This window comes from Monodon monoceros, unplaced genomic scaffold (genome assembly GCF_005190385.1).
Source record: "Monodon monoceros isolate NGI ecotype Baffin Bay Population unplaced genomic scaffold, NGI_Narwhal_1 Super_Scaffold_15, whole genome shotgun sequence".
In the NCBI taxonomy this organism is placed as follows: Eukaryota; Metazoa; Chordata; class Mammalia; order Artiodactyla; family Monodontidae; genus Monodon; species Monodon monoceros.
In genome coordinates, this window is record NW_021703771.1 from 11,298,115 (window position 1) to 11,437,357 (window position 139,243).

The 139,243-nt window shown below is 36.3% G+C and overlaps 1 protein-coding gene and 1 pseudogene across 7 annotated transcripts; both read left to right on the plus strand.

Moving 5' to 3' along the window:
• The first annotated feature begins 19,131 nt into the window (after positions 1 to 19,131).
• On the plus strand, positions 19,132 to 118,071 carry SENP6 (SUMO specific peptidase 6). 7 transcript variants are annotated; one of them, XM_029223608.1, is made up of 24 exons: positions 19,132 to 19,203; positions 36,701 to 36,794; positions 39,165 to 39,225; positions 48,205 to 48,347; positions 49,352 to 49,447; positions 54,157 to 54,177; positions 63,792 to 63,862; positions 78,832 to 78,980; positions 82,973 to 83,357; positions 85,576 to 85,808; positions 89,165 to 89,335; positions 90,295 to 90,328; positions 90,739 to 90,921; positions 91,913 to 92,139; positions 93,468 to 93,574; positions 93,692 to 93,808; positions 99,722 to 99,844; positions 100,844 to 100,936; positions 104,262 to 104,692; positions 109,883 to 109,986; positions 111,807 to 111,895; positions 113,590 to 113,658; positions 113,757 to 113,907; positions 117,556 to 118,071. In XM_029223608.1, the coding sequence occupies exons 1-24, from the start codon at positions 19,188 to 19,190 to the stop codon at positions 117,760 to 117,762; spliced, it is 3,375 nt and encodes a 1,124-aa protein (XP_029079441.1). In that variant the 5' UTR covers positions 19,132 to 19,187; the 3' UTR covers positions 117,763 to 118,071. The 7 variants fall into 7 exon arrangements, with proteins under 7 accessions (XP_029079441.1, XP_029079438.1, XP_029079439.1 ...); XM_029223605.1 differs by lacking the exon at positions 19,132 to 19,203 and adding an exon at positions 19,215 to 19,820; XM_029223606.1 differs by lacking the exon at positions 19,132 to 19,203 and adding an exon at positions 19,216 to 19,820 and having other exon boundaries at positions 54,160 to 54,177.
• LOC114896402 lies at positions 59,970 to 60,069 on the plus strand (annotated as a pseudogene).
• Positions 118,072 to 139,243: the final 21,172 nt, after the last annotated feature.

Here is a 139,243-nt window from a genome sequence, read left to right on the forward strand (position 1 = left end):
GGCCACAGTAGTGAGAGACCCGCGTACCGCAAAAAAATAAAAAATTAAAAAAAAAGAGTTCCAGAGAGAAAGAACAAGAAAAAGAGAAAATTTTCAAAGAAATAACTGAAGAAAACTTCTCACAACTTTCTAAATTGAAAGAGACTAATATATCCCCCAGTATAATAAATAAAAATGGATCCATTCCAAGATATGTCATCATAAAATTTCAAAACAGAGATTCTGGGTGGGAAAGAAGGATATATGAAAAGAATCAGGAGTTCAAGATGTTTGAGAGCTGTTCAACTGCAGCTGCAAAGCTTTCAAAATTCTAAGGAAAATTCATTTCTACCCTAGAATTACATACACAGCCGAACTTCCAAACAAGTACAAGGATAGAACAAATACACTTTTAGACCTTAATATCTCAAAAATCTTATCTCCTATTCACTCTTTGAATTAGTTATCTATTGCTACATAATAAATTCCCCTAAAATTTCACAGTTTAAGGCAACAAATATTTACTTTCTCCCAATTTCTGTGGGCCAGCAATCCAGGGGTGGCTTAGCTGGGCGTTCTAGCTAAGGGCCTCTCGTGTGATTGCAGGTCAAGCTGTTAGCCAGGGGTGCAGTTATGTGAAGGTGGCACTTGGGCTGAAGAACGTACTTCCCTGGTTATTCATGTGCTTGTTGGCAGGTTTCAGTTCCTCTCTGGCTGTTGGTAGGAGATCTCAGTTCCTCAGTACATGGGCTTCTCCATACGGCTGCTCAAAACAAGGCAGTTTACTTCCCACAAAGCAAATAATCTGACACACAGAGGCCAGTTTCCCAAGACAGTAGCTATAATCTTTTATAACCTAATCTCAGAAGTGAGATAACATCACTTCTCTCGAACACTGTTGGGAGAGGACTGCACACGGTTGTGAATACCAGGAAGTGGGGATCACTGAGGGCCATTTTGGAGGCTGGCTACTACACCCTTTCCTAGAAGCTACTGAGGGATGTATTCCACCAAACAAGGAAGTAAATCAAGAATGAGAAAGAGTGGGATCCAGATAAAAAAGAGAAAGAGAAAGTGAATCCCTAAGAAAGCAGTGAAGTAAAAAACCCAGGTTGACAGTTGAGTCCAAGACCAGAAACAACCAGTGGAGATGAGAACAGGAAGATACAGGTCTCCAGGAAGTCTATCACTAAGAAGAACAAGAACTAATAAATTGGGGCAGAGGGTGGGGGTGGAATCTGAACATATTGTGCTGAGAATTCTATTTCTAGCAAAATTTGGGGGTAACTTTGGGAAAAATGTACTGAAAACTAAGCAAACAAAACCATTTTAAACTCTAAGTTAAATACATAAATTATAAAAGAAAATAAGTATAATCCTGGTATACCACATGAATAAAGTTATAGTAATTTAAACACTAGAAATTGAGTTAACAAATAATATTATATAACCAAAAATGGCAGGAGGATAAAAAGACAGGAATTATCTGTCTGTGTGAGGGTGTATTCGGATAAAGGAGCTAATCATCATCTTTTATAGTTGCAAGTCAATAGAAATTATAAACTTAAATATTAATAAAAAGCTTAGGTATGTTTCTTAGATATATGGAGGCAAATATCAGAAAAAAACAGCTAGAAGATTTGAAAGCACTTGCCTTTGGGGAGGGAAATTCTGAGTGGGACCGGTGGAACAGCAGATAACGACCTTTCTTTCACCTTATAGAGCCATTTGATACTTTAAAACTACCATGTAGGACTTCCCTAGTGGTGCAGTGGTTAAGAATCCGCCTGCCAATGCAGGGGACAAGGGTTCAAGCCCTGGTCCAGGAAGATCCCACATGCCACAGAGCAACTAAGGCTGTGCGCCACAACTACTGAGCCTGTGCTCTAGAGCCCGTGAGCCACAACTACTGAGCCCATGTGCTACAACTACTGAAGCCCACGTGCCTAGAGCCCGTGCTCCGCAACAAGAGAAGCTACTGCAATGAGAAGCCCACGCACTGCAACGAGGAGTAGCCCCCGCTCGATGCAACTAGAGAAAGCCCGTGCACAGCAACGAGGACCCAACTCAGCCAAAGATAAATAAATAAATTTATCTATTTATTTTTGAAAAACTACCATGTATATCTATAACTTAGACTATTTAAAATAACATTTTTATTTACTGAACCTAATTTTAAGTTCAATTCGACTTTAAATTTAGCACTAAGTTAGACATTGTTTTTTTTTCTGTTCACCCACAGTAAAATAAGTTTATTAGACTATATACATAGATATTCTGAAGATAAAATTATACACCTTGTAGAATATGGTAACAATTGGGAAATTATCTTTAGAAACTGAACTATACTGTTTATGGCAATGTCTAAAATGTAACTTTACTATATAGCATATATTGATACTATCTTTAAAACTGACAATTCCTCAAAACGCTATTACAAAACAAGCAAAAATGGATGTTACCATAGTTTTTCATATAGATATTTAGGCAACATGAATTTAGTTGACCCCAAAGAGGTCAACTAAATTATTCATTATATTATTAAATTGCAATTCAAGCTTCTTAATATTTTTAATGTTATTTTTTAAAAATATTTATTTTTATTTTTGGTGGCATCAGGTCTTAGATGTGGCATGCAGGATCTTTCATTGCGGTGCGCAGGTTCTTTGTTGCAGCACGCGGGCTTCTCTCTAGTTGTGGCGCATAGGCTTCTCTCTAGTTGTGGTGTGCCGGCTCCAGAGTGCGTGGGCTCAGCAGTTGTGGCACAGGGGCTCTCTAGTTGTGGCACGTGGGCTCCAGAGTGAGTGGGCTCTGTAGTTTGGCGCACGGGCTTAGTTGCCCTGAAGCATGTGGGATCTTAGTTCCCCGACCAGGGATCGAACCCACGTACCCTGCATTGGAAGGTGTGTTCTAAACCACTGGACCACCAGGGAAGTCCCTCAAGCTTTTTTTTTTTTTTTTTTAAATAAATTTATTTATATTTTATTTATTTATTTTTGGCTTCATTGGGTCTTCATTGCTGCAGCACACGGGCTTTCTCTAGTTGCGGCGAGCGGGGGCTGCTCTTCGCTGCAGTGCGTGGGCTTCTCATTGCAGTGGCTTCTCTTGTTGCAGAGCACGGGCTCTAGGTGCACAGGCTTCAGTAGTTCTGCCGTGCGGACTTCAGTAGTTGTGGCTCGCAGGCTCTAGAGCGCAGGCTCAGTAGTTGTAGGCACACGGGCTTAGTTGCTCCGCGGCATGTGGGATCTTCCCAGCCCAGGGCTTGAAGCCGTGTCCCCTGCATTGGCAGGCAGACTTTTTTTCTTTTTTGAATTTTGTTTATTTTTTATACAGCAGGTTCTTATTAGTTATCCATTTTATACATATCAGTGTATACATGTCAATCCCAATCTCCCAATTCATCCCACCACCACCCACCCCCGCCACTTTCCCCCCTTGGTGTCCATACCTTTGTTCTCTACATCTGTAGCTCTATTTCTGGGCAGGCGGATTCTTAACCACTGCTCCACCAGGGAAGTCCCCCTCAAGCTTTTTAAAAAACTCCTTCTCAAATGAAAATTCACTAAAAAACCGTCAAATATTTATTGCCTTTTAAAAATTGCTTTTATACTAGGTCAAATTATATAGATTCTAATATTTAGGAATAGTCACACTTTTTGCTCATCTTACTGGATATAACAGAATCTTTGATTTATTTTCATGTATTAAAAAAATAATTTGTGTCAAGTAATGAATGTCTTTCTGCCTAAAAAACAAAGGAATAAAGGATGGGAGGGAGGGAGGGAAGGAGGGAGGGAAGAAGGGAAAATGTTTCAGGGAATACAAATTCTTGAGTGTAGGTTAGTTCATTCCAGAGCAGATTAGAGAAGAAAGCCTCTGTACTATGGCAGCCCAGCTGTTGTTCCCTTGTCCACCTAACAATCAAGCCTCAGTAAATGAGAGCTCAAGGAGAAACACTAGCCAAGAAGAACCAAAAGTGTGCTCCTTGCCCAAATGCTGCACTCAAATAACATAACAAATTTGTAAGACAGAAAATTTTACACAGGGTAAGCTGCAAGTACTGGAGTTTCATTTATTGCCAGAACCTTTGGAGTCATCAGGAGTTCTGTTTATTTAAGGATCTAACTACTCACTCTTTCTCTTAGAATTCAAATGAAAACCTTAGACTCTCTCCTTTCTCTTCCCTCCTTTCCCTTCCTGCTCACTTCCTTTCCTGTTCCTTTCTCTTCCTAATCTTTGCCTATTTTCCCCTTCCCTTCTGCATTCAGGGTGACGAGGAGGTGAAGGAGGATGTACCCGCCAGCGCCCAAGGAGACGGAGTATAAAGCAGGGAGGGGGAAGCCACCAGGAGGCTCTCAGCGGTGCGCAGTGTGCACACCAGCACCAAAACATGCAGGACTGGGATGGCGGGTGGTTGCGTGGACATGGTAGGTGAAGGAGACATTGAGATTGGGAGATTGATACAATGAGAAAATAAATTGATTGAAACAATCAGCAGTTAGCTTTGAAAATAATGAGAGCCAGATTTCTCACTGTTGGAGAAGGTACTTACATACATGGAAAGGGAGAGGACCAGAAATAGCCTTGATGTGCTGAATTAGAATTGTAAGTATCAGTATAAAGGCATGTTTTAAAATTTCCTTCGATGGAGCTATATTCAGACTATTCCTTCCTCAGTGAGCAATGACCCAGTTCACACTTAAGACAGTGCCTGTGGAGACCTTAGTTATAGTAGAAAAGGGGTAAAATATATTTTTCTTCTTGTTTTTTCTTAAAGGTCACTGACCAAAATCAAAGGCCAAAAGAATACCATAAGTAAAATTTTTAAAAAGGAAAAAGTAAATGAAGTGATAAAACGTTGTATTTATTTACAGTAAAACTGTCCAGAGAATATAAAAATCAATGTAAATACAGTTTACTTCAGTGTGTATGTAATACACATGCAATAATTCTGTATATACGCAATATGTGATAAAATATACTTCACCGTACATGTCATGCTGGCAAATACAATAGAAAAAAGAGCCTGCAGATTGAGTGAAAGAAAAAACCTCCCGTGGAAGTTGAAAACAACATTCTAGCTGGCAGTAAAACTGCACAGCAGGTGCCATTTGGGGAATAAAAAGGAAACATATTTTAAAAGCCTAGTAGTTTTTTTAGAAGGTTCTCAAAAAAAACGCCATTTTCTTAAAAAATCATTTTTTGTTAACTTGAAACTTCATGTTTTCCGTTTTCCCCATAGATTTAATAATTCCAGTCAACATTCTAATGGGATACTTATATCAGAACTTAAAAAAATATGATCTTGAAAATCATATATTATGATTAGGTGAGAATAGAAAGCAATGATGGGGAAAAATAGTGTTACCAATAATTCAAATGTCTTATATAATAGAATAACAATAATCTTAAAGGTATAGTGGTAACATTGGAATAAAAGACCATTGATGGAAGAAAATGGAGAGTACAGAAATAGACCTTGTTATTGGATTTAATACAAGATAAAGGAGGAATTACAAATCAATGAGAAAGGAGAAAAATATTAAGGAAATAATGGCAATTTGTGAATTTTTTTAAGAAGCCAATTTAAGTGTTCAACTCATCTTCTATTTGCAAATAAAATTAAAATAGATTAAATATTAAAACCTTAAGAAATCAAAACCAAAGAAGAAAAAAACTTAGATAATAAAGGTAAAGATTTGTCAAACATCTGATGAAGCTTATTAAATACAAAAGGAACATAATATTGAAAATATAAAAATATTATACATATGCACCTAGATAAATTAACTGAGATACAAAAGAAAGTAGCGGACTGGAAAAAGTATTTTAACAGCAAAAATGACAAGAAAGGGGCTATTTCATTAACTTTACAAAAAGTTCATACAAATCAGTAAGAAAATTGCAAATGATATCAGCCAGTAATTCTCAAATGAAAAAACAAAATTACCCCAAGATAAGTTACAAAACTGTCCTTACAACTAGTCAAAGAAATGCAGTAATTTAAAAAGCAACACTTCTACATCAAAAACCAAGATAATATTTGTGGTAGACTCTTACCTTGGTTTTCTCTTTCAGTCTCCAAAACCTTAGCCTCAAAGCCTTTGCCTGGCCTGTCCTCCAATCAATCCTTAACTATTATATGATTCTTACCGTCTTAGTCAAGCTCTCTTATTCAAAGACCCACTTTACATCAGATCCCCCAAAAAGCCTAATAAATATCCCAACTTTGCCCTCATCCTTCTGAGATGCTCCTAAGGTTCTGTCAAGGTAATGAATGGTCTCCTTTACAGAGGGAAGCAATACATTCAGCTTTGCCTTATGACCAGGTTATGTTGGTGGTGTTCCAGGGAAGCCGGTGCCCACAGTATGAGAGCAAAAGACTGGAAAAATTCATTCTAAATGCCTAATTAAAGGAAAGTTCCTAAAATGTAGTATATTATTTCGAAGAAATAGACAAATGCGGAATAAGTGGGAAATGCTTAGGTTATATTAAGGTTAGGTTATATTAATAAATTAAGTTAAATATAATAAAACTGTATTTATAATATGGTTCCATCTATGGGTTCATAAAAGCATGTTAAGAGAGAAAGGAAAGGAGGGCGAGACAAAGAGAGAAAGAAAAGGAGAGGAGAGAGAGAACAAGAGAGCATGAGAACAGTTCCTGCTTGCCTTTGAGTGTTGAAATATAAATGGGTTTTTTCTGCTTTTTTTATTTTCAAATTTTCATGAATGAAAACAATTTAATAATAAAAGTATTTTGAAAAAATGATTAGGAAGTAATTTTTAAATATTAGCTAAAAATAAATAGGACGAAATGCTCTTTCCCAGATTTGTATGCAGAGTACAAAGGCTATGAAGGTATGTAAGTGAGAGGGACATAATTCATACAATGCTCCCTCTTCAGCTATTGAAGCACCCTCAACCATAAAAATTTTTAAAAGTTACTAGTCAGAGGACTGCTGGTGAAGAGAGACCCTAACTGGTATTTAAGGAAAAAGACAGACTATTTAGGTCAGGTGGGTATACTTCTTTGAGTGTAAATAATCATTGCATCACATTTTCTAAAATCAAGGTGGTTTCCATAATCCCCACAAATAATGGGGCTCTCTTATTGTCTTGTATATGTGACAAGATTAAAATTATTAACATAGGGGATGCACAGCTTCTTTCTTTCCTTTTCCCCCAAACTGCTTCCACAAAACATTCAGGGACTGCCTACTTAAGCTTCTTCCTTCGTCCCTTAGGAGTGGAAAAGAAAGGCCTAGAAAGAACTACAGTTCTCAGGGGACGGCATGCTTCTGGGAGCACGTGGCTTGTGCTCCAGAAGCTAGGAGGAAAGTGGCAATCAAGAGACTTTTAGGGGGACTTCCCTGGTGACACAGTGGTTAAGAATCTGCCTGCCAATGCAGGGGACACGGGTTTGAGCCCTGGTCAGGAAAGATCCCACATGCTGCGGAGCAACTAAGCCCGTGCACCACAACTACTGAGCCCACGTGCCACAACTACTGGAGCCAGCACGCCGAAAGCCCATGCTCTGCAACAAGAGAAGCCACCACAAGGAGAAGCCCGGGCACCGAAAGGAAGGGTATCCCCCGCTCCCCACAATTAGAGAAAGACCACGTGCAGCAACAAAGACCCAAAGCAGCCAAAAATAAATAAAAAATTAAATCTTTTTTAAAAAAAAAGATTGGAATTTCTTTTGGAGCTGCACTTGAAATGTAACACCACTCCCACGCTGAAGCACGAGAGCCTCCTTTTGCTTCATTACTCTTATGTTAAACTCTGAATTAGTAAAGGAGTGTCACTGATTCTTTTTAAGTATGCATATTGAAAATAGAAAACAGAATTGAAAAGCAAAACTGGATTTTCATCTAGAATTTATACAAAGAAAAGAGAAATTCTGCATATGGTAGATAAGAGGACAGGGGCTGGAAAGGTGTGTTTGATAGTGAAGGAGGGCTCATTTATCTGGACCTACCACAGCTGGAAGGGAAAATCTCTCTTAAGTACCAAACTCCCCTAACTCTGCTTCATATTTACCAAGCAACATTATATGATTTCTTGGTTACTTTGGTACCAGCGAATGGGTGCCAGATAACAGATACAGGTAATCCAGCCGATGGAAACACTGATATTTTAAAAATTAATAAAGTGATCTTCTAGCACACACAGACACACACACACACACACACACACACACACACACACACTGACCTACTAAGTGCTTGGCTAGAGTAAACCAGTTATTTGAAAGCTGTGATTATTAAAGTTCCAGAACTCTAAAGAAGAGAGATCACATCCTGGCCAGTGGTAATTTACCAGAATTTAGTGCTGGTCAGTGTGGGCCAAACATCACCACAGGTATTAAAACAAAGGAAAAAACCTCTGATGCATTTATGATCATTAAGAAACTATTAATAGAGTATTGATTTAAAATTCATAGAAGTACTGTAGAATACCAGTCAATAATAACAACAACAAATCCCATTAACTTGTTAGCGAATAGTAAGATTATTTCTTTGAAGAAATTTCATATGTTGGGTGAAGTAATGCTGGTGTCTGCCAACCAAAGCACATTCTTCATGCACTGAAAGCTGATCATCTATTGTTCTACTCAGCCATGAATATTTGAGAGAATGATCACATTAATCACATTAGTAATAAAAACCACATCAGTACCAGTAATAATAACCCCAACAGCCTTGAGTCTGAAAGATATTTGGTGTTGGTTTATACATATCTATGTGTATTCCGAATCATCCTATAACAGGACACGTTACAGCATGGACTGAATCACATAAAGGCTCTCACTTCAAGCCATTTAAACGGGTGTGTTTTGCAAAATACCAAAAGACCCTACTATACTACCATGTCATCTCTTATAATCTGTCATGGATATAGGGAAGTTCATAAGGGATTCCAGCATCTTTGTGTATTTAAAGCTCATGGGTAACACACACTAAGTAAGAAGTATGGCTGAATTTTTTTAAAACAAAGATTAAATTATAATAAATACAATAAGAATATGTAAATAAAACCATACACAAGAAGGCAAGCAGGCAGGGTGGTTAGTACTTGAAATCGGTATAGTATTACATCATGATTTAGGATTCTTCTGAGTTTGTTTCACAGACACACTACATATTTAAAATAATTTTGTGGCTAGGAGTTTAATTTTGGTGACTAAAAGTTAAAATAACATAACAAAAAGTGTTAGAAATACCTGAAAAATACAGAACATTTGTTAAGTTGTTTTGCGCACATTGAGTAGCAGAGGAAACTTGATCTCAGCAGCTGCACATTAAATGTTACCACCTCACCTCCATTAACAGCACGATTACCTAAAATAAGCGTGTATTCAGAATCCTCTGGTGTTTTGATGTTAGAATCTTTGGTTCATCAAGTCCAATGAACAACTATTAATTAAGTACCTTCTATGTTCAAGATACTATACTGTAGGAGGCATAAAGAAATCTTTAAAAATATTTCCTGTTCTTAACTAACTTACAAATTAGTTGCTTCCAAACTGTAGCTATTTGATGTTAGTTGATCATATCTCCTTTGTATTTATTATACTTTCAGAATAAAGGCTGAAGTTTTAAATAAAATATAATGTCATCGTTTTAGCATCAGCTGTGCTTTTGTCAAAATTTGACATGGTGGCATTCAAAAATGTTAAACATAAGCATTCTTGGAGAGTTTAAATATGGTCAGATTGAGATGAGGTTTTCTTTAAAAAATAGAGGCAAGAGTATAATTTTGAATGTGAGAATTGATGATGGTTGTACTTGTTAAAGAAGGAAAGGCAATGTGCATGAATCATTACAAACCTACTACTACAGACTGACAACTGAAATAAACAAGCACCCGGGGGCATTGGCTCCGTAACATTATTGTCACGTGCGCAAGGCAGCAATTTAGGAGGTTGAGAACTATAAAAGTGTCCAGAGAACTTTTCAGATGACTATAACACCATCAATTCAAAGTTCCTTTTTATTAGATAATGTATACACAAGATACATTTGATACAAATGTATCTTGATACAAAATTCTTGATACAAAATCAAAAAGTAGAAAAGGATATATGGTAAAAGGTAAATCTCCCTTCCACCTTAGTACTCTTCTCAGAAGAAAATGACCGCTACCAGTTGCTTGCAGCTAAAACAATCATTTATATGATCTTTCTTCTCCAAAACTTTTCACTCTTTCTGTACTTCTACTTTGTTGTCTCCAACCTTAATCAATACACTTATTCTACACGGTGTTTAAAGAGGACTATATTACAAAGTTCACACTCTGAAACAGGCTAATATAATAAATATGAACTGCTAAAGTTAGCCAACTTGTCAAGATTATGTTAATGGTCTTTGGATCCTTTTCTTAATTATGAAAGAGAACTTCTCACCTTTATCAACGTGTATTTTCAGAACTAGATAGGTTTATCTGAAGCAATCACTATGCCAGGCTGAGTGGAATTAGCCTGAGTTACACAAATCAAGCACACCTTGGAGCTGGGGTCATCCCCAAAGCCATTGAGACAAGGTGGAAATGGACCTTGTTGAGGCACCCTCAGGGTCTAGGACCCTAAAATCTATTTGTGACATTGACACAAATTTGAAGAAGACACAACTTATTTGATTTTTAATTTAGAAAAACAAAACAAAATACATGACTTGCCTGGAATTGTGAGGATAAAGTGAGTATATTTAGCTATACAGGATTAGGAAAAGTTCTTCTATAAACTTAATAGAAAATTATTTAATTGATAAAATTATTTCATATTACACTCTAGTGGGTTTTTTTTTTTCTTGTTGTTGTTGTTGTTTTTTATGTTTGGCCACCTCGTGTGGCATGCGGGATCTTATTTCCCAGACCAAGGATCGAACTCACGCCCCCTGCAGTGGAAGCACATAGTCTTAACCACTGGACCACCAGGGAATTCCCTATAATCTAGTGTTTTAAATCTATTTTTAGGTTAGAGAAATCTCCTGATGATTATAGCAGGTATTCAGAAGAATACTAGGTTTTGTGTATGCCCACAAAGCCACTTAGGTTGGAAGACTGCTGAGACTGATGACCTAGACTTCACTAAGTTTGATTTCACTTTATTTTACTATTAAAAGAATAAAAAGAAATGCAAAGATTAAACAAGATATAATGGTACAAATGAGTGGATGGGGTTCCCTGATTCTTCTCTTTTTCCTCACAGAGGTATGTCCTAAGTTCTGCCACAAAGGAGAGGCCAAGTCAGTGCTCAAGGACTGGTCCTATTACCGTATGAGAAAAAATGTTCACCTCCTAGTGCACCATTAAGCCTACTGAAATTCCAGTCCAGTAAGCTTGGCTACAACCTACCAAACCTATAACAGGTCCAGACTCCAGAAAATGAAGAGACAAATTATAAGATAATTCAGCAAATATTTATTGAATACCTATTAAATGTTGTATCTAGTTTTATATTAGGTTCAATTTTTCTGCCATTTTGAGGGAAGGTAGAGATTCCTATGATATTTTATAGAAATGGGTCAACTATCTCAATAATACTAGAGTAACTGTTTTATCAAGCAGCAGGTTGAACTGTGGGCCAGTATTTTTCTCTCATTATGGTATTACTGCAGAAGATTTTACATAATTATAGCAATTTTTAAAATTTCTTAGGGATATGAGCCCACATATTTCTAGTTCATTTCTAAAACCCACATATTCCAGACAGATTCTAAATCTATTAGAGACACCAAAGGCAGACTATCCTATCCACATGACTTAAAAGAAATAGATCAGGGACTTATATTTTTCTCAGGTGAGCTGATTTAGTGACAACAGCAGGTATGAAGGAAGTGGCACCAACTTCCTGTTCTGCTGTTCTTTCATGCCCTGCCTCTGGGTAGACATCTTTCCCAGTCCACACAGCCACCCCAGGGTAGACAGAAATGGCTACTTCCATGGTGTTAATGGCTCCTTCAGGACCATGCCTTGTCCATAAGTCATCCACAAAGCCCTCTCTGGGGAAAGGGGCTAGAGAGGCAAGGTAGGGTCTCAGCACTGGTGTTTATAGCTATAGTCCAGAGTTTACATAATGCACCCTAGCCTGTTCCTGTCTATCAGAAGCAGGAACTTGTCCTACTCTGCCATCTTTGTTACATAAGAGGCAAGGGCCTTTGCATAGTGAAGACCCATTCACAGAACCAAACCTAACTATCTTGCTTAGGATTACAAAGTTCAGTAATATGTAGAAAATAAAATACTTTCATGGGGCTTCCCTGGTGGCGCAGTGGTTGAGAGTCTGCCTGCCGATGCAGGGGACATGGGTTCGTGCCCCGGTCCGGGAAGATCCCACATGCTGTGGAGTGGCTGGGCCCGTGAGCCATGGCCGCTGAGCCTGCGCGTCCGGAGCCTGTGCTCCACAACGGGAGAGGCCACAACAGTGAGAGGCCTGCGTACCGCAAAAAAAAAAAAATACTTTCATGGACATGAGGTGCTGACTGGTATAAAATATTCTCTAATTTACTATATAATGCATTCCATTCCAAACTAAATTATGAGTTTTTCCCAAGAGGAGATAATCATAAACATTCTTTAAGTAATTCCTCATTAAAAGCCTGACATAACCTCCTAACCAAATGAAATGATTTCATAAGAATGTAATCTCCAATTTGTCACATTATGGCTAATGGCTGGTATCTATTCTTCATAATATTATACTATTTACTTTTTTTTTTTTTGACTGCATTGGGTCTTTGTTGATGCACGCGGGCTTTCTCTAGTTGTGGCGAGCGGGGGCTACTCTTTGTTGTGGTGTGCGGGCTTCTCATTGTGGTGGCTTCTCTTGCTGCAGAGCACAGGCTCTAGGTACGTGGGCTTCAGTAGTTGCAGCACGCAGAATCAGTAGTTGCGGCACATGGGCCCTAGAGTACGTGGGCTTCAGTAGTTGTGGCGTATGGGCTCAATAATTGTGGCGCACGGGCTTAGCTGCTCTGTGGCACATGGGATCTTCCCGGACCAGGGATTGAACCCACATCCCCTGCATTGGCTGGCAGATTCTTAACCACTGCGCCACCAGGGAAGTCCTATTTTTTTTTCTAATAATCAAAAGCAAGGTTGTAGTACATGCCTGTATTATAGGCTTAATAGTCACCATATAAGTTCTACACCTTTAATAAATGGTTTTTTCATGTTCATAATAATAAAGAAATAGAAAATAGAGGAATCAACTGCAGTTGTCCAGAATTCAATTCTGACTGATATATAAAAGTTTTCCCACTTCCAAGATTATAGAACTCTTTTGTTTTCACACCTAAAATTTTAAAACCTCAATGATGTTGCCCATGAAGAAAAATATACAAACTGGGCAAGTCTACAATAACCATATTTTTATTTCTAGAAAACATGTATTTTTATGAAAATGGTAAGATAATACTGTTAAACTTTCGAGTTTTGAGGAAAATGCCTTAAAAATATAGCTTTATTTGTTAGCTTAAAATCATTTGAAAATACTGAAAAACACTAGGAAGAAAGCAAGTTACCTACAATCCAAAAACTATTTAAAATTCCATAAAAAGAAGACAAAGTCCTCCATATCAACCCTCGAATCTCTTTCCTCCAGAAGAGCCTATGCTACACAGATTAGCTATACAGACTTATAAATTTACTTTTTAAAAATGAAATCAAACTGGCCTGGAATTTGCTTTTTCTTTTCAATTAATCATGGATACTTTCCTAATCAGTACAAGTAGATCGACTTCACTGGTTTAAATAGCTGCAAAGCATTTCATTACGTGGATGCTGCATAACGTTTTTGATCATTTCTCTATCCTTGCAATATACCTTCTGGTACATATTTTATTATGTCTGTGTGATTGGTGAAAACACTGTGGTCCCTTTACACTGGGGTGGGGGAAAAGATGTGGTAAACTTTGAGGTCACCAAAGCATCTTCTTGAAAAACACAACTTTAGAAAATAGCTTACACTTGTATTAGACTATGCTTTTGAGGAAAAAAAGATTCAGAGAAAAGAAAAGGAATAAGAAACACACATACACATATATACACACACACGGATGGAGAAAGAGAAAGTAATTATCTTGTGTGTTTATATTTATAATGAGCCAATATTAAGAAAAATGGATGAGAAAGCTAGTTATAAAATGAGACTTTTAACCTCAAAAGGTGAAGATGTATAGAGTCCGAAACTCTGAGTGCAAGTTAACCCATACTTGCTTTGTGCTGTAAAGATTAAATCTGTTGGCCTGCAGAAGAGATGAAGTAGTTCAAATTGCAAAGTGAAGTTAATGAAAAATGCAAAACCCTAATCAGCTTTAGTTGGGAGTCAGCATTACAGAACAGTACTCTCAGGAAATTATGTTGCAAGCCATTACTACAGTGTTTTGCCCGTTATTAACTGGAAGTAAGAACTGAGGCATAAAGAGCCAGAAAGAAGCAAGCCATCAGCAAACTCCAATAAACAGGGGAAACACAACAATGATGATCTAGGAAATACATTTCTTTACCATTTTTATGCATTATTTCATGTTTCAAAGTTTGCTTCTAAGACCACTGATTATATTCTACCTCTGGGATCATTACCACAGGATAATGATAAGAGAGTATGAACTCTGGAGTCTAGATGGACCTGGGCTCAAATCTCAGCTCTAAACTTTTCTAGCTGAGTCACCTCAAAAAGTTATTTAGTGTATTGGGTCTCAGTTTCTACTTATAAAATAAACATAACAGTAGATGTTCAGTAAATGTTGGTTATGAGATCTTGATAATATACCTCGAAAATCATACTGGGAGCAATGCCTTGGCATGAATGAAACACTTAATTACTCCAAGCACTGGTTCTCAAATCAGCAGCAGCAGCATCACCTTTGAGCTTATTAGAAATGCAAATTCATGGGCCCTACCTAAACCTACTGAATTAGATGGCCTGAGATGGGGCCCAGGAAACTTTTTTATAAGCTCTCCAGATGATTCTTATGCACTTGCCTTAGAGTTAAGCTAGACATGATTTTTATGTGATCATTTCCATTAATGAACATTAAGGGATCCAGCAATCACCTACAGGGCTGTTATCCATCAGGCACAGGAGGAACAGTGTCTTAGGCCTGTGATACTTATAAAGGCTTATGAAAATTCCAGTTATAAGATAAATAAGTATTAGGGATGTACAACATGATAAATATAATTAACACTGCTGTATGTTATATATGAAAGTTAAGAGAGTAAATCCTAATTCCTCAAAATAAGGAAAAAATATAGACTCATGAAAAATGTTTTAATATTATTCCTCCTAAAGTCAGAAAAACATTAACATAGTGACAATAATAAATATATAATTGTGAATCCAGACTGGATTGTATCTTTATACCAAAGCAGTTTTAAAATTAATTAACTTGAGCCAAAGCAATCTTGAGAAAGAACAAAGCTGGAGGTATCATGCTCCCCTGTCTTCAGACTATACTACAAAGCTACAGTAATCAAAAACAGTATGTACTGACACAAAAACAGACACATAGATCAATGGAACAGGCTAGAATCCAGAAATAAACCCATGCACTTATGGTCAATTAATGGACAATGAAGGATGCAAGAATATACAATGTGGAAAAGACAGTCTCTTCAATAAGTGGTGCTGGGAAAACTGAACAGCTAAATGTAAAAGAATGAAATTAGAACATTATCCATACCATATACAAAAACCAAAAACCTCAAAATGGATTAAAGACTGAAATGTAAGACTGGAAACCATAAAACACCTGGAAGAAAACACAGGCAGAATACTCTTTGATATAAATTGTAGCAATATTTTTTTGGTTCTATCTCTGCTTAAGGCAAAGGAACCCAAAGCAAAAATAAACAAATGGACCTAATTAAACGTAAAAGCTTTTGCACAGCAAAGGAAACCATCAATAAAATGAAAAGACAGCCTATTGAATGGGTGAACATATATGCAAATGATATGACCAATAAGGGGTTAATATCCAAAATATATGAACAGCTCATACAACTCAATATCAAAAAAACAAACAATCCAATCAAAAAATGGGCAGAAGACCTGATAGACATTTTTCCAAAGATGACATACAGATGGCTAATAAGCACATGAAAACATGCTCAATAATTGCTAGTTTAGAGAAATGCAAATCAAAACCACAATATCACTTCATACCCGTCAGAATGGCTTCATCAAAAAGATCACAAATAAATGTTGGCAAGGATGCTGAGAAAAGGTGATCTTTGTACATTATTGGTGAGAATGTCAATTGGTGCAGTCACTATGGAAAACAGTATGGAGGTTTCTCAAAGAAACTAAAAATAAAACTACCACATGATCCAGCAATTCCACTCCTGGGTGTACATCTGAAGAAAATAAAAACACTAACTCAAAAAGATACATGCACCACAATGTTCATAGCACCATTATCTACAATAGCCACAGTATGGAAGCAACCTAAGTGTCCATCAACAGATTCAACAGATGAATGGATAAAGAAGATGAATGGACATGGACATCTATACATATACTACATATATATCATATATATAGTGTTTCATTGTATGTGTGTATATATATGTACACACAATGGAATACTACTCAGCCATAAAAAGAATGAAATTTTGCCATTTGCAACAACACAGATGGACTTGGAGGGCATTATGCTTAGTGAAATAAGTCAGACAATGAAAGAGAAATATTGTATCACTTATATGTAGAATCTAAAAAATGTAACAAATGAATGAATATTACAAAATAGAAACAGATTCACAGATACAGAGCAGTGGTCCCAAACCTTTTGGGCACTAGGGACCTGTTTCGTGTAGGACAATATTTCCATGGACGGGGAGGTGAGGGGCAAGGTTCAGGTGGTAATCCAAGCGATGGGGAGCAATGGGGAGCGGCAGATGAAGCTTCACTCGCTCACCTGCTGCTCACCTCCTGCTGTGAGGCCCGGTTCCTAACAGGTCACGAACCAGTACTGGTCCACGGCCGGGGGGTTGGGGACCCCTGATATAGAGAACAAACTAATGTTTACCAGTAGGGAGAGGGAAGGAGGAGGGGCAAGATAAGGTCTGGGAATCAAGAGGTAAAAACTTCTATGTATAAAATAAATAAGCTACAAGGATATATTGTACAGCACAGGGAATATAGCCAATATTTTATAATACCTTTAAACAGTATAATCGACAAAAATTTTGCATCACTGTGTTGTGAACTAATATTATAAATCAACTACACCTCAATTTAAAAAATTAAATAAAAAGTATACATAATTACAAATTTAAAACTACCTATTATCCGCAAGATATAACCACTGTTAACACTTTGGCTTTTTGGGGGTGAGGTGGGGCTGGGAGACTGTCTTTTTGCTCTGCTTATAAATGCATATATAATAGAGACCAATGGAATAGGACTTTTAAACACTTGATACATTTTTGCCAAATTGCTTTCCAGGTAGTTGGTTCTCCTTTAAATTAATAGCATCAATGAATGAGAATGTTCACGTCACAGCATCCTCACCAACTTTAAGTATTATCTTTAACTTTTTTTTGTTAATTTCATAGTGGGAAACATGGCTATGAATGTGAACTTATAAAAAAATAAATATTGATGGCTGTGAAAAAAATTTTTTTAATATATTTCTTACAGAGGAAGGGCCTATGAAGACAAAAGCGCCTAAGACCCAGGAAAGTAAAAATCCAACCCTGGTCACCTGAAAACTTGACTGTTAATTTATAAATGTTGACACTGAAGGTGCCTGGTAGAAATTGGCTATTACAAGAAATTTGTTATTTTGAGGGTATATTAATTTATAATTCAAAAAAATATTAGTTTTTCACTTAAAAGCGAAACAGGGGCTTCCCTGGTGGCGCAGTGGTTGAGAGTCCACCTGCCGATGCAGGGAACTCGGGTTCGAGCCCCGGTCCGGGAAGATCCCATATTCCGCGGAGCGGCTGCGCCCCGTGAGCCATGGCCGCTGAGCCTGCGCGTCCGGAGCCTGTGCTCCGCAACGGGAGAGGCCACAACAGTGAGAGGCCCGCGTACCGCAAAAAAAAAAAAAAAAAAAGTGAAACAGTATCACTCAATATCCTCAAGCAACAAAAATAGCAAATGATAAATTATATTCATTATATTACTCTTACTAAATCAATAAAGGTTATTAGTTCATTTTAGGAAAAGATTTTAAAAGAAGTTTTAAACAAAAAGGTTTTCAACTTATGCCTTGGTTAACAGGACAATTAAACTAGTTAGTTCATTCCTCAAAGATTGCACTAAATCATAGTTTATCTTTATCATTTTAATTGCTGTTGAATTTTCATGGGTATGGAGCATAAATTTTTGTTTTTTAAGGAGGGGTAGTGAGGGATTTAAGAAAAGTATTTAATTAGAGGACTACACAGAGTAAGGAGTTGAGTTTCGTGGTGGGACCATGCAACACTTCTTTCCTTTTCTGTATTTTCCAAATTTTCATTAATGAACGTGTCATCTTTGTAATTAAAAGGAAACAAGAAAGTAAAAAGAAAGGCAAAGAAGGAAAAGAAAAACGTACATGACATAGTCACCTGCAATTACAAGGCCTGACTTGTAAGACAGGGGACGGGCTTTGAAGTCTCAGGCACATTAAAGGACAGGATTTTTTTTTTTTACACTGTCATCCAAAGGGTACCGTAGAATCCTCCCTGATGAATTATTTTGAAAACTTCTTTAAAAATGAATGAAGACCACAATCATTTCCCCCACATGTGATCGCGCTACCTCACTCTACCTTTTCTCTTCAATTGGCTACGGTTTAAACCGAAGGCCTCCTCAGAGGAATATGAACTCGGAACATTTCTCAGGCCATCGTGGTGCCACAGAAGCCGAATGCATCGCCGGCCCGGCCCGGAAGCCCAGGTCTGCCATGGGGACCTCGGCGGGCGCTCCCGAGGTCGGACCAAACGTGTGCGGGCCGAGCCGGCACCGTGCTGGGCCGGTGCTACAGAGGGCCGGGCGGCGGGCGCCGCAGCCCGCTCTACCCGCGAGCGAGCTCGGGCTCCTGAGGGCGAGCCGCGCTGGGGGCGACAGGGTCGGCGGCGGGGTGGGGGCGGGGGGGGCGGGGGGGCGAGCGCGTTGTGGCGTCAGCGGCAACCGTGGGGGAGGAGCGGCGGCTGGCGCTGCTGTGGCGACGGACGCGAGGCGGTGGCGGAGGAGACCCACCACTGTCCGCATGGACAGTCGCAGAGGTCTCGGCTGATACATTCGCGTCTGGGCGGGGTGGGCGGACGGCCTTAGCGGCGGCGGCTGTGGCTGCGGCTGCTGAAAGGAGCGGAGGGCCCGGGGGCGCCTGACGGTCGCGGAGACCTCACAAACCCGGGGCGGGGGGTGCGGCCATTTTACGGCCCGGGACTGAGGGAGGCGTGTTTGTGTGCTCGCCCTCAGACTCTCTTCCTGCGGGCCCGCCGCTAGGGGAAGTTTCTCGGGCGGCCTGGGCGGGCGGTGGATGGGGAGTCGCGGGCCGAGAGGCACCGGGCCCGGGAAGCGCCGTCGCCGTCGTCGCCGCTCGCGTTTGCCCGGCGGAGCCTGAGGAGCCCAGGCCGCGGGTCTCGCCGCCCGCCCGCGGATAGGCCCGGGAGCCGGCCTGCTTTTGTGTAGGCCCGTCCGGACGGGGGAGCGCCGCCCGCCTGACGGCCGAGTCTTAGGCCCGCAACCCTGCGGCGGCTAACCTCCTGCGGCGCGGCCCCTCATCCCGGCGAACGCGGCGGCGGTGTGGGCCATGGATTAGGGAGGCGGCGGCGTGGGAGGAGGAAGATGGCGGCTGGCAAGAGCGACGGCAGCGCCGGGGAGATTACTTTTCTAGAAGGTACATCAATTTCTGCCCTCGAGGGGCTGGGGGTGGGGAACTACAGGAAAATGTGGGCCCCTGATTCCCGGCTATTCAGGTGTGGGCGCCGGCTGGGTTTGGGGGGCTCCGGGGCGCTGGCGGGCGCGCTGGGTCCGAGTCCGTGCGAGCTAGGGGCTCGGCCGGGAGCCGGGAGGCCGAGGGGGCGTCGGTGGACCGGCCGGGAGCCGGAGTTGATGCGTGTCCTTTGAGAGTGTACGCGTGTCTTTGACATGTTTTTTCTTTTTTTGGTTTCTCCGTGGTGGCCTAAGGAGAGCAGATTACGCTCGGGTCTCGTTTGGTGTTCATGGAAAGTTTCAAATCGCTAAGGTTGGGTGAAATCGGGGGCCAGTCCACGTAGGGAGGGGAGAGGTAGTTTCCTGAGGTTGTTTTATACGCCCGTCCCCGTCTTTCTTTTTTCGCGGAGCTTCAGGCTTCCTCTTGCAGCCAGCATTCAGATTAGGCCTGGCTCTGTCAGGTAATCTTACGAAATGTGTTTTGTTAACGATATTTTAGAAAATAATTTATCGGAAAAAAAGAGAACGAGATTCACAGTGTCAATTTTGGGACAGTCACCCAAGCTGATAGACGAAGTTTGAGTGGTTACATTTTAATTCATTTGTGAGGGGAAGTTAAACATTTGCTGCAGGCGGACTAAGCCAGTCGTAAGTAAGAAAAGCCATCTATTATTGTTGGGGATAATGGGTAACAGTATTGGCTCTTGGCCCACATATAAGGATCCCTAAAATACGGCTAAATTCGTTGTCGTTGTGGAACTCTCAACGTTTATTGCGTAATTCGACTGTGAATTCACCGTTTGTGCCGGTAATTAGGTTTATAAATATGTTTGGGAGAGCGGGTTTATGAGTGTGGGTCTATCTGCTGTGCGGTGACTTAAAAAAAGATTTAACTCCTCTTCGGATAATGTTGCAAAGATGAATTTCATATGGGGTAAAAGGAGTACTTTAAAGATAACTAGTTGGAAACATTTCTGAATTAAGAAAGTACAACTTCACTGTGGTACAAGGTCCTCTAAGAGGGTGTGTGGAAGGGTGGGTATGCTGAGTTCACAGTTTTATTAACTGCACCTGGAACAGGGCCTGGAACACAGTAGGTACTCAGTATTAGGCTAATGAACAAATGGGTACTAATGGAGCTGAGTGGGAAAAGAAACCTTAATTTTCTTAATCTTCCTTGGAGTGTAGCAGAGCCAAAAACAAAAATTTACCTTGTGTGCAAACCAGCCTTTATTTAAAAGTGATGAGAGTTTTATATGAGATTTGTGGTAAGAAGGTGTGGAAAACTTGCAAGTTTTTCTGGGTTCACTTCGTATTTCTTTTATTCTCTCTCCATTCTTGTTTGGGCAGAATGGTTACCTGTCAGGGGCTGAGAGTGGTGCAGCTTGTGTTACAGGTGGTGCTATGTGATGAACATAGGGAGAATAGAAAGAGCATAAATAAGGCCAACAGATACAAGGCCAATGTGAAATTTAAAACTGTTGCTTTTAGTTTATTCTAACTTAAGGGTCTGTGAATTGCTCTAGGGGTTAAACTTGAGTTTCGCCATGTCTCCTTCAGCATGCTCAGAAAGCAAGTGAATGGTACCTTGTTTAGAATATGAGCATAAGGGAGAGCAGGCATTTCAGTTTTTCATATACTGTACTGAATCTCTTGAAATAAATGGAATGATATTTAGTACTTGTATTTTTTGTGTTTAATATTTTGTATTTAATTCTTTTGGTTCTTTACACTTTTAATGATAAAATACTCCAATATAGCTTGCCAGATATTTATTCATCAAATATTTATAGTGGCCTACTCTGTACTAGGCACTTTACCAAGGTGAACACAGCAGTGCATAAGACAGTTAGGGTCCTTGCCTTTATGGGACTTACATTTTAGTGGGAGGGACTTTTTATAAATAAGTAAAAGTTAATCCATTTAAAACACTCTTACCCCATTTTTTCCACATAGTTTCCTTCTTCACTTTATTTAGATCTGCTCAGACCTGACAACCTACTTACAGTGTCATGCTGCCACACATGTACAAACACATGGTATTCCCTTTAACTTTTATTTTTCATGGTAGCACTTTTCACATGATAAATTTATGTCTTCATGTTTTTTAGTCCTATTAAAATATAAGCTCCGTGAAAGCAATGGCTTTCTCTTTTCACCATCATATTTCTTGCATGTGGAGCATATTTATTTGTTGTTAGTGAAATAAACAGGGTGATAATAGTGTGATAAAGGCTATGGAAGAAAAATACAGAGCAGTGGATGAATGAGAAAGCCATTTTACAGTGTTAAAGTCAAGAAAGGCCTTACTGAGGTCACACGTGTATTAAGGTAATACCTTAACTGTGGGACTAGAGTATGACAGAGGGCATGATGTCTCTAAAGGTTCCAAGATGATATAGGATTCCATTTGTTTAAAAAAAGGAGGTCATTATGGCTGAAACATAGCAAGCAAAGAAGAGAGTGATATGAAAGAGAGGTAGCAGATCATGCAAGATCATGAATTTTTATTTGATTCTAAGAAGTAGGAAGTCATTGAAGAGTTTGGGACAAAGGAGCGTAATGATACGGTTTATCTTTGTTTTAAAAAACACCGCTTTGCTCCTGGAGTGAGTTAGAGGAGAGCAAGAGTAAAAGCAGGGGTATTAGTTAGGAGAGTATTGTAGCAGTCTGAAAAATAGATGGGCTTGGATTAGGATGGTAGCAGTGGCAATTGGGGAAGAGGAGTGGATAGATCGAAGATCCGTTTGGATGTAGAGCTTACAGGACTTCCTGATGCATTGCATATTGAGGATCAGAGTAAGGGAGGAATCAAAGATGACTCCTAGGGTTTTGGTTTGAGGTGTTGCAGGGGGGCGCGGGATTCCATTCACTGAGATGGAGTAGACTGGCAGAGGAATGAGAAGTAAGTTAATAGCTCTGCTTTGGACTCCTTAAGTTTGAGGTGCTTGTTTGTTGTCCATTTTCTAAATTATGTTTTACATTCTTATAACATATTAAGTAAAAAACTAATTCCATTTCCTTTTCTGGCTTCTTTAGGGAAAAGAGACCTATTGGTTACTATTGTACTTTATTTTGTTGGTATGGTATCACACTGAAATTGTGTGAATTTAATTAGGCCACAGCTTGTATTGAATTTTTTCTTTCCCCTCTTTGATTTGTTTCTTTCTCTTCTATTCACTTAAGGTTGTCTTCTGCACCTTTTCCACTTGTGATAGCTAGTTTGGCAGATTTCTCTTTTGTTTATTCATTCAAAGGATATTTATTGAGCAACTGTAACATTGTAGGTACTGTGCTGAGAGTCACAGTGGGGGAGGGAAGGCGGTTTCCCCTTGGAGTTTCCAGTCCAGTGAGGGGAGTCAGTAATCAAATAAGCATACTTGTAAGTGTAAAATTTCAACTGTCAAGTGCAACCAAAGGGGATTATTTGTAATAATGAGAATTTGATCTAATCAGGGCAGTTTGAAGGGTGAATAGGAGAGGGAAGGGTGGAGAGATAGAGCTTTCCAGCCAGGGGGAATACAATAGAGGAAGCATGGCACGTTTAGGGAACTGAAAGGACAGTGTGGTGCTAGTAAGGAGAGTGGTACAAGATAAGACTGGAGGTTAACATCATCAGCTTTGTTTCAGAAAAGGTCATTGGCTCCCACATGGAAATAGCTCTAGAGAGGGGCAGAAGATTGTTGTCGAGATCAGCTAGACTTGTAGTATAGGGCAAAGGTGACGGTAGTTAGCTCGTTCTTGTAACCTTTCTTTTGATATTCTCCCCCTTCTTTTCTCCTCTGGCAAGTCTACCTCCTCTCTCATTTCTTTTTCTTTATTATACTGTTCTTGTTCATTCTAGCTTTCCCATTACCTTTTTTCTTCTACCAACTAATTGCTTCACCAATATTTTCTCCCATTTTTTCTGCTTTCGCTTTCATATGTATGTATGTGTGGGTGTGTGTATTTCCTACTTTGTTTTCGTTCTTTTAATGCTTGCCTTCTCTTATTTGAATTCTAGTTTTTGTTGTCTTTCACTTACTACTTTTCTTTTTCTAGGTATTAGCTGATTGTTCTTGATATTCTAGATTGACTAGTGTAGTGAGAGAGAATAGAATGAAGTTATGTATTCCATATGTCTAGACTTCTGTAAGTTAATTGTTCCTGTTGCCATTACAAAAGTATGTTGAGTGTTTGAAATCAAGTGGTGTAGAGGGGTTATATGACCTAGAGCAAGTAAGTGGGGCAGTCAGAACTGGAGCTTGGGACCTGTCCTATAGCCTTAACCTCCTTCAGCATTTCCTTCCTTCTTTCCTCCCTCCTTCCCTTCTTTATCCCTTTGCTTTCCCATTCTTCTTACCTATTTAACCTTGGGGGTGGGAGTGGACAAGAGACAGGAAAATAATAGGGAGTTATGGGGAGTTACCATTTACTGATGAAGCAGCGCTCTAAGAGGGCAAAAGCTGAAGCCACAGGTCTCTTAAGGCCCAACTTCAGAAATTATACAGTGTCACTTCTGTCACATTCGAGTGGCCAGAAGGCCACAGAGCCAGCCCAGATTCAAGAGGAGGGGGAGGAGAACCATCACTCAGCAGGAACAGTGGGAAAGAATTTGCAGCCATCTTTAATCCATGCAGCCATCTTTCCTCTCCCAAACCTCCCTGTTTTTGGGTTTTTTTTTTTTTAATACTTTCAACAAAGTCATAGTATTTCTTAAACTTGAAAATGACAGTTCTTTTGAGATCCAAAAATTTCTAATTTCTGGACAGTTTAGGAAGCCAAAGGAAGAGAACAAACTAGACCACACGTTTGTAATTTGTTTCAAAGGTATAAATAGCAACATAAACAGTCATTGGTTAACTTTCCTTTGATTAGGGACTGATTCAAGAATTTCTGAAACCAAGCAAGCATAAGTAAGAAGAAAAGAGGAAGAATGTTAGGAACTTTTCCTTCCTTTTTTTCTTTCATTCAGTGATGTCTGGGTCATGGTGGAGTTGTTATTGTTATCTTTCTCATTTTCATTACCTAAACTCTTAGAAACATGGTCACCACTATTTACAGTATTAAAAATTAAACATTATCTTGATACAAAACACAACAGTTAATCCATAAAGTCAGAGGCAGACTGTTGATCACAATTACAACCCACTTCATTTGCACACTTAGGTCACATTACTTGCAGTGATGCAACAATGGATGATGCATTATTGTGAGCTGCAAATTATGGTTGCCTACATCACCTAAAAAACAGAAAGTAGATATGTAGTATCCATTTGACCCTAAAAACAGTGTTACTTTTAGCCCGTTTTTTTGGCTACCTTAGGGTCTTGTACTTCTCAGAGCCTTCTGCATCCATCACCAGCAATTAGGACCTCTTTTGTCTCCTGGCTAAAATTGGAACAGTCCTAGGCAAATTGGAACATGTGGACACTCTGCCTTGTCCCACGTTAACAGCAACTACTTTGAGGCCGTCTGAAACTATAGGCTTGAAAAGTAAGACAGCAAGCCATATTCTGACCTTGTTTTGGGAGAATTTTGTTTTTTTTGCGGTATGCGGGCCTCTCACTGTTGTGGCCTTTCCCGTTGCGGAGCACAGGCTCCGGATGCGCGGGCTCAGCGGCCATGGCTCACGGGCCCAGCTGCCCTGCGGCATGTGGGATCCTCCCGGACCAGGGCACGAACCTGTGTCCCCTGCATCGGCAGGCGGGACTCTCAACCACTGTGCCACCAGGGAAGCCCTCAGAGAGTTTTTTTGTTGTTGTTATTTCAAATACATTTCATGCTTGGTTTTGAATATGAGGGTTTTTTTCTCCCACATTAACTGCGTTACAATCTTTGAAATATAGCAGGGAGAAAAAAACCAAACAGTGCTGGTGTACAGTGTATAACAAGTGTACTTTTTTCTTTTTTGCAAAGACTGAAGCCATTTTTAAGGACATTAAGAGCTAGAAATTTCCCGAGACTTGTTTGTATACTATGTAATAACTTTGTTGTCTTTCCTATATTAAAAAACAAAAATCTGCAAACTTTCTGCCTCCACAACCTCCTGTGTATGAATCTGCCACTAAATCTTGGAGACATGGTGAAAATACTGCCTTTTACCACCATGACCTCTGGTGACTCTGTCTTCATGGAAACCAATATATCTTCTCTGCCTCTGAAATTCCTATGCCACTGTTTGGATGAGGAGGGATTCCATATTTTGGCATTTAAACTTCTTTCTTCAGTTCAGGTTTGTCTCCATTCTCTATTATCACAGGAAATAAAAAACACTGATTTAATTTTGTCAGTATAGCAATTAAGTCTGCAAATCTTCATCAGCGTTTCCTTTACAAGTTTGAGTACCAACTCCTGAGTCTCCTTGTCTTCACTGTTCTTAGGCTTTACCTGTTTTTCAAGTTTATCTTCTTTTAATTTAAGTTTAATTACGACACTGTCAATTTTCTCCTTGTTGAATGATGCATTTGCACTTTCAGAATTAAAGTGTTTCATTGGTCCATCTCATTGAATACTGTTCCCCTGCCATCTTGATGGTGTTCTCCCCTTTCCTTGGAGCAGAAGGAGCATTTGGAGCCACTTGTCTCTCGCGATCATTTCTTAGGTTATTCGTTTTCTCTCTTTGGAACTTTGTGTGCTTGTGATAACTATATTTTAGAGATTGTGTATTCTGTGTGAAGATAGAACCAACTGCATTACTTTGGGGTAAGGTACCCACTGCTTGGTATTTCCATTCCATAGAAGATCAAGATGCTTCCAGCAACACCAACAGCATCAAACTGCTGCCTGATGTTGGCCTTGATCAGAGCTAACTTACGCCAGCATCCTGCCGAAAGAGCCATAGAAACCCACTGAATGGAATGAAGAGGTAGATAAACTGAGGGAACACTGAACAATAGCTGGATCCTGAGGCAAAGAATATTGTGCTTTTGGTGGTTCACAGAGAAGTCTAATATTATTCCCAAGGATATAATATATTCAGACTTCATCTTCAGATAGTATTGGACAGTCTATTGGTCTGTCTCCTGTATCAAAAAATAAAGGTTGTATAGATTAGGAATTTAAGAAAACTCACCTCAGCTGGGTGATTTTTCTGCTTCATGAAGCGCCTGTGGGGGTTATTCAGTGGCAGCTTGGCTGGCCTGGAGGCTCCAAGACAGCTTTATTCAAATGTCTGACTCTGGCCGGTATGGAAAGTTGGGCCCTTCCTTCTTCATGTGGTCTCTGCAGCGGGGTACCCATACTTGTAACATGGTGGCTTAGGGCTCCACGAGACTGCCTGTGGAGAATCTTGACAGGTTCTTGAGAAAGACGGGGGCTAAAGCACTACAGAGCCACCTAAAATTGCTTTATTGAGATTTCCTGACGTTTGCATTTAATTCGCTCTTTACGTTTTCTTTTACTGCTTTTATATTTCTAAGTTGCAGAAGTTAACTTCTGTCTCCGTGATCCTTTTTTAAAAATTCTATTTTTTATTATTGTAAAACCTTATCAATAAAAAATTATTAGGAAATATTTCATATCTGTGGAATATAAAGCATAATATAGCAAAAGCTCATGTTCTACTTCCTAGCCTAAAGAAAACATTACTAATACAGTTGAAGCTGGTCTGAACCCTTTCTTTTTTTTTTAATTTTAAAAAATTTTTTAAAGAAATTTATTTATTTTTGGCCGCGTTGGGTCTTCGTTGCTGCACGCGGGCTTTCTCTAGTTGCGGCGAGCGGGGGCTACTCTTCGTTGCAGTGCGCGGGCTTCTCATTGCGGTGCTTCTCTTGTTGCGGAGCACGGGCTCTACGTGTGCGGGCTTCAGTAGTTGTGGCTCCCGGGCTCTAGAGCGCAGGCTCAGTAGTTGTGGCGCGCAGGCTTAGTTGCTCCACAGCACGTGAATCTTCCTGGACCAGGGCTTGAACCTGTGTCCCCTGCATTGGCAGGCAGATTCTTAACCACTGTGCCACCAGGGAACTCCCGAACCCTTTCTTTTTTGCATCTTTCTGCCTCCTTTCCAGGGGTAACCACCATCGTTAATTTGGTAGTTATCATTCCCATACATTTCTTTGTACTTTATGTTCTTATCTCTGAACCTGTGTATGTGTACAAATTGTTTTGAATGTTTAGAATATTTTATAAATCATGGCATACTGTATTCTGTAATTTGCTTTTCATTCTTGCAGCATTGTTTGAGAAATTAAATTATGTTGATAAGAATAGGTCTAGTGCTTTGTCATAGTATGAATATACTACCTTTTATTTATGCATTTCCTTTTTTGTGGGAATTAGGTTGTATCTAATTTTTTACTATTACATACATTGCTACTATGAATATTTTAGTATGTCTCATATTGCTACTGTGAACTTTTTTTAAAGTATATTTCCTTGTGCACATGTGTGTGTTTCTCTAGAGCAGGGGTCAGCAAACTTTTTCTGTAAAGGGCTAGTGAATATCTTACCCTTTGCATTCCAAACAGTCTGTCACAATTACTCAGTGCTGCCAGTTTAGCAAGAAGGCAGTTACAGATAATACATAAGCAAATGAGTGTGGCTGTGTGCCAGTAAACCTTTTTGAACACTGAAATTTGAATTTTATATAATTTTCTTGTAACATGAAGCATTAGTCTTTTTTGATTTTTTGTTTTCCCCCCTAGCCATTTAAAAATGTAAAAGCCGTATTCTTAGCTTGTGGGCCTTATAAAATCAAGCAGCAGGCCAGATTTGGCTGGGCCATACTTTACTAACATCTGATCTAGGGTATTTCTTAGCAATGGAATTATCAGGTCATGTGCAATTTCAGCTTCACCTAAGTATTGCCAAATTGATCTCCAAAGTGCTTTCACTAGCACTTTTTAAGTTTTCTGTTTATACACATCATTACCCACTTAATAATGTCTGATGTTTTAGTTTTTGCCAGTCTGATGTGGTTATCAGATGGTGGTTTGAATTTGTAATACTCTGGTTTATAGTGAGATTGAGTATCTTTATTACTGTGTTTTTAAAAATTGTTCATTGTTCATTGAATATTCAAAAAATATTGAGTGCCAACCTAGAGGTAATCCCTATTCTATGTGCCTGTGGTGTGTGAGTAAACTAAACAAAATACTCTATGAGTTTCTTTTTGTTTTTTGGGTTATTTTGTGTGTTTCCTCAGTTCTTAGTTGCTCATGTTTTCTGCACGTTTTGTTCTGTTGGAATGTTGGGGTTCTTTATATAGTCTGGATAGGAAACCTTGGTTGAATTACGTGTATTGAACATACATCTTACAGAATTATTACTTGTCTTATTTTTAAACTCATGGAATAATTTTATGAGCAAATTTTTTAAATGTAGTCATTTATTGTTTTTTTCTTAATGTCTTGTGCTTTTTGTGATAGAAGAAATTCTTTGATCTTATTGGTCCCTTATAACTTTACTTTTTTTGGTTTTACTAATCACTGTTCATTTCTTTAGTTTATACGATAGCAGGAGAGTGCCAGTCGGCTGTACAGGTTGGGGTAACAGAATCTGAAAATCTATTTGTAGTGTATCTACTTCTTATGTTTTCTTTACATTTAAAAAAGTTCTTTAAAAAGACTATTAATGGGACTTCCTTGGCGGTCCAGTGGTTAAGACTCTGCTCTTCCACTGCAGGGGGCACGGGCTCGGTCCCTGGTCAGGAAACTTAAGATCCCGCATGCTGCGCAGCATGGCCAAGGAAAAAAAAAAAGACTTTATTAAATACTTGCAAACCATATATCTGATAAGGGGTTAATATCCAAAATATATAAAGAACTCATATAACTCAATAGCAAAAAACCCAAATAATCCAATTAAAAATAGGCAAAGGACTTGAATAGACATTTTTTCCAAAGAAGACCTACAGATGGCCAACAGATAGATACCTGAAAAGGTGCTCAACATCACTAATTATTAGGGAAATGCCAATCGAAACCACCATGAGATATAACCTCACGCCTGTTAGAATGGTTATTATGAAACCATGGTGACCATGTGCTGTTGGTGGGAGTGTAGATTGGTGCAGCCACTATGGAAAACAGTATGGAGGTTCCTCAGGAGATTAAAAGTAGAACTACCATATGATCCAGCAATTCTACTTATGTGAATATATCTGAAGGAAACAAAAACACTATGTTGAAGAGATATCTGTGCCCCCCTGTTCAGTAGCCGAGACATGGATACAATCTAACTGTCAATGAGTGGAAGAACGGATAAATATGTTGTGTATATATACAATGGACTATTATTCAGACATAAAAGGGAGAGAAATCCTGCCATTTGTGACAACATGGGTGGACCCTGAGAGCATTATGCTAAGTGAAATAAGAATGCTGTGTGATCCCACTTATGTGTGGAATCTTAAAAAAAAAAATCCCAAGCTCATAGAAAAAGAGAACAGATGTGTGGTTACCAGAGGCAGGGCACGGGACGTAGGGGACTTGGATGAAAGTGGTCAAAAGGTACAAACTTCCAGTTACAGGATAAATAAGTACTGGGGTTGTAATGTATAAAATGATGGGTGGCTATAGTTAATACTCCTATAGGGCTTATTTGGAAGGTGTTAGAGTAAATCCTAAGAGTTCTCATCACAAGGAAAGAAACTTTCTTCCTTCATTTCCTTCCTTCCCTTCCCTCTCTTCCCTTTTCTTTCTTTCTTTCCCTAGCTTGCTTTCTTTTCTCTCTTTCCCTCTTTCTCTTTCTCCTTCCTTCTTTTCTCTCTCTCTTTCTTTCTTTCTTTCTTTCTTTCATCTATATGAGTTGATAGATGATAACTGAACATATTATGGTAATCATTTCACAATATATGTAATTGAAGTCATTATGTTGTACACCTTGAACTTATACAGTGCTGCTCAGTTATATATCAGTAAAACTGGGCAGGCAAGACTTGTTTTTGCTTTTTATTTTTCTTTTTTCTAGCCATGCAAAAGAGTTACTTATTTTTTAAGAGCAGTTTTAGTTTCACAGCAAAGCAGAAGGTACAGAGATTTGCCATACACCTCCCACCCCCACATCTGCATAGCCTTCACCAGTGTCAACATCTCCCACCAGAGTGGTACAATTGATAACCCTTCACCGACAAATCATAGTCCGTAGTTTACATTATGGCTCACTCATTGTGTGGTATAGTCTGTGGGTTTGGATAAGTGTGTAATGACATGTATCCATCATTATCATGTCATACGGAGTATTTTCATTGCCATAAAGATCTTCATTGTTCACGTGTTCATCCCTCAGCCCCTCCACCCTCACCTCACCTTGGCAACTACTGATCTTTTTACTATCTCCATAGTTTTGCCTTGCCCAGAATGTCATCTAGTTGAAATCATATAGTTGATCGCCTTTTCAGGTTGGTTTCTTTCACTTAGTAATAGGCATTTAAGGTTCTTCCGTGTCTTTTCATGGCTATTACTAAGTGAGTTCTTGGTATATTTCAGATGTGTTTTTTTTGCAAATATTTTCTCCTAATCTTTGGCTTGTTTTCTAATTTTCTTGGCAGAGCAAAAGGTTTTAATTTTAATGAAGTCCAGTTTATCAGTTCTTTCTTTCATGGATTATACATTTGGTGTTTCATCTAAAGAGTCATCACCATACCTAAGAGTCATCTAGATTTTCTCCTGTGTTATCTTCTAGGAGTTTTATAGTTTTGTATTTTACATTTAGGTCTGTGATCCATTTTGAATTAAATAACTTGCTAAGACTTTGATTGCGATTGCACTGAATTTATTGATAAAGTTGGAAAGAACTGACATCTGGACAGTATTGAGTCTTCCCATTCATGAACATGAAATATCTCTCCATTTTTTTAGTTTTTCTTTCATTTCATTTATCAGTTTTGTAGGTTCCATCATAAAGATTTTGTACATATTCTGTTAGCTTTATAGCTAAGTATTTCATTCTTGGGGGTGCTAATGTGTTACTGTGTTTTTAATTTCACATTTACCTTGCTCATTACTGGTATATAGGAAAGCATTTAATTGTTTTGTATTAACCTTGTATCCTGCAGTCTTACTATAATTGCTTACTAGTTCCAGTAGGGTTTTTTTTTGAGTGATTCTTTCGGATTTTCTACCTAGATGATCATAGTATTCCAGTCTTTCTTTGTCTTTCTTTACCTTGACATGTTTAAAGTATACTGGACAGTTATTTTGTAGTTTGGGTTTGTCTGATGTTTCCTCATGATTAGATTTAGGTTATGAGTTTTTATAAGGAATGCCTTGGTAGTGATCTTTTGTCCTATTACTGGTGAAATTAACTTTGATCATTTAGTGTTTGCCAGATTTCTCCACTGAAAGGTACTATTTCCCCCTTTGTAATTAATAAATATTTTGTGGGAAACTGCTTTGAAGCAATATAAATGACATATTTCTCTTCAGATTTCATCCATTAGTTTTAGCTTCTTTCCATTTATTTATTAGTTTCAGCATTCCTTGATGATGCATCCCTGAATCATTTTTTATTATAATGGTTTTGTTTTGTGAATTATATTCATAATTTTCAAATGTTAACTCTTGCTTTTAGAATAAACCCTACTTGATTGTAATATATTTTTCTTTGTCTATCACTGGATTTGATTTACTGATATCTTATTTAGGGTTTTATATCTGTCTTCATGAGAGAGTGCTTGGTAATATCCTTCCTTAAATGTCGTTATCAGGTTTAGGATCAGGTATACTGACTTCATAAAATGAGCTGCAAAGTGTTCCTTTTATTTTATTTTCTGGGAAAGTTTAGATAAATTTGTTATATTTTACAAGTTTGAAAGAAATTATGGGAGAAGCCTTCTGGGTCTGAGTTTCTCTTTACAGAAAGATTTATAATAATTCAGTTTCTTTTATTGACAGCAGTGTTCAAAAATTTTTTTTCTTGTGTCAGTTTGGTAATATCTGTGCCCTCATAGGTGTTTAAGTTTGCTTTCTCTAGTCAACTAAGTCAGTTCCTACCCATCCATCAAATTTTCACCTTTCATCAGTTTAGTTACATCTCTCATCTGCTATTATCTTCTTTCTGGGTTCATTTTGTTCTTATGGGTTTCTGCTTTTTACCCCTCTTTCCATTACTGTCATTTTACTGGAGGGGTATGGAGAAAAATGCATATATTTAATTTACGATGCTTAACTGGGATCTCTCTTTAACCTTTGTATTTCCTTTCAATTTTGTAAGTACAGTATAGTGGACATAATTTTCCATTCTGATTCTTAGGAGTGTCAACCATAACAGGATATTGAAGTGTGTTGATACTCTCAAGGACTTTTGAGGGCTCAGAGTTTTTGTCCTTAGTGCAAGTTGTCCTAAAATTTATGTTTTTAGAATTTGCTTGCTTTTTGTAATTTATTTTTTCTCATTGGCAGTTATCACTTTCATGAGGTTATTTTTCTTGCATCTGTTAATTTATAGCTTCTAATCTGTCAATTAGGAAATCCTGTGATTACACTTGTTAGAACTGTGTGTACGGAACCCTGCTTCTTTAGAGCGTACACAATATAAAATCTCTTGACTTTTCACTGCTTAGTGGCCTTTTTTGTTAACTTGCCTGACTCTCAGTGACGGATAGAGTCTTTATAGACAGTAATCATCATAGTTTATTACCTTTTCTGTGTTGGTAGCATAACTTAAACTTAACCCTTTCTTTTTTTAAAAAACAGGTTCATTTTACATTTGATTTTTGAAAATTGGGGTGGGGGATAATTTTAGATTTATAGAGAAGTTTCAAAGATGTTAGAGAGAGTTTCTGTATACCATTTACCCATCTTCCCCTAAAGTTCCCAACTTAGATAATTGTAGTATGTTTGTCAAAAACTAGGAGATTAACATGGGCATAACACTATAGCCTAAACTACAGACTTGACTTGGATTTCACTAGTTATTTCATTAATGTCCTTTTCCTTTTGCACAGTCCAGTCCAGGACACCACATTGCATTTGGTTGTCATGTCTCCTTAGTCCCCTCTGATCATGACAGTTTCTTTATCTTCCCTTATTTTTCATAACCTTGACAGTTTTAAAGAGTTCTGGTCAGGAATTTTGTAAAATGTTCCTCAATTTGGGTTTATCTGATGTGTTCTTGTGACTAAACTGGCATTGTGGGCTTTTGGGAAGAAGCCACAGAGCTGAAGTCGCATGTTCATCACATCATGTTAAGTATGCTATGAATAAGACATCACTTCTGATGTTAACTTTGATGATCACTTAGCTGAGATAGTGATTGGTAGGTTTCTCACTGTCAGTTTACTTTTTTCCTTTTTCTATAGTTGACTCTTTGGAAGTGAGTTACAAAGGTCAGCATATACTGAAGGGAAAGGGAATTCAGTTCCATCTCTTAGAGGAGAGTTTGTACATGTATCATTTGGAATTCTGTAAGGAAGATGTGTCCCTTCTCACCATTTATTTATTTATTCAATTATTTATATCCATGTGGATTCATGAATATTTATTTTATTAAGGAGAATTATAATTCATATCATCATTTTTTAAAAAAAACGCCTTCTTCCTTTCTGGCCCTACATAATACTCCAGGCTTATCTTGTATTTTTCCTGCGTCATCTCTAGAATCAGTCATTTTTCCTGGGAGCTCTGGCTCCTTGTATTGGAGAATGGTATTTAGAAAATAAGATCTGGTTGTAGGTATGCTTGTTGCTACTGGGGTATCACTGCTTCTACACCTTCTGAGGACAGACCCTTAGCTCTGTATACTAACCCATGGAACAGCATATCTATATTCGTGTCTGTATCTATTAATCTGTATGTGTATCAAATAAAAGTTGGTACTGATATCTCTTCCTCTAATCTAGCACCACTAGAACGAACAGTTCATTCTAGCTTTCCTCTCTTGTTTTTTTCATAACTTCTTTTTCTGAAAGGGAGACACCTTGCTCCTATTATCTACTATTTACTTACTTATATTTACATTATACATGTAAAGAAGTTTCAGATTTACTCATGATGACTTGTTTCCTCCTGTTTCATGATATTTTGGATTGTGAACTCATTTTTTTTGGAAACGTTTTTTGAGGCATTGAAATTTTACTTTTTTTAGAGAAGATTTATATTTGATTCTGCTAGTCATTTAGAGGTTTTGGTGATTGTTTTTTTGCCTTTACAAACAGTTTTTTACTGTGGAAAAATATACGTAACATAAGATTTATTGTTTTAACTGTTTATAAATGTACAAGCGTAGATTGCCATTAAATACATCCATAGTGTTGTGCAGCCATCACCACTATCCATTTCCAGAACTTTTTCATCATCCCAGACAAAAGCTCTGTACCCATTAAAAAGTAACTCTACATTCTCCTCTCCCTCCAGTCCCTGGTGACCTCTATTCTACTTGCTCTCTGCATTTGCCTATTCTAGTTACCCATATAAGTGGAATCATACAATCTTTGTCCTTCTGTGCCACTATTGCACTCATTGTAATGTTTTCAGAGTTCATCCATATTGTAGCATGTGTCAGAGTTTCATTTCTTTATGGCTAAATAACACTCCTCTGTATGTGTGTGTGAACACAGCATATTTTGTTTATCCATTCATCTGTTGATGGATATTTGGGTTGTTTCACCTGGCTCTTGCGAATAATACTGCTGTGAACATTGGTGTACAAGTGTCAGAGTCCATGCTCTCAGTTATTTTGGGGTATATATCTAGAACTAGGATCACTGGGTCATAGGGTAATTCGTGTTTAACTTTTTGAGGAGCTGCCAGACATTTTCCACAGTGGCTGCACCATTTTATATTCCCACAAGCAATGCGTAAGAGTTCCGATTTCTCCTCATCCTCACCAACACTTATTATTTTCCATTAAAAAAAAACAGCCATTCTAACGGGTGTGAAATAGTATCTCATTATAGTTTTGCTTTGCATTTCCTTAACATCTGGTGATATTGGGCATCATTTCCGTGAGACTGTTTTAATTATGGGCTTTTCTGGGCCACATAGGTTATGAAGATTCTGGTACCAAACATGAGTGATTATGAGCTGATGTTTAGGAATTCCCTAAACATGGGGTGGAGAGATACACTTTATTTGTCATTATTAGTTCACCCCCAAACCCAGAGCCAACGGCAAGATGTCATAATTATCCCTACTGTCTCTTCAGTAAGCTTCTTTTTTCCCCCCCCCCCCCCCCCCCCCCGCAACCCAGCTCACCCAATTGGATTGTCACCCTTCAGGTCTTCTGGTCTATGATCTGACCTTTCATTTTACTGAGCCTCCAAACCTGGTCTTCCCAGCCTCTAGGCCTCAGGTGTTTGTCATATGGCTCAAAAACAAATGACAGCTTCAGAACTTCATTTATTTCTCAGGTTCCCACTTTATAGCTGTTTATGGCTTCGGGGTATTTCAGGCATGCACTTAAAATTTTTCTTAAACTCATCGTGAGCGTGTTTGGTGTTCTGATCTGGAGAGTTATTTCTAACATTGAGTTCACCCTGATGCTAACACAGAAAACCCTGGTTTGTCTCTTTTCTGCTAAAAGGCAGAGATGATTGGCTGAGGTAAAGAAAAGGCTGGTGGTCTGGATTTAGTTCTCATAAATAAGGCAAGCAAATTAACAGGTACTAGTTTCTAGAACCAGTGATCAAATACGGTGGAGATGCAAGGTTGATTTTTATGTATTTCATATTCATGTATCCCCATCCACATTTTTATTATATTTTACTGATTTGAGCTTTTTTTCTGTAGCAAACTCACACATATGGATGAGTGTAAATTAGCAAAAACAGATTTTAATGTGTTCTTTTTCTCTTTAGAGGAAATAATCAAAAGGCAAGCAAATTAAAAGAAAATCCTGACTAAGCAAAGAGTTTGGGAAATGCTCAATTTTATTTTGTATTGAATGGCTCTATTAATGAATACTTACCTGAGTTTGTTTTTATTTCAGCGTTGGCTAGATCAGAATCTAAAAGAGATAGAGGTTTTAAAAGAAATTGGAGCTTTGATCATGGAGAAGAAAGTGAAGGAGATACAGATAAAGAGTAAGAATGTTTTTTTCCCCCTCAGATGTTTTATAAGAATGAAACTTTTCATTAGATAAACAATTTTATTCCATGGAAATATTTTTAAGAGTATGGTATTCTTAAGAAAACATTGAACTCTTTTACAGTAGCATTAAGGAAATAAAAAGCAATTTTTTTATTGGTATATAATTTTGTGGTTATATTTCTTCCTCTTTTGAAATGTATAAATATGTGCATATAGTACATGTAACCTTATAATTAAAAGTTGACCTGGGCTTCCCTGGTGGTGCAGTGGTTGAGAGTCCGCCTGCCGATGCAGGGGACACGGGTTCGTGCCCCGGTCCGGGAAGATCCCACATGCTGCGGAGCGGCTGGGCCCGTGAGCCATGGCTGCTGAGCCTGCGCATCTGGAGCCTGTGCTCCGCAACGGGAGAGACCACAACAGTGAGAGGCCCGCGTACAGTAAAGAAAAAAAAAAAGGCGACCATACTACAGGATTCCTATTAAAGAAATTGTTCTTTAAAAATAAAAAAATACGGCATTCTGTTCACGTAGTGATTTGAGAAGCCACCATTTATCAGGAGTAAATGAACCCACATTATGATTCCTGAAATTTGTAAGAAAGTTTAGTGTCTTTCTTTCCAGTTGTGACTCACCCTGCCCCCCACCACATTCATCTTAGATTGCTAACAGAGAAAGCAGAAACCCTGTAAATGATAAACACAGGTGTTGACCCAGACAGACGTTAAGCAAAGCGTTCATTACACTTTGTTAATGTACTTGGAATGACTGCTGTAACTTTTTAAATAGTTTTAATAGAGCCTTTTGCGTGTCATGAGATTTGTATTACAAATTTAGTATGGCTATTAGTTTCTTAGTTTACTGATCTGGTTTTCCACTGGCCAGAACAAACAGCAAATTAAGAGACACAAATACATACACTAACTTCTACCGAAACTGCAAATATTTTTTAGAAATTTTACACAAGAAGTCATTCAGAGTATATTGGCTAAATATTGTAGGTGCTTCACTTCTGTCTGGGCAACAGCTCCGTTCATCATTACCACTTTATGTGCCTTCACCTATGAGATGTTGAACTGAAGTTTTATTTGAGGGAGAGCTTTGAACTGGTAAGTTTCTCACTCGAAATTGGTATTTTATGGTTTTCTTTCTTTCATTTCTTTTTATTTCTGATTATATTTTATAACAGACATTTGTTATTTATGTAGTTTTGAAAAATTGGAATTAAATCTGAAATTGAGTAGACCACTTGTAAACGTTAAAAAGTATCCCACCTTTTTTTTTTTTTGTGGTATGCGGGCCTCTCACTGTTGTGGCCTCTCCCGTGAGGAGCACAGGCTCTGGACGCGCAGGCTCAGCGGCCATGGCTCACGGGCCCAACCGCTCCGTGGCATGAGGGATCCTCCCGGACCAGGGCACGAACCCATGTCCCCTGCATTGGCAGGCGGACTCTCGACCACTGCGCCACCAGGGAAGCCCAGTATCCCACCTTTTAAGCATTTTTGTAAAATGTTTGCAGGACAGAATTTTTAGCGTTAAAAAAGTTGGGATGTATACAAACAATAATGAAACAAACATTTTACATTTTTGTTATAAATAGCTAAGATTTTACTAAAAATAGCTTAGCAGAATTGTCTTCAGAAGGGTGTATTTTGACTTTGTTAGAAGATTTGTCATGATTATATATAAAAAAAATGTGTCTTTTAAGGTGCTACCTGTCCTGTATGTTTTACTTATGAATTGTACTCTTTGGTTTATTACTATGTTCAGATTAACATGAACTGTTAATAGATATATCGGTTTTTTAGAATCAGGTCAATGATTCTCAGTAAAGGTTTGATATTTCCCACAATGGTAGAGCTATAACTATTTTATTGGGTTAATACCATTGCAGTTACTTTCTTTTCATTAACTAAAGTTTTCTTACCAGTATGTTTCTTTCCCTCTACTTTGTTTTTCAGCCCCTTTCCCCTAATTTAAAATCCAAGACAGAAAGGAAAAATGAGTGACTATTTATGAAATCCATAGTTAAGAAAAGCAAAACTATGTGTTCATTAATGGCAGAGGTCAGGAAACAGTGGCGCATGGGCCCAGACTGGCCCACCCCTGGATTTTTGTTATAGTTTTTCTGGAACACAGCCACACAGATAGTCTGTGGCTACTCTCATACTACAGTGGCAAAGCAAAGCGGAGTAGTTGCTGCCAAGACTGTATGGCCTGCAAAGTCTAAAATATTTACTCTCTGGCCCTTTACAGAAAAAGTTTGCTAATCTCTATATTAGGTGACGACAGAGGCTAAAACTTCTGAATTTAATGTATGGGTTGTAATTGTCACTTAAGGCTTTTTCCCCTTTATTTTCTGTGTAGTGAGGCAAATCTGCTCAGTGTAGATGAAGATGAGGATTCTGAAACCTCAAAAGGAAAAAAGGCAAGTGTTACTTTTTATTTTTATTTATTTATTTTTTTAGGTTATATACTAAAAACTAAAGCTTCAAAAGAAGATTTGTATTTTTGATTGTAAGTCCCAACCACCCACTTTCCTACCCCAAAGGCAAACGATATTCCCAGTTTCTTGTTTATCCCATCAGAAGTATTTTATTTATCACAAAGAAAATATATATTCTCGCCCCACCTTCTTTTTTTTTTTTTTGCGGTACGCTGGCCTCTCACTGTTGTGGCCTCTCCCGTTGCGGAGCACAGGCTCCGGACGCGCAGGCTCAGCGGCCATGGCTCACGGGCCTAGCCGCTCCGCGACATGTGAGATCTTCACGGACCGGGGCACGAACCCGTGTCCCCTGCATCGGCAGGCGGACTCTCAACCACTGCGCTGCCAGGGAAGCCCAAGAAGTGCTTTAATAAAGCCTTGTGCTTATACCTTTTCACATCTTTACAGTGTATTTGTAGGATAGATTTCTAAAATTGCAGTTGCTATTTCAGGAGGTAGATTTACATGTGATTTTGCTAAATGTTGCCAAATGCCTCATTCATAGGAATTAGCATTAGCCATAACTGTTAGCAATGTATGAGAGTTTCTCTTCTAACTTTGGGGAGTATGTGGTCAAACTTGAATTTTTGCCAATCTGACATAGTACCCTCTTCGCATATTTCCTGTACTTACAGTTGAATAGTATTTTAGAGACTTTTAAAGTTACTTTTTTCTCCCTGTTTTTGTGGGTTGTTTTTTTTCCCCACATCTCTATTTTGACATAATTTCGGGAGCTTATAGAATTTAAAGTTTTTCTCTATAAGGCTACTCACACTGGAAAACTATAAGGTTTTTTACATTGCAGTTTTCTCTAGCTTTTATTTTAACATTTTGATTCCTTAGAGTGGGGCTATTTAGGTGTTCTTCAGGTGGACACAAATATAGTGAGCTTTGTAGGTAAAAGTAAAAGGTGTTTTTCATCATGATCTTCTGTGACATTGGTCTTTAACTTGAGGGGGGGTTGCTTGCAGATGCCCTTTTTTTTTAATGTTGATACTTTTAAAGTAAAATAAAACTTATATGACACTTATGTATCCTGTGATCTCTAAAGGTAATTCAGAATTGATACCTCAGCATCATCTGTCTTAACAGTACATGTACAACAACATTGTAAATCAACTATATTTCCATAAAAAAAACTTAAAGAAATACATGTGCCATTTCCTCTTTAACAGTTGGAAATTTATATTGTTCCTTTTTCTCCTTAAATTCATATTTCTGTTCAGTTTTCCCACAAAATTTTAACGTTATATGTGTATTTTAACTTCACATGATGTATTTTTATGCAATTGAAAATCTTTTAATTACTCTATCATACTGTATAGATATATATTCACTGAATAAAAATATACATTCACTGAAATTTAATATTAAATGATATTTTCACTAAAAGTTGCAAGTATTAATTTTTTTTGCTGGATTGAGTTATCTTTATAATTACTAATAAACATGTAATTTATAATTATTGAACCTATTGTATAGAATTATATTGGAAATGTATTTCTTAAAGTGATGGTGTTGATGTTTTCCTTCCTTATTCATTTAGTTCATGTGTCCATAAATAAATGTTATTTATTGGTCTAATAAAACTTTCAACAGTGATTTTCTTTTTCAACTTTTTTTAGATATAAGTGCTGAGAAATCTTGGTCATATAATAAATAGATGGATATAGAGTTTTGCTATAGCATTATCATTCAGTTCTTTCCTTTTGAATTAAATGGCAGGAAAATCACCTAGCAATGTAATAAAAGTTTAAAAGTTAAAAATAATTTGTAATCCAGCCTCTGCATTTATTGCCTTTCTGAATTTGGGGGAAATACACTAAAAAGGCTTTATCAAGACTTAATGATTGGCTAGTAGTTACACTTGTTACTTTTAAATTCCTTTTAGATTCCTATCTTTTAACCAGATAATCTCAGAAATAATTGGAAAAATTGAAATCTTGTTAATTTTTAATTGGTTTTTGCCAATTTTTTTTCGTAAGAATAGTTTTGTAAAATATTGTGGTTTTTTTGTATATTTTCTTTAAAAGAACTGCATATTTAACTCTTTTGATCTATGGAAAATGTCTACATATAATTTACTTGTCAAGGCCAGTTCATAGTACAGCCAGTCAATTAAATCAAATGTATTATTTATTTATAATAAATAGTGGTTTTTTTCTGTTTTCATTTCATATATACATGTTAATCTGCATCTTCATGATGACATTTCACTTTAGAATTCTAGGCAGAAAAACGTAGCCTTGGTTTTTTGTGGGTTTTTTTTTGCGGTACGCGGGCCTCTCACTGTTGTGGCCTCTCCCGTTGTGGAGCACAGGCTCCGGACGCACAGGCTCAGCGGCCATGGCTCACGGGCCCAGCCGCTCCGCGGCATGTGGGATCTTCCTGGACAGGGGCACGAACCCGTGTCCCCTGCATCGGCAGGCGGACTCTCAACCACTGCGCCACCAGGGAAGCCCTGCAGCCTTGGTTTTGACCTAAGCTTTTTTACCTGGTTGTAATAAAGGCATGCACATTTAAAGGTTTGTTGGTTTTGCTTTTGTTTTTTTAATGCTTTCTTTGAGTTGTTTTCACATGATTTGTTCCTTGGGGCAGTGCTTTTCTTGATAATAACTGGAGTAAAAGATACAAAGTCATTGAATGCAAATTTTCATTACTTTTGCTTTTCCATTTTGCATTATTGTTGTATTAAGAAAATCTTAATTTGGTCCAGAACACCCAGTTTCTAACCTGTGGTTCACTTTTAACAGAAATATATATAAAACAGGGAAAGATACGAAGCCCTACTACTATTTCATGTGCCAAAAGAGATTCCAGATACTATTATGTCAAATTGTTCCTTTCAGGAGTATTTTAGACTCTAGTACAATAAATGAGAATTATGTCTTTTGTAAAGTGGAAAAAGGTTTGGTGTGAAAGTGGAGATAGGAAAGGAGATATTATATGTACCTTTTCTACAGATGGGTTTTAAAGTAAATCAATTTAAGAAAGTGTTAAAGTGGAGATTGAGGATTTAGGAGTTGATTTTCTTAAAATTATCCATGCCCATTTGTCCTTTAGAAAGTCTTTGTGTATCCCAGGGTTTTAAATATCCCTGGATTTTTAATGGCTTGTGAGTAATATGTAGGTCCATATGGAACATTGGTTTAAACTAATATAGTCCCTTTTTTGCATTCAAAAATGAGCATGGAATTAGGAGAAAGCCTTTATTTTGGTTCAGAGTGTCTTAGTGTTCCCTTTCTCTTCCACAGAATAATCTCTTTGCCTTTGGATTTCTGCAGTTTCATTATGCCTCTTTATATAAAGGATGTGTATCTTTTATTAATTCTGAAAATATTTTAGTTATTTTCTCTGAATATTGCCTTTCCTCATTTTTTCTGGAACTTTTATTATATATAATAAGGCCATCATTTTTTTCCATGTCCTACATATATTTTATATGAAAAAGAAAAGAAAGGATAAAGGGCAAAGAAAGAAATCATCCCTGTACCATATCCTACATGGTTTCCTCAGCTTTGTCTTCCAGTTCACTTACTTATCTTCAGCTATATCTAATAATGCAATTTAATCTATCCATTCTTTTTTTTTTAATTTCAGTGACATCATTTGTAGAACTTCCGTTGGTTCTCTTTCAAAATTTTGTGTTTTTCATAGTGTCTAGTTCTTTCTGTCCTGTTTCAGTTTCCATTTTGTTTTTAAGAATTTCAGTGCCTTTAATATATGTTTTTAATGTCTCTAATCATTTAATAGATTCTTTTAGGTTATCTTATTTTCTTATCTTATTTTAGGTGCTAAATTTCCTGACTACTTTTTTGTTTTAGTTAAATTGGCTTCGTGATGTGTGATAAGTTTGGGTGGAAGGTACCACATGTTGATAACTTTTGCACATTTAGCAGTCCCAATGAGATACACATTCATACAGCAAATATGTATTGAGCACAGTGTTCTAGAGATAGAGAGCAAAACAGACAAGTTTCTTATTCCTATGGAGCTTATATTTTGGTAACTGGCTGTTTATTAGTTATTTATTAGTTATTAATGATTAATGTTAAGGGTTGGCAAACCAACGCTCACAGGCCAAATCTGGCCCACAACCTATGGTCTATGAACTAGAATAGTTTTTACATTTTTTAAATGGTTGAAAAAAATCAAAAGAATACTGTTTTGTGACATGTGAAGATCACATGAAGTTCAAATCTGTATCCATAAATATTTATCGGAAAACATCTGTGCTTATTTGTTCATGTATTGTCTGTGACTGCTTTTGTACTATAAGAACAGATTTGTTTCAGCAGAGACTGTGTGACCCTCAAAGACTAAAATATTTGCTGTCTGGCCCTTTACAGAGAAAGTTTGCTGACCCCTGTATCATTGTTTATACTGTGTAAATATTTTCTGTACAGATTGATATCCAGTTGAGGGCAACATAGCTTTTTTGGATGGCTGGTATATTAGAGTAGTTAGGCAGAATATCAGATTTTAGGTCTGCTTGCAACTATCTACTCTATAGGATGGTTGTGAGAATTTTGAGAACATGTAATCCACCTAGTACTTGGCACTAGCAAATCTTCCATAAATAGCAGTGTTATTGAACCTTTGTAAGCTGGTTTTCCTTTTCAGATAACGATGTGTTTATAGTTGCTTTTCTGACATCAGTTACGGCCCATGTTTGTAGTTTTATAATCATGTGATTGTTTTGTGCTAATCCATTTGTCCACAGGAGTTCTCCTGATGTTGTGCTTGCATTAGCTAGAAAGCTCTGTTAGGCTGCTAAATAAGGGGTTGGAGGGGAAGGAGAATTAAAGTTTTTCAGGGGCCTTTAGACTGAATATATCATCTTCTCTTTAGTAGTAGTAGTGCTCTAATCTGTGATTTAGCCATAAAACGTTCAATTTTTACTTGTTTACACCTTATTTCTCCCAATAATTTGATGTAGATTACCAAGAGCACAAATAAAATGAGAGAAAATAAAAATTGTTAATTACGTAAAGAGATGTAGATGTGCCACGCATCCAATATAATTTATATGTTGTATTTTAATTCAACAGGTATCTCTAAATTTTCTTGCACCTGGAATTATGTCCTATAGGTTTATGACTGTGTGAGAGGAGAATCTTTTACAAATGTACATCCTGTGATTCTCCTGTGGAGTGATATCCTCCCCCACCACCCCAGCTACTTTCTAAGTATAACAAATAGTAAGGAACCTTTCCTAAGGGAATTTGACAATACAGGAAAAGGTTTTCATGAGATATCTGCAAAACCAGAAGTACTGGTTGTCTTATTGCTGACTGAAGTGCGTGTAGCTTTTGATAGTACCTTAGGGCAGCAGAATTGGGAAATTTAAGAATTTGCCTTATGCAAATCTTGCTCTATTGATGGACTTTAGGTTGTCTATTGCTATGCCTAAATGCTTTCTTAAAAAGAAAATTTGGAAATGTTTAAGCACTTGATCAGAAATATGTTGAATTAGCTGAATTATATGCCTATATATTGGGTGAGATAATTTTGGCTTAACCAGTTCTTAAGAGGAAGGATTAGCTTTCTACATTTATATAAAGGAATTTTTAGTGCAGTTCCTTTGAGTTTGAGATTTTCTGTATCCTAATGATTTTGAGTGTTATCTGGAATAACATAGTTTGGTTTTGCCTCTTGTTAAGAATTTATATGTCTACAAATAATACTATAAAAATTCCTTATACAGTGTAGTATGGGAAAGCATAGGCTTTGGAGTCAGGTCAGTACTTTGTTCAAATCCTTTTAACTAGTTTGGACAAGTTACTTTGCTTTTTAAGCTCAAGGATCTAATAGCATAGGGGTAGAGTTTCAGTAAAGTTTAAGGTGTTATATGGTGGAGAGATTTTGTTGGAGAAAGAGACTTAAAGTGGGAAATTTGAGCATGTTAACCCTATCACTCAGTAGCATCAAGTAATTGACCTGATACTTTAGGTGCAGTTTCTGAATCCCAATCTGAAGAACTACTGAAATGTATAAAATATGGAGATTAAATGAGATATTGAATATAAAGTAGTTAGCATAATGCCTATCCATAGTAAGCACTCAAATATTAGTTGTAATTATCTATATACGGAGGAATGAAATTATATGGTTAGCCTTTAATGGAAACTTTTGCTTCCCAGATTCTTTTTTTTTTTAAATTTATTTATTTATTTATTTTTGGCTGCGTTGGGTCTTTGTTGTGGTGCGTGGGCTTCTCATTGCAGTGGCTTCTCTTGTTGCAGAGCATGGGCTCTAGGCGCGGGCTTCAGTAGTTGTGGCTCGGGCTCTAGAGCTCAGGCTCAGTAGTTGTGGCGCACGGGCTTAGTTGCTCCGCGGCATGTGGGATCTTCCCGGACCAGGGCTCGAACCCCGTGTCCCCTGCATTGGCAGATGGATTCCTAACCACTGCGGCCACCAGGGAAGTCCCACTTCCCAGATTCTTAACAGGACATGTATCAAAATCACGTGCAGCACTGGCTCTCCAGTGTTAGTGTACATCAGAATCACCTGGAAGGTTTGATAAAACAGATTGCTGGACCTTACTCCCACAGTCTCTGATTTAGGAGTTCTGGAGTGGGGCCTGATAATTTGCATTTTAAAGTGTTCTAGGTAATGCTGATCCTGAGAACCACTGACTTAGGGCATTTTTGCAAAATAACAAAGGAATAGGCCAAAGTCACAGTGACTGGATGTCCTGAAATTTCAGATGAATGTAGCTTAATGACCAACTGTTTATGATAAAATAATTTATGGACTTTCTAATTGAGGATATCTGTGTTTCTACTTGAGTGGGAATTAATAATTACTGAATTCCTACCTATTTGTCCGTTCCAGAGCTAGGCAGTTTGTATATAGCTTTGTTGATGCATAAAATAACCTCGTGATTATAAGGAAAGTTACCTGGCTAGGAGACAATTCTATTTGATTCCTGAGTTATCTTTCTACAATAGCACTATGTTTCTGTGAAAAAGGGTCACCAAATGCAGAAGTGATTGTATTCTCTTTCTAATGGAAATGAAATAGTGTGATAACCCCTCTTATCTTTATCCCCTATAGTTCTGCTCCTGTTATCAGTTGTTTCTCTTGGTTTTGATCACATTGTCATCTTTATGAGCTTGCTTATGATTGGTAGGTACTGCATATGAAAAATCACAGAGATAATTTGAGGCCTAGGATAATATTCCCTTCCTGTAGGGATACACATTTACTTTTGGCTAGTGACCAGGAGGAGCCTTAGCAGTCTCACATCACCTCGATCCAGTGGCTCTCCAAACGTAGTTCCCTTTTTAGCAGTATCTGCATCACCCGGGGACCTGTTAGAAATGCATATTCTCAGGCTCATCCCAAACCTCCTCAATCAGAGTAAACTGTAAGGGTTGGACACAGCAATTTGTTTTAACAAACCGTCCAGGTAATTCTGGATTTACTCTAAAATTGGAGAACTGACTTAATTGAGTTGGAGGTTGAGATGAGTGGAAGCTGGATTTATAGTTGTAATTCACCCTTATTCATAGGCTATATCCTCATTCAGATTTTGAGGTGTTTATGAGGCAGTCAATACTTGGTGGATGTTGAACTCTGCTTTTGTCTCCCCAGTTCTCTGAGTCTTCTGGGAGTTCAGCTTAGCTTCTCAGCCTCTCATCTTCTGCAACTCCAGAAGTTGCATCTTCTGGAGACAACAGGTGTCTCAGAGAAAAATATGAATCTGGGCTCAGATCTCTGAGTTTCTTGTCCCTGATCTTAATTCTTAATTCTTCACTGCCTTGGTAGCCCTCAGGTGCTTCAAACAGATTTTCTTTTTTTTTAAGAAAATTTCTATTTTGTCCAGCTTTCTGGTTTTCAGAGAGTAGAGGGAAGATTGAGCTGCATTATCTAATCTGCCATCACCATAAATGAAGGAGTCCGAAGTACATGGCTGTAAAAGATTTAGAAGTAAAAAAAATGTCTCAAAATGATAAGCAGTGTTTTCAAAATACAGCTTTTTGGAGTTTTGTGATACAGACATGCCTCAAAACAAGATGGTGCTGGCACAGTGAGCTCTTCTCCAGAAGACATTTTTTGTGGGAGATATATGTTTTTAGGGAACTGTTAGGTTTCTGTGGAGATAATTGATGGGGCTAAAAGCCAAGTTATTATCTTCTTATGACTACATTTTCTTGTAAAAGAGTAAAAAGTAAAATATTAGACTGCTGTTTCAAAACTAAAAGTAGGTAAGAATGATTTTTAAAATGTTTTGGGTAAATTATCACTAAGAACTGAGGACTTTTGTCTTAAAGAGTCGGAAAACAGCTTTTAAATGTCTTGTGCAAAGAATGTAATAAAGCTGGGTTTCTTTGTTGAGAAGAGCTTCCCAAGGAATGAGCCATCCTGTTGTCATACTGATCTCTGCAAAGTGATTGTTATTGATGTGTTTGTATTATTATTTTCAAGTATGAAAATATGAAGACATTATCTCGGTTTCTGTGTTTATATAGAAATTTTGATGCTAAAGCCCAAGTCCTTGTACAATGACAATTTACTGCCATATTTGGTTGTACTGTCCTACGGGTAGCATCAAGGCCTGTTAAGCAGGGGAAATGTTTATTTTTTGCTTTCGGGAAAGAGCTATCTTAAGATCCTCTACCATATCCCTTCTGTTTTTCTCTCTTAATTTTCTCAAATATCTTGGGTGATATTGAAATGAAAAGGAAATAATATGATAAACTCCCATGTTCCTACATATTTATGTTGTCCTTAAGGGGAAAAAAAAAAAGTATTACAGTTGAATTACTCTTAGATCTGTGCCGCTGCCATCCTTCTCCCCCATCCCCAATATCTGGTACGTTTTTATCGCTTTTTTAATAAATGGGTTTTCAAATAATTGTTGATAAATTATCTTATTATGTTGTTTATTGACTTTAACATTTATGGTTTTTACAGTTAAATCGTCAATCTGAAATTGTTGCTACTAGTTCTGGTGATCCCTGGAAGACATGTACAAAACGAAACAGGACTGAAAGCTTAAAACCTTTGAAAGGCAACTCACTTGGACTTAACATGTTGAGCAGCACTAAGAAATTGAGGTATAGGCACTTCACCACACATTCCTACAGAAAAGATAAAGAGTTTGACACCAAAAACTAATTGGCCACTCCAACTTAACACCTTTTCTTTTCACTTTGTCAGTAGATCTAATCCTACACACTGGGCATCTTTGCTTTGAATCTTGGGAATAGGCTTGATTGCAGTGATTTCTTGGTTTGGAATTAAAATATTGAAAGAAAAGTTTCAGTAGACTAATATTTCATAAGATGATCTTGCTTTTATGAAGTTAGCAAAATCTTGGTTATAATATTAGAGGTAGGTCACGTCTCCTTTAGGGAATACTTACCAGGATTTTCTCAATGAGGGACTCTTTTTTTTTTTTTTTTTTTTTAAGATTTCTTAATTCCCCTTCTCTTCTAGATATAACTCATCTTTCCTAGTGGTTGTCATAGTGAACCACTATTACTGATATAATTGGACTGTTACATATTCCAGAAATAGGGTTGAAGTCACTATTTTATTTCTACTTTGTCAATTTATAGACAAGTGAGGTACATAAAGGCTAAATAATTTTCAAGTCAGTGGTAGAATCGAAAGTAGAATTCAGCACTTTTTATTTTTTTTATAATTAACATTTAGTATTATTTTGGCATATAAGAAAACTTTTGTATATTCATAGTACATAGTTTGTATACTCATAGTACATAGATAGTCTTAAATAGAGAATAAGAAGAGGAAATATATCGGGATTAATTTACAGGAATTCTTACAGTATGAAACATTCATTTAGGATTCCTGATTTCTGTTTTAGTGTTCTACTCTTTATCTTCTTTCATGAACTGGATTGGAAACATTTCAGAGACAAATTCAGAAAGTGGAAAACTAATGGACAATTTAACATGGTCAATGGGTTTATGTATAAAAAATTTTCTTTAAGTGTTACAGGTTTTTGTGTGGGTATGCTTAGATTTTAAAGGGTTTATTTTGCATAAGTGCATAATTTTTCCCTGTTTAAATTATTCTTTGTTTCTTGACTCCGCAGTGCAAATACACAAAATGCATCATTATGTTCTGGAACTGTAAGACGTTTTCCTCATACTAATGCACAGATAGCAATAGTAAAAACAGCAGCCCAAAGGTAAGGATTCTGATTGCCTTTGTTTAGTATATATACACCATCCTCTTTAATAGGAGTTTTTCACTGCCTTTTTTTTTTTAAACCTTTTTTTTCCTTAATTTGTGGAACTTTATTATGTTTCCATTGTCTCTAAAGAGATATTCATGTTTCTGAAATAATTCATGTCCTAGAATTTTTTTATTTTATATCTGCTTTTGAGTAAATCACATTCTGTAGAGACATTTTAAGTAAAAGCTATTCTATTGCATTATGTTTCTGTTAAATTAAGCTGATTTTTACAACATTTGACAGAGAAATCTTCAGCTGGTAAGTTTAGTTCTGATGAGTAAAACTACAGTTATTACCTTTCTTTGTAAGGTTTATAAGATTTCATAGCATCAAAGTAAATCACATTATTAGTTTTAAATGTTCGAGAAATTTTTGTGTTTTCATAAATTTGAGTGTTCTCATTGATCATGAAAGTATTACTTGAATCTTGAAATAATGAACATAACAGTGTAATGCTTGGTGTTTTTAAATGCTTTTGAGGTTTTTCATAACCATTTTTGGATGGTTATGAAATTTCAGTTGAATTTCAGTTCTTCATCAGTTTCAGTTGACCAAGAAATTCTTAAGCTCCAACAATTAGAAAAATAATTTATCTCTTTATTTCTTGCATTTTGAATAGTTGCATAAAATTTTTATAACTAGTAAAATTTAAAGATTTTTTTTTTAATATATGCTAGATGTTGTTCTTCATTTTTTAAAATGTTGATCTAGACTGCTACTCATTCAGAAAATGTGTCCTGACTCTTACCCTTGCTGTATTTGCTATTTATGTATATTTGCTATAACAGAGATTTTCAACTTAAATACGTTATATCATTCTCATACTTTAGGACAATAAGAAAACCTTTCCTTTGCTTAAATATATTATTTTTCGTAGTTTTGACATAAGATATTTCAGAAAATCAACTAAAAAGATGGAGAAATTACTATACATACCACAAAATTGGCTTGCCTTACAAATCAAGCTTTCTGGCCTACATGTGGCACAAACATGAGAACAAACAATAAAAGGAGAGTAATTAGCGGGAGGGAAGAAGGATAGACACACTGTTTCTCACACACTGATCACATTGATAGAATTCATCGCTAAGAAAGATCTGTCTACTTGCTATTCTGAAATGTGGTCTAAGTTGAAGTACTGATTTATAATCAAGTGATATATTCTACAACCAAAATTATTATTGGTTTAGAAGTTATCTACCAGTTTAGAATTATTTACACTATGCCTTATTCTCCCCATCCCTCCTTTCTTCATTGGTAATGTTAAAAAATTGATTCCAGTTTGGGAATTGGTATGTGTTTTGTTTTATTCTAGGTCCTGGCACATCTTATACCTTGCCATGTGTATCATTGCTCATCTGTATAAAAGATTAGATTCTGTTAATAGGAAGTGGTATTTACTAGTAAAATACTGTTTCTTACACACACACACACACACACACCCCTAATTTAATTTGTATTTAAAGAAACAATCGATTAAGGAAAACAGATTCTACTTATGTTTGTCTCATAAAATAAACATTTCTTAGTCCTACTGCAGTGTGACTGTTGTTAAAAAGATTTTGAAGTTCAAATACCAGTCATGGAGAGTTTTTCCAGTTTTCTTCCTTCAAAAATATTGAGTGATTTTATGCTACATACCAGGTATAGGTACAAAGTAGTCAAAGATGAATATGACAGTATTTGCCTTGAAGCTCAAGTGTGGTTAGGGTAAAGGACAGAAAGACAAGTAAACAAATGATTACCTGGTGAGTGCAGTGTAGAGATATACAAAGTATGTGTAGTACTGTTTACAGAGAAGGGAGCAGTGAGGAGTTCACAAAGGAAGTATTAAAGAAGCTTTTGAGTGTTTTAGCTAAAAGAGAACACTCCATGCATTAGGAACCACATCTTCAAAGGCATGAAAAAAAGCCTTCACCTGAGATGATTGCTACCAAACTTTTGGTTTTAATTAGTGTAGTGTTGGCACAATTGTCAGGCCTCAGATGAGGATGAGCCCACTGGCTTTTACAGTTTCTCCTAATTTTTCTTATTTTCTCAACTCTTAATTTGAAATTATTAAAGGAAATGCCGCCAGTTGGTAATTCACACACATAATCCATTACTCCTGGGGTGAGTGGTATAACTTGTCTTTTAAGTAAATCAGACCTGCATTTTGAATAATTTGTAAGATATGGGAACAAGTATAGCACACGTTTTTAGTCTAAAAGAAATGAATGAAGATTGTTAAAGTATCAGATCAGCTTAGCTGCTATTTGGAGAATATTATGATTGCAATCAGTTTTCTTACTGCTATTCCAAATGTTAATTTAATTCATATTTAAAAGATAGATTGTTTATATACTAGCAGTGATGGAGGAGGATAGTATTAGTATGGAAGAAATGAAATGCAGAAAATTAAAAATCTTTATAACTATACCATCTCCACTCCTAACTTTAACCACACTTGGAAAAAGAGCACATTTACTGGTTTATGTTTTATTTACATTTTCACCATTTTGTTTTGTTTTGTTTTGTTTTTTATTAAGGATAGGTAGAAAGACTTAAAAGGACCATAGGGGGAAATGAATGTCTACAAAAGCATATATAATCCATAAATGGGAAAATGGGCTCCTGGAATAAGCAAGATTTAATTATTAATGAAAAGCACCACTTTGAAAGAATTTTTGAAGTCCAAAATCAGATCATGGATACCAGAATCAATCACTCTATCTTTTTTCTTTCCTTTTTTAAAATTTTAAGAGCAGAAATAGTCCAGAAAGAATGTACGTCGACATTTTTACAAAGCCCTATGTTACTGATAATGGCTTCCCATCTCATTTTTTAAAAGCTTTTTTCTTTCTTCTTCTTTTTTTTTTTTAATATATATAAACTCTTCTAGGACAGGGCTTTGGTAATAAACACATATTGAGGAGTATTGGAGAATTACCATAATGTATAAATTAGATATAGTAAGTGCATTTTTCTCAAGGATAAGAGAAATGAGGATGGTGTATATATTTTTTGGTTTTGTTTTCTTCCTAACTCCCTTGGTTTATTGGAAAGAACCAAACCTGTTTCTTCTACTTTTACTCTGTCTTCTACCTCTTTTACTCTCAACAGGTGAGTTTAAAGAATAAAAGCAAGAGAGTACTAAACTCTTCTCACTTCTTGAGCACAACAGTGTAGGGTTGGAAATGGCTAGATTAGGTATTAACGTCTAACTTTTCGTTTTTATTTTACTTTTCCTGGAAATATTACACCATAAGAAATAAGTATATAAGAATAGACAGACTATATTTAAACTTTTATGTTTGTATTTTGTTTCACTTTAATAGGGGCATGATAATTTTCCTTCATTTTTCTGTCATTTGTCCAACATAAATTTATTTTATACAGATTATCCCATTTTTTAAATAGCAGAAGTAAAAGTTCAAATGTGGTATTTGTGTAAGTTTATAATAATATTTTTCCTTACTATTAAAACTTTTTTTAAAAATGAGTTTCTTTTCAATGTTGTTTATGTAAAACCAACTTACCATTATTATTTTTTCTTAATTTGCTAGGATTAAATTGATATTTTACTGTGTGCTTCACGTGATGGGAGTATAAGAGTTAATGTGGGGACTCAGGGATTTTTGTGAACTATGTTTTGCTTACAGTTCTGAATATTTAGTTTCTTTTGTAATAGGCATAATTCTAGGATGTGAATCTTATTCTAAATTGAGGGTTTTATAATTTTACCCTTGAGTACTTGATATTGATAGCTTTTTAGATTTTCCATGAATTGTGGAGAAGGGTGGACATTTTATACATTGGACTTTTGGTTAGAGGCCGTGATTTTAAGTCTCAGGACTTTTCTTGTGTCCCAAACCGTGTACTGTATTTGTATTTAATCTAAGGCTTTTGTGCCAAAGTTTCAGCCTTAAAAATTTTTTCTTTTCTTACTCAGAAGCAAATACAGTTGGACTTCTGTATCTGGGGGTTCCACATCTGTGGATTCAACCAAGCACAGATAAAAAAAAAATCCAAGGGAAAAATTCCAGAAAGTTCCACAAAGCAAAACTTGAATTTTCTGGTACTCAACAACTGTTTACATAGCATTTACATTGTATTAGGTATTATAAGTAGTCTAGAGATGATTTGCAGTATATGGGAGGATGTGCTTAGGTTATATGCAAATACTATACCCTTTTATATAAGGGACTTGAGCACCCACTATTTTGTTATCTGCCTTGGGTCCTAGAACCAATCCTGTGCAGATAACCAAGGGATGACTTTAATCACGCCTGATAACGGGATTGGGACCTCTAAAAATTTTATAACTTCTAGGAAGTTGTATTGATCCTTGAAGACAATTTCTTTAACCACTCTAAAATAACGTATATCCTCAAGTGTTGGATGGTTAAATAAAGCTCTTTCAAGAATTTTTCAATCTTTGTACATACTTTTTTATTCTTTAAATATGTTTAGATATAAATTATTTTCTGTACTGACAAAAATTGAAAGCCAATTTACATATCTGACAAGATTCAAAACACTAGTATATAACATATATATAATGTGTTTAAAACAAATTAATCACAGAGTTTTGCCTTATTGACTGCAGTTACTAAAACTACAATGATATATCAAAAATGAGGTCTTGCCTCTTACATTTTTTTTCTTTTTCATGTTTTAAGCAGTCTGGACCAAAAGGAAAGGTAAGCTCAATATTGATGAAATTAGAGCATGGATACAGCAGTAAAATACCAGATTATTTATATGCTTTGAAAAATGTCCATTGAACTAGAGTTCATCATTAAGTTTATTAATTATTTTAATAAAAAGGAAACTAATAGCACAACATGATATTTGACTTATGTGGGTAATATTTCACCATAATTCTCAATATATATATATATTTTCCATGAATGATTATTATATATTTATACTGATATGTAACTACTTTTGTTTTAGAAATAGAATATTTCAGGATCTTAGTAGTAAAATTGTTTTCAGTTACTTAATTTAAATATTTCTTGTATTTCAGTGGTAATATTTTTGTTTTATACTTTAGTAGAGTGAGGGGAAAAATAGAAGTAGAATACCTTAAGCTTGGAGTTAAAACTCTAAACATCAAAAATTTGTGACAATTTTATGATCACTCTTTGTTCCCTTTGTAATAACACTGGCAAACACATCATCCTTTAGCAGAAATGTTGAATAATGTAAATAACATGGAAACAGGTTTTTAAGAACACACATTTCTTAGAGTAGTGAAATGATTTTAGTTTTCTAAATCAAATGCCCATAAGAGTAGCTCCTCTCCTCAGTGTATGTATGTGGAAATTTTTGTGCATGTGTGTATCTTTTTTTCTTGCTTCCATGAGTTTCAAGAACCTTTTATGAATTCTCCCCTCCCAAAACAGGTAAACAGCCCTTGTTTTAAACCAATACTTTAATATCATTGGTGATGGTCAAAAGAAGGGACATTCTATAATTTTATTTAATTATGTAACTTTGACTCTATAATTTTGTTTAAAGGTATAGAGGAGGCAAAGAGGACACCTTGCAATATTTTATAGAATGCTATATATTCCATCTTACTTCATGAACACCAGGTTTCTGAACTAAAGATGATCCTGTCAGCAAAAGATTTAGGCATATTTTATAATTCTGAAATACTTCACAGTTCTTACATGGTTTAATTGAATGCATTGTGCAAATATTTTACTACTTTCCTCCTGGGAAAGAAAAATTATTTTTCTATTGTGTCTGTGTTTCTCTCTGAGTAAATTATTATTTCTTGTCAGACACAGATGAGTCATTTTATATCTTTTGAATTTTTAATTCATAAGTGACTATATTTTGGGGAGAAGATCATTAATAAGATGTTTATAAAGTATAAAGTATAAAGATCTTAGAATATTCTCTTATAATAGCCTTGGTGGGTTTATACTGATTTTTTTCTACTGTTTTGGCTTCTTATGCATATTTCTGTTGGGGAAATTTATTCATTGATACATTCAGCAAATATTTCAATGACTCTATGTGCCAGGCACTCTTCTAGGAGCAGACAAAAATCCCTACTCTCTTGGAGCTTATATTCCTGTTGGAATAATACTGGAATAGAAGTCAGAGATGTAGAATTAAGTAACCAGCATTACCAGTAGGCACATAACTTACTCTAAAATGGGGATAATGATATTTGTCCAATTTTAAAGGAGATTTGTGAAGAACAGAGATTTGTTCTGTTATGAGATAATTATTTGAAACTGACATATACACTGTAAAGTTTGAAATTTCTGTAATAATAGGTGCTGAAATTCTTTGTCTTTTTGTACCAACATTACCGCCAGGGGCTAGGCGTGAAGCAGCATCTATTTATAAAATATGTTACGATGAATACACTGGAGTGCTTTATTCAGCAGCTTAGTTACTGTTAGCTTCAATTTAGCCCATTAATCCTTTGGAATCTCACCTAAAATTATTTTATCTTTGTCAGAGATAAACTGAGAAGAACTTTTGTGTCAGATTTTACTTCGTAAATTTTTTTTACGTAAGCCATTTTTCCTCCGTTATGAACAAAGCCACATCTTTTTTTCTGACCTTTGAAAAGTAATAGAAAATCTTTTATCTTTATCCCTTAACACATGAAGGACTGTAAATCTCTGAACTAAATGATTTCTTTAAAAGAGGATGGTTTATCTAATAAACAAAAGTTAGGTAGTTGTGGAAGGTTAATCTTCTCCAGGTTTTTTCCCTTTGTACTGTATACTGGGCACAATGAGGTATATTTTAGGTTTAAAACCAAGCTGGAATAAAAATTAAACAATGATATTAAGGTCCAGAGCTTGCAAACTTAAAAAATTTGCTGCCATTTTTCTTTGTTGTGGGTGACTTTGACAACTTGAATGACTTGAATTCTTTTCTGACTCTTGGACAGTTGGCTTGTGAATATAGTGTACGTGGTAGCACCAGCAACCTAGAATATTTAATCTGGTATTAGAACTTTTTTTTTCTCCTTAGATAAAGACAGTTGACCTATTGTGAAACTGAAGCACATAGTAATTTTCAAATTAAAAATTTTTTTAAAATATTTTTATTATAAATATGTGCATATCGTAGAGAATTTTTAAACAAAAAGATACAAAGGGAAAAGAATACAATAAAAGACATATATGAAACACTAGAAATGTTAACTTAAAAGAGAGTATTTGAAAAGACAAGTATTACAGTGAAAGATTTTATAATTTTTAAAAAGCTCTTATAATCGAAAATTACATCATTAGTATCTTCATGCATTTCTTTCCAATTTTCTTTTTCCTGTGTACTTTTAAATATACCTAATACATGCAGTCATAATAAAAGTACAGCTGCATATTCTGAGTTTTCACCTAACAGTATGTCCTAGCCTTTTTCCCTGTTAAGTTGGCTTCTAAAAATGATTTGTAATGATTACGTAATAGCTTGTCCGGCAGATATACATAATTTATTTACCCATTAGTCCATTTCTTGTTGTTTTTCACTGTTGTATATGACAGCGGTCCCCAACCTTTTTGGTACCAGGGACCGGTTTCATGGAAGACAATTTTTCCATGGAAGCGGGGGCAGCGGATGGTTCAGGCAGTAATGCGAGCGCGATGGGCAGCGGCAGACGAAGCCTCGCTCCCTCACCCACCGCTCCCCTCCTGCTGTGCGGCCCGGTTCCTAACAGGCCGCGGACCAGCCGAGGCCCGGGGCTTGGGGCCCCCTGGTATATGACACATTGATGAACAACTTTGCATGTAAATCTCTAAGTGCATCTCCTAAGATAAATCTCTGGGAAAGGATTCTTTGGGCTAGGTTACAGATGTTTTTAATGCTCTTAATAGGTATTGTGAAATTGTTTTGCAGACAGGTGGTACCAATTTATATTAGCATTATAAATTGGTGTCTCAAGGTACCTGAAAATAAAATTATATTCAGATGGTACTGCCTTCCTTAGAATTATGAGAGTCATCTGAAACCTTAGATATAATAAGAGTATAGCAAGATGATAGAGTACAAGACTAATAATGTTAATAATTTTTTATTCACTCTGATCAATTGCGGTATATATTGGAAAGACCAAAATTTCCTTCACAGTAGCAACTAAAATTAAATATTCAGTAATAAAATTAATGATGTGTAGATCCTTTATAAATATATCTAAAGAACCTGATCTGAGGCATATATTAGGTTCCTGGTTGGTTATTTGATATCAATGCTCCTTAAAATAAACTTAATGCAATTTTAGTCAGAAATCTTGCTGACTTTCTTATTTTAGGAAATTTGGCCAATTGATTCTAAAGTTTATTTAGGAGAGTAAATATTTGAGAAGAGTAAGAGATGAGACTTACTTTATAAAAAGAAGAATAAGTGGGGGAAGAGAAGAATGACATGTCTTACCACATAATAAAGCATACCGTGAAGAAAACAGTGATTGGATATGGAAACATTGGAAAAAAGCCTAGAAAGTAGAGCAGTAAACAGACTAGAGATTCCAAGTATATTCAGTTTCCAGCTACCCTGTCTAATCAATAAATGTTTAGTTTACAGTGCCTGAATTATGGTATTTGCACATAGGCTAATACTTTGAATTACTTTATGGTGGCTCTGCATGGTGGCCAGTGGTTCAGTTTTGACATTACCACCCTTGTTCAGCATGATTGTACAATTATTTGACCTGATAAATACACTTCTAATTACGTACTGCCTCTTAGTTATACACATTTATTACTTCCAAATATTTATCAAGTGCCTGCTGTGTTCTAGGTATAAGGATCCAGTGATGAACAAAACATACAAGATCCCTGCTCTCGTGTAGTTTACATTTTGATGGGCAAAAACTGATAATGAACAAGTAAAACACCAAAAAATAAGTTCTGTGTAAAAAAGTATAATTGGATGATGTGGTATAGAGTGACAGTATGGTTTCTTTAGATGTTCAGAGAGACACTCAGCTATGAAGCTAACATTTAAGCAAGGACTGAATGAGCAGCAGTTAGCCATACAGTGATCATAGAGATGGCTTTTCCACATAGGGAAGAGGTGGTGCTAAGATACTAATGCTGGAGTGAGTTTGGCATGTTCAAAGAACAGAAAGAAGGACTGCGGGGTGGGTTTGGTTAAGGTCACCTAGGGCCCCTAGATCATAAAAGGCTCTCTGTAAGATGATCTGAAGAGTTTGGGTTTTATGTGGTGCACTCACTAGAAGATTTCAGGTCATTTTAGGTAGGGAAGTGTTATTATTACCTGATAAATCTTTGAGAGTTAAAAAAATAATCTTTTGTATATGATTTATAATTTGGCACAATTAAAAACTTAAGTCAGTGGCATTCAGTTAAGGCTAAGCGTGATTTACTTACCAAATAGAGATATGCTACAAAAGAAAATCAGGAATAATCTTTGACTATTCAAAACTATCTCAGCAAAATCTAGGAATTGGAGAGGTAGAAGGGCAGAAGTAAAAGGTATCTTAAGGCCTTTTATTTTTGGAAGGGGGACTGAATGGAGTAGGATGGGGAAGTAAAAGGATTTTAAAGATCTTATCCCCTTAGAGATGATGCAGTAGAATATCTTGTTTGAGGAAATAGTTGTAATCTTGAGAACATGTTGATGAACAAAATATGCAGTTGGAATAAGGGTTGAGAGAGGGAAGGTAACTATTTGTTAAATTAACCAGGGGAGGAAAAACAAATGAAAGGTAATTGTGCAAATCAGTAAAAATAGGGGAAAAGAGTGAAAATAAACAAATATAAGAAACAACTAATACAGTAAGATGAAAGGAAAACATGAAGTTTATCAGATGCAATAATGATTGTGATCAGGTCGAGTATATTTAATAAGAGACAAACTGGTTGAATTAAACCCAGCTATATCATGTTGTTTACCAGAATCAGATATTTATAAAATAACAATTTGTAAGTAAAGGGGTCTCTTGAGTCTTAGAGTCAAAAGAAATGCAAACAAAAGGAAAGCATGAGTAGAATTTTAGCAACAAATGAAATAGAATTAAGGATTAGAAGCACTAAATAGTATAATGGAGCACATTTTATAATGGAGACACTCGTGAGAGTGTAAGTAACAACGAGCTGTGTAAAGCTCCCCTAAAATATCTAAAATGCAAGACGTTCTTGGTTAGAGTACAACTTCGGGAGATTTTAATACATCTCTTCAAAAATTAGATTACAGTTTAAACATGAATCTGGAATAATGCATTTTCATGAAAAATGAACACATTTAATTTATTTTATAGGAATTTACATCTTTTGAGATCAGTTCGAGCAATGGAACGATTTATAAAATGAGTTTCAAAACCAACTTAAAAAAAAAAAAAGCAGAACTCAGATCCTGGTTTCTAATACCACTCTAATAAAAGGAACATGGAGAAACGGCTGATTCTAGGGATGGGTTAGGGAAAACACAAAATGATCATAGAGTATCTTGTAGTATCAGGATCCAGACAGGTATTCAAAAAACAAAGGGGTACTTGCTTCAGCAGCATATATACTAAAATTGGAACGATACAGAGATTTTCATGGCCCTTGTATGAGGACGACATGCAGATTGGCAAAGCATTCCATATTTCTGTAAATTTTATGTATGTTTTATCAGAATTTAAAAAAAAAAAGAATGAGGTCACATGAACACAGGAGCCAACTGAAAGAGCTCCCAAGGGCCAAAACTGAAACAATTGGATTATAACCTAAAGTATAAAATAAATATTCATGAGTCATCCTGGTATAAATGATTGAATAAGTGATTTATTTATTGAACTCTCCTGGGTTTTTATAAGCTGCATAAAATGAATTGGGGTAAATAGACAGGTGTTTATACAGAAGAATTCCAAATAATATGTGAAGATAGTTTCCTCTTCAGGAAGTAGAATTTAACTACCCCTGCCCCTTTTGTGGGCTGGACTGATTGGACTTGCTTCCAAATAGAATGTTGAAAGGGAAAATAACTTTGGAGTGGAGAAACCTGGCAAACACTACTTTAGCCAGATGATCAAGGATAACCTTACTAGTGATGTAAATCATCGATACCATGTAACCCCTGATATGATGTGATGAGATGGGCACTGTCCACCAAACCTACAACTTCAGTCTAATCATGAGAAAAACATCAGACAAACCCACATTGTGGGGCATGCTACAAAATAACTAACCTGTCTCTTCCAAAGTGTCAAGGTCATGAAAAACAGTGGGAAACAAAGCAGTCTGGGAAACAAAAAAGAGACTAAGGAGACATGATGACTAAATGCGGTGGATCCTAGATTGGATTCTGGAACAAACAAAGGATATTAGTGGAATAGCTGGCGAAGTTCAAATAAAGCCTGGCATTTAGTTAATAGCAGTGTACAAATGTTGATTTCTTTTTTTGACATATGTATGAGGGTAATGAAGGTGTTAACGTTAAGAAAAACTGGGTAAGGGATATAAGAGAATTCTGAATTGTCTTTTCAAGTCTTCAGCAAATCAAATTATTCTAAAATAAAGTTTATTAAAAAAAAAAAGGTCTGAAGCCTGTCTAACCTTTAATAAGGAGTCTGATGTTATTTAAAGAGTTCTGCACAGAAGGAAAAAAAAGCTCTCCAGTTCATTTTATACAGCTTGTAAAAACGTTGGGTCCATGAAGTGAGGTTTTCTCTAAAACTTCTATGCAGAACACAAGCCCTCAGAAGCAAAAAAAATGCTCCCGCTTGGTAGAAGACAGAAGATAGGGACACTTCTCTGTTTCTGCTTGGTTTGAGGTATTAAAGAAAATCCACCAGGAAATTAATTCTAGCCTTAAGCATCATAGTAGTTTGGAGTTTGAAATTTTAGTGTCTGTAGAGTGATGGAACTCTCAAATTAAGAAATTAACATGAAATTTCATTTTTGATTACCTAACAAAGTTTCTTTTAAAAACTAAGTTTTAAAGAACACAAGATTATAGCTAGAAAGTTCTTTTAATTCCCTTATTAAACAAATACTACTTTATTCTGAAATTATTGTATTCTTGTATTAAACTTAAGGTATGCTTTTATTTCTGTAATTTACTCATTATAATACATTTTTTAAAACAATCTGCTCTGTCTGTATAGGGAAAGGTGTAGTAAATATTAGATACAGAATGGCCATAAGGTTTGGAAATGTTGGCAAATATGCATAATTTTTAGCATTACAATACATGATAGGTCATGGATGTTACATGATATATTCAGTGCATTGTTTGTTCCTCATCAGCAGTGCATGGTTCAGTGCACTGTGTCAAACAGCAAAGAGCAGTGTGAATTAGTGCAGCATTTTCAGAAATCCCTGCACATCTATGATATGTTGCCTCCAGTGATTTATGCCAGTTATGACTGAATAAACCTGTGTTTATAGCATACCCCAGAATGAGTAATTAAGCAGACAAAAATCCAAAATATGTATTTCAGATTTTGTGGCCACTCTGTCAAATTATTTTGGTTGTTGATAATCCTTAGTATTTAAGAACACGTACTGTTTCTGTTGTCCACTGTTTTAAAAATATATAATGCATAGAGGTTTTGTAGTTTAATATAATTGTATCATCATATTTTGCTTCAGATTTATTGACTCGGTTGCCTTTTATAATTGGTATCTTTACTTTTCCAGTGTAGAGTTATAAAAATTAGAGATTAAAAAATTGTTTGTTTTAAAGATAAGACTATGTTATATCATTTTTAGTGTGAGCATGTGTAGTATATAAAAACATGCATTTTATTTAAAGCTTAATGTAGTTAGGAGCTGAAAACCTACCTTATTTTTAGTAACACTAGTACCACTATCTCTAAGGCAAATTCTCATCTTCACAACTCGTATCCTCACGAATCTTAAAATTTTGACAGTGTGGAAATTACCCAGTTGTACCAAATGCTGCTCAGTAATAATAATTGAAATGGTGAAAACACCATTACTCATCAATATTGGTGCAGTTTGCCAAGATTCAGATTCTGGTGTTGGTATTTAATAGTTGTGTGACCATGGGCAAGTTAATTAACCTCATTGTGCCTCAGTTTCCTCATCTGTAAAGTACTAACAATAGTATATACTTTATAAGGTTATTGTGAAGATTAAAGTAATTATTAGATACAAAGCACTTAGAACAGTACCTGGCACATGATGCTCACTATTTGCTAACTGCTGTCACAAATACACTACTATCACTACTCTTATTATTTTCTTCTTGTGTCATTTTCATATTTTGTTTTCAATTTAGGTGCTCTGACTTTTACAATATAAGAATATGAAATCCTTACAGGAAAATTCCTTTAGGATTTTTGTTTAATTAATTAATTATATTGCCCTGTGATAAGTATTGATCACTCGGGTGAATGCATTTACAAATAACAGAATAACCTTTAATTCCCCCGTTAAATAAAATGGAAATATTTTTAGAAGCTTTTGTTTAGGATGGGAAGGTAGCTATTGTAGCTCCCTGGTTTATTGCATTTTTTGCAAACCTCCTCCTTTAATGCTTTTATCCCACAATTAGCTATAGGATTTTTGCTTTTCTCCCAAACTATTGTATATTTGGACTTCTATAGTATTTTAGGATCCTTATTTACTAAGGATTCCTGTTCAGAATTCTGAAAATTGGTTAGGTGTGAAGTCTGACAATGTAATATATTTTTTAAAGTATAATTATACCCCCATAATGTAGTCATATTATAAGACTAAAATATTTATTTCATGATTTCTAGTTTTGTACACAACATTTTTTGTACTGCTTTTGGAATTATCCTCAAGGACAAGATCTTATTCACTCTTTATTCTTTATTCATTGATCTTTAAACAACTAGAAACATTTACAGCAAAATTGGGCAAGTTGAGTATTTATTATAAGCTGACTAACTTTTTTTATTCCAAAAATGCATGTGACAATGAAATATTAGGAGTTTTTTTTTTAAGTTTTTTTTTAACAGATTATGAAGGCAGTTCCAAAAGAAAAATTCTAAAGTTTTGTGTATTGGGGGAATAAATATATAACTTTCCAAAGTGACTACTTTGAAAGGACAAATACTTGTATTTATTTATTAAATATTTGCTTGAAAGACTGCCTGCTGTCAGCTTTCATAGATTGACAGTTTAAATAAAATATAGTCACTGCCCTTAGGGATCTTATAGTGCATTAAGGTTTACTATATTTGGGTAATACAGTGTTACTATTTTATAGTACCACTTTTTATATGACAAACAAGCTATGATTTGCTTTTGATAAACATATTTTAAGTATTCCCTCTACTTTTTCATTTTAAAAATATTTTTTTCTTTTAGACTGAAACTATATAAATTTCCTTTTCTAGGAAAGAATATCCACCTCATGTCCAAAAATTTGAAAGTAATCCTGTAAGGTTAAGTCGGCCCCAAGGTGTTGGTAAGTGTGCAGTTTTTTTTGTTACACCTGTGAAGGGTTTTGAGTAGTTGTAAGGAAGGTAGAATAGGAATATGGTACCAGTTTTAGAATATTCCCAGGTATAATAGGAATATATAGACCCATTTTTTTATAATTGATTTGAGAATTTATTTATTATAATTGTGACCTGAAATCATTGGGGAATGATTCAAGGAGTGCACATTCAGGTGATTATAGTTGGAAATCTTTTTGATTATATTAGCATTGTTGTTAAACTCAGGATCCAAATATTAACTCTAGATGGGTTATAGCTTCAAAATTGTATTTTGTTGCTCTTTGTTATAATCTTACATTATGTGATTTTCTTGATTAAAATGGTTTTGATCCTAAAATTTAGGATACATTAGGCACTGAATTAAAAAGAGCCCATACCTGATAAAACTGTGTTAATAGTAGATGTTGGAAAATTATTGTAAGTAGAAGTTTATATTTGCATTGAAGTAATTTTTAATACAGTGATATATTAAGCAAAAATAAAATAAGAGCAGATAGCATTTATGAAACATGTTTCACCATCAAATTGATGTTCATTATCTAGAATACAGATTCTTAATCTGTGTGTCCATCTTGTTTGTCCCAGACCTTTGCTTGTTTATTTATTTATTTTTTGACTTTTTAAAAATATTATAGTTGATTTACAATATTATATTAGTTTCAGATGTACAGCATTGTGATTCAGTATCTTTACAGGTTATTCTTTATTAAGTTATTACAAGATAATGGCTGTAATTCCCTGTGCTATGGAATATATCCTTGTTGCTTGTATATTTTGCGAATAGTAGTTTGTATCTCTTAATCCCATAGGCCTTTGCTTATTTAAATAGCACTAGGGGCTCTTATTATCCAAAGTCTAATGATTTTAAGCAGCTCCAGTGGGTAAGACTCCGTGCTCCCAGTGCAGGGGCCCGGGTTCAATTCCTGGTTGGGGAACTAGATCCCACATGCATGCCACAACTAAAGAGCTCACATGCCGCAACTAAGAGTCCACATGCCGCAACTAAGAAGTCTGCATGCCACAACTAAAGATCCTGCATGCCGCAACTAAGACCCGGCGCAGCATAAATAGATAGATAGCAGCTAGGTTTTCCTGACTGCCAGCAGTTTGTTGTTTCTGTTTTGTTTTTTTTTTTGAGGCACCTATATTTTTCTTTTAGTTTGGGTGAAAATCTTTTATGCATATATTGAACATATCCTATTTTATAAAGAGAATATTCCAAACTTAGCTTCATCCTTTCTTAACAACTTTGCAGTTATGAATGTGAATTATTATACTTCACAATGCATAGTTCTGTTCACTAAGTTTATTAAGTGTAGTAATAATGACTAGCCTCTTTAACATTCATACCTTAAACCTTTATTGAATTCTTAATCTGCCCTAGATGCTGAGTCAGTTGCTTTACATTCATTATTTGTTTTTATCGTGGCTCCCTACCCAAGATCTCAATAAGCTAAATTCAACTTTACCTACATTTTGTACAGAGGAGGAAATTGAGGCTCGGAGGGATTACACAACTTGCTCAAGGACACAGACTAATATTGGAACCCAGGTCTATTTAATGCTAAAGGCCATGCATTCTCTTAACCACTGTGCTTTACTATTTTCTCCTTAGATCAGAAAGAAACTTACTCCTAATCCTCAGGGAAGAACTGCACAATAAGTACTATTATCATTCCCTTTACACAGATGCATTTCAGTAAGTTAAGTGATTTGGCCCATTATATGGTTTTAGATACCAATCAGCTCCAGACTTTTTTGAAAAATTTTTTGTTTATTCAATAATATTAAGTACATAAGAATAACCTTTTTTTAAGAAAAACTTTTTATTTTGAAATCATTTTAGACTACTGAAAAGTTATTAAAATAGGACTCATTTACCCTTTACCCAGCTGCTCCTAATGTTAACATGTTACAATCATGGTACATTTACAAAACTAAGAAATTGGCATCGGTATAACATTCTTAACTAAGCAACAGACCTTGGTCTCATTTCACCAGTTTTTCACTGATAACTTTTTTCTGTTCTAAGATCTAGTTTGGGATCTTACATTGCATTTGTTTGTCACATCTCCTAAGTTTCCTTGACAATTTTGAAGAGTAATGGACAGTTACTTCATAGAATGCCTTTCTGTTTGGAAGTTTGTATGATGTTATCTTATGATTAGATTGAGGCTATGCATTTTTGGCAAGACTTTCATGAAAGTGATGTTGTGTCTTTTTCTACACATTATATCAGGGGTTGTATGATGTTGATTTGTCTTACTGCTGGTGATGTTAAACATGGTACCTTGGTTAGGTGGTTTCTGCTGGGTTTCTCCACTGTAAAATTATTTTTTTTCCCTTTGTATTTAATAAAGATCTTGGGAGAGATACTCTGACACTATGCAGATACCCTCTTTTTCCTCAAAATTGCACCCACTGATTTTGCATCTATTGGTGGATCTTGCTGGCAACAATTATTACTTGGTGTTTATCTAATGGTAATTTTCTGTTTTCTTCATTTCTTTTACATTTATTAATTGAAATTCTTTTGTAGGAAAGAGCTGTACCGTCTCCTTTACTTACCTATTCAGTTTATGCCTGTGGACTCATAATAAAGTGTGTGTGTAAATACCTACTTACATACATATATATACACATATACGTATATAACATATATATGTGTGTGTATATATATGTGTATCTATCTATCTATATCTATATCTATATAGGGTTGGCCAAAAAGTTTCTTTGGTTTTTAAGCAAAAATAAAAGACACATTTTTTATTTTCACCAAGAACTTAATTGAACAATGTATTCACCCTTTTGTTCCACTACCTTCTGCCATTTTTCAGGCAACTTCATAATTCCATCTTCCCAAAACTTTTTATCTTTTCAAACAAAGAACTATACCAGTTGCCTTTTACAGTCTTCCGGAGAATGGAAATTTTTTCCCTTAAGAGGATTTTGTAAAGGCCAAAATAAATGTAAATACAAAGGTGCAATGTCTGGTGAATACGGCGGATGAATCAGAACTTCCTAGCCAAGCTGTAACAGCTTTTGCCTGGTCATCAGAGGAACATGCGGTCTTGTGTTATCCTGATGGAAGATCATGCGTTTTCTGTTGACTAATTCCGGATGCTTGTCGTCGAGTGCTGCTTTCAGTTGGTCTAACTGGGAGCAGTCCTTGTTAGAATTAATCGTTTGGTTTTCCGGAAGGAGCCCATAATAGGGGACTCCCTTCCAATCCCGCCATATACGGAACATCACCTTCTTTGGATGAAGAGTTGCCTTTGGTGTGGTTGGTGGTGCTTCATTTCACTTGCCTCACGATCTCTTCCATTCCACATTAGTGTACAGTACCCACTTTTCATAGCCCGTCACGATTTGTTTTAAAAATGGAACGTTTTCGTTACAAGAATCATATGGAGAAATACGCTCAAGGTTTCTTCCGCTTAACTTCTGTGGATCCCAAACATCAAAGCAATTAACATAACCAGGCTGGTGCCAATGATTTTCAACTCTTGATTTGGATATTTTGAGTACGTCGGCTATCTCTCGCGTGGTATAATGTTGATTGATCTCAGTTAATGTCTCGATTTGATTGCTATCAACCTCAAGTGGTCTACCTGACCGTGGAGCATCGTCCAGCAAGAAATCTCCAGCACGAAGCTTCACAAACCACTTTTGACACATTAGATCAGTCGCAGCACCTTCCCCATACATTGCACAAATCTTTTTTTTCGTTTCATTTGCGTTTTTAACCTTTCTTGAAATAATAAAGCATAATGTGCCAAAAATGTTGCATTTTTCTTCCATCTTCAATATTAAAATGGCCACACAAAAATTCACCAATTTTGATGTTTTTTTTAAATGCACACTGATGTGACAGCTGTCACAACACAGTCTTAACAATATTGTTTCAAATGAATTTAAAGACAACTAAGCTACTAGAGGCATCCTATGGAAAAAACAAATGACCTTTTTGGCCAACCCAAAATATATATACACACACACACAATCATGTGGACAGGTAATATTTGTAAACTTTGGGAAAGGGATATTGGTATATTTAGCTTGTAAACTACAGCTGCTTTGTGTTAGGTAGGTACACGTATACTTGGGTATAGTATGAGTGACAGTGCTATAACAATATTGCATATATTGTTACATAAAGATTGCATTTTATTTTAGGATTTCCTTTGGAGATAGTTTTTTTAATAAATTTATTTATTTTTGGCTGTGTTGGGTCTTCGTTTCTGTGCGAGGGCTTTCTCTAGTTGTGGCAAGCGGGGGCCACTGTTCATCGCGGTGCGCGGGCCTCTCACTGTGGCGGCCTCTCTTGTTGCGGAGCACAAGCTCCAGACGCTCAGGCTCAGTAGCTGTGGCTCACGGGCCCAGTTGCTCCACGACATGTGGGATCTTCCCAGACCAGGGCTCGAACCCGTGTCCCCTGCATCGGCAGGCAGATTCTCAACCACTGCACCACCAGGGAAGCCCGGAGTTAGTTTTTAAAATGGTGAGATTTCAAACCCCAGGATCAAGTTACTGGCATAGCACCTGGAATAATTTTCCCCTAAAAAGAAATCACTGTCTTTTTATAGTTCTTAACACTTAAAGTAGCTTCCTTTATTATTGTTTTTCTCCTTTATTTTGCATTTAAGAGACACTTAATATGAATTATAGCCATTTATTAGCACTAAGCTAACGAGCATTGATAAGCAGTTCTCTAGGATTAAATTAAAGCTTGTAAACTATTAAGTATAATTTTTGGATAGATCAGATATCCTATTGCTTTTTTGTTTGGTGTTCTTTTTATATTTTTTCTAAGTATGTAAAATAACATATAACTATAAATTAAGATTTCTTATTTTTTTCTCTATTCTTTCTTTTGTTTCTTAAACCTCCTTTTTGTTTTCCAGTCTGTTCTTTGTGTTCTTGTCAGAGAATTAATAGACGTTATATACTGTCTCTGAGTGAACATTTAATTATATTCTTAATGTAATTACATTATGATTTCAACCTAAATCACCTGACTTAGCACTATTTAACTCATGTGCAGAAGAAAAATATCCACTCACTCTTAACCAGTCAGGGTATCTTCTCCTGGTACTTTAACATATAACTTGCTAGACTTCTATGCATATATACCCTTTTTTTTTTTTAAATGCGTTTATACTATGTTTACTGTTCTGTAACTTGCTTCTTTGTTACGTTATTATCCGGTTTCTGTACTCTCATTAAAAGATATTGGAATATCACAAGAAAACCAGAATGAAAAACACAATTAAGGGAAGTTTAAGAATCAAATAGATGAATTTATATATAGTGGACTTTACAAGTTAATATAGCCAAGTCTCTGTGGTCATTTTTTTCATGAATGCATAGTGACCCACTATATTTCTGTACCATAATTTAGGTTTTTAATGTTTTGATATTATATATATTATTAATAATTTAGCTCATATTATGTATTTTATCTATTATTTACTTAGGTCAAATCCCTAGAAATAAAATTATAAGGACAAAGTTTATGCACATTTTAAAGACTTCTGATGTATTACTGCCAAAATGCTTTCTGTAAAGGGTGTCAGCTCCCAGCAAGCAGGATCTGAGTGTGCCTGTTTTCTCACATGCTCCTCAGCAACAGTAGATATTACTATCCTTCAGGCTTTGCCAGGCTGATAGGGAAGTAGTATTTGGTTTTTTTTTAAATTTCCTCATTACTGACGAAGCATTTTATGTGTTGAGTGGCCATTTGGATTTCTTCTTTTGTTCATGTCTGCCTGTTGTCTCCTTTGCCTGTTCATCACATATTTCGCATAGACAAAAGTGATTTTTAAGGAGGTTGTAATGAGAATGTGATATATGACTGCCATTTTATTCTATACTGAAAACCAGTCATAGTAACAGCTACATGATGGAGAAAACCAGCTGTTTTTCTAATTAGTCTTTCTCTTTTCACAGATGATAAAAATAACTTAAAAGCAAATAAATAACCACAATAAAGATAGTTGTTTGTGTTCTAACTATCCTTGAGGTATATAGTTTCCGGCAGATTAGTAATATCACGACTAAATTTTCAAACAAAAAAGTGAAAGGCTGTCCTTGCCCCACCCCACCTCCGACTTCTATTATGAAAATTTTCAAAGATACCAAAAAGTTGAAAGACTTTCACAGTGAATACACATATATCTACTACATAGATTCTACAGTTAACACTTTTCTGTACTTAACTTTATCACATATCCGTGTATCTAATCATTTATATATAAACTCATCTTATTTTTTCCAATGTATTTTAAAGTAAGTTACAGACACCAGTACAGTTTACTCCTAAACACTTCAGCAGGCATATCATTATCTAGAGTTCAATATATGTTTTAGTTTTCTTTTTCTCTTTTGAAATAAAATTTACATACAATGAAATGCACAAGTCATAAGTGTACAGTTAAATACATTTTGACAAGTACACATACCTTACTAACCCAAAGCCCTGGGAAGACATAGTACAAATGATATCATCACTGCAGAAAGTTCCCTCATGTTCCTTTCAGTTACTCCTCATCCCTGCCCCCTCAAAGGTAACTATTTTCATATAAGTGGAATAATACAATGTTTACTCTTTGTTGTAAGTCTTCTTTTCACTCTGGATAGTTTTTTTGAGATTCACCCATGTTGTTGCATGCATTAGTAATTTGTTACTTTAGTGTTCCATTGTATGGCTGTACCAGTTTGTTTATCATTCTCCTGATGATGGACACCTGAGTTGTTTCCAGGGTTTTTTTTGTTTTTTGTTTTTTGTTTTTGCAGTACGAGGGCCTCTCACTGCTGTGGCCCCTCCCGTTGCGGAGCATAGGCTCCGGACGCGCAGGCTCAGCGGCCATGGCTCACGGGCCCAGCCGCTCCGCGGCATGTGGGATCTTCCCGGACCAGGACACAAACCCGTGTCTCCTGCATCGGCAGGCGGACTCTCAACCACTGTGCCACCAGGGAAGCCCATCCAGGGGTTTTTTGTTTGTTTGTTTTAAGATTATGAGTAAAGCTACTATAAATGTTCTTTTTATGGAGGACATTTTTTTTTAAGTTTAGGTTTTAAAATTTATTCTAAAGATCCAACCTATTAATCACTTTTACTTGTCTCATAATATCTTCCATATTCTTACCTTTTCTACGTATCTGGAAATAGTGTGGTATATTAAAAAGACATTGAGCTAGAAAATCCAACAGGAAATATCCCAATCTTTTTTTTTTTTCATTGACGTATATAGTTGATTTACAACTGTTGTGTTAGTGTCTGGTGTACAGCAAAGTGATTCAGTTATAAATATTCTTTTTCATATTTTTTTCCATTATAAGTTATTATAAGATATTGAATATAGTTCTCTGTGCCCTGCAATAGGGCCTTGTCTTGTTGTTTATCTATTTTATATATAGTACTTTGTATCTGCTAATCCCAAACTCCTAATTTATCCCTTCCCCACTTTCCTCTTTGGTAACCATAAATCTGTTTTCTCTGTCTGTGAGTCTGTTTCTGTTTTTTGTTTTGTTTTTTTAATAAGTGCATTTGTATTCTATTTTAGAATCCACATATATAAGTGATATCATATGATATTTGTTTTGTCTTAGTATGATAATCTCTACGTCCATCCATGTTACTGCAAATGAGGTTATTTCATTCTTTTTTTATGGGGAAGTAGTATTCCTGTGTGTGTGTGTGTGTGTGTGTGTGTGTATACACACATATCAATCTTCTTTATACATTCATCTGTTGATGGACATTTAGGTTGCTTCCATGTCTTGGCTGTTGTAAATAGTGGTGCTGTGAACATTGGGGTGCATGTATCTTTTTGAATGAGAGTTTCCTCTGGATATATGCCCAGGAATGGGATTGCTGGGTCATATAGTAATTCTATTTTTAGTTTTTTAAGGAACCTCCATACTGTTCTCCATAGTGGCTGCACCAATTTATATTTCCACCAACAGTGAAGGAGGGTTCCCTTTTCTCCACACCCTCTCCAGCATTTCTTGTTTGTGGACTTCTTAATGATGGCCATTCTGACTGGTGTACAGTGATTCCTCATTGTAGTTTTGATTTGCATTTCTCTGATAATTCGTGATGTTGAGCATCTTTTCACGTGCCTATTGGCCATCTGTATATCTTCTTTGGAGAAATGTCTATGTCCTCTGCCTGGTTTTTGATTGGATTGTTTGGTTTTTTTCGTTACTGAGTCATATGTGCTGTTTGTATATTTTAGAAATTAAGCCCTTGTTGGTCGCATCATTTGAAAATATTTTCTCCCAGTCCATAGGTTGTCTTTTTGTTTTGTTGATGGTTTCCTTTGCTGTGCAAAAGCTTATAAGTTTGATTAGGTCCCATTTGTTTCTTTTTGCTTTTACTTCTATTGCCTTGGGAGACTGACCTAAGAAAACATTGGTACTATTTATGTCAGAGAATGCTTTGCCTGTGTTCTCTGCCAGGAGCTTTATGGTGTCTCGTGTTAATCTTGGTGTTTGTTTTGTGTGGTCTTGGGTAAACACTCAGTATTCACCTTCTCATCCCCAGAAGGGGGCATTCAATGAAAGCAAGAGTGTCACATAGGTTTCATCTCAAGTACCTCCCTGGAGTACTTTGTCGAGGGTTTGGCACAGTTTAGCAAAAATGACTTCCATGATCAGTTAGCTGCTAAAACTTCCATGAGCCTCTTGTTGTTAGGCATTTGCCATTCCTGGACCAGTCAGGTTTTAAATCTTTTGCCATATTATGTTTCTGGCTATAATTTGAAGCTAGTTAATTTTCACATGAATTGTCATAATCTTCTCAAGTGTTTTTCTCTTTCCATGGAAGATAGAATCCCAAAGGAATTTCTTAATCCTGACATTGACATTAACATATTTATGCTTATTGTCTCTTTGTAGATCTACTCTAGTTTCCCATACACTGTCAGTCATTTGCCATACTTCCACATCACGTTGGTTTCAGAAGTTTCATCTTAAAACGTCTAATTAATGTCATTCTTTGCATTTTCTTTTTTTGATAAGGACCTCAGTAGAAATTCATTACTTCACATTCACCAGAGGCTTCACATAGGAGGGAAGCCTTTTAAGTGATCAGCATGGTAAGAGTTTTAGTCGGAGTTCGGTACTTATGTTCATCAGAGAGTCCACACAGGAGAAAAGCCATGTAAGTGTGATGAGTGTGGTAAGGGCTTCAGTCAGAGTTCAGATCTTCAAATTCATCAGTTAGTCCACACGGGAGAAAAGTCCTATAAATGTGATGACTGTGGTAAGGGCTTTACCCAGCACTCAAATCTTCAAATCCATTAGAGGGTGCACACAGGAGAGAAGCCTTACAAATGTGACGACTGTGGGAAGGACTTTAGTCACAGCTCAGATCTTCGCATTCATCAGAGGGTCCATACGGAGTCGGGGGTGGGGGGTGGGGAAGCCCTATACTTGTCATGAATGTGGGAAGGGCTTCAGCAAGAGTTCCACACTTCACACTCACCAAAGAGTACATACTGCAGAGAAACCCTATAAATGTGAACAGTGTGGGAAGGGCTTCAGTCAGCATTCACATCTTCTCATTCATCAGAGAGTCCATACAGTAGAAAAATCTTTTGTTTCTCTTTGGTTATCCTCTCCTCTCTACAGGTTGACCTCCTGTTTACTCACTCTGTGCATGCTTATAATATTCTTTGCATTTTCTGTCTCTTTCCTTTAGTTCCTTATAGATAATCTTGATTTAGGAGGTCAAGATTTTAAAATCGTTTTTCTCTATTATCTTTTTTTTTTTCCGTTTTTGGTGCCAAAATTTCTTTTCTTAAAAATCTAAAAACTTCTTAAAATCATTTTGTAATAACACAGTGATACAGAAGAGCCTCCATATTACAGATGTAAATTCAATGAAGAAGGGTATACTGGTATATATAAACTATTGTAAAATAAGCTTTGGGGGAACATATGAACATTAGGTGTTCAGTATGAACATTTTATATTTTCAGGCGAGGTGCAGGTGCAGAAATCTGAGATTACTGATTGCTAGAACATTATTTAATTGAGCCCACGAAATGATTACAGGGTTGGGATTTTTAGGCCATAAATGAGGATTAAGTACAACGTTTAAGGCAATATTTAAAATGCCATCTTAGGGGGTATAAACCTTTAAGTTGGGAAAGCAATTTCCTTTTTACCTGATTTCTCAAAATTAATTTCTCCAAAATTAATTTTCTCGAAGTAATTAGTGAGCCAATTCATAGTATTAGCTTATTTAACATTAGCTCTTTGGGTACTTTATATATTGGTTCTGTGGTTTTTTTGGTTTTTTGTAATCTATTTTGTGTATAGTAGGGTATATTTGTCAGTCCCAATCTCCCAATTTAACTCTCCCCCTGCCCCCCTAGTAACCATAAGATTGTTTTCTATATCTGTGACTCTATTTCTGTTTTGTAAATAATTTCATCTGTACCATCTTCTTAGATTCCACATATAAGCATTATCATATGATATTTGTCTTTCTGTGTCTGACTGACTTCATTCAATATGACAATCTCTAGGTCCATCCGTGTTGCTGCAAATAACATTATTTCATTCTTTTTTATGGATGAGTAATATTCCATTGTATATATGTACCACATTTCCTTTATCCGTTCATCTGTCAGTAGACACTTAGGTTGCTTCCATGTCTTGGCTATTGTAAATAGTGCTGCTATCAACATTGGAGTGCATGTATCTATACATAGAAAATCCTAAAGATGCTACAAAAAACTACTAGAGCTCATTAATGAATTTGGTTAAGTTGCAGGATACAAAATTAACACACAGAAATCTGTTGCATTTCTATACACTAACAATGAAAGATCAGAAAGAGAAAGTAAAGAAACAATCTCATTTACCATTGCAACAAAAAGAATAAAACACCTAGGAATAAACCTACCTAAGGAGACAAAAGGCCTGTACTCCAAAAACTATAAGACATTGATGAAAGAAATCGAAGATGACACAAACAGATGGAAAGATATACCATGTTCTTGGATTGGAAGAATCATTGTTGTCAAAAATGACTATACATGGGCTTCCCTGGTGGTGCAGTGTTTGAGAGTCCGCCTGCCGATGCAGGGGACACGGGTTCGTGCCCCAGTCTGGGAAGATCCCACATGCCGCGGAGCGGCTAGGCCCGTGAGCCATGGCCACTGAGCCTGTGGGTCCGGAGCCTGTGCTCCGCAACAGGAGAGGCCACAACAGTGAGAGGCCCGCATACCGCAAAAAAAAAAAAAAGACTGTACTACCCAAGGCAAACTACAGATTCATGCAATCCCTATCAAATTACCAGTGGCATTTTTCACAAAACTAGAACAAAAAAATCTTAAAATTTGTACGGAGACACAAAAGACCCTGAATGGTCAAAGCAATCTTGAGAAAGAAAAACGGAGCTGGAGGAATCAGGCTCCCTGACTTCAGACTATACTACAAAGCTGCAGTCATCAAAGCAGTATCGTACTGGCACAAAAACAGATATATAGATCAATGGAACAGGATAGAAAGCCCAGAGATAAATCCACGCACCTACTGTCAATTAATCTACAACAAAGGAGGCAAGACTATACAATGGAGGAAAGACAAGTCTCTTTCAATAAATGGTGCTAGGAAAACTGGACAGCTACATGTAAAAAAATGAAATTGGAACATTCTTTAACACCATACACAAAAATAAACTCAAAATGTATTAAAGACCTAAATGTAAGGCTCGGTACTATAAGACTCTTTGAGGAAAACATAGGGAGAAGACTCTCTGACATAAATCGCAGCAAGATCTTTTTTGATCCACCTCCTAAAGTAATGAAAACAAAAACAAATGGGACCTAATTAAACTTAAAAGCTTTTGCACAGCAAAGGAAACAATAAACAAAACAAAAAGACAACCCACAGAATGGGAGAAAATAATTGCCAATGAAGCGACCGACAAGGGATTAATCTCCAAAATATACAAACAGCTCATGAAGCTCAGTAACGAAAAAACAAACAACCCAATCAGAAAATGGGCAGAATATCTAAATAGATATTTCTCCGAAGAAGACCAAAACATACAGATGGCCAAAAAGCACACGAAAAGATGCTAACATCACTAATTATTAGAGAAGTACAATGAGGTGGCCATCATCAAAAAAAATCTACGAACAATAAATGCTGGAGAGGGTGTGAAGAAAAAGAAACCTTTCTACACTGTTGGTGGGAATGTAAATTAGTATAGCCACTGTGGAGAACAGTATGGAGATTCCTTAGAAAACTAAAAATAGAGCTACCATGTGATCCAGCAATCCCACTCCTGGGCATATACCCTCAGAAAACCACAATTCGAAAAGATACGTGTACCCTAATGTTCATTGCAGCGCTATTTACAATAGCCAGGACGTGGAAGCAACCTAAATGTCCACTGAGAGAGGAATAGATAAAGAAGATGTGGTACATATAAACAACGTTTTTCTCTATTATCAATAAAAATTTTCAGTTTCTCTCAGGGCTTGGACCCCTTGTTTCCCCCCTTGTTAATTGTGTTAAGAGATAGAGAAAAATGTGATATAGACATGATGAGATAGCTGTAGTGGAGAGAAGAGTGTGAGTATATGATCAGGATTGAAATGATAATAGTTTTTAAAATGTCAGTCTCTGAGTAGGGCCTGGCAGGAAAACGATATAGAGACATACTTGAGCAAAATGATTTGCAGTGATATTGTGGGGATTACAAAGATTCCTAAAATACGTTTAAAAGGAAAAAGCTCTCTTGTGTACGTACAAAAATTTAATTACCAAGACCAAGAAAAGTTGGAGGAGAAAAAAAAAAAACATGTTTTAAGACAGCTGTCTCTGTAAATTAAATTATGCCAATAATTGGTTGTGTATTCCACACACAACCAATGTGTATTTTCTGAATTCCAAATCTTGTCTGCCTCCTTTTTTACTTAGTGCCACATTCTAGTTCTTTAATACTCATTTGTATGGAAACTGCTTTTTATATCCAATCCACCTAACAAAGTAAGTTAGCCTTCATAGGAATATAGCTAACAGCTAGATGCTTTGACTGGAGCAGCTGGTCTGTAACCTCAGGTGTTCTTGGGAGCAGGTTTCCTTTCCTCTCCCTGGCTGAATCCTTATGTTTCTAGATCTGCGACTGTATCAGTTTCTCTGTGTGACAGAGTTAAGACATTTTCCGAGGTGACATAGTACTAACATCCCTTCCTTTCAACCATGTGATTTCATCTTTTTTGAATGTGTCATATAGTCTTTTCTGATGTGATTCATTAATCCAGTAAACACTTTTTCAGCCCCTGCCTTGTGCAGTTTCTAAACTCTGAGAAAACAGGTGACTAAAACATGATTTCTGCTTTTCCAGAGCTGACAGTATAATGAGAGGAAACAGATCAGTGCAAATAATTAGCTTAAAATAAAATGAGTACTAATAGAAGTATGGATAAAGTGCTTTGGAAACTCTGAGTTTTTGCTTCATCATGCTTAGTGTGGGATAGAGGTAGCTTCGTAACAAAGAATAGTTTGAATTTACTAGATAAGTAGAGAGGGCTTTGCTTGTGAAGAGAACAGCATATATATAAGAGGGTGAAAGAAAACATCATGGAGAAATGCACGTATTTGAGGTATAGTATTTTTGGAATTAAGACTGGAACATCAGTGCAGCCTTCTGCTTGGCAGGATACGGGGTTTAGACTTTTTTCCTTAGCTAATGGAATCATTGAAAGATTTTAAGCATTAGAATGGTAGAATCATATTTGAAAGATGACCTTGGCAGTAGGGGAGAAGGATTTGAAGCAAGCAAAATTGGAGTGAGGGAGATCACTTTAGGTAGGAGTTAAGCATCTGAAATATAGTGGCAGTGGAGTTGGAGAGGAAGGAATGAGTTCAAGAGCTATTAGTAGAATTCACTTGACTGTGAGAAAGGAGACACAAGGGCAAGTCAACGCTTACTCAGATTTCTAGCTTTGGTGTCCAGGAAAATAAAGGTGTTCAGACTGGACAATGGATGGGAAGGTGGAGTCACTCAGTGGGACTCTGTGATTGCACTAAACCAGAGTAATTGCATGGGTTTCTTAAGACAGTATTGTATACCAAGCTCAGAAAGATAATGCTAATTTTTATGTGTAGATGATCTCCTTATTTTAAAAATATCAGAAGATAAGAGGATGTAAAAGATAGGAAAATGGAAGTATTTAACAAACTTGGAATTATGCAGGTAGAGCATTTTAGTTTGTAGATTCATTAACTTTTGTTTTAGAAACGTGTTCAGTTTTCTTTGCTGATGAAGTCAGATTGTAATAAAATTTAAATTGTTCTGTTTGGAGTTCGTTAAATCATTTAAAAATTCGAATTATGAATTAATTAGAAATGAAAATGATTGAATTTACATTGAAAAATAATGAAGAAAATTCTCTTTTGTGTGTCTTAAATTTAAAAAACCATTAAATCGAGAATTAGTTTAGTTTCCTTTATCTAAACAGTTGTACCCAATGTTTGAATTCAAATTTTTCTCATTACCAATCTAAGAAGAGTAACCAACTTAGGGGAGAAAAAAATGTGTGTGTGTGTGTGTGTGTGTGTGTGAGAGAGAGAGAGAGAGAAAGAGAGAGAGAGATTCAGTGCAGGAAGTGCTCTTCTGCCTTAGTTGCACAGAATAAGCTGAAGAGAATATTGGTACACTTGATGAAAATGGTCCACAGTTTGGGGGCTGGCAGAGAGATCCTGGTAAAGAAAAGGCACGAGCAACCAGGAGATGGCCACTGGCTCTGACCTAAAGTTCTGTTTTTATTTATTGTACATATTGAAACATTAGTTTATTTTAACTAAAACATAATTTGATAATATAAGTTAGTATTTTTTCATAGCAAAAGATCATGAGGAATTTATAAAGTTTAATTTCAGTACTTTTTTTTCCCCCTTCCTTTAGATCGTATAATGAAAAAAACAGAAGAGTCTGAATCACACCTGGATTCTGAAATTAAAAGGAAAGTTGCACAGAAACGTCACAGTAGTACATGTCAGTCTACCCCACATTCTCTGTCTCCTGCTTCCAAAAAATGTTTAACTGATTTAGAGGTGGGTAGAGAAATTATTCTTTGTTGCTAATCAATGGGTATTTTTATTAATATTATTTTTAGTATTTATTAAATTCTAGGTGACCTTTTGAATAGGACTGGAAGAGAACTAGAAAAGTTATTTAGGCAAACTTTTCTGCCTTCATTAGATCATTTTTCAATTATCAAAAATCCAGAATATATATCTTTCTGAAAAGAATTTGTGAGTACCTCCCTGCAGCATACTTCAAATGATTGCTCTCAATCAGAAGTTTTTAGAAATAAGTTTAAATTTATAGAAAAAATGATAAGTATCCACATATTCTTCCATTTAATTCCCCAGTTTTCCACATTTGCTTTATTGTTCTCCCTCACTCTGCCTTCCTGTGTGTGTGTGTGTGTGTGTGTGTGTGTGTGTGTGTGTATTTTTCTGTACCATTTAAGTAAGGCAGAATGCCCATTTACTACATAATACTTTAGTGTGTGTTTCCTTAAAAAAAAAAAAAAATTCTCCTATATAACCAGAGTACAACTGTCAAATATTTTTAATTAACATGGATCCAAAATTATCATCTAATCCACAAACTTCACTCAAATTTTCCCTAACCAGTGTCCTTTTATGGGAACAGGATCATGTACATTTAGTTGTCATGATCTTCAGTCTTCTTTAATCTGGAATAATTCCTTGATATTCCCTTCTCATTAATAACCTTGATATTTGTAAGGAATATAGGCCTCTTACTTTGTACCTCAAGTTGGGTTTGTCTAATGGTTCATCATGATTTATACATTTTTCAAGAATCCTCAGAAGTGATGCTATGATCTTATTGCATCATATCGGGAAGTATATAATGTTGATTTTCACATTACTCACTTTTAAGATGTACTCTTCTAGATTTTTCCCGGTATTTTAGTAGGTATTTTTAATAGATATTTCTATACTCGTTTATTTATTTTACTTATTTATTTTTGGCTGTGTTGGGACTTTGTTGCCGTGCATGGGCTTTCTCTAGTTGTGGCGAGTGGGCTTCTCATTGCCGTGGCTTCTCCTGTTGCGGAGCACGGGCTCTAGGCACGCGGGCTTCAGTAGTTGCAGCATGTGGGCTTCAGTAGTTGCAGCACAGGCTCAGTAGCTGTGGCTTGCCAGCTCTAGATCATGGGCTCAGTAGTTGTGGCACACGGGCTTAGTTGCTCCATGGCATGTGGGATCTTCCCAGACCAGAGCTTGAACCTGGGTCCCCTGCATTGGCAGGCGGATTCTTAACCACTGCGCCACCAGGAAAGTCCCTGTACTCATTTATTAATAAGAGTTTTTTCTTATACCACGTTTACTTATATATTTTTCTGTTTTTATCAGCTTAGACACATAGATTCTTATTTTACACAAAACGGTTATACTCCATAACTATCATTTTTCATTTTGATGCTCAAATTGTCCCAGACTTGGCCCATGGAAAGTTCTTCAAGCTGGCTACTGTTTCTTTTTGACATATTCCCATCATTATTTGAATACTTACTTTATGGTATATCCAGATGGTCTAGACTTCTTTGTATTTTCTCTGCATCAGCCCTAGTCATGCGTTTCTCCCAAGAAGCCATTGTTTCTATAAGTGGAGGGAAGATATTTGGGCAATAGTTGTGCTCATTGCTACTGGGTGTCACATTTATAGGCCCTCTCAGCGACTGAACTAGGAAATATTTGTGTGCGTCTGTGTTAATATTCAGTACTTATTAAAATCTATGAGTTTACATTGACAATTCCATTTCTAGTCCAACACCACAGTGTTTACTTTAGCCTTTTATATGTTGCATGTTTGTAACTGCCTTCTCTGACAGTGAGAAACCTGTCTCCCATCGTCTCCAGTGTATTTACTTATTTGCTCCGTTGCCTTTTACGTGCCCAGTCCTCTGACATGCCAGCCTAAGGTCGGCTTGGGACATACTGGCCTTCCCCACAGTGCTTGGCCCACTGCTTGACCCAGGGAAAGGAGGAGGGAGGAAGAAAGCTCCTTCCCAGACACATCATCCTTTCTCCATTAGGCATGCAAGCTAAAAACCTCAGAATTTTTTTTTTTAACATCTAATATATATTTTCTTCCTTTTTATGTTTATTCCCATGCCACTTATGCTTTTCTTGGTGGAGATAAAGAATAGATTGGTGCCATCCTGTACATAACTTTAAATTCTTGAATAAGATTAGTGGTTTTTCTTTCCATGTGTAGTCTGTGAAATTTCACACTATGTACTGCTTGTAAGAAAACAAGGTCTTTGGTATTTAATGAAACTATAAAAAGTTCAGAATATTTACACAGTATGACATTATCTCAGTGGTGTCTCATCAAAGGCAGGCTCTTTCTTATTAAGTATAGTTGGTTATTATTGTGTAGAGACTGGCAGATAACTACGTGATATGTAATTTGGATTTATTTTATTTTGTAAGTCTTCCACTGACCAAAAGGGAGGAAATGACACTTTAATTAATCTTTGTTTCCCAAAAGAAATTATACTTAACATACAATTGTTAGGAAAATTTACTACTTTACTAAAAGTAATTGAGCATTATTGAGATTCTAGTTTTTAGGTCACTAGGTTGATAAAATTCTTAATCTCTGGTTTTTAATCATGAAAAATTTAATATCATGTTTGGTTCAGCTGATCTGCATTTTACTCCTAATTGTTGCAAATGGTTCTAAGATACATGTTTCTTAGCTGATGGAAGGCATATGATAATAGCTCATGATATATTTCCTTCTATATTTTAATATTAAAAATTTTAATAGTAGAGAAGTGCTTTTTCTGTTTCTGTATCAATTTTATATAAGAAAATATGTGAAAGTATTGCTTTTCCATGGGGTTCTTTTTACTGAAATATGTCCTTTATTATAGACAATAAAGTATTGGAGACAGTCTGAACCCAGCTCCTCGATTCTTAGAAGGCAGAGTTAGGTCATACATAGCTGATTCCCACTGTGGCAAATGGGGGTCTAGCTCCCACATAAATGAACGTATTTAAACTTTTTTGAGTGTACCATGATATTTTTTAAACCTAGCTAGAGGTGGAAATATGTCTATGCTCATCATGAAAATAATGGGGTTTAGATAATTTTTTAGAGGATTAGAGCATAGTATGTAGATAGGGACTGCTCTATTGTTTATGGGTTTCCCTTTCTGGTACAGTAGGACGTGGTCAACCATTTGCATTATTTGTATATTTATTTTCCTCCTTATAGACATAAGTGCTACAGAACCTTGTTCACATAAATAGGTACATGAGTATGGAAAGAGTTTTATTACAGTAATATCACCAAGTACCTTGAACTCCTTCTATGTTATATGCTTCAAAATTACATGACACTCTACTGTCAAAAAACATTTTTTAATGATATAACAATTGTAAGAGGCCTAGATTAGGCCTTCCTTAAAATATTTTTGAAGTACTGTCTTAGAAATAAATTATCTTGTAAAAGTTTTTGTTAATCAGAACTTAGAACTGATTCATTTTTCCAACATTTAAAATTATCCTTCTGCTTGGTTCGGTGATTTTTATACCGCAAGGCAGTGCACCCTTGTAATATTTCAAATGGAAGATGGGTTTAGTGTTCTTTTTTTTTTTGCTTTTAAGTATGAGAAGAACAATTGTGGCAGGTGGTGCTTTGACATGAGAAGCATAATCAAATCAGTTTTTGGAAAGGTTACATGTGTGAATTGAGGATCTAGATGTTGATTCCCTTGAGATTATATATGTCCTGTATGCCTTAGAAAATCTTTATGTAACCTTTGAGGAATATACATAGTCCAATTTGAAGACTGCTGGGCTAGGTGGTTTCAACATTCCTTCCAGCATTCTGATGCTAGATCTCAGATAACATTCAGGGTTTTGTGGTAGCCATAGTGATGATGATGGGAAGTAGGAGATTTAATTTTGAGATTACTGTTGTTGTTGTTCCATGATGTTGAAATAAAATGCCAAAGTCTTTTGTTTCTTTCCTTATTTTTTATTTTTTGGAATTTAAGGTTTCTAAACAGTGTGGATATTGTCCAAAATGTGGAAAAGAAAAAGAAAACCAGACCAAATGCCAAAGTTGTGGTATTCCTTTTCCTAAGGATTTGCAAAGAAATTGCAGACAAGCTGTAACTTTGAATGAATCTACTGGATTATTAAGAACATCAATTCATCAGAATTCTGGAGGACAGAAGTCACAAAACACAGCATTACCAGCCAAGAAGTTTTATGGCAACAGTGTGGGAAAGGTTCCAGTTGATATTATTGTGAGTTGTGATGATAGTGGACAGAATAATTTACAGACTAATGGGAAAGTCATTTTACCTAGGGCAAAAGTAGCCAAAATCACAAACCTGAAAGAGAGGAAAACAAGCCTGTCAGACCTAAATGATCCAAGTAAGTATTTTACTCCCTTTAGTATTGCTGATATCAATCCGTTATTTTTCACATATATTTTTAATGTGAGCATATTTCAGAACTGTAATTTTAAAAGGTATCTTCTTGTGTCAATTATGTGCCATGGTTTTGAGGTAGATTACTAAAACTGTCCATGTAGTTGGAAAATATAACTGACTTTGTTCTTATTCCATCCATCTTAAATAGTTAAAAAAAAAAAAGGCACAGACCTTGGCCCTAGTCTTAGGTCAAGTGCCAGTTATGCCCCATTTTGTAACTTTGACCCGGTTAATTTAATCTCTCTGATCTATAAGTGGATATATTTCCTTCCTGATAGGGTTCTTGAGGGAGTAAATTTAAAAATAACATGAAGTGCCTAGCATAGCTCAGTAGAGCTGAAAATTCGTTCCTGTACTACTTTTGTTCATCTCCTAAATCTTTTTTCCTATCTTTAGTCACATGTACATATGTGTATGTATATGAAATGCAGTCCTTTTTGTAACAAATGGCACAAGATTGGAAACAGTCATGAACTGGTTGAATCAACTATAGTGTACGTAGCTGTACAGGGGGGAAGAAAGATCTTATTTAATATTGTGTAGAGTGATTTCCAAGATCTGTAATCAAGTAAATAAAGCAAGGTGCAGATCAGAGCTTATAGTATGCTACTCTTTATTTATGAAGGGTGGGAGGATATAGGTTTTTTTTTTTTTAATGAAAAGATATATCAAAAGCTAATTTTAAAAAGAAGTTAGTTGGAAGTGTAGGAAACAGTGTAGGAGTTAGGGATAGATGCTAGATTTCTCCAAATATACCTTGTTTTATAGATTTGACTTTGGAACCATGTAAATGTTTTACATGATTATAAAACAAAATTAAGTCGGAGATTTAAAACAACAATAAAATCAAAAACAAAATGAAACCAATGAACTTAATTATATATCTAGTTGGTGGCTTGAACACACAGAATTATTTCAAATTAATTTACATTAAATTAATATTGTGGCTATACATCCCTGATGTTCAAACAGAACTCCAAAGAAATCCTGACTGTATTCAGTAACATTATTATTAATAATATTACTATTGCTTTTTTTTTTTTTTTTTTTTTGCGGTACGTGGGCCTCTCACTGCTGTGGCCTCTCCCGTTGCGGAGCACAGGCTCCGGACGCGCAGGCCCAGCGGCCATGGCTCACGGGCCCAGCCGCTCTGCAGCATGTGGGATCTTCCTGGACCGGGGCACGAACCCGTGTCCCCTGCATCGGCAGGCGGACTCTCAACCACTGGGCCACCAGGGAAGCCCCAAAGTGTAGATTTTAAAAAACGGATTTTTCTAGTTGCAAAGTCTCTATATACTTTATCATTCTTAAATTTGTATTCCTATTAAAATAGTTTATTATTATGAAGCTTTTATTCTGTCCTTGGTGGTCGAATAATAAAATGTACAATGTCTCAAGTAGTGATAAACTCTATGTGGAAAAGTGAAGCAGGTCCAGGAAATAGAGAGTGACAGGTGTCACAATGAAGAAGCTTGCAATTTTAGATAAGTGGTGGAATTTGAGATAGGTAGGTGAAAAAGTTACTTGATAGAGTAACTTTTGAACATTGCCTAGAATGAAGTGAGGAGGAAGATAGGCTGATTTCTATGGAACAAGTTTGTAATGTAAATGCAAAGACCATGTATTAGTCAGCTTGGGTTGCCATAACAGAATACTATAGACTGAGTGGGCTTAAACAACAGAGATTTATTGTCTCACAGTTCTGGATGCTGCAACTCCAAAGACCAGTTGTGATGTTAGTGATTCCTTGTGTGAGATAAAATTATTTGGTCACATGCAATTTTACACACATTTAAAATGCGTGCTATTTTGTGAATAATTGATATGCAGATTATCTTCATACCTAAGACTTTCTGGAACTCTGAAATAAACCTACTGATAAACATTTAATTTTTGCTGTAACTTGTGTATGTTTCTGTGTGGGTGATTGTGATGGACTGTAGAATCAATTTTACATTTGTATGTTGTTTAAAAAAATGTCAGTTCTAATTGTTCTCCAAATTTAACTTTTCATCAGATAGAATGAATTATATCTTAATTTTTATTAATCTCAGATCTGGAGGAGATTGAAAGCAAATATATTTCCCACTTTGTTCATGTGTTTACATTTTTAACTGACAGGAATGAAATATCTGAAGTATTTAACATTTTCTTTGCAGTCATTTTGTCCAGTGATGATGATGATGATGACAGTGATAGGACTAACAGAAGAGAAAGCATCTCTCCTCAACCTGCTGATTCAGCATGTTCATCCCCAGCACCATCCACGGGAAAAGTAGAAGCAGCACTAAATGAAAACACCTGTAGAGTAGAGCATGAACTAAGAAGCATTCCAGCAGATTCAGAATTAAATACAGTTACCTTGCCAAGAAAAGCAAGAATGAAAGACCAGGTACTTTTCATATTTATTGACATTTATTCAGATTAAATCTCCTTTGGTATGTAAATATTTGTGGGGGAGGACAATTTGGCAGTATCTTAGGAGAAGAATGAATTAGTCATGAAGTAGGACTTAAAATAACACTTGGAAGCTTATTTGAAAGAACATTAAAACACATACAAAAATAAATTTAAATTAAAGGCTTAAAGTGTAAAAAGTTCAGCAAGAAACAACAATAACCTTATAGTAAGTGAAATGTAAGTGTAAATATACTTGTATAATCGAGTGGGCAGGAAAAGGTCATTTTAACTTGGGTGTATTTTACCATAATATTGTGGTTTTACTATATTTTATATTTTACTGTATAAAATTTTTAAAATACTCAGATGGCAAAGGATAACAGAAATTATGTCTATAGACAATAGATCTAGAAAGGGATATTTGTAATAATGCAGATAACATACACTAATATCTATAATAGACCAAGGGACAGAATTTAGTTCTCTTTTAAAAATTAGAGGAAAAAAGAAAATAAAAGAAGATAGGAATAGATAAGAAGAGAAAATTCAGGTAATAAACTTTTATAGAAAAAGTACATATTAAAGAAAATGAAATATAACCATGTACTTAACAGACTTTCAAAATTAATGCAAAGTCGATTAATATGTACTACTGGCAACAATCCAAGGCAAAGGGTACTTTCCTTATATGCTGATGAAAAAAAAATTAAGTTGTTATGGCCTTTTGGGAAAGCAATGTAAAACATACTACTAAAATATTTAAAAGGTATACTGAATGACCAAGTAATTCATTCCCTAGACTCAATCTCAAAGGAATCCTCTCTCTCCAGTGCTTAGACTGTATGTATAAATATGATTATTAGCAAACATAATCATTGCCCATTAATATAGAAATGGCTGAAGAAACTATATCTATACCATGGACTGTTATGCAGCCACTGACAATAAAAATCAGAGCTATACCAATGACTTTCAGGATTTCTACATGGCCCTGCTTAGTGAGAATACCAAGATGCAGAAATATGTGCATATTTTCTTATTTTTGTAAAAAGAACTTTAAAAAACTTGTATGTTAAAAAGTTATGTGTGTATGTACATATGTCAGGAATTCTAGAAGTTATAGATAAAAATACGGAACCATACATGTTTGATGAAGATAGGAACTGTAAGAAATGAAAAACAAAATAGCTATAATAAAATATAGTTAAAATTATAGAAAAATTATAGAAAAAATATAGATTGATATTTTTAATATAATCTTGGGGAATACCTTTTCCAAACATTTCAGTACAAGCAAAAATAATAAATGAAGAGATGAATATATTTGATTAAATGGAAGATACAGAACAGTGAACCAAAACACCATCCACAGAATTTGATAGGTAATGCAAATGGGAAAAAATAGTGAAGTAAGAGACAAAGTATGAGTTGGTCCTTTATATATTTTTAATTTCTTAAAAATCAAGAAATAGAAGCAAACCATAGAAAAGTGAGTAAAGGGTATGAATAGAGTTTTTTTTTTTAACTAAAGTACTAAAAAAGAAATTAAAGTAAAATATATTTTAAGTGTTAGATGGCTAAAACATTTAAACTGTAGTAGTATTTCTTCTTGGCTAGTGTTTGGAGGAATGGAATATTGGCTGTGTAAATTGGTATAATTATGCTGGTGGGCAATTTGGTGATAATTGTATATTCCAGGATTTAGCTGCAAAAATGCTTGCCAGGGAATATTGTGTCATGGGGAAAGGTCAGAAAGAACTCAGATGTCCAGCATAGGAGGGCTCAGTTAAATAAACGTGGATTTCCATGAATTTGTGAGCAGTTTTTACACTGACACACTGAATAGTACGGGTTCCTCTGTGCCAGTTTACAGGCCCCTTGGGAGGATGTGGACCGCCCAAGTTCTAGACTCAGTCTCTCCACTATGAATTCAGCTGGAGCAGCTCTTAAATTATCTAACTTATTATTGAGCTAAATAACGTCTCATTTGAAGAAATAATTCTAAAGCTAAAAAAAGTTTTTAAACTGCTCTAATAGGTTTCTGTTAATAACCTGGGAAAATATTCATGATAAATCTGTTAATAAGCCTGAGAAAGCAGGTTACAGAAATAAATATGTGTGTGTATCACATTTTGTTTTAATACATATTTTTTCCTGTGACCATAGATCACAGAAATGTCTCTAGAGGGATAATGGGAGTAGTGACTATTTTGTGCAGTGGACATTTTTTTTTCCTCTTGGTTTTTAATCAAGATCATGTTTTATTCTTGTGATGATAATAAGGTTTTTAACATAATAACTTTACTTTTAATTACATTTAATTTAAAGTATATTTATATAAAATACATTTTTATATTATGATTAATTTGCATTTGAGAGTGACTGTGAAATCTTAACAGATCAAGTCATTTAACACTTTTTAATATATAAAGAAGCATCATTTTATAATATAAATAACCATTTTCCTAAATTATGTGTTTTCTAAAGAGCTGCTAATTTAATCCAAATACTACAACCACTACCACTATTACTAGCTAACTTTTATCCAGCATTTTACTGTGCATGAAGTACAGTGCTAAGCTGCTTATATGCATTAATTCATTTGAGTAAATACTCTTACATTTTAGCTTAGGAAACCAAAACTTCAGTAGGAGTTATTAAGTTTTACAAGATCAGATCATTAAAAGGTAGCATAGTTGTGCTTTGAACCCAGGCTGTCTGATTCCCAGAGTACCATTTCTCACTGCTGTGCTATTACTGGCGTTTCAATTAATAGCCAGATAAAATAGAGCAAGATAAAATAGGAAAGGTTTACTGTTATTGTTATAGAATCAATAAATATTTACTTCATCTAACACTGTTGAAATAAAATCAGTCTTATGTCTTGATAATTATATTTCTTTTTAAAAATATTTGTTTATTTTTGGCTGTGTTCGTTGGCGGTCTTCGTTGCTGTGCGTGAGCTTTCTCTAGTTGCAGCGAGCGTGGGCTACCCTTTGTTAGAGTGTGTGGGCGTCTCATTGCGCTGGCTTCTCTTGTTGTGGGCTCTAGGCGCACAGGCTTCAGTAGTTACAGCACACGGGCTCATTAGTTGTGCCTCGTGGGCGCTAGAGCGCAGGCTCAGTACTTGTGACGCATTGGTTTAGTTGCTCTGCGGCATGTGGGATATTCCCGGACCAGGGTTTGAACCCATGTCCCCTGCATTGACAGGAGGATTCTTAACCACTGTGCCACCAGGGAAGTCCCAGTAATTATATTTCTTATGTTGGGTCTTCTTTGCATATGTCTACTTAGTTTGCAGCTTTGTTTTAGTAACTTATTAAGTGAAAAATTTTTTTCCTTTTTCAGTTTGGTAATTCTATAATCAACATACCTCTAAAACGTCGCAAAGTGATTTCTCAAGAAACTTTAGTTGATCCTGTATCTTTAAGCTGCCAAAGTTCCTTTGATAGCGTAATTTTAAACTGTCGAAGTATACGAGTAGGAACACTCTGCCGACTATTAACAGAGCCTGTAATTGTAAGTACCTTCTAAGCTCTTTACTGTACCAATTATAAGATTCAAAATTCCATGGCTAAGGCTAATATGTAATATTTTAAAATTTATAAGTTAAAATATTTAATAGAATATTAAAATTATTTCAAGATTTCAGATTGCTTAGGAATATATAAACAATTGTAAATTGCTACTCACCATAAAAATTACTGGGTAAAAAATTTATCATATATACTCCAATAAAATTTTTTTTTCAATTTATCATGATGTAATATTCAAGGTAGTACGTATTCATCATAGGAAGATGCTTGTTCTCACTGAGTTAGAATTACCCTCCAGTGTGTTATCATTTTATTCTCATGCTAGCTCGATGCATGAAAAGAGTATTTTAAAGAACTGTATGAGAGAAAGAAGAATCCAAAAGCTTTGTGGTCTGCAGAAAAATGTCTTGTAACATAGCAACTCCTAGAAATAGATTAGTGGACTACAGTGGCCACTCAAGAGGCATTGTGGTTTTGAACTAGTTCAGTGTCCATAAAGCCCAAAGGACTTTCTATAGTCCCTTTATCTTACCTGTCATACCTGTCTCCTTATTACTCTACTACCACCAATCCAATTCAAATGTATATTTTCTATTAAAATTTTAACATAATCTCCTTAACCTGCCTTCTAAGTCATAATTTTTCTTCTTTCTAATGTATCCTATACATTGTTGGTAGGTTAATCTTCCTACAGCACTGTACTTATTTTGTAAAAGCCTTTATTTTAAATGTCTTAACTTGGTGTCCCTAACTATTTCCAACTATGTTTTCAGCAAAGGCTGGCTTCATTCTCAGTATTGTAAAGGCCAGATAGAGGAATGCAGTACATGGATCAGTTTTTCTGCCTTATGTGGGCTAAGTCCCAAATAACATGTCATTTAGGGTGTTTGTAGCAAAATCTTCAGAAATCTATGATTGTTACTAACGTATCTTATTTTTTAGTTTTGTTTAGATTTTATCAAGATACAGCTAGAAGGTAAGCTATTTTATATCCTACTGCTCACTAAAGCTTTGTTTACACTAAAACACTTTAATGGAATAAAAAATTAAATGATATTCTTAGAATTCATTAAGATGGTTAGTTATTACATACATCTTAACAAAAGGCATTATACCTTAATAGTGTAATTTCATACTATAACATTACAAAAGCTATGTTTAATTTTTTAAGTATGCTTCATTAGAATCCTCTTTCCATCTGGGAAAAAATGTAGATAGTTCTTTAAGATCAAAGATTTTCCTTCATTTCCCACTAGAGTTACTGTTTACAGAGTATAATAAATACGTACTTAACTTTAAAATTGTACTTCCTTACGGTTTCCTCCATTCATGATTTTGCCCTCTTGAGAATTGATTCCTTTTCCATTTCCATTTGTTTTTCTCCAGAACCAGAAAAGGAACCTGTAGGGATTACTTTAAATACCTCTGATCTAACAAAATGTGAGTGGTGTAATGTCCGAAAATTACCAGTAGTGTTTCTTCAGACGACAGCAGCAGTTTATCAGAAGCTGAGCATGCAACTGCAGGTGAACATGGAGGATGAAGTTCAGAATGACTGTAAAGGAATAAGTAAGTTAACAAGTTATGTAGAGCAAATATAGTAATACATACAATACATTGTTTAGCAGAACGTGAGTCGACTTTGATAGATACCTTAGATGTATCTTAACTACAATCCTTACAGTGACCTTGTAAGATAGATATTACTTCTCTCATTTTATAGGTGAGGAAAAGTCCCCAGAAAGTGGAAGTTCTGAAGATAAAACCCGGGTTTACCCATGTAGAAAGTTTTCAAAATGGGTTAAAATTCAAAAGATATATACTCTTTATTTTAACACTGTATGATCTGAATAAAATGAGTTTTTTGTTTGTTTTGTTCTGTTTAAATGTACTGATAGGAGTTCTAACGGTAAATCAGCGATCAATCTGGAAACCTTGAAACTTAGCCTGATTAGGAAGTTTGAACGTTCATCGAACAGGTCTTCAATCCTCTACAATAAATCAGTGTGGTTCTCCATTTTGTTTCCCTTCCCCTCTAACGTTTGTGGTTATAGCATGACTAGTTGTAAAATATTTTTCCTCAGTAATTGCTGCTTCAGCTTAATGATGAGTAAATGATAGCTACTATTAAAGTTGCAAGAGTTGGCACATTAGTGAATAGCAGTTTTTACAGTTAAATCTAGAGATACCAATTCACTTGGCAATTTCTTATTTGTGTTTGACAAAAATGTTAACTGATTATATATTTAAAACTAATATATTTGGATTCTATTAGATGAAATAAATTAGTTACATCTATGGATAGATTTGTTCTTGAGCTGCTGTAGAGTAATGTGTTCTGGTTCCTTTCTTTTAATAACTTAGGTGACATTGTTAGGTGACACTGTCATTGGTCTTTATTCTAGTATTGTATATCCACTGTATGCCAAACAGTGTTTTGAACATTTATACCAGGATTTCTGGTGATACTCTTGGAAATAACTAGTTGTTACTCTTTTTCTAGTATCTGTTTACTTATTTTTTTTCCTTTATACTTACAGTTATATTGATTTCTTTTCAGATTTGGAAGAACAATACATAATTCTAATTTTTCAAAATGGCCTTGATCCTCAGACAAATATGGTATTTGAAAATATCATTACTGACATTGGTATAAAGAATAATGTGTCAAATTTTTTTGCGAAAATTCCCTTTGATGAAGCCAATAGCAGACTTGTTGCCTGTACAAGAACGTGTGAAGAGAGCAGCAAAGGAAGTTGTGTGCAGAAAGAAAACAAAATTAAAAATGTAATTACATTTTTTAATGTTTTTAATGTAATTTTAAATGGTACCTTTAAAGGGAAATGTGTTTCATTATCATATTGCTCATTTGGAGTTAGATCCTTTTAATTCCATTTCAGAATTATTTGCTTTTATATGTGATTTGTAAACTACCTTGTGTCGAAATATTAATGGTGGTGGATTATTTGGTACAAGTCTCAGGAGCATTTTATTGGTACAAGTCTCAGAAGCATTTTTATTTTAGTTCCTTTCCGCATTCTGTTCTTATCTTTACTTTTTGTCTCCTTTTCTTTTTCTCTCATCCTGTTTTCTTTTCCCCTCACTCTCAACATACATATACGTACAGTGCTACATTCAAATCGATTGTTACTCTGTTTCTTAAATTTGCTATTGGTTCCCAGTGGTGACATTGGCTTCAGTACAAATAAAGGAATTTTGGTCCCTGATGTATTGTCCATTTATGTGTAACATGTGCCTTACATGGTTGAAAACTTGGAAAGGAAGAACGTATACCGTTTGATTCTGACTCTCAGCAATTCTAGAATAACTAATTCTAGAATAACGGATTATGTAGTAGGTGACTCTGAAGCTACCTGAATCGAAGGCTGAAGTACTACTATAACACATAATATAATGTTAATCAATATGACTTACCTACCACAGCAACTGAAGTTTGCTGACAATTTATTAGAAATATTAAATCTTTCATCTGCCTACAAATTTGGAAATAGGGCTGGCTATCCAAGGCATATTATTGGTGAAGTTGAGCAAGGCTTCACCAGAAAAGAGCTATTCACACAGTTAGTGGGTTGAAGAAAAGAATAGAAGGAGGAAGGGGAACCATTCCCCTTCTTTTGCAGAATTGGCTACAGGAGATAATGCCAGAGGAAGAAAAGAGCAGCTGGAGCCCTAAGGCAGCTGTGATGGACTCAGATTTCAATGGAAGGCTCTTTCTTTAAGGATTCCTTGATTCTGGAGAACTGAAGCTCAGTGGACTGTGATCCCTGAGCCTCTGCTCCCATATTCCATGGTTGCCTGAGCTTAGGTAGACCTACACTCCTAGAAGAAAAAAACACTATCTGTTCTTTGGATTTTACTAACATAATCTAATTTAATATGGATGGTTGAGATCTTAGGATACTGGAAAACCAGTTACAAAAATTGGAAGAGTATCACTGTTCTGGAAGCTACAGATAAAAAGAAAGTTGACCCTAGTTTTCCCTATTTCTTATTTTTAATCTTTTTAAATTGAAAAGCATTCTTGCCTTGTACTTTTTTTATTGAAAATGTTTCAAATTGATTTTGTGAATTGATAATTTAATTTTCTTTACCAGGTGTCCCTTGAATCTAAAATACAACTTAAAAACAAACATGAATTCCAGTTTTTTGATGATGAGGAAACTGGAGAGAGCCACACCATCTTCATGGGCCCTGTAGAAAAGTGAGAGGATTCCTTTACATTTGCAACACTCTTAAGTTTCTTCTCTGTTTTATTACATTTTGGTTATATGCATACCTATTTCTGTTTGTTGGCTTATTTTTTAAAATTTTGTTACAGATTGATAGTGTATCCACCACCTCCAGCTAAGGGAGGCATCTCCGTTACTAATGAGGACCTGCATTGTCTAAGTGAAGGAGAATTTTTAAATGATGTTATTATAGACTTTTATTTGAAGTAAGTTAATTTTCTCCTAGACCTTTAGCAAATTTTTAACATTTTATAATGTATACATGTATTTTCTAGAGTCAGAATTGTTTGAATTTTGAATTCCATCACTGCGACTTACTGTATGACATCTGAAAAGTTATTTAATGTCTCTGTGAATGTTTCTTCATTTTAAAAATGGGAAAAATAATATCTAAAAGGATCATGAGAATTAAATAAGATATACATTTCAAGTGGTAGGAAAAATACATGGCACATGCAAAGTGATCATAAATGATAGCTTATTATATTATCAGTGTTGTAGTATTTAAAGTGTCTAAAATTGTTACTACCCTAGGTTAGGTCATAATTTGTTGAGCAAGGACAAAAGTATGATTTCACTCGTTTCCTTCAATAAATGTTCACCAAGTGCCAACTTTGTGGCAGGTACTGTGTTAAAAGTTTATGATTTTATAGGGAACACGAATGTGGGATTAAAGTATTGGCAGAAGCATTAACATGGTACAAACATAGCAGAAAAAGAAAGCTTCATTCTCTCTGGGGGTTGGGAAATATGAGGAACCTAGAAGCTCTCCTAGAAGGGCTTATGTCATGACCCAGAATACACATAACATATACATATACATGAATACATGTATGTGTAATGTGTTTATACATGTATAAATTTGTATGTGTTTACTGCTTTGTGATATAAGATGGATGTGTGTATGAAACAAAACAGAACTTAACTATCAGTGTGTTTAGTGCTCTCCAGTATTTTCTAGTTTATTCAAATGTATATCAGAAGACAATATTTTTTTTTTAAAAACTGGTTGTTAAAAGCTGCTGGAGGGACTCCCCTGGTGGCGCAGTGGTTAAGAATCCACCTGCCAATGCAGGGGACACGGGTTCAAGCCCTGGTCCGGGAAGATCCCACATGGCTTGGAGCAACTAAGCGCATGCACCACAACTACTGAGCCTGTGGTCTAGAGCCCACGAACCACAGCTACTGAGCCTGTGCACCACAACTACTGAAGCCCGGGTGCCTAGAGCCTGTGCTCCACAGCAAGAGAAGCCACCGCAACGAGAAGCCCTCACACCGTAACTAGAGAAAGCCCACGTGCAGCAACGAAGACCCAATGCAGCCAAAAATTAATTAATTAAAAAAAGATGTGTTCTCTTAATCCTAATGTATACTACCTTAACAAACCAAGCTACTGAAAAATCTTAAGTGATTGTGTAGAACAGTGCTGCTGTTATTGGATAAAGTGGTGGTCTGTGAATGTCAGCTAGGTCATGTTGTGCTAGTGCTATTCAAATGGTCTTTGTCCTTACTGATGTTCCACCTACTTGTTCTGTAATTATTGAGAAAGTCGTTGATCTCCAACTACAGTTATTGATTTGTCTGTTTCTCCTTATGTATTTTGAAGCTCTCTTGTTAGGTACATACATGTTTATGTCTTCTTGGAGAATCAACCCCTTTATCATTACATAATGTTCCTGTTTATTCTTGATAATCTCCTTGTTTTTAATCCTACTTTGTTCAAAATTAATATAGCTACTCCAGCTTTCTTTTGGTTTGTGTTTGCTGATGCATGATGTATGTTTCTTCACCCTTTTACTTTTAACCTGTTTAAGTCTTTATGTTTAAAATGTCTTTTTGTTTTTGAAAGCACATAGTTGGATCTAAAAAATAAATTGAACTCCTGTGTTTTGTTTATATTTTAGTTTATTCTATTTCATACTTAAATCTATATTTTTTACATTACAATAGAGATTTTATAATCTTTTTTAATTCTTTTGGAATTCTTTATATATTTTCAGGAGGCCCCTTGACATCATATAGTTAAACTTCAGAGCAAATTTTATACAGTAAACTTACATTATCTACAAGTTCTGCCTTTCTGATGCAAATCTATTCCAAATAAGATAGAAAATCGAACAAAATCCATGATTTTTTTTTTTTTTTTTTTTTTTTTTTGCGGCTCGCTGGCCTCTCACTGCTGTGGTGTCTCCCGTTGCGGAGCACAGGCTCCGGACGCGCAGGCTCAGCGGCCATGGCTCACGGGCCCAGCCACTCCGCGGCATGTGGGATCTTCCGGGACCGGAGCACGAACCCGTGTCCCCTGCATCGGCAGGCGGACTCTCAACCACTGCGCCACCAGGGAAGCCCAAAATCCATGATTTTTAAAAAATCTTTGTTTATATTCATCTCATGACATTCTTAGAAGTGAATTAAAAAGAGGAAACTTCTTTTTAAAGATTTATTATTTTATTTATTTTTGGTTGTGTCAGGTCTTAGTTGCGGCACATGGGATCTTCATCAAGGCATGCAGGATCTTTTGTTGCAGCATGCAGGCTTTTCGTTGCGGCTCACGGGTTTCTCTCTAGTTGTGGCTTGTGGGTTTTCTCTCTCTAGTTGTGACGTGCAGGCTCCAGAGCACGTGGGCTCTGTAGTTTGCAGCACACGGGCTCTCTAGTTGAGGTGCACAAGCTCAGTAGTTGTGGCACACAGGCTTAGTTGCCCTGCGGCATGTGGGATCTTAGTTCCCTGACCAGGGATCGAACCCGTGTCCCCTGCATTGTAAGGCAGATTCTTTACCACTGGGCCACCAGGGAAGTCCCGAAAAGAGGAAACTTTTTAAAACTTCACTATTAAAAATAAGTAATTGAGTTGCTACCAGAGCTGCTCATTCTTTTCCATTTCTAACTCTACAAGTTAGAAACAAACCTTTAAAAAGTTTGCCAGAATTATAAAAAGTAGAAGGGCATTGCCTCTAGAGAATGTTAATAAAATGCAGGGAAAAAGAATAATTTTAATAAAAATTATTTTCAAAACCTTAAAATCATCTTTTAACTTCATCCTGTAACTAAATGTCATGATTGAATTGTTAGATTGTCTGCTTTATAAAATAGCAGGTGAACAGCTTCACCATGACATCCAATATTTAAATGATTTATACAGAAAGAAAAAAACAAATGAAAGAAATGGAAAGAAATCCCAAAATGAAAGAAATTCCCAAGAGTTTTTTTGTAATAAACTTGGATTTTCCCTTTAATTCTAAAATAAGAGACTTAGTTGTTTTAATTAATAGTTCTAATACATGTACATAAAAAGACCCAGAACTATATATAGTCACAGAAATGCTTATGGATCTATATTAGATTAGAAAGACAAAACTAGTTTTTTAAATTAAAAGGCCTTTTGAAGTTTTGTGTTTTCACTTTTAAGTCCTTAATTCCTCTAGGATTTGTTACGCTAAGATAACATAGTTGCACAGGTGTGTTTTCGGGGCTGTATAGTTTGTTCCGTTGGCCGTGCACCTATCCCTGCATCAGTACCACACTGCCACGATTAGTGTTACTTTATTCTTGTTACCTGTAATAGAAAGGCAAGCTCTCCGCCATATTCTTCTTCACAAATGTTTTGGATATGCTTGACCTTTTGATTCTTTCAGATAAACTTTGGAATCAGCCCATCAGATTCCTTTTTTTTTTTTTTGCGGTACGCAGGCCTCTCACTGCTGTGGCCTCTCCCGTTGCGGAGCACAGGCTCCGGACGCGCAGGCTCAGCGGCCATGGCCCAGGGGCCCAGCCACTCCGCGGCATTGTGGGATCTTCCCGGACCGGGGCACGAACCCGTGTCCCCTGCATCGGCAGGCGGACTCTGAACCAGTGTGCCACCAGGGAAGTCCCAGATTCCATTTTTAAAGTCCTTTTGAGATTTTGATTGTAATTGCACAGAATCAGTGATTCTGCACTGGGGGCACTTTGGGCATTTTGGTCCTCACAAAAGGAAGGGATGCGTGCTGATACCATCTGTGGGTAGAGGCCAGAGGTAAGGCCAAGCACCCTACGCTGCACAGGACACCCCCCACAGCAAAGCATTATCTGGCTTAAAATGTCAGCGGCGCCAGCTTGAGGAACCCTCCGCGAAATTTATGCAATTTGGAGACAACTGATACGTAACATTTTTGAGGATTTCAACAAGAAATATATTTTGCTCGTATAGCCAGACATCTTGCTACAGCTCTTTTATTTCTAGTATGTCTATAGATCTTTTTAAGTTTTCTGTATGAAAATCCTTTTATCTTCAAATTATTTCTTTCATTTACAAAAATAAAGCATGGATTTGTTTCTATATGAAGTAGAGTCCATTTTCTTAAATCACCAATAACTTTCTTTTTTAAGTTGAACTATCCCTTTTTTTATTCAATTCAGTTTACAAAATAGCCATTGTAGTTTGTAATGGTAAAAGCAGCATGGTTCACCCATTATGGTGTAGTCCCTAAATTCAAGTCCAGTTCACTACATTCTCTGTTTTGAATATAGATGTAGAATTCAGCGATTCATTTAAACTGTGTCATGAGGTGATCCACTGTCTTATATCTTTTCTCGGGGCACACTGAGTTGCCCTAAAGCAAGCAATCTGTAAGTTAGGTCCTTTTCATCAGAACTTGAGCTTTAGAATTATGACAGAAGTGACAGGTCTCAAAGATGTGCCTTCTGGGTACTTGCTCTTTCTGTGTAAGGTTTCACAAGGCTTTCATACTCTCCTCATTTTAATAAGATGAATATGGTCATAAGCTTGAATTTGCATAGCTCCTTTGAGGGAGTTTGGAGCATAAATAATTAAATTTAATATATCGTAATTTCTCTTTGTAATATAAACCATTTCTATTTGTCTTGATATAGACCTATAGAAAAAAACAACTAAGGCAAGGAAAAATTAGAACTGATGTAAGATCACTTTAAAGAGTCATTGTTATAACCTCACCACTGTACAGATTCTTTCTGTTTTTATAAAAAGCAGTTTATGGCTAGTCATGGTCCATTAACTGTTTAAAACAAAATAAACATAAAACTAGCAGCTTTATTGACGTACAGAGCACATACCATACAATTCACCCATTTAAAGTGTATAATTCAGTGGTTTTTAGTGTGTTCAGACAGTTGTGCAACCATCACCATAATCGATATTAGAACATTTTCACCCCCTACAGACCCTCAATACCCATTAGCAGTGGCTCCCCATTTCACCAGCCCACCCCAGCTCTAAGCAACTACCAGTCTCCTTGCTATCTCTGGATTTGCATATTCTGAACATTTCATATACATGGAATCATACAATATGTGGACTTTTGTGACTAGCTTCTTTCACTTAGCATAACGTTTTCACGGTTCTTCTATGTTACAGCATGTATCAGAACTTCAGTTTTTTAAATGTATTTTTTGCTGCATTGGGTCTTCGTTGCTGCACGTGGGCTTTCTCTAGTTGCGGCGAATGGGGGCCACTCCTTGTTGCGGTGCACGGGCTTCTCATTGCAGTGGCTTCTCTTGTTGCAGAGCACAAGCTCTAGGTGCACGGGCTTCAGTAGTTGTGGCATGTGGGCTCAGTAGTTGTGGCACGCGGGCTCAGTAGCTGTGGTTTGCAGGCTCTAGAGCAAAGGCTCAGTAGTTGTGGCACGTGGGCTTAGTTGCTCCGCGGCGTGTGGGATCTTCCCGGACCAGGGCTCAAACCCGTGCCACCTGCATTGGCAGGCGGATTCTTAACCACTGCGCCACCAGGGAAGTCCTTCATTTCTTTTTATTGCCAAATAATATTCCATTGTATGGATATATCACATTTTCCATTCATCGGTGATGAGCATTTCTGTCATTTCTATTTTTGGGGTATGATAATAATGTTTCTATGAATGTTCATAAATGTGCCCTTGTTTTAGAAGATTAGATCTTTCAAATCCTAGTTTTACTCTCAAACGCCACTTATTACCTACAAATAATCTGATAGTAATCATTGTCTAGAATATGAAACAAATTTTGTTTATGACTTCTTTCAGTTTAAAGGAATAGAGATTGATGGTGGCTAAATAGATATTTGATCACTGTTTTTAGTGTAAACTGTTAAATTCATTCTATTTGGAATTACTTTTTATAAAACAGATATTTGGTGCTTGAAAAATTGAAGAAAGAAGAAGCTGACCGAATTCATGTATTCAGTTCTTTCTTCTATAAACGCCTTAATCAGAGAGAGAGGAGAAATCTTCATGAAACAACTAATCTATCGTAAGTCAAGCTTTTTGAAAATATTTAACAGATGTAGTAAGTCACTTAAGTTTAACTTAGAAAAAATCGCTTATTTGTATTAAAGCAACATTTTTTACTTCCATTCTCAATTAGTAAAATTAATATAATTTATAATATTCTAAAACTCCAAGAATACCTGGAATTCATAAAAGTTTTAGGTCTGATATCTAGATCAGTATTTCCCAAATATATCTGATAGTTTAAAAAAGAAAAATTACTTGAATACTTATTAAATACCGATTGCTCTGTTTTACCCCAGATGTTCCATCCATAATAGCCTAACAGAGGAACCTGTGAATCTGTAATTTTAATAAGTTCTTTGGATAATTCTTCTCAGACAAGTTAAGGAAACAACATTCTACATATGAGGCCTGAGTTATTTATAATGCCTCTCCATATAGTGACTGCATCCAGCTCTAATACTTGCTGGCAATTGGTCACAAGATACACACAAAAAGTTGGAACATTTTTTGTCATAAGTGCTGTTAAATGTCTTGAATTGATGGCTGCTGTGCATAATATTAATAATATTTTCTACTATTCCAGTGATCCCTGATTTTGCTTCTTAGAGTTGATGGTAGTGGTTGGTTTTGATCAGTGCTGGTTCTGTCCTGTTTCACCAGCTGTAAGATAGTGCTCACTTTTCCTGCTCTCTTCTCCTCAGTTCTTATAGGTCATGGTCTGATATGCTTCTCGATATCGTTGCTAAAACCAGTTCTGCAACAATAAAAATAGTAGCTCTGATCCACCCTAGTAAGTAGTAGGAGGAATTAAATAATCTCTTTCTTCCAGATTCAGGGACGGGCAGTTTCCCATCTTCCCAGCTCCATCTCAGATGTTCTGCTTTCTTCTCACAACTTGTTAAATCATACAACTGATCTATTAACATCTCAATCTTTGTAATGTATAAATTGCTGCTTAGAGGCAGAAACACTAGAAACACTTCAAAAGCTTGATAGTTTCTCTCTTGCTTTACAGAATACAGCAGAAGCGACATGGAAGAGTAAAAACATGGACCCGGCATGTAGATATTTTTGAAAAGGATTTTATTTTTGTACCCCTTAATGAAGCGTGAGTAAGAATTTCCTTTATGTTAATATGATGGCAGTTTTTAGCAGATGTGTTTTTGAGGTGAATAATTCATCCATTTTTTAACTTCTTTCTGAAATTTGTTTTATATATTGACACTTATATTCTTTATTTTATGGAAATTAGTATACTTTTCCAGTGAATCATATAAGATACTGAATTTTACAGACACTAGATAAGAGATCTCTCTAATTTCATTTTATTCATCAGTGTAGAATAATGTCATCTTTTAAAAATGGTGCTTGTGGTCTAGCAGACATCCTATATAGAAAAGACTGCTATGTACAGAATGGTGATTAGCTCACATAGAATAATTTGAATCTTTAAGATACGCTTTGGCTCTTAATCGAAAAGAAGAAAGGTGGCTGGATTTATGTCATTTGCTCACTGAAAACCATGTTTACCACTTACAGCTATTTTCTAAGTAAATGGGGGTGGTAAACATTTTGTGTTTTTCTCCCCCAGTGACTAGAGAGGCATAGATGTATAGGATAGTCTTATTATACAATTTAAACTTGAGAGTTTTTCTATTTCATTTTTTAATTTTCCTGTGTCCTCCAGCCAAAGACCTCCAGGAATACCCCTGTAGTTGGACAACTTGGGTTTAGTACTTGCCTCAAGGGAGAACACACAACATGGGCGACTATGGATCCTCTCAGTAAAAGTGTGTTTGAAAGAGGCAGTAAAAGAATTTGGGCTTTGGTTTGGTGGAAGGTCTAAGGAAGCAGTGGTTTGTTTGGATAAAGAAGTTGCATTCGCTCATTTAGCAAAAAAAGTATATTTGGTATTTTGAGGGGTTGCATTGTGATCTTCTATTTGTCTCTGCTGAGACAAATTATGAAATGGCCTTACTTTGTCTCCTTTTATCATGGTTGCAGAGTAACCTTATCTGAGGTTGGTATTCTGTAAGATTGTTTATTTCTAATAAGCCTGTTTGTGCCAAGCTATTTTCTGAATGTGCTCTTTTTTCCCCACTATAAAAAACAAATTCACTCTATAGTATAATCAAATCCTATTTATTTATAATCATGCTTTAATCATAAAACCTGTGCCCTCTAATTAGCCCGGTCAAAGATAGGTAGGCTAGGTTAAAACATTGGTTATAGCTGTAAAGCCCACCTTCTTCAAAGATATATATTTGAGTCAAACATAGTATCATAAAAAAATTTAAAACTAAGTTTAAAACTAATCTTTAATTTCTTCATTTTCCTCAAAGTAAAGTTTCTTGACATTAATTTGTCATATAAAGTAGCAAGTGAGCTGCCCACTAGGCCAAAGGGAGGATATACATAGGAAGCCATTTGTCAGAAATTAATTATAAAAATTTAAAATAAAAGTATAATTTTAGGTACACACAGTTTAGCAATAGAGGCATATCCCTCTTAGTCACAGCATCTGATGTGGATGGAAGCTACATTCAGTGCTTTTAGTCATCTTGGTGAAAGGTAGAGGATGAACAAAGGTACAGAATTAGTAAAGTGTTCACCAAGAGAACTGTGCTCTTTGTAGGTGAAAGAATAGCTTCCAGATCATGGGTTTTTTTTTTTTTTTTAAGAGATAAAGCTAATTAGATTAGTTAGGCTGCTATGTATTTGTCATCTATTTTATTTTTAATTTTCTTTGTGGCGGTAATTTCTTTAAGCTAAAAGTTTATAAGCTGTTTGTTAAAAATTGTAGCAATTGACAAGGAGCAGAAATTAGATGTTTGGATCTAATTCATCTTAAGATAAGCGAAATTACCTGTTTTAGCCTCTTCTCCCACTGATGGCTTAAGGTCAAGGTAGCTGATATTAAAAGGGATCATAAAAGCAAAACCCTGGCTCCTGGCTCTTAGAGGTTGAAAGTGACCTCAGATGTATCTGATTCAGCTTTCTCTTTTCAGCTAGGTGAAGGAAGATTTTTTTCCAAGTTTTTAGGTGAGGCAACAGAAAAACTATGGCTTATCCATATTGTCATAGCTGAAAAATGTTTAAAACTGTGATAGACGTAGGTTTCAGCTATAGGTTGAGAGTCACTGTATTATACCATATTTAATCAATTTTCAAAACACATATTTTCACATTATAACCTTTATGAAGTTGAGATGTGACTTACAATCAGCTGTGTCTTAGAATTGATGAAGTGAGAAAGATGGTGTGCTGCTCTTCTAGCCTCACCTGACCTAAGTCCTTGGGATCCTGAAGGATCTTAATAATTAAGAAGAGGAGAGAGGCATTCCTCTATCTGGCCTTTTCAATACTGAGAATGAATCCAGCATCTGTGACCTTTTCTACTCATACTGTCTGATGAAGAGACAGACAGTGCTGTTTCTTAGTAGTACCTTGGGGGAATTTAATATTTTACAGAAACAGAATATAGAATAACTTTTATCTATGTCAACATTAATTTTTCATTCAGCAAATATCTACTGAACACCCTACTCTGTGACATATATTGAGCTCAGCTAATAAATTATCTGACATCTATAGCCTGTTCATTGTATCTCAGCACATAACACTGTGCCTAGCTAATTGTAAGCCCTTAATAAAATTAATTAGATTAATGAATATTACCCACTTTTAGCTGTACAGCATCTTACTTATGGCTTATATCCTACTGCTGGGACCTGTGTTACCTGAATTCAGCTCTATCATGAGTACCCACTTGATAGCTGGAATTCTACTAATACTTGGAATTCTGTGATGATGATTAGATTAGATGTATTATTTCAATTTAGTGTATTTTATTTTAGTATAGCATGAGACAAGAATTATTTAATGTTTTCAATATTAAGAAGTTCCTACCTCATTAATAAGAAAAACACAGACATAAAATTTTTTAAAAGCTATTGCTTACAATATTTAGAACATGTTCAAAATTGTAAAGTCTAATTAGACTTCTGAAGACATTTTAATCTTGAGGCTAGATAGTATTTGTCCTTGGCATAAATAGGGCAAAGGAAAGGTAAATGGGAATGATGAATTGCAGTGATGTAATTTACATTTTGTTAAATTGCCTGGAAAACAATGAATTTTTCATTCCAAAAGCAAGAAAATGTTCAAAGGATTGTTTGCAAAAGTGAACGCAGGCTATGTAATTCTGACAAAAATTATGTTATTACAAAAATTATGTTATTTTTGAATAGACATTGTATTCTGTTAATGAATCAATGATCCTATAAACAAATGGATTAATTTGAGAATTGAAAAAATTGGGCATTCTTAATAAATTTGTTTATAAAACCTTTAGAAAAAAGATTTAATATTTATTGCCAAATATAATAAATTTTTCTAATAATATATTCAGTAGTTTCATTTGTTTTTTACAGTGCACACTGGTTTTTGGCTGTTGTTTGTTTCCCTGGTTTGGAAAAACCAAAGTATGAACCTAATCCTCATTACCATGAAAATACAGTCACGCAAAAATGTTCAACTGTAGAGGACAGTTGTATTTCTTCACCTTCAGCCAGTGAAATGGACAGTTATTCTCAAAACTCTGCTGCCAAGCCTGTAATTAAGAAGATGCTAAACAGAAAGCATTGCGTAGCTGTAATTGATTCAAATAATGAACAGGAAGAAAGTGACCCTCGTTATCGGAGAAACCTTAGCAGTGTGAAATGTAGTCTGAAAAAAATAAATCATACTGCAAGTGAAAATGAAGAATCGAATAAAGGAGAATCTGCATGCCAGAAAGTTGTTGATAGGACTAAAAGTGAGAGTGGCCTACAGAATGAATATTTAAGTTCTATGCACCATACAGGTATGTTTCTAAATGTTTTAAAAAATCAAAGAATTAGAATAAGTTGGAATTTTTAGAAATAGGATTAAGATTTCAGGGCACAATTTTTTTTAAGTCAGGTTTATTGAGGTATAATTTACTTACAGTAACGTTCACTCATAAGTATAGCTCAGTGAGCTTTGATAAATGTGTAGTCATGTAGTCCCTACAACAATCAAGATTTAGAACCTTTCCGTTACTCAAAAAAATTGCCTTGTGCCCCCTTTATAGTGAGTCCCCTCCCCTCACCCTTACAGAGAATGAAGTTTTAAAATTATAGTACAAGGTCTGCATTTTCCATTTATAGGAACTTGGACTTATATTTATTTTGTAGGAAATTATTCAGCATAAACAGTAGTTGCAGTTTTAGATCTGTTAAGGCAAATTAGTTCGATCTTCTAAGGTTACAGATGGGCAATTGAGATCAAGGGGCAAGAGGCAGAAATTTCTCCTCCAAATAGCTGTTGACATTCAAATTAAAAGCTAGTTTCTGTTCCTCACCCTCTCTCCTTCATGATTTTCAGTGGGAGAAAGGGCACTGGTCCAACCTCTGCTTTTTTATTTCCCTTCACTTCTAATAAATTGTTTTATTCCTTGAATCAGGTCCATATTTCTAGCACTTGTTATAGAAATCTAAGGTTTCTCTTCAAATACTTAAATTATATATCAAGTCAACTGCATAATTTCCACTTCAACCCCAAAGTCTACTTCATAAACCCATAATATGCTATGTATATAGGATAGCAAACTTACTAAACTATGAGTATATCTAATACATTTTCTTGGGAGGAGAAAACTCAGTATAAGGCATAGAAGAAATTATGTGAACTCAGTAAGAAAGTTGAGTCCCAACTTTCAAAAGTTGAACTCAAAAGTTCAAGAAAAAGTTGTGAATGCTCAACATACTCTGTACTTCTACCAGCCTGTATTATTTTAGGAAGTCAGAAAGGTGTTGGCTGCGCTCTTAAAAAAATATTTTTTGTTTGACATACTCAGCTGCATAAAGCTGACATTAGCCATATGTGTTGGTCTTTGTGCCCTTTAGGGGGTATAAGATAAAAGGCAGAAGGGGGAAATTTAGCAGATAAAGCAAAAAAGTATATCAAAAGCCAAGCAGATAAATACAGTTGACCCTTGAACAACATGGGGCTTAGGGTTGCTGACCCTCTGACAATCAAAAATCCACCTCTAACTTTATAGTCAGCCATTCGTGTCATACCACAGTTTCACATCCACAGATTCGCATCCCTGGATTCAACCAACCTCAGATTGTGTAGTACTGTACTACGTATTTATTGAAAAGAAATCCATGTGTGGGTGGGCCAGTGCAGTTCACACCTGTGTTGTTCAAGGGTCAACTGCGCTTCCTTTTCTAGCTGACTTTCAAGTCTGTTTCAGCAGGCAGGAAATGGAATGAAGATTAAGCGAAGTACGTAATCACCAAGTTCTGACTAATTTTTTTCAGTTTTAGTATTTTAATACTTGAATAGAATAAAAAAAAGGCAGTGAATAGCCACGTTAGAGATTAATTACCATTTTGCTAAACAGAAAGCATTGTGTAGATGGGCACTCTGAAGATTAAGCCTTCAAGGCAGTGTGCACTGTTTCTCATTGCCTTTAAAACAAAGTCCTGGAGGTGGGATAAATTGGGATTTATTTTGGACACATACACACTACTATATATAAAATAGATAACTAATAAGGACCTACTGTACAGCACAGGGAACTCTACACAATACTCTGTGATGGCCTATATGGGAAAAGAATCTAATAAAGAGTGGATATATGTATTTATATAACAGATTCACTTTGCTGTAAACCTGAAACTAACACAACATTGTAAATCAATTATACCCCATTAAAAATAAAAAAAGAAAACAACAAAATCCTGCCAGTTAGTACATGAGAAGATGCTGGACATCATTAGTCATGAAGGAAATGTAAGTCAAAACCACAAAGAGATGCCTCTTCATAGCCATGACAGCATGGCTAGAATCAGAAAGTCAGATACTAACAGGTGTTGGTGAGGATGTGCGGAAATTGAGGCCTTCATATATCATTAGTGGGAATGTAAAATGGTACAGCTTGCTTTGGGAGACAGTTTTGACAGTTCCTCAAAACGTTAAACATAGAGTTATCATGTGATCCAGCAGTTCCACGCCTAGATAATTACCCAAGAGAAATAAAAACGTATGTCCACACAAAAACTTGGGCATGAACATTTATAGCAGCATTATTCATAATAGCCAAATGGTAGACACAATCCAGATGTTCATCAGCTGACAAATGGATAATCAAAACATGATACATCCATCCAATGGAATATTATTAGGCCATAAAAAGAAATGAAGGAGTGATACATGCTACATAGATGAAACTTGAAAGCATGCTAAGTAGTCATAGAAGACCTCATATTATGTGATTCCATTTGTATGAAATCTCCCAGGAAAATCTGTAGAGTGGGTTAATGGCTGCTTAGGGCTGGTTGCGGGTATGGGACAGGAGTATGGGGAGAAGGGAGTGATAGCTGAAGTGTACAGAGTTTTTGTTTGTTTTTTTGTGGGGTTTTTTGAGACTTAAAACATTTTGAAAATGTTTTAAAGTTGACTCCAGGGATGGTTGCACATAGTATTTGTAAATATACCAAAAACTACTTACATGTACACTTTAAATGGGTGAATTGTATGTGAATTATATCTCCACAGAACATTTTTTAAGTTCCTTTTTGATCAGTAATTTCATACAGTTTAATGTGAATTCAAGTTTAAAAAATGAATTAAAGTGCATGTCTTAGAGCAATGGGACAAACAAAGCCTTAGGACTTCCTTCATATACACAAACCCCAGAAATTCCTGGTGGCTCTCTCTACAAGTTAATGTTCTACTTGAGAAATAACCTGTTAAATTTGAGTAAATATACCCATAAATCCTAATGGAGACCAAAGTAAAGAATATCTGTTGTATGTAGTTTGCCCTTTTATAATATCTGTTTATTCTTCTATTAAAAAGTATAGTTTGTGCATTTGTTTTGTTTTGTTTTTAGTATGTGTGTAACTTTATCGACTATATCTTCCTTAAAGGAAATTAATTTACCTTTATTGTGTGTGATACACTGGCATTTTTCTATTCTTTTTCAATGCTTATCTTAATCCAATGACCATAGTGTCCCACAGTTTGAAAAATGGTTCTCTAGAATGGGTCTGTATTTTTCAGGAACGAGCTCTCATATCTTTCACCAGATGTTTCCAAGGCATCACTCACCCAAAAGTACATTGAATTAGAGTGCTCTCTAGAGGAGCCTTTACTGCCTTGGAGAGGATGGCTAAGCCGTCTATCCTAGATAAAATAATGACGTATCAGAAATGAGGATAAGGAGAGCTTGTAAAAATTTTTGTGATTATGATTAATATCTTAGTGATCTGTTTCTATTTGGTCTGGGAGTATTGTTGACAGGACTTAAATAAAACATTTAACATAATTTTAACAGTTGAACATGTACAGAGTGTTGACTGATGTCGGTTGACATGCTGCAGTAAATAAGTGGAGTTGTATCTTGCCACGGGGATTAGGTTTTTAAGGTCAACTGTAGGAGAATAATGTCTGTTATCACTACTTTGATTTGGTGTTTTTTCAGTTGGGCACCATTTGAAGTAGTTGTCTTGCTCTGTATGGTACATGAAAAATGTGTATTTTTAAACTCTACAATCACGCTTGGTTTGGCATCTTCAGGTGATCTCACTATGTGAGAAAAGCTCAGGAAATGGGACTGATTGGGAGAACAGCTGATGGAGTTATTGCCTCTCAATTTATACTAGGGCATTTGTTTACTGAACGAAATAGTTGAAGAAATTGACTACACTATTTAAATTACTTTTCTCCTTTTTTGCAGTGCACACGTATTTCATTTTTATAAGGTTCATGTTTATATGACACAGTTTCTGTGTAATAGGTATAGACAGGAATACTTCGCTGCAAAAATAACTTGATTGTAGTGACTAGCTCTTAACTGCCTGAGGATTTGGACAAGTTTTATTTAAATATAGGTGTTTTTGCTTCAAGAAAGCATAAAAATACAGACTTTTGAAAGAGATAAATTGAAAAGGTTATTCTTTGCGTGCTTTATTATTTCAAATAGTATGTTTTCGATCACAACATTTGGACTTTTATATATGTTAAATGTATTTTTCCAGGAGCACTTTTATCTTGCTGCTTTCCCATCCTGTCTTGCTTATATTAGTATTCTTTTGCCCTTTTAATAACTTGTACCAAAATAAGTTAAATCCTGTTTAAAATACCTTGAAGTCATGCTTTTAAAAACTTGGAAATGGTATGCTCTATAATAAACAATATTTGTATATTTGGCATCAAAGTTCCTGATCAGTTTTCATTATTTTCTGGTAAATCTTCTGTTTCTTTAAGAAAATCATTGATTTTTTAAGGATTTAGATTCTTGAAACAGACCTTTAAAAGAATTCATTTCAAACATTTCTACGAGTCATTTATTTTCATACTGCCCAGCACCTACGTTGGCTTGTGTCATTTTATTTTGTTGAAAAGTCTATGAATATAACCAAACATGAAGGAAAAATATACAGAGTTGAGGAACTCATCCATAACTACTATCCTAGCATAATTATTTTCATTTTTGTATTTTTTTAAATTATTTGTGCAAAAGCAAGCCTGTTTTACTTTGTTTTAATCATGTTCTTTTAACTTGTATAATTTTCCATATTTTCACAATTTTAATTTCTCTAGTGTACACAGTATTTCATTTTATGTTCTACGTTTGCTAACCATTCCTGTTATTGAACAATTGAGTTGTTTTCAAACTATTGTAGCTTCTGTTATTAAAGATACCTAGCATACGTAGCACAAAATCTTTATATATATATACGTGTATTTAAATATACATAAATATTTAATAATATAATTGATACCTAGTGTTTAAAGTTTAATAAATTTTAGGGTCTGAGTAGTAGAAACAACTCTGTAGATGACATAATCCAGGTTTTTTACTTAAAAGTAACTTATACTTGTGATATTTACATGCCAAGACAGATTTTGTATTCGTAATTACTATGCAGTTAATTACTAGCATTAATTTTAACATCATGTACTGTAAGTTATGTGTGTGTTCTTTTTAAAAATTATGTAATGTTTCTTATTGATACAGATGGCTTAAGCAAAATCAGACTAAACTACAGTGATGAATCAGCTGAAGGTAGTAAAATGCTTGAAGATGAACTCATCGACTTCTCAGAAGATCAGGATAACCAGGTGAAACCTAACGCTTGGCAAAAAGTTCTAGTATTTTATATAACTGAAAGGTTCTCTGGGCTTCCCTGGTGGCGCAGTGGTTGAGACTCTGCCTACCGATGCAGGGGACGCGGGTTCGTGCCCCGGTCCGGGAAGATCCCACATGCCGCGGAGCGGCTGGGCCCGTGAGCCATGGCTGCTGAGCCTGCGCATCCGGAGCCTGTGCTCCGCAACGGGAGAGGCCACAACAGTGAGAGGCCCGCGTACAGAAGAAAAAAAAAAAAAAGTTTTTCTTTAGATTTTTATAGGCGATTACTTCAAATGGTTAACTCATGCCTTCTGTACTTGGATCTCATCTCACAACACAAATTTGCTTTTCAGTTCAGAAGTTGCCAGGATAGATGTATGAACGTTGTTTCATTTTTTGTTTTGGGGTTTTTGTTTGTTTGTTTAGTTTGCCATTGAGGACTAAACTAATATCACCCACCGTGGAAAGTTTCCATGTGAAATGGATCCTCCCGCCGCGACCCAGCGACCGCCCACCACCCCTACCGCACCCCTTTCCGTTGCTCTTTTAAAGCATTTGTGCGCCGTGCTTAACCTTCGGTCTTACTTAACACTCAGGAGGCAAGTGTTCACATTTTCGATTATGTGGTGTGTGGTGCACGAACACAGCAGAATTACACTATTTTTACCACCTGTCTAATGATTTTTTCTTTCATCTAATCTGCTGTATATGCATCATGGCAGGAGCAGATCATATTTAGTTAAAATTAACATAGGTCGGCTCTCATATTTCCTTAGAGTCTTGTTTGCCCTAATAAGCTTTATTAACACCAAGAATAAAGTATATTTTTGAAAATATTTTATAACTTCAGTTAAACAGGCATTTTCTACTGAGAGAAAAGCTTATTCCATTTCCTTTTTCTGCCTCTTCCTTAGTTGTTAAGACAAATTTTGAGTTTATCTAGTAGTAAAGATAACTTTGTACTGCACCATTTTTCCTTTTTGCTCAATCCTCTTGTGAACAAAAAACATTTTTGTGATGTCCCTTGGTCTACAGTGCGTGGCTATGAAATACAGTTTTTCTTTCTAATATATACAGACACATATCTGGATTACATTCAAGGTTTATAATGAGCACTTCACATGCTCCTTTTTGGTCATAGCAGTTACGTGAACTAGTTAATCTAACCGTGTATTACTACTATTATCATTCCTACTGTTGACTGTTTCATTCAAAAGGTTGCCAGAAGCTTTCCCACAGGACAAAAAAAGCTTTGTTTGTTTTACATTCAAGGTAATCAGTAGAATAAGACACACTATCATAAAGCTGTCTTCTCTCACGTGAAGTGGGTAAAGGGTTTTGTCAAGTAAAACAGTGTTTCCAAAAACCCTTTAAATGTTTCTGATATGAAAAAAATTTTTGTGTGAAAAGATGATAAATATAAGTCATTCATGTCCTATTGTGAAAACAGTTGTTTTAGCCAACAAATTAAATTTTTGTAAAAATACCTAAAATCAGAGCCATAATGTTTGACTAGAGAAGAATCAGTCATGGTATACTTCGTCTTTAAAAATTTAGATTGAGTAAATAGATGTAACAAGTTTTCTTAGACCTCTGATTGATGGTTTCTTTCATTAAGATGCCTGTGTTGTAGTGTTACATCATTGGAATCGAGTGACGTAACACATTTTCTAATGTCTGATCACCTAAACAGAAAAATATTTTTTTTACATATTTGCTACAAGGATTTTTATCCTCAATAGTGCTATTTTGTTACGTTATTAGTAATTTAGATTGTATATTTTCAATACTAACAGTAGGCTCTCTTTTACAGGATGACAGCAGTGATGATGGATTCCTTGCCGATGACAACTGCAATTCTGAAATAGGACAGTGGCATTTAAAGCCTACTATCTGTAAACAGTAAGCATTAACCGTACATCTTGCAAACTACATGATAGTTTTTTTTTTTAACTGTTACTCTTTTTTTTTTTAATTTTACTTATTTTTGGCTGTATTGGGTCTTCATTGCTGTGCGCGTGCTTTCTTTAGTTGCGGAGAGCGGGGGCTGCTCTTCATTGCGGTTCGCAGGCTTCTCATTGCAGTGGCTTCTCTTGTTGCGGAGCATGGGCTCTAGACGTGTGGGCTCAGTAGTTGTGGCGCACGGGCTTAGTTGCTCCATGGCATGTGGGATCTTCCCAGACCAAGGCTTAAACCCATGTCCCCTGCATTGGCAGGCGGATTCTTAAACCACCGCGCCACCAGGGAAGACCCTACATGATAATTTTTATTCACGTACCCTCTTAGAATAAAACATTAACCATACTGTTTTAATTAAAACAGGTATTTAAGCAAAAATCACAGAAGCTTTCAGAGTCAGTGAGGAAAATTAGGTCCTGCCCAATGTCCAAGGTTTGAGTTGGGGAGAATGGAAATTATTTCAGTTCTCCATTTGCCCATTTTCCATGTCTGTGCGTGTGCATAGAAAACCACTACTCCTTTTGGATATATAGTGATTTGGAGCAGGAAAGGACAAAGAATGTCATTCAAATTCACATCAGTAACATGGGAATTGGAGTTTACACTGGTTCCATAGCTACTGTGTGAAGGCTGTGGAGTGACTTAAGGCAGTCCTAAGGGACATGTTCCAGGTGGGAAACCCAGGGAATTCCCTGGCAGTCCAGTGGTTAGGATTCTGCGCTCTCACTGCTGAGGGCGTGGGTTCAATCCCTGGTTGGGGAACTAAGATCCCGCAAGCCGTGGTGCAGCAAAAAACAAACAAACAAAGAAACAGATGGAAACCCCAAATTGAGAGTGAGTCTATTTTGGTTCTCAGAAGTACATGTTCTGAGATCTTGCCAGGGTCTGCAGACTTCTTAGGCGATGAAGTAGTACCTATTTCTAGACTTCATCTCTTTTGACTTTTTGTAGGAAATCTTGTCTGAAACTCCATTAATAGCATTTGAAAAGCAAACTTCATTTATAAAGGAAAACATAGAGACCTAGAGCAGTTGAGAGATTTTTTCCAAATCCCATAAAATGTTAGCCAGGAAGAACCTAGATCTTTAATCATTTCAGGACTTTTTGCACTACATTAGACTTCCTCACTTACTTGGGTTTAACAACAAAATTTTAAAAGTTGAGTATTATTTATACTGAGTGTTCTGAAGTGGAACCTCGCCCAAAACACTGGATTCTAAACTAATTCTTTTATGTGAAGATTACCTGATTTTTTTTATCTAAAATAGATTTTAGTTAAAAATGGGATTATTTTTCTTCTACTTTTGCATGGTCTCACTTTTGGTAATTTGGAATATGCAGATGTTCAAATTTTCAGAATTGTTTTGACTTTCTACTAAATTTTTAAGTGTTTTTAGGAACTTTGGTGAACTATATTCATAACTTAGATATGATTAAATTATTACTCTTTAATTCAGTATTTAATATAACCATGGATAGTTAAGTATTATTAGGGTGTTATCCGCCCCCCCCCCAGCAAGTTTTACTGAGTCATACAAAGTGAATTTTTAAGGTTTGAAATTTTATTGTTAATGTACATCTTTTTATGCCTTTTAAACATTATAAAGTATTAATATTTGGTCATTTCTACCGTATAGACCTTGTATCCTACTGATGGACTCACTCAGAGGGCCTTCTCGGTCAAATGTTGTAAAAATTCTAAGAGAGTAAGTTCAAAACTCTACCTGTACTTTGTATTCTGGTGGGAATGAGGAACTATGTATATTTATATGTATGTATTCTTACTATATACACATCATTGCAGGTATTTAGAAGTGGAGTGGGAAGTTAAAAAAGGATGCAAAAGAAGTTTTTCCAAAGATGTTATGAAAGGCTCTAATCCAAAAGTACCCCAGCAAAACAACTTCAGTGATTGTGGTGTATACATATTGCAGTATGTAGAGAGCTTTTTTGAGGTGGGTTTCAGTTTGTTGGATCTGATTTAATAAATAATAAAATGGTGTGTTTGATCTCATGTTAGTGTAAAAAACACAGTAAGCAAATATTCTGAAGAGATTGAAAACTATTGTTTCAAGAATTATTCCAAGGAGCAAAGACTCTTAAATTGGAGAATTTTTAAGGCATAAAATAAAAATGACCATACTCCATCAAATCCAAGGCTTGTTGACCTCATTACTCATCACTAATCAGTTCCTCTCCACTGGCTCTTTCTGCCTTAAGAAATCTCTCCCACGATTCGGGCTATATCTTTTACCTTCTTTTCTCCCCTTCACAGATATATTTCTGGACAAGTGTTTATATTCATTGTCTTCATTTCCACAAATCCTATTTGCTTCTCAAATCTCTATAATCCGGCTTGACCCTCACCCTTATATTGAAATTGTTCCTGACCTCGCAGCACCATTTGATACTGTTTTATTCCTTCCACATAACACGTTCTTCCTTTGACTTCAGAGGTACAATACCATGCACACCTCCCTTGGATATTCTTTTTTTTTTTTTTAAACATCTTTATTGGGTATAATTGCTTTACATTGTTGTGTTAGTTTCTGCTTTATAACAAGGTGAATCAGCTATACATATACATATATCCCCATATCTCCTCCCTCTTGCATTTCCCTCCCACCCTCCCTATCCCACCCCTCTAAGTGGTCACAAAGCACCGAGCTGATCTCCCTGTGCTATGCGGCTGCTTCCCACTAGCTATCTATTTTACGTTTGGTAGTGTATATATGTCCATGCCACTCTCTCACTTCGTCCCAGCTTACCCTTCCCCCTCCTTGTGTCCTCAAGTCCATTCTCTGCGTCTGCGTCTTTATTCTTGTCCTTGCCCCTAGGTTCTGCAGAACCTTTTTTTTTTTTTTAGATTCCATATATATATGTGTTAGCATACAGTATTTGTTTTTCTCTTTCTAACTTACTTCACTCTGTATGACAGACGCTAGGTCCATCCACCTCACTACAAATAACTCAATTTCATTTCTTTTTATGGCTGAGTAATATTCCATTGTATATATGTGCCACATCTTCTTTATCCATTCATCTGTCAGTGGACACTTAGATTGCTTCCATGTCCTGGCTATTGTAAATAGAGCTACAGTGAACATTGTGGCACATGACTTTTTGAATTATAGTTTTCTCAGGGTATATGCCCAGCAGTGGGATTGCTGGGTCATATGGCAGTTCTATTTTTAGTTTTTTAAGGAACCTCCGTACTGTTCTCCATAGTGGCTGTATCAATTTACATTACCACCAACAGTGCAAGAGGGTTCCCTGCTCTCCACACCCTCTCCAGCATTTTTTTTTTAAATTTATTTATTTTATTTATTTATTTTTGGCTGCATTGGGTCTTCGTTGCTGCATACGGACTTCCCCTGGTTGCAGTGAGCAGGGGCTATTCTTCATTGCGGTGTGCGGGCTTCTCATTGCAGTGACTTCTCTTGTGTGGAGCACAGACTCCAGGCACGCGGGCTTCAGTAGTTTGTAGCACGCGGGCTCAGTGGCTGTGGCGCGCAGGCTCTGTAGTTGTGGTGCACGGGCTTAGTTGCTCTGCAGCATGTGGGATCTTCCCAGACCAGGGTTTGAACACGTGTCCCCTGCATTGGCAGGCGGATCCTTAACCACTGCGCCACCAGGGAAGCCCTCCAGCATTTATTGTTTGTAGATTTTCTGATGATGCCCATTCTAACTGGTGTGAGGTGATACCTCATTGTAGTTTTGATTTGCATATCTCTGATGATGAGTGATGTTGAGCGTGTCCTTTCATGTGTTTGTTGGCAATCTGTATATCTTCTTTGGAGAAATGTCTATTTAGGTCTCCTGCCCATTTTTGGATTGGGTTTGTTTTTTTGATGTTGAGCTGCATGAACTGCTTGTAAATTTTGGAGATTAATCCTTTGTCAGTTGCTTCATTTGCAAATATTTTCTCCCCTTCTGAGGGTTGTCTTTTCGCCTTGTTTATGGTTTCCTTTGCTGTGCAAAAGCTTTTAAGCCCATTTGTTTATTTTTGTTTTTATTTCCACCTAGGAGGTGGGTCAAAAAAGATCTTGCTGTGATTTATGTCAAAGAGTGTTCTTACTATGTTTTCCTCTAAGAGTTTGATAGTGCCTGGCCTTATATTTAGGTCTTTTTTTTTTTTTTTTGGCGGTACGCGGGCCTCTCACTGTTGTGGCCTCTCCCGTTGCGGAGCACAGACTCTGGCCACGCAGGCTCAGCGGCCATGGCTTACAGGCCCAGCCGCTCTGCGGCATGTGGGATCTTCCTGGATCGGGGCATGAACCCGTGTCCCCTGCATCGGCAGGCGGACTCTCAACCACTGCGCCACCAGGGAAGCCCACATTTAGGTCTTTAATCCATTTTGAGTTTATTTTTGTGTATGGTGTTAGAGAGTGTTCTAATCTCATACTTTTACATGTAGCTGTCCAGTTTTCCCAGCACCACTTACTGAAGAGGCTGTCTTTTCTCCATTATATATTCTTGCCTCCTTTATCAAAAATAAGGTAACCATATGTGTGTGGGTTTATCTCTGGGCTCTCTTGGATATTCTTTACAGTTATCTTGACTTCTTCCTCTTCTTCATCCACCACGCATGGTGCCATAAGCCCTGTGAATTCTGTCACTTAGTGTCACTTATGTTCAGTTATTTACCCCTGCTACCACTAAGTCCATTTCATTAGCCTCACTATTCCAAACTGCTGCACCAACCTCTGACGTGGCCTCTTGCCTTGTATTTTTCACAATTGTTTTCCCAAAACCCAAATCTAATTGTGTTGCTTTTCTGCTTTAAATCTTATAATGGCTTCCTGTTATTCTTGAGTTAAAGACCAGAATCCTTCAGTGGCCTGCATCATCCAACTCCTGTTCAAGCTTCTAGCCTCATTTCTACCATTCTCACACCAGCATTCTACACACCATCCCCCTGGATGTCATTCAGCCTCTCGTGTTGTGTCATATTGTCTCTTGCCTCCAGGCGTTGGTATATATTTCATTACCTGGAATACTCTTCCCTGTTGCTTCCGTCATTCCTTATTTGGCTAACTCCTACTCATTCTTCAGGTCTTAGCATAAACATCACTTCTTGAAATTGTGCTAAGCCCTTAGATATGTATTTGCATAGGACTCAGCTTCTCCTGCCTTAATACTTGTCATATTCATTGTTTTAATTGTTGAGTTATCTATCTTGACTGGAGTTAGCAATCACTTTCATAAGGCACCAGGTAGTCAGGTAGGAAATACTTCAGGCTCTGCGGCCATACGGTCTCTACACTCGGTTCTGCTATTGCGGCATGAAAGAAAGCATCCACAGGCAGCATGTAGATGAGTTACTGTGGGTGTGTTCCAATAAGGCTTTTATTTACAAGAACAGGCAACAGGCAGAATGTGGCCCACTAGCTGTAGTTTGCTGACCCCTGATCTAGACTATAAGATCTGTAGGCAGAAACTGTCTTGTCTTACATCTCCAGTGCCCAGCACAGTGCCTGCATGGAATAGATAATGAGTAAGTACTGATTTTTTTCATTTCTTCTGTGGAATGCTTTTGTGATTGAAACCAAGATACTTTTTATTATAGTTTTCTAAGGTGCATTTAATGTTTTTATTTTCAGAATCCAATTCTCAATTTTGAACTGCCTATGAACTTGGAAAACTGGTTTCCTCCCCCAAGAATGAGAACAAAAAGAGAAGAAATCCGAAACATCATTCTGAAGTTGCAGGAGGATCAGAGGAGCAAGGAGAAAAAAAAGCATAAGGACACGACAGAAACATCTTTAGGCAAAGGAGCAGAACGATATATCAGTAGCATCTCAGTTTGACCATTTTTGATGCTTGTCAGTATTGCCTTCAGCAACTGAGTGACTTTCAAGGGTATAGACAATAAAGAACTGAAGTGCTCACTATGCAGTGATTTGGAAATGTTAATGCTTGTATAATAAATGTCATATAATTTCCAATGGAGTCTGTATGAAATAAAAGTCTGTAAATATGTCAATGAGGCCAATTTTTCCAGCATTTATAATTATTTTTTTTCACTTGTTAGGAAGCTGTTGTTATGTATTTTCTGTTAATAGTACTTAAAACTGCAACTTCTAAACACAAAATAAATAAAAAGAAAATATTTATAGGAGGAGATGATTAAGTTGATATCCTTTAGTGAGATTGTATTAAATTCTTCAGTGGGTGTGTATCTATGATAATCTTTTGACCTTTGCATTTGTTTTTAAATAACTTGAAATGTGAAAATAAGATTAAATCAAAGGCATTTTGAACATGAAAGACATCCTCATATGTTTGTATAGCAGGAAAAAGTAACAGCTTTTAATTCAGACACTCCCTTGTGTTTAGAGAACTTGGCCCCAAAAGTGTAATAAATATTTATAGTTTTACTCAAACATTTAAGAAGAAGCAGTATTTAGAGCACGTCAAAGAAAAATAACTTTGAATTATACTACTAAATATTAACTATACTTTATCATACATTATTGTCAAGTACATTTCTGAAGATGTCAGAGACTCAGGTTAAAACTATTTTGGTAAGTACAACTTGAATTTCAAATATCTCATGTTACCTTTCTATATTATAGCTTAAAGTATCTACGATCTGTGATATAGTTAATTGATAAACATTTTTAACCTGTGAGCACAGGAATTTAAATAGGAATTTACTATTTTTTGTAATGACTTTTGCTATTTTATCATTGCTCATTTTGTTCTTGTTATTTTGATAAACAGAGTATCAGACTTCTTGCACCTGAGTTTTTTAGTGTAAATTATTTTTACATGTAAAAGTGCTGTCTTTAATCAGTTGCATAATGCAGAAAAAAATCTCCTATATTGAATTCCCCTTTAAAAATACTAAAATGTGATGGTTTTGATGACAGATTTACAACTCATGTAGGACTCTTGCATATATCTGCTGAAACTGTTATTTTCAAATGAAATGTTGCACAGTTCTTTCGAATTAACTTTGAGATGTGAAATTATATATTTTAAAGGTCATTTTTTTGTTAAATAATTTAAAAAGCACATATAACAAACATAGTTGAGAATAAAAGGAAGACCGTTTTTCATCAGCAATTTATTTTTAATCTGGCCATTTCTGGCATTGAAACCAACATTTTAGACTACTTACTTGGATTTAATAAAGTCCATGGATGTGTTTGGGGCGGATTGTGGGTATTGTTAACAACAACCAAAAAATATGTATATATTTATATTTAGACACACTCATTAAGGGAAACATTAAAATGTAAGTTTAAGGAACATCACCATTAGTGGTACTGATTATGGATTTGTTACTTTGAACTGTCTTAACATTTTTATTTATTATTACATTATTTCTTTTTAAGGAATACCCTAGAGCTCTTAACTCAGATATGAAAAGAGTTTAATTTTATTATTTACTGAATATGGACCAAAAAATGGAAATTTTTTAAAACCTGATAGCAGTAAGCAAAATTGGCATATTTAATTTTTTTACTGTCCTGTATTTTGTCAGAATTTGAAGGTACTGAAAGAACTATTCTGAAATGCTTGTTTTTGTTTCAATTTCTAATGGTTACATTTTGCACTCTTAATTTTTGAAAAGATAAAAAGATAACCTGTTCCTTGGGCCAATTCAGTCAATCACGTTCTGACACATGAAAAATTCTATTTTTTAAAAGTTATGCTAATGGCTCTGCTTTGGAGATAAATCTTTGGAGACTGCCAGGTTGAGCTCCTGAATTAGACTTGAGACTCTTTCTTCGTTGTTTATGCGCATTTACTTGTTAATTGTGTACTCTGGTACTTTTATATGTGGTTTAAAGTGGGTATCAACCTTTTTAAATGTATTATTAGTGCTTAGAAGTTGTGAAACAGTTTTAAAGCTTAGAGGTTTGTTACTAGATGCTGAAACTGCATGACGAGTATCTGGTGTCTTAACTAATTAGATAGATTTGTTGTATTTGTTTTCTTGTTGGATAGAATAACAGTTAATCATTTTTAGAAGAGTTTTAGATTACTTGCCATAAAATTTGTATGTGTCTTAGCTCTTGGTAGTTTAGGAGCAAAGGTGGCATTTAACTAGTCCTTTTCCTTTGATGTTGCTAAGACAGCTGAAAACTTAACGGTATTATTTCAGATTCACATAAACCTAAATAAGTTAAGCATAGTAACCTGTGCTTAAACTATTAGTCAATTAAATGTAGGAGGTCTTATTTGAAAGGATAAAATAATTAACTAAATTATATCTTGCTTTAAGTCACCAAAATGAATTCTGTATTTTTTTCTTTAAAAAACTATGATCTCCGAAAACTGTAAGATATAAAAAGAATAACAGGGCTTCCCTGGTGGCGCAGTGGTTGAGAGTCCGCCTGCCGATGCAGGGGACGCGGGTTCGTGCCCGAGTCCGGGAAGATCCCGCGTGCCGCGGAGCGGCTAGGCCCGTGAGCCATGGGCGCTGAGCCTGCGCGTCCGGAGCCTGTGCTCCGCAACGGGAGAGGCCACAACAGTGAGAGGCGCGCGTACCGCAAGAAACAAAAACAAAACAAAATAACAGTTTTAATTTCCCAGAGATTAAAAATTAAAGTCTCAGAAAATTCACTGAAGAGGAATAATAAAGAATGTATTTTAATATATATGATCAAGAGTTGGTGGGAAAAAAGCTACTGGGATACAGTGACAGAAAGGGTAATATAGTTAGAAGAAACAATCTGTAAGAGATGAGGTAGTGTAGTGCTGCATATCTAGAAGAGGTACAGACAACAAGGTGGCTCTGTAGTAGATTGCTCTGAGGACAGAAGGAGAAGGGAGAGATATTTGGGGGAGGATACTACAGCCTGTCTAGCCAGGGAACTATCAATGGATAGTTGAGGGCAACCGAACTCACAGAGGCCAATACCAGACCCTATCAGGAAATGTAAGCTACTGAAGAATGTCCTAAAATACTCCAGCAAGACTTTCTGGTGCATTTGTTGTTTCCCTACTCCCGAGAAGAAGAAAAAAAGTTAGGAGAACTGCTCTTTGAAACTTAAATTTAACCACAGAGGAAGTATTGGTTGATCAAGTGGAAGAAATGTGTACCTTGGGGGGAAATAGACCTCCCATCTTAATTCTGATAATCAGATCAAGGAGTAATGGTAGAGAGCCCTAAAGTGCTATTCAGGAAATCAGAGTGCAGTGTACTCAGAGGAAAATACCACAGACCTATGGCCTGAAACAGAATGAAAAAAGCTAAAAAGGCTGGAGGTCTTCACTGTCTTTATCACAAATAACAGTTACGTTGTGCTTATTGTAAAAGATTACAGTGAGGAACATACTATCCAAAACAAGGATTTTCTAGAAATGTTTATCAGAATCACCTGGGGAGCTTTTCAGACTACGCATGCAATACCTAGGGTCTTAACCCCAGTGATGCCATGAATTTTCAAATAATTCCTCAAGTAATTCTATTATGCACTTCCCACTGATGTAAAAGGATCAATATTTGTCCCTGACAACTTTCAAGTTGCTGGTCCCAAAGGTAATGAGGCTTGTCTGCATTTTCTTCTCTCAGATGCTGTAAGATAGCCCTTTACCCCCAACTCCCAAATTCTCATTAAGAACTTGATGGGTAAACTTAATAAATTGCTGTTACTAAGCCTTGCAGAATTATAAAGAAATTATTAAGGTACTCAAAGGTTAGAGACTGGCGGATACCTTGTTAATCAAAAGGCAAAAAGTAGATTCTGCAAATTGTAAGATAGAACATCAACTCTTGATGAGATTCTAAAATGGATTAATAAATGGATGATTTGTGAACTCTTAATGGTCACCAGGAGTTATGGGATCACTATAACCAAGGTGGTTTTATATTTTCACTAGGATTCTGAACCTGTCAATCTGTAGAGTGCAGCCAGACTAGCAGTTCTCAAAGTATGTTTGCTAACTCTAGTTTTGAGAGATAGTTATAAGTTCTGTGTCGAATAAGTTGGGGAAAATTTAGAACAAATTAAGCAGGTTGCTTGGAACTAATATGCAGAATGATTAAACGAGGAAAATACAGAACACAGTATCCTAAATACAGAATTTGGCCATATCCTTCTCCTCTCCTGCACTGATTCTCTAAACTTCCTTATAAATACTAGCCATCAGAAGACAGAGTCAACTATTTGGGGTGTTTGTGAACTGAACTTTATGAGAAGGTGCTTTTGAAACTTACCTGAGGTCAGTTATCTTTTTACATTTTATTTTATTAATAGTTGGGTATATGATTTGGAAACTTGAAAATAAATGACTAGTGTCTTGGGGAGATGAAGTTTCATGAGAATCATTCTTTTATAATTATTGTAATGAAAAAATTACAAACCTAATTCTTATATACAAGTGGATTCTTCTAGGAGGAAAACAGATTTGATGATACTAATATTTGTAAGGTAATCAAATGCCCTAAACTCATACACAGGTAGAAATTGTGTATAAATATGAAAGTCAGCTGAAAGATTATCTAGAGGCTCTTCCTTCTGTTTATATCTGAGCCACTTAACTGCTAGCTTAAACCTCCCCTGACTTCCACTCCATCAGCCTTTTACTTTAGAGTTCAGTTGAAACACACAAACTTTATACCTAGAAGCATTTTTTTCCTCCTGTGCAAAGAAGTACTCTTTATTAACTTAATATGCTTTCAATATGTTTAATCCCTCAAGTAAATGAAAATTAGTTGTTTAAACCTGTTATAAGACTTACTACATTTATTATAATTAGCTTTATACATGTTGACAGCAGAGGATTTGATCCAAAACAAATTAGTTGAAAAGAAATTGATCCTTAAATATTGAATAGATGTTCTGAGTACCTACTTTGTGCTAGGTATTAGGGATTTAAAACAGGGAGCCAAACATACCATCTTCTCCGCTCATGGAGCTTCCTTATAATGGAAAGACAACTGTTACAGCCTCACAAATTAATAATTTTAAATAAGTGCCATGCAGGAAAAGCATAAAATGTATGAAGACAATATAGGCTAATCTAGGGAGGTTGGGGACATCTTCCCTAAAGATGTGACATTTGAACTATTGGTAGACATAAAGTCTGAGAGGGCAAAAGAAGAATAGTGCTTGTAGACTGTGCAAAGGCCCTGAGGTAGGGGGATGTGTAACCTGTGCTAAATGGTAATGACCTCATTTATTAACTGTGTACTATATGCCAAACATGTTCTAAAATTCTAAAATGTATGAATTCATTTATTTATAATGACTTTATGAGATATGTACTCCCAATTTATAGAACTGAGGTCCAAAGAAATAGTTTCCCCAGCAAAGCTGGGCACCGTCTTACCCTATGAGCTAGGTCAACCTGGCTAGAAAAAAGAAGACGAAAATTAATCAATGTCCATATTTTTTTAGAGATGCAATGTGGCTAAGTCTTGATTATCATGGAAACTGGTTGTATAGGGGTTTTTTTTGAACTATGTTATCTTTTAGTATGTTTAAACATTTTCATAATTTAAAATACAAAATTATAGTAGGCCTGTGTAACTGGAGCTCAGAGTAAGATGGAAAGGTAGGCTGGGACCTGATCATGCAGGGCCTTGAAGCCATGTTCAAGATTTTGGTCATTACCCTAAAACGTTACCGAAGCATTTCAAACAGAGGAAGAACATGATGCACTATGAATGTTGAAAAGATCATGATGGCAGTAATGAAAGCGTTAGAGGGGGGCAAGAATGAGTGCAAGCCTGTGCTATAAGTAACTAATGATGAATTACCACAGCTAGGGTAAAGCATACGGTTATACCTGTGATCACAGGAATGCCAAAATAATAAGACATAATTTGCATATTTCATTTGAAGTGTTCTTCTTAGAAACAGGCAACAAAAACAGGAGGAAAGAGAGTTCCTTTGTCCCAGTCAGAGCTTTGCTTTTTTCTCTACGAACAAATGGTTATCAATGATACTTAAATATAGGATTTCCCTGGTGGCGCAGTGGTTGAGAGTCCGCCTGCCGATGCAGAAGACGCGGGTTCGTGCCCCGGTCCGGGAAGATCCCTACATGCCGCGGAGCGGCTGGGCCCGTGAGCCATGGCCGCTGAGCCTGCGCGTCCGGAACCTGTGCTCCGCAACGGGAGAGGCCACAACAGTGAGAGGCCCGCGTACCGCAAAAAAAAAAAAAATATAAATGAAACATACAGCTGAAAAACGAACAGAAGATGATTAACTGAAGATATTGTTGACAGAAAATTGATTTTAAAAAGAATTATTTATAAAGCATGTGAAACTACCAAAGGAAAAGCATTAAAAAGTTTTTAAAGTGTTGTATTTTAAAAATATAAACATAATAAAACCAAAGTATAAAATTAGCATAAAATATCAACATTCCATTGTCTTCACAGGAGAAATACTTTATCAACATAAAATTAAAACAATTATAGTAGGTCAATTGCCTGACATTTCCAAACACACTTCTTTGGAAAACTGCCCAAAGCACCTGTAACAGCTAGTTACGTTTTGTACCACTTGCTCTCTTATCCCAGTCTCACTTCGGTCACAGCTAACTCTGGATTTAGGGTCAACACCTGATCTCAAGGATGTTTATTTGTAGTGATGTGACCTAGCAGATAAAAAACAAAATAAAGCCAATCAAATCCGGTCATTGGGAATTTATACTGTAAGTAAGAAAAAATTTGCAAATCGGAAGTAGCACAGAGGACAGTGTGTTAAAATGACAGTCTAATAAGTTACCTTATTTCTAAGGTGGACTTTTTTTAAATCACATTTTGACCTCTAAATTAAGGCTACATCTTATTAAGAACGAGTTTGCATTGGAATCACGTGCAAGGGTTGATAAAGACACATATTACTGGGCCCCACTCCCAATTCCTGATGCTGGATTGTCTTCAGTGGGGCCTGCAAATTTTCATTTCTAACAACGCAGGCAAGAGCACACCTTGAGAAGCCCTGATGTATTTCTTAGTAGCATTTCCAGCCAGGTACGTGAAAACCTGATGCAGGTAAGACCAAGAGAGCACCAAGCATAAAGCATCCTAGATTCAATGAAATACTGTATGAAATTATTTGATGATACCAGCTCAATAATACTTTATTTGTACTTACAATTAAATATGAATAACTCTGAGGCATGTGATCACACCACACATCTTAGCTTTTTTTTTAAAGTGTTACAGTCTAGATTTATCTTTCCTTTATAGCCTCGTTGAACAACTTTGTATGTATTTCTTCATATTATTCTCCGTATTCATATAATCTATATAGTAATATATGTATAAAGATGTATTAATTGTTTTTCTTATAAAAGCTGGGATAATATAAATGTTTCTAAGCATCTTTCTTTTGTCTTTCAGCAATATCTTGTGAAAATCAACCCAAGTCACCTGGTAGAATCAAGGTCAAAGTTAATTATATGATGGACCATAATTTAGCCATCGCGTTACTCTAGGAGTCCTGATAGTCTTGGTTATGCTGTAGTAACAGTTACAAAATCTCAGTGGCTTACCCTCTCCAAAAGTTTTCTTTCTTTGGTTATGCTACATGTCCAAAAGAGGAGGGCAAGTGAGTTCTGTTCCCCAGTTACTCAGCTGGCCAGACTGATAAAGCTCTAGGTTGATACAAACTTCCACAGCCGCTACAGGGTAGGAAGGAAGCCTGGTGAGCAGCACGTGGACCCAAAGCTTCCACCAAGAAGGGGCACATCACTGCCACTCACAGTGCCCTGGCTCAAACTAGCTAGGTGACACTTCTAGTTTTAATAGGAACAAAGTTCACTCTTAACCATATTTCTAGAAAGGAATATTTTTAGCAGCTTATGTGACTACCACACTACTAGTGGGCATTCCCTTTGTTTCCATGAGCATGCAACCATGAGCATGTAATATATTTCCCTGTTTTTATTTTTAATACACTGGTAGTTTTAGCTCTTTGGAATAGATTCCCAGGGATTGCTGGATCAAAGAGCCCAGGTATTTTTATAAATATTATCTACTTATTTCCTAAAAGAATGTAAGAATTTATATTTCCTCCAGCAATCTATTAAAATACAATTTTTTTCCTGCATCCCCAGCAGCAATAGGTATTATTGCTCTTTTTAATTTTGCAAGTCTTGTGCATATAAATCTGCTTTCATTATTACTTTGATTTGCATTTCCCTGAGCTCTAGTTTAAGTGTGAGCATTTATTTTCATGAAAGCTGTGCTTATCATTTGTCCATTTTTCCACTGGATTAGTAGTTGTCTTTTTTACTATTAATGTTTAAACCTTCTGCATATTACATTGTCATCTGTGTTATAAGTGTATCTTTTCATAACCTATTATTTGTAGACCTTGCTCACATATTTTTCATATCAACATTTGTATGTATTTTCTGAGTTTTCAACCTTGGTTAAGAAGCTCCTTCTCGACTCATGATAGTACATACAGTCACATGTTTCTCGCAAGATTTTTTGAAAATTTAAGTAATGAAACTGAAACTTATTTCTGTGTATGGCAAAAGATATGAATGTTATATTCTTAAATGCATATTCTTCAAAATAGCCATTTGTGCCAACATCATTTATTAATCTTTTTTGGCATTAAAATGAATTTCCATCTTTGTCATATATTAAATTGCTATAACACTAATATTTATTTCTGAAATTTCAATTCTTTTCTTTAAGTGTTCTCATTACTTCATTAATACCTAATAACTATAAGACACAGTGAAAGCTGTACCCAAAGAAAGTTTATAGACTTAAACACTTTCATTATGAAACAAACAATGAAAAATAAGGGTATTAAAACATGTTAGAAATTAGGAACCGAACAATAAAATAACATTTTTTCAAAAAGCTAAGGAAGAGGAAATTAAGGAAAATGAAAATTAATGAACTAGAACTTCCTCCATCACACTACTGTACCCTGGCACATGGATCTGGATTCTTTGAAAAGATAATAAATTAGGTAAACTCTGAGCCTGATCAAGGTAAAAGGAGAAAAGGAAAAAAGGAAAAAGGAGCCATGTCGCAGATACAGAAAGAGACTTTAACGTGTAATTCTATGACCACAATTTGAAAGCTTGAAGGAAACGGGTGAAATCTTAACGAGTTAGAAGGTATCAGAACCGGTTCAAGAAATAGGCAACTTGGGGTTTCCCTGGTGGCGCAGTGGTTGAGAGTCCACCTGCTGATGCAGAGGACACGGGTTCGTGCCCCGGTCCGGGAGGATCTCACGTGCCGCAGAGCGGCTGGGCCCGTGAGCCATGGCCGCTGAGCCTGCGCGTCTGGAGCCTGTGCTCCGCAATGGGAGAGGCCACAACGGTGAGAGGCCCGCGTACCGTAAAAAAAAAAAAAAGAAAAGAAAAAGAAATAGACAACTTGATTATATTATGTACACATAGAAGACATCGGCAAGGCATTACAGAGCTACCGTTATAATGCACAAATACCTTATCAGTTCTTGGATTTGAGCATTTAAACAGGTAAACCTGGGTTATTTAAACTATTCCAGGCCATTACAATGGGTGAAAATCTCCCAACTCATTTATGAAGCCAGCCTACCTTTAATAAAAAATTCTAGTGAAGATAGTGTTAAAAAGGAAAACTAAGGAAGTATGTAATTTGTCGTTCAAGACTGACAAAATCTGAATAAAATATTGGTCATCAGAATCCATTGATAACAAGCGATGCCCTGTGACCAAGTTCAAGGATGTTCAATATTAGAAAATATATCTTTTTTTTTTTTTTTTTTTTGCGGTACGCGGGCCTCTCACTGCTGTGGCCTCTCCCGTTGCGGAGCACAGGCTCCGGACGCGCAGGCTCAGCGGCCATGGCTCACGGGCCCAGCCGCTCCGTGACATGTGGGATCCTCCCGGACCGAGGCACGAACCCGTGTCTCCTGCATCGGCAGGCGGACTCCCAACCACTGCGCCACCAGGGAAGCCCCAACTTAATTGTTATGTCAAAGATTAAAGGGGGAAATTTATATGATTATATTAAAAATTCAGCCATTCATAACACAATCTTTACATGAGAATAGAGAAATCTGTTAAAATATAGGCTATAAATTCCTCGTAACAAATGATATATTAAATGGTGAAACACTTAAAACCAATTAAATTGATATTGAGACCTAGATAGTCTCTTATACTTTTCAACGTTATTTTTGCACTTAAAACAGATATACGAAGACAAGAAAATGAAATAAACGGTATAAATCTTGGAAATAAGAGACGAATATTTTTTGTTGAGTAGGTGATTATATAACTGGGAAATTTAGGAAACCTATTTTAAAAAAGAAAATCTGGTACATTACCTGGATAAATACACAATGAGAACCTAGAAAAGAAATTTGGGGGAAAATTATTCACAGTTATGACCAAGAACTATAAAATACTTAGGAATAAATTTAAGAAGAAAAGCATATGACCTGAATGAGAAAACTGCACAATTCCATCAATGGCCATCGAATAAGAGCTGCAGGAATGGAAAACACAGATAATCATGTTCTCAGACGGGAAGGTATTATACTGTAAAAAAGTCAGTTCTCTCCTAATAGTGTATAACTATAATTCAATTTTATATAATACCAGTAGTGTTGTTTTAGACTTAAAATCTCAAAGCTTATATAAAAAGAAAAATGCCTGAAAGAAGCCAGGAAAAGAGGTTTCAGAATGTATGACAATATCACTATAAAAAATTTAACATGGAATCTGGGGAGGAAGATAGAATAAAATGAGTTGTGTTCAGAAAAACAGACTGAAGCAGAGGAAGACAGAAGAGACTACCTGCAATACAGATTGTCATACTGAGTGAAGTAAGTCAGACAGAGAAAGACAAATATCTTACGATATTGCTTATATGTAGAGTCTAAAAAAAGGGTACAAATGAACTTACCTGCAAAACAGAAATAGGCTCACGGATATAGGAAATAAACTTATGGTTACCAGTGCGGAAAGAGGGAAGGGACAAATTGGGAGATTGGGACTGACATATACACACTGCAATATATAAAATAAGTAAGTAATAAGGGCCTACTGTACAGCACAAGGAACTCTACTCCATACTCTGTAATGGTCTATATGGGAAAAGAATCTAAAGAGAAGGTGGACCTATGTATATGTAATATAACTGATTCACTTTGCTGTACCCACCTGAAAGTAACACAACATTGTAAATCAACTATACTCCAATAAAAATTTTTAAAATACATATATGTGTTTCAAATCATCACCTTGTACACTTTAAACTTACACAATGTTAAAAAAAAAAAAAAAGAAGAGAGAAACACCAACAATACACAAAGGGTGAAAAGAACGTTGCAAATACTGAAGTGAGCCAGTCATCCAATTGTTCATTGTTGTCACCCCTCCACCTGCTGTTCATTTAGGTTGTGGCCTGCTGCTGTCATCAGCAGTGTTTGAAGTGCTAATTAGCATATTATAATAACAGTCCTTTAGTTGTTTTTACCCTTAAATCAATAGAGGCTTGTCTATAAATAGGATAACCACAGGACTCCTGGGAGAAATTGTTCTCTAGACACAGCACTACTCATGATTTCTTCCAGTTGCCAAGTAACCTACAAAGCCCAGGGTAAGACTAGATTCATGAACTAGAGACTCCATCCCTTATGGGACAGGCAACGGCTGTCAGACTTTTCCTTTCTTTGCCAGGCTTTCTGACAGTGCAGTGCCATCACTGATAAATGTATTCTAGATTTTGCCCAGTTCCGTATACACTCCCTCTGCTCTCCCCTTTGCCTGCCGCCTGCCTTTCTCACACATACACAACTGAAAAGTTTCAGGAGGAAATCATTCTTTCTTTTTATTTATTTATTTATTTATTTTTGGCTGCGTTGGGTCTTCGTTGCTATGCGCGGGCTTTCTCTAGTTGTGGTGTGCGGGCTTCTCATTGCGGTGGCTTCCCTTATTATGGAGCACAGGCTCTAGGCACGTGGGCTCAGTAGCTGTGGCTCGCAGGCTCTAGAGAGAAGGCTCAGCAGTTGTGGCGCACGGGCTTAGTTGCTCCGCGGCATGTGGAATCTTCCCGGACCAGGGATCAAACCCGTGTGCCCTGCATTGGCAGGCGGATTCTTAACCACTGCGCCACCAGGAAAGTCCTAGAAACAATTCTTATACTTTGTAAAGAAATGCATTCTGATATTTTCTGTTTTATTCTTTTAAAAAATGCTCCTTAAAAGCCACTACATTAACATTATCATCAACAGTTTGAATAACACCAAGGTTTTAACCTTATGTGCTTCAAAAGATTTAAATACACAAGAGTAAAATTTTGTCTAGTGACAACTAGATATATCCTCGTTGCATAAATTATAAAAACTAATTTTAAATTCTCAAATTTTGGTTTAAAAAAATGTATCACTTATTTGAAGATGATATTGAACTTTGGAATTTGGGGAGTATATATTGTGGCAGACTGTTTTCTAATTCTTTTTATTATAATTGTTATTGGCATGACCATATTATTTTGGTATGACCAATACATTTCTCTACAGACTTTTTATTTTTTGAATGGGCAAAATATGCAAGGAATTTAATAAAATGTGAATGACAGGGACTTCTCTGGTGGTGCAGTGGTTAGGAGTCCGCCTGTCAATGCAGGGGACACGGGTTTGATCCCACATGCCGCAGAGCAACTAAGCCGGTGCGCCACAACTACTGAGCCCGTGTGCTGCAACTACTGAAGCCCATGTGCCTAGAGCCCGTGCTCCACAACAAGAGAAGCCACCGCAGTAAGAAGTCCTCACACTGCAACGAAGAGTAGCCCCCACTCACCACAACTAGAGAAAGCCCGTGTGCAGCAAGGAAAACCCAACGCAGCCAAAATAAATAAACAAACAAACAAATAAATAAATGAATCTTTTTAAAAAATGTGAATGACAAACATGAAAAGATTTTCAACCTTATTAGTAATCAGAGAATACAAATTTAAACCACAATGATATTGGCAGATCAGTCTGACATATTTCTGGCAGTAATACAGAAAAAAGGAATCCTTATGTCTTTCTTGTATGAGTATATATTAAAACAACCACTTGGGTAAACAATTTTGCATTTTCTAGGAAACCTGAATATTTACCTAATCTAGGAAGCAGCAATTCTGCTCCCAGATTTACACTCTAGAAAAAATTTTATATAGAAATGGACTTGGAAACATGTAAACAATATTTGTAACAGCAATATTCATAATAGCATAGACAGGGAAAAGCCCAAATGTCCATTGAGAGTGGAATGGATAAATAAATTATGGTTCATTCATACAAAGTTATTTTACACAACAGTGAAAATGAATTCCATCCACATGTAACAACATGGGTGAGTCTTGAAAACAATACTGTGAGCTGAAAACAAGTATCAGAAGAATTTATAGTGTAAGATACTACTGAGTTCATGTTCAAGAACATTCAAGCTAAAAATTATATTGTGTAGGGATGCATCCATATGAAAACATAAAAAATCACAGAAGTCAGAAAATAGTAAATTAGAAATCCAGGTTAGTAGAAGCCTCTTGGGGGGAAAGTGGAAGTTGTGATTGCAGAGGGATACACAAGGTACAGACGTTTATTTTAAAATATCTGAAAGCAAAATTTAAAATTTTGATTGTACCCAGAAACAACCTTAGACATTTTTCATGAATTTGCTTGAGTTAATTAACTTAGCCTGGTTATCTTCACATTATTAATAAATACGCAAATATAGTATATATTTCATCTCAGGAATACATACTATTTCTTTGGAAAGACATAAGTTTTCTCACAGCAATTTTTTAAAAAAGACTCCTATTCAAGAATCATGCCATTTATTTCAATCTGACTCTTCTAAGAGAAAGTAAAAATTCAGAAAACTAAAATAATACTGAAAATGTCTCAGAGTATTTTTTCTTTTTTAAAAGATATAAGCTCTATTTTCAATATTACAAACTTACAGAAAAAGTACACAGATCATGAATGAATGAATGAATGAATGAATGTATAACTCAAAGAATTATCACCCAGTGAACCCACCCGTGCAACCACCACCCACCCAGGTAAAAAACAGAACATTACCAGCATTGCAGAAGCATTCCACACGCCTCTTCTTAAACTACCAACCCTTTTTAATGTATCATTTTGAATAACTAACAAGTACAATAGATTAGGTTATTTAGGTTATTAGATTATTGTTCAGCAAACATTCGCTACCTACACATCCATGTTAAGACCATTCATCCTACCCCACTGATGCTAGACTTGGTCATCTGATCTTCTTCATCTAATGGAACGGGGGCCGAAGTAGCAGTGTGCCAATTCTGAACCTAGGCTTTAGGAAATATAGCAGGTTTCTGACTTCTGACACAAGGAGAGCGTCCCTCCAGGTAGCCACTGTCCTTTCATCTTGACCCCCAGAATGAGACACATAGAACAGACCTGAATATACTAGCAGCCTGAATTAGAATTGTCCCAGGGGACCTACATACTTGCCAGAGAGAAAAATGAATGCTTTTTGTTATATGCCATTAAGATTTTATTGGTTACACAGCAAAGGCTGACTGATATAATAATCATTTGTTAAACTCAAAAAAGCATAAGTGAATGAACACAGGTTATTACTCTGTGAATCCATTTAAGGCTGTGTTCACTTCAAACGTACGTTTATTATTAACTGTAGGATAATATTTAACTCTGACACATATTTAATTAGATACTTCCTGGTCAGAGATTACTTGATACTTCTTTGATCTGTTTCAAGATACTACTATTTTTAAGGCAAGAAAACCAGCCACTACCAATCTTTTCATTTGTTTAACAAACATTGTGGGCTTCCCTGGTGGCTCAGTGAAGAGAATCGGCCTGCCAATGCAGGGGACACGGGTTCGAGCCCTGGTCTGGGAAGATCCCACATGCCGCAGAGTAACTAGGCCCGTGAGCCACAACTACTGAGCCTGCGCGTCTGGAGCTTGTGCTCCACAACAAGAGAGGCCGCGATAGTGAGAGGCCCGCGCACCGCGATGAAGAGTGGCCCCCGCTCGCCGCAACTAGAAAAAGCCTTCGCACAGAAACGAAGACGCAACACAGCCAAAAATAAATAAATAAAGAAGCTTTCATTTAAAACAAACAAACATTGTTTTCCAAATAATACTGTGTATCACTGATTTGTCTAAATAGCACTCCCACACCCAGTCTTTTTAAAAAATATTATATACATAGCAATTTTTGTATTACATAGTATCAACTTTGAATATTTTATTTGTAACCTTGAAAGAATATACAATTTATTTTCATTTTTATATTTTTTTGTAAGATAGCAGCAACACGATGTTTAACCATCTGAATTTGAAGGAGAGTTGGTAAAAATAAAAATAAGTATTGTTACAACTCAATAAATATTGAATTATGTGTGGAATAGTGCTTTAAGTTTCAAGTACTATAATGCTTCTCTTCTATAACACAGTTCTAAAATGTTTTTAAAATATTCATTTCTGAGGGATTTCTACTGTCAAGACTATGGACCAAAGCTCAAGGGCATTCAGCTCAGTTCCATTCCACAAACATTTCCTCAGTGCATGCCTCTTATGTCCCAGCCAGCTCTAGATGTCCAAAGACAGGTAGGAGCTCTGTGATCTCACAGACTTGTAAATAAAACATCCCTTATTATTAGGAAGTGTGCTAATGTGGAGACCCGCACAGGATATTCCAGTGGACATTAAATTCAACCTGAGGGCTGAAACATATTTATGATATTAACATCTAAATAAGGATCAATAAGGCACTGAAAATGATTAACTTGTAATCAAATTGGGATTAATATGTAAAAATACAATCTTGAAGATTTTAAACTACATTAATTTTTTGGTGTATTTTTCTGGACTATTTATGTAGGCTGTGGAGAACTGACCTTTCTGAATTGTGTCACTGAATACTTTAACAAATGTATATTTACAGTTTCCTTTTGCAAAATTTAATTCAAGTCTTGTTTTTATATTTTCTCACACCTTCTTTAATCTGTACATTTTGTTTTTATAATTAAATAATATCCATAAATCCAACTGTAATCATTTATTCATAATATGCAACAGAAATAGATAAATCAGCTACTTTTCTCATTATATTCCTGGAAGTTGTATAGCTCTAGCAGGAAGACTTCTCTAGAATGGGAAAATTTTTAGAAGTCATCTGTTTTATATACATTTTTATGGATTTTTTTAACATTCAGCTTTCAGCAAAACTGTACCTAAAAGAAATTCCATAACTGACTTATACTAATTTCTAAATTTAATACAAAGCTAATTTCAAATAAATTGTAGCATTGGTTTTATTTTTAAAGATTTACGTTTTTCTTGCTCAAATATATTTCAAACTTTTCTAGCATGTAACAAGTTCAAGATTATATGGGAATGTATTCTTACATTTATTATTGTTTACATGATCTATACTTTGGATTGGTATTATGCTGTTTGCAAACCTTTTAGTTTGCAAAATGCTTTCATTTTTGTATTATCTTATTTTGTCCTTTCCCTGAGGAGGAGGTATCATTATCAGTGCTATTTTATTGATGAGTAAATTGAGTCTCAGTAAGATTAACTGTCTTTACAGGTCACAGGCCTGGACCCTGGCTCCTCTTCATGTTATTCACCTCGTGTTAAGTAAGTTTTAATATAAAACTGCACCTCCAGAATGGCCTTCACTCATTAAAAAAAAAAAAATTTCTACAAGTTGGTTAGGTTACATTTGACCCAATGAAGTCTGGAAAAAAACAAAAATCGACTCTCCTCTGTCTTTCTTCAAATTACCCGACTCGAGCTGGAGGTCACAGGATATGGGAAATTAGATGACCTATTATTTTTAAGACGTTTGACAGTTCATTAAAGTGTTTGAGGTGATGATCTTTGGTTAGACTTGCGCTATGGTTTCAGTTTTAATTATAATGCCACTATGACAATTCAGGAAAAACTAGCTGGAAGTTTCAATGAGAGAAAAACTATAGTTACAGAAATTTCTGGGAGCTAGAACGATGAAATGTGTGTTGATCTGGTTAAGGAACTTTTTTTTTAAAGCATCTATTAATAGATGACACTTCAGCTTTACTTTTTGCCCTTTATATAGAAAATATTTCTAAAATATATTAGCCTACTTTCTTTCTAGAGAGTAAGTTCAGGAATGATGTTTAAAACATCATTTAATTTTTTTAAACAAATGGTCTATGCTTTGATAGTGATTACATTAAGCATTAGTTTTTCCTGATAAAGTATGGGAGATACGGATGTTGGCAGTGTCTGAGGATGGGCTAAAATATACCCTAAGGAAAAAAATCATAAGACTATCTTTTCAGAGACCTGCTTATTCTCTGTACTTTATTTCCCTATAAATTCCAGATGATTACCATTAGTGCAAACTTGCTAATAACTAAAGAAATGATCAAAACTTCTTTTAGAAGCTATAATGTAAATATCTCATTTATTCATTAAATAAACACTTGAACACCTACTCATTCCCCTTTTGTAAGATGGGGATAATGACAGAATTTTCTGTATCAATTAGGGTTCTTTGTTGAAGGCAATAGAAATAAACTCTGGCTAACTTATCCAGAAAAAGAATGTACTGGAAGAAAATCACGTAGCTCACAGAATCCCCAGGGATGGTGAACTCGGTGTGTAAAATGGGCAGGACTATCACTGTTGGCACTGTCACAGCCAGAACCTGGTCACCACAATGATCCACACCACTGGGGATTATCTCTGCATCTTTGCATCGCCTTATGCAGATTCCAAGTTTCAGGTGAGGGCATCCAATTGACTTAACCTGGGTCCCATGCCATGACTACACCCTAGTTGCCAGAGAGTGGGGAGAAGGACTTTGGCCAAACTGTGAAGTGGGCCCTGTTCCCACCAAGACTCAAAATTAAGGATTCTCCACAAATAGGATGGGAGTTCAGAAATTAGGCAGGCAAAAAGCTGGTGCTCATCGTAATGACCTCACAGGGCTGTGAAGGTTTAGTGGGATGACCTGTGGCACAGTGCTGGCACGCAGGAGGCACTCGATCAGTTTCGGCATTATTATTATTATTATTAATCTAATGAGGCGGGCAATGTGCTAATCTCTAGGGATAGAAAAGCAATAGGGCACAATTTCTCATCAAAAAGCTCAACATTCTGGAGAGCTGTTTCAGTGAGAAACAAATATAAAAACATAATTATAATACCAGTTAATAAGTGCTACTGTATAGGTACCTATGGAGTGGGTGCTCTGGAAAACAGGGAAAAGAAAAACCAATTCTGCCCGAGTCAGGACAGAGAAAATAGTCGGACTGAGTTCTGAATATTGAGAGGAGCATCATGAAAGGGCTTGGCATGTTTGAATTCCTATGAGTAGGGTGGGCTCAGGATTGTGAAGGATTCTGTACACCATCTAAATGAGTTTTAACTGATCTGAAAGTCACCAGGACTTGGTGAAGGGGATGACGTAGTCAGATCTGGGGGTGGGGTAACACTTTAAAGGACGAGAGTGAGCAAAGGCAATGTCAAGAGTTCAGATAAGGGAAGATGATGGCCTGTTCTCAGGGAAGATGGAGAGTAAGACAACAGCTTTAGAAATAATGTATGACATAGAATGAACTGCATTCAGTACCTCCACCACTAGGGGTGAGAAAGGGAAGGAGTCCTGGGTAACTTAAAAGACCACAACTTTTTGAGATGAGTGGATGGTAATGCCACGATTGTAATAGACTCGCTTGTCAAAGGAATCATTTGAAGCAGCTGGGAGAGGAAAGAGAATGAGTTCCTGTGTGGGTTTCAGCCTGCCTTACTTTAGGAGTTGGCAACAAAGATGCAAGCTGAAGCTATTAAAATGGGTATCAGCCAGGGAAGGTGGAGAGAGACTTTAAATACCCACGATATTGACCCCTGTAAAAATGAAGGAACCAGATCACGAAATTTTGCATATGATTTCTGAGGGAGCTCTTGGAGCCCCCATCTATGATAGGAGGTCCATGGATCTCAGTTTAGGAATCCATAGGCTAGCACAAGGAGACTGGGGGAAGAGTCTTACAAATATTTAGTGGGTGAGAGCAAAGTTGAAAAGCTTACAAACACAAATACGGAATAAATTGTTAAGATGAGTTTCGGCAGCAGATATGATACAGTTATATCCACCATGCTTAATGACATGTATGCAGTTTCCTAGAGTTGTCTATTCTATTGCTGTTTGTTCATCCATCTATACCATTTATTCAATAATAACAATAATGGTAGGCACTGTTCAAATGAGTTGTGAAAGCCACCATGCTTGGCACTAGGGACACAAAGACAAGTCCCCTACCCTGCCCTCAGGGAGCTTACAGTCCAGGTGGGAGGTACCTGTAAGTACACTAAAATAGAGATAGTGAGATAAATGTTGGAAGACATACGTGCAATGGGTGCTAAGAGAGAGATGGGAAAGGGCACCAAATTGCACCTAAGGTTTGGAATAAGGGGGTTAGGGAAAACTTCTTGGAGGGGACCAATAGGCTTTGTTCTGAAGGATTAATTGGACTTAGCCTGGCAACACTCCAATGTAATAAATAGCATAGCTGTCTGTTCTGGAGAGCAAGCACTTCAGAATGGCTTGAACGTAAAGTACAAGAAATGGAAAACGGCAGTGGGTGGAAGTGAAACTGGACAGGTAAGCAGGGCTAAGACCAGTGGTCTAAAATGCCAGTGATTCCCAAGAGAGGTAACACTGTGTGAGGAAGCCTGGTTTAGGACAGCTTTATGGAGTTTAGAATGGTGATGAACTGGGGAACAATGAAAAGGCATTCAAATTCAATGAAAAGAAAAAAACAAAAGAGATCTCCACGTGCTAGCCAAACAAAAACAGCTGAAGGATCATATAAGACATCTTCAGGAGTTTGGACTTTATACTAAAGATAGTGGAGTGCCACTGTAAGAGTTTAAAGAGAGGAGTACATAATCAGGCTTTCATTTTATAAAATATAAATCTGATGGTATTGTAGACACTGGATTAGGAGGGGACAAGATTGCAGCCTGGGAAATTGGCTAGGCGGCTATAGCGGTATGCGAGACATGAAATGATGGTGGCCTGAAGCAAGACAGTAGTTGCTATGAAGAACTGGATACATCAGACAGATGGGGAGCTAGAAGCAGAGTCTCAGTAATGAATTGGAAGTGGAGGAAGAAGGAGAGGGAGAGAAAAAAATCACAAGTCGTTGCTCACAATAAGCTGTATGGGCTTCTATTGGTCTGACCAAGCCGTTTAATCTTAAATCCAAAATGAAGTCAAAGCAGTGAATTGAAATCCTCTCCTCGTTCTTATAATATTTTTCCGATCCGGTTTGAAATCTAGTTTTGTATACTTAAGATTTACCTCCCGGTAATCTGGAATTACGTTTCTGAGATTGCTGTAAATTATTTCCTTTCTCGGTTTCTCTTCCTGTTTTTTACTTCCCTACTTTATTCTTAATATTATGTTTTAACTGTCTGCTAAAATACTTCATCATAAGTTAGCTTTTCCTCCGAGAGAACTGTGGAACATCTGAAAAACTGAAACTTGTCCCCTATCAGAATCTTGTAGATTTCCTGAAGTTTTCCCGTTGCTGCTTGGAATGTTTCCGGGGTAATGTTCTCAGGGTAATTTTCCTGTGTAGGTGCGCCTAGCTTTTTTCAGCGGAGACTTTTAGCATTTCTAGTCAATCACCATTTCATTTTCTTAAGAGAAGCTTCTTTTTGTCGTAAAGGCAGTATATGTTTTCATCATATTTCATTTTCAAATATGACTCACAGGTATGTCCCTTATAAAAACAGTAAAACTTAAATGACAGAAGATCTGAGCTCTAATCAGTATATACGGCGGCGGCGTGAGGGCCGAAGAAATGCCGAATTTCCCGCTCAGACCCGCCCAGCCCCCCTCCCACCCCCCACCCCCCCGCTCCCAAAAGCGGAACAGCAAGTTTGCTGCACAGGGAGGTTACTACCCTCCTAAGGCAGCCCAACCCGGGGCGACCGGGGCTGCAGGCGAAGTCGCCTGCTCCCTCCCTCCGCAACGACGCCGCCTCGTCCCGCCCGCCCTCCCCACCTCTCGGGGTCCTCGCCCCCTGCCCGAACAACACTCTCCCTCCCGGAACGGATTCCCGTGGCGGCCGGACTGCACGCTGCCCGCACGCAGTCCACGGGGGTGCGCTGCAGGCGCCTGGAGCAATAACCCCCGTGAAGGAGGCCGTTTCGCGGGGGGCCAGGAACGAGGGCTGTGGGCCAGGCCCGGGACGGCCCCTCCCCGCGCCGCCGATCGCCCTCCAGGTCCCGGAGGCTCGGCGCCGCAGGTCGGCGCAAGGACTGGCGGGGCGGCCCCGCGCCGAGCGCCCCCT

Excerpts from the sequence above, each read along its gene's own strand:
- SENP6 (XM_029223605.1), top strand. The coding sequence starts at position 19,769 with ATGGCGGCTGGCAAGAGCGACGGCAGCGCCGGGGAGATTACTTTTCTA. Across the intron at positions 92,140-93,467 it reads AAGAAAACAAAATTAAAAAT|GTGTCCCTTGAATCTAAAAT; the intron begins GTAATTACATTT and ends TTTCTTTACCAG. Across the intron at positions 93,575-93,691 it reads TTCATGGGCCCTGTAGAAAA|ATTGATAGTGTATCCACCAC; the intron begins GTGAGAGGATTC and ends ATTTTGTTACAG.